We start from the raw sequence: 144,179 nt of genomic DNA, 5'->3' as shown, positions 1-144,179 counted from the left end.
CACGCCCCCAGCTTCCAAATCGTGGTTGACAATATTAATATTCAATGTTCTGCATTCTTACTCTTTTTCTTTATGCAGATTAACAATCTTTTATTATTTTATTGAAATTTCCATGAAAGTTCAAGGAAATGGGATACAACAGTTTTTCTTTCTTTCTTTTATCCCGCACAACCCCCCAGAATCCAAATCATTGTTGACAACATTAACATACAATCTTCTGCACTCTTAATCTTTTTCATTATGCAGATTAACAATCTTTTTATTATTTTATTGAAATTTCCATGAATGTTCAAGGAAATGGGATACAACAGTTTTTCTTTCTTTCTTTTATCCCGCACAACCCCCCAGATTCCAAACCATTGTTGACAACATTAACATTCATTCTTCTGCATTCTTAAACTTTTTCTTTATGCAGATTAACAATCTTTTTATTATTTTATTGAAATTGCCATGAATGTTCAAGGAAATGGGATACAACATTTTTTCTTTCTTTCTTTCATCCTCCAGCGCCCCCAGCTTCCAAATCATGGTTGACAACATTAATATTCTATCTTCTGCATTCTTACACTTTTTCTCAATGCAGATTAACAATCTTTTTATTATTGTATTGAAATTTCCATGAATGTTCAAGGAAATGGGATACAACAGTTTTTCTTTCTTTCTTTTATCCCGCACAACCCCCCAGATTCCAAATCATTGTTGACAACATTAACATTCTATCTTCATCTTTCTTACTCTTTTTCTCTATGCAAATTAAGAATCTTTTTATTACTTTATTGAAATTTCAATGAATGTTCAAGGAAATGGGATACAACAGTTTTTCTTTCATTCTTTTATCCCCCACCCCCCCAGCTTCCAAATCATGATTGAAAACATTAATATTCTACCTTCTGCATTCTTACTGTTTTTCTTTATGCAGATTAACAATCTTTTCTTATTTTATTGAAATTTCCATGAATGTTCGAGGAAATGGGATACAACACTTTTTCTTTCTTTCTTTTATCCCCCAACCCCGCCAGCTTCCAAATCATTGTTGACAACATGAACATTCTGTCTCCTGCATTCTTACTCTTTTTCTTTATGCACATTAACAATCTTTTATTATTTTATTGAAATTTCCATGAATGTTCAAGGAAATGGGATACAACAGTTTTTCTTTCTTTCTTTTATCCCCCACGCTCCAAGCTTCCAAATCATGGTTGACAACATTAATATTCTATCTTCTGCATTCTTACTCTTTTTCTTTATGCAGATTACCAATCTTTTTCTTATTTTATTGAACTTTCCATGAATGTTCAAGGAAATGGTATACAACAGTTTTTCTTTCATTCTTTTATCCCCCACCCCCCCCCCAAGCTTCCAAATCATGGTTGACAAGATTAATAGTCTATCTTCTCCATTCTTACACTTTTACTTTATGCAGATTAACAATCTTTTTATTATTTTAATGAAATTTCCATGAATGTCCAAGGAAATGGGATACGACATTTTTTCTTTCTTTCTTTTATCCCCCACACCCCCAGCTTCCAAATCGTGGTTGACAACATTAATATTCAATCTTCGGCATTCTTACTCTTTTTCTTTATGCAGATTAACAATCTTTTATTATTTTTTTGAAATTTCCATGAATGTTCAAGGAAATGGGATACAACAGTTTGTCTTTCTTTCTTTCATCCCCCACCCCCTCAGCTACCAAATCATGGTTGACAACATAATATTGTATCTTCTGCCTTCATACTCGTTTTCTTTATGCATTTAACAATCTTGTCATTATTTTATTGAAATTTCATGAATGTTCAAGGAAATGGGATACAACATTTTCTCTTTCTTTCTTTTATCCCCCACTCCCCAAGCTTCCAAATCATGGTTGACAACATTAATATTCTATCTTCTGCATTCTTACTCTGTTTCTTTATGCAGATTACCAATCGTTTTATTATTTTATTGAAATTTCCATGAATGTTCAAGGAAATGGTATACAACAGTTTTTCTTTCTTTCTTTTATCCCCCACCACCCACCACCTTCCAAATCATGGTTGACAACATTAATATTCAATCTTCTGTAATCTTAAAATTTTTCTTTATGTAAATAACAATCTATTTATTATTTTATTGAAATTTCCATGAATGTCCAAGGAAATGGGATACAACATTTTTTCTTTCTTTCTTTTATCCCCCACGCCCCCAGCTTCCAAATCGTGGTTGACAACATTAATATTCTATCTTCTGCATTCTTACTCTTTTTCTTTATGCAGATTAACAATCTTTTTATTATTTTATTGAAATTTCCATGAATGTTCAAGGAAATGGGATACAACAGTTTTTCTTTCTTTCTTTTATCCCCCAACTCGCCCCAGCTTCCCAATCATGGTTGACAACATTAATATTCTATCTTCTGCATTCTTACTCTTTTTCTCTGTGCAGATTAACAATCTTTTTCTTATTTTATTGAAATTTCTATGAATGTTCAAGGAAATGGAATACAACAGTTTTTCTTTCTTTCTTTTATCCCCCACCACCTCCCACCTTCCAAATCATGGTTGGCAACAGTAATATTCAATCTTGTGCATTCTTACACTTTTACTTTATGCAGATTAACAATCTTTTTATTATTTTATTAAAATTTCCATGAATGTTCAAGGAAATTGGATACAACAGTTTTTCTTACTTTCTTTTATCCCCCACCCCCCTAGCTTCCAAATGATGCTTGACAACATTAATATTATATCTTGTGCATTCTTACACTTTTTCTTTATGCAGCCTAACAATCTTTTTATTATTTTTTTGAAATTTCCATTAATGTTCAAGGAAATGTGATACAACATTATTTCTTTCTTTCTTTCATCCCGCACGCCCCCAGCTTCCAAATCGTGGTTGACAATATTAATATTCAATGTTCTGCATTCTTACACTTTTTCTTTATGCAGATTAACAATTTTTTATTATTTTATTGAAATTTCCATGAATGTTCAAGGAAATGGGATACAACAGTTTTTCTTTCTTTCTTTCATCCCCCTACACCCCCAGCTTCCAAATCATTGTTGACAACATTAATATTCCATCTTCTTCATTCTTACTCTTTTTCTTTATGCAGATTAACAATCTTTTTATTATTTTATTGAAATTTCCATGAATGTTCAAAGAAATGGGATACAACAGTTTTTCTTTCTTTCTTTTATCCCGCACAACCCCCCAGATTCCAAACCATTGTTGACAACATTAACATTCATTCTTCTGCATTCTTAAACTTTTTCTTTATGCAGATTAACAATCTTTTTATTATTTTATTGAAATTGCCATGAATGTTCAAGGAAATGGGATACAACATTTTTTCTTTCTTTCTTTCATCCTCCAGCGCCCCCAGCTTCCAAATCATGGTTGACAACATTAATATTCTATCTTCTGCATTCTTACTCTTTTTCTCTATGCAGATTAACAATCTTTTTATTATTGTATTGAAATTTCCATGAATGTTCAAGGAAATGGGATACAACAGTTTTTCTTTCTTTCTTTTATCCCACACAACCCCACAGATTCCAAATCATTGTTGACAACATTAACATTCTATCTTCATCTTTCTTACTCTTTTTCTCTATGCAAATTAAGAATCTTTTTATTACTTTATTGAAATTTCCATGAATGTTCAAGGAAATGGGATACAACAGTTTTTCTTTCATTCTTTTATCCCCGACCCCCCCAGCTTCCAAATCATGATTGAAAACATTAATATTCTACCTTCTGCATTCTTACTGTTTTTCTTTATGCAGATTAACAATCTTTTCTTATTTTATTGAAATTTCCATTAATGTTCAAGGAAATGGGATACTACACTTTTTCTTTCTTTCTTTTATCCCCCAACCCCGCCAGCTTCCAAATCATTGTTGACAACATGAACATTCTATCTCCTGCATTCTTACTCTTTTTCTTTATGCAGATTAACAATCTTTTATTATTTTATTGAAATTTCCATGAATGTTCAAGGAAATGGGATACAACAGTTTTTCTTTCTTTCTTTTATCCCCCACGCTCCAAGCTTCCAAATCATGGTTGACCACATTAATATTCTATCTTCTGCATTCTTACTCTTTTTCTTTATGCAGATTACCAATCTTTTTATTATTTTATTGAACTTTCCATGAATGTTCAAGGAAATGGTATACAACAGTTTTTCTTTCATTCTTTTATCCCCCACCCCCCCAAGCTTCCAAATCATGGTTGACAAGATTAATAGTCTATCTTCTGCATTCTTAGACTTTTACTTTATGCAGATTAACAATCTTTTTATTGTTTTAATGAAATTTCCATGAATGTCCAAGGAAATGGGATACGACATTTTTTCTTTCTTTCTTTTATCCCCCACGCCCCCAGCTTCCAAATCGTGGTTGACAACATTAATATTCAATCTTCGGCATTCTTACTCTTTTTCTTTATGCAGATTAACAATCTTTTATTATTTTTTTGAAATTTCCATGAATGTTCAAGGAAATGGGATACAACAGTATGTCTTTCTTTCTTTCATCCCCCACCCCCTCAGCTTCCAAATCATGGTTGACAACATAATATTGTATCTTCTGCCTTCATACTCGTTTTCTTTATGCATTTAACAATCTTGTCATTATTTTATTGAAATTTCATGAATGTTCAAGGAAATGGGATACAACATTTTCTCTTTCTTTCTTTTATCCCCCACTCCCCAAGCTTCCAAATCATGGTTGACAACATTAATATTCTATCTTCTGCATTCTTACTCTTTTTCTTTATGCAGATTACCAATCGTTTTATTATTTTATTGAAATTTCCATGAATGTTCAAGGAAATGGTATACAACAGTTTTTCTTTCTGTCTTTTATCCCCCACCACCCCCCACCTTCCAAATCATGGTTGACAACATTAATATTGAATCTTCTGTAATCTTACACTTTTTCTTTATGTAAATAACAATCTATTTATTATTTTATTGAAATTTCCATGAATGTCCAAGGAAATGGGACACAACATTTTTTCTTTCTTTCTTTTATCCCCCACGCCCCCAGCTTCCAAATCGTGGTTGACAACATTAATATTCTATCTTCTGCATTCTTACTCTTTTTCTTTATGCAGATTAACAATCTTTTTATTATTTTATTGAAATTTCCATGAATGTTCAAGGAAATGGGATACAACAGTTTTTCTTTCTTTCTTTTATCCCCCAACACGCCCCAGCTTCCCAATCATGGTTGACAACATTAATATTCTATCTTCTGCATTCTTACTCTTTTTCTCTATGCAGATTAAGAATCTTTTTATTATTTTATTGAAATTTCCATGAATGTTCAAGGAAATGGGATACAACACTTTTTCTTTCTTTCTTTTATCCGCCACCCCCGCCAGTTTCCAAATAATGGTTGACAACATGAACATTCTATCTCCTGCATTCTTACTCTTTTTCTTTATGCAGATTAACAATCTTTTATTATTTTATTGAAATTTCCATGAATGTTCAAGGAAATGGGATACAACAGTTTTTCTTTCTTTCTTTTATCCCCCACGCTCCAAGCTTCCAAATCATGGTTGACAACATTAATATTCTATCTTCTGCATTCTTACTCTTTTTCTTTATGCAGATTACCAATCTTTTTATTATTTTATTGAACTTTCCATGAATGTTCAAGGAAATGGTATACAACAGTTTTTCTTTCATTCTTTTATCCCCCACCCCCCCAGCTTCCAAATCATGATTGAAAACATTAATATTCTACCTTCTGCATTCTTACTGTTTTTCTTTATGCAGATTAACAATCTTTTCTCATTTTATTGAAATTTCCATGAATGTTCAAGGAAATGGGATACAACACTTTTTCTTTCTTTCTTTTATCCGCCACCCCCGCCAGCTTCCAAATAATGGTTGACAACATGAACATTCTATCTCCTGCATTCTTACTCTTTTTCTTTATGCAGATTAACAATCTTTTATTATTTTATTGAAATTTCCATGAATGTTCAAGGAAATGGGATACAACAGTTTTTCTTTCTTTCTTTTATCCCCCACGCTCCAAGCTTCCAAATCATGGTTGACAACATTAATATTCTATCTTCTGCATTCTTACTCTTTTTCTTTATGCAGATTACCAATCTTTTTATTATTTTATTGAACTTTCCATGAATGTTCAAGGAAATGATATACAACAGTTTTTCTTTCATTCTTTTATCCCCCACCACCCCAAGCTTCCAAAGCATGGTTGACAAGATTAATAGTCTATCTTCTGCATTCTTACAATTTTTCTTTATGCAGAATAACAATCTTTTTATTATTTTACTGAAATTTCCATGAATGTTCAAGGAAATGGGATACAACAGTTTTTCTTTCTTTCTTTTATCCAGCACCCCCGCCATCTTCCAAATCATGGTTGACAACATTAATATTCAATCTTCTGCATTCTTACACTTTTACTTTATGCAGATTAACAATCTTTTTCTTATTTTATTGAAATTTCCATGAATGTTCAAGGAAATGGGATACAACAGTTTTTCTTTCTTTCTTTTATCCCCCACAACCCCCCAGCTTCTAAAACATGGTTGACAACATTAATATTCTATCTTCTGCATTCTTACTCTTTTTCTTTATGCAGATTAACAATCTTTTTATTATTGTATTGAAATTTCCATGAATGTTCAAGGAAATGGGATACAACAGTTTTTCTTTCTTTCTTTTATCCCCCACCCCCGTCAGCTTCCAAATCATGGTTGACAACATGAACATTCTATCTCCTGCATTCTTACTCTTTTTCTTTATGCAGATTAACAAGCTTTTATTATTTTATTGAAATTTCCATGAATGTTCAAGGAAATGGGATACAACAGTTTTTTTTCTTTCTTTCATCCCCCACCCTCCCAGCTTCCAAATCAAGGTTGACAACATAATATTGTATCTTCTGCCTTCATACTCTTTTTCTTTATGCATTTAACAATCTTGTCATTATTTTACTGAAATTTAATGAATGTTCAAGGAAATGGGATACAACATTTTCTCTTTCTTTCTTTTATCCCCCACTCCCCAAGATTCCAAATCATGGTTGACAACATTAATATTCTATCTTCTGCATTCTTACTCTTTTTCTTTATACAGATTACCAATCTTTTAAATATTTTATTGAAATTTCCATGAATGTTCAAGGAAATGGTATACAACAGTTTTTCTTTCTTTCTTTTATCCCCCACCACCCACCACCTTCCAAATCATGGTTGACAACATTAATATTCAATCTTCTGTATTCTTACACTTTTTCTTTATGTAAATAACAATCTATTTATTATTTTATTGAAATTTCCATGAATGTCCAAGGAAATGGGATACAACATTATTTCATTCTTTCTTTCATCCCGCAAGCCCCCAGCTTCCAAATCGTGGTTGACAATATTAATATTCAATGTTATGCATTCTTACACTTTTTCTTTATGCATATTAACAATCTTTTTATTATTTTATTGAAATTTCCATGAATGTTCAAGGAAATGGGATACAACAGTTTTTCTTTCTTTCTTTTATCCCCCACAACCCCTCAGCTTCTAAAACATAGTTCACAACATTAATATTCTATCTTCTGCATTCTTACTCTTTTTCTTTATGCAGATTAACCATCTTTTTATTATTGTATTGAAATTTCCATGAATGTTCAAGGAAATGGGATACAACAGTTTTTCTTTCTTTCTTTTATCCCCCACCCCCGCCAGCTTCCAAATCATGGTTGACAACATGAACATTCTATCTCCTGCATTCTTACTCTTTTTCTTTATGCAGATTAACAATCTTTTATTATTTTTTTGAAATTTCCATGAATATTCAAGGAAATGGGATACAACAGTTTTTTTTTCTTTCTTTCATCCCCCACCCTCCCAGCTTCCAAATCATGGTTGACAACATAATATTGTATCTTCTGCCTTCATACTCTTTTTCTTTATGCATTTAACAATCTTGTCATTATTTTACTGAAATTTCATGACTGTTCAAGGAAATGGGATGCAACATTTTCTCTTTCTTTCTTTCATCCCCCACTCCCCAAGCTTCCAAATCATTGTTGACAACATTAATATTCTATCTTCTGCATTCTTACTCTTTTTCTTTATGCAGATTACCAATCTTTTTAATATTTTATTGAAATTTCCATGAATGTTCAAGGAAATGGTATACAACAGTTTTTCTTTCTTTCTTTTATCCCCCACCACACACCACCTTCCAAATCATGGTTGACAACATTAATATTCAATCTTCTGTATTCTTACACTTTTTCTTTATGTAAATAACAATCTATTTATTATTTTATTGAAATTTCCATGAATGTCCAAGGAAATGGGATACAACATTTTTTCTTTCTTTCTTTTATCCCCCACGCCCCCAGCTTCCAAATCGTGGTTGACAACATTAGTATTCAATCTTCGGCATTTGTATACTTTTTCTTTATGCAGTTGAACAATCTTTTTATTATTTTAATGAAATTTCCATGAATGTTCAAGGAAATGGAATACAACAGTTTTTCTTTCTTTCTTTTATCTCCCACCACCTCCCACCTTCCAAATCATGGTTGGCAACAGTAATATTCAATCTTGTGCATTCTTACACTTTTACTTTATGCAAATTAACAATCTTTTTATTATTTTATTAAAATTTCCATGAATGTTCAAGGAAATTGGATACAACAGTTTTTCTTTCTTTCTTTTATCCCCCACTTGCCCGCAGCTTCTAATTCATGGTTGACAACATTAATATTCTATCTTCTGCATTCTTACTCTTTTTCCTTATGCAGATTAACTATCTTTTTATTATTTTATTGAAATTTCCATGAATGTTCAAGGAAATGGGATACAACAGTTTTTCTTACTTTCTTTTATCCCCCACAACCCCAGCTTCCAAATCATGGTTGACAACATTAATATTCTACCTTCTGCATTCTTACACTTTTTCTTTATGCAGACTAACAATCTTTTTATTATTTTATTGAAATTTCCATGAATGTTCAAGGAAATGTGATACAACATTATTTCTTTCTTTCTTTCATCCCGCACGCCCCCAGCTTCCAAATCGTGGTTGACAATATTAATATTCAATGTTCTGCATTCTTACACTTTTTCTTTATGCAGATTAACAATTTTTTATTATTTTATTGAAATTTCCATTAATGTTCAAGGAAATGGGATACAAAGGTTTTTCTTTCTTTCTTTCAACCCCCTACCCCCCCAGCTTCCAAAACATGCTTGTCAACATTAATATTCCATCTTCTGCATTCTTACTCTTTTTCTCTGTGCAGATTAACAATCTTTTTATTATTTTATTGAAATTTCCATGAGTGTTCAAGGAAATGGGATACAACAGTTTTTCTTTCTTTCTTTTATCCCGCACAACCCCCCAGATTCCAAATCATTGTTGACAACATTAACATTCAATCTACTGCATTCTTAATCTTTTTCGTTATGCAGATTAACAATCTTTTTATTATTTTATTGAAATTGCCATGAATGTTCAAGGAAATGGGATACAACATTTTTTCTTTCTTTCTTTTATCCTCCAGCGCCCCCAGCTTCCAAATCATGGTTGACAACATTAATACTCTATCTTCTGCATTCTTACTCTTTTTCTCTATGCAGATTAACAATCTTTTTATTATTGTATTGAAATTTCCATGAATGTTCAAGGAAATGGGATACAACAGTTTTTCTTTCTTTCTTTTATCCCCCACCACCCCCCAAGCTTCCAAATCATGGTTCACAAAACTAATAGTCTATCTTCTGCATTCTTACACTTTTTCTTTATGCATATTAACAATCTTTTTATTATTTTATTGAAATTTCCATGAATGTTCAAGGAAATGGTATACAACTGTTTTTCTTTCTTTCTTTTATCCCCCACTGCCCCCCAGTTTACAAATCATGGTTGACAACATTAATATTCGATCTTCTGCATTCTTACTCTTTTTCTTTATGCAGATTAACAATCTTTTTATTATTTTATTGAAATTTCCATGAATGTTCCAGTAAATGGGATACAGCAGTTTTTCTTTCATTCTTTTAACCTCCAGCGACCCCAGCTTCCAAATAATGGTTGACAACATTAATATTCTATCTTCTGCATTCTTACTCTTTTTCTTTATGCAGATTAACAATCTTTTTATTATTTTATTGAAATTTCCATGAATGTTCAAGGAAATGGGATACAACAGTTTTTCTTTCTTTCTTTTATCCAGCACCCCTGACATCTTCCAAATCATGGTTGACAACATTAATATTCAATCTTCTGCATTCTTGCACTTTTACTTTATGCAGATTAACAATCTTTTTCTTATTTTATTGAAATTTCCATGAATATTCCAGTAAAGGGGATACAACAGTTTTTCTTTCTTTCTTTTATCCTCCAGCGCCCCCAGCTTCCAAATCATGGTTGACAACATTAATATTCTATCTTCTGCATTCTTACTCTTTTTCTTTATGCAGATTAACAATCTTTTTATTATTTTAATGAAATTTCCATGAATGTTCAAGGAAATGGGATACAACAGTTTTTCTTTCTTTCTTTTATCCCCCAATTGCCCGCAGCTTCTAATTCATGGTTGACAACATTAATATTCAATCTTCTGCATTCTTACACTTTTACTTAATGCAGATTAACAATCTTTTTCTTATTTTATTGAAATTTCCATGATTGTTCAAGGAAATGGGATACAACACTTTTTCTTTCTTTCTTTTATCCCCCACCCCCGCCAGCCTCCAAATCATGGTTGACAACATGAACGTTCTATCTCCTGCATTCTTACTCTTTTTCTTTATGCAGATTAACATTCTTTTATTATTTTATTGAAATTTCCATGAATGTTCAAGGAAATGGGATACAACAGTTTTTCTTTCTTTCTTTTATCCCCCACGCTCCAAGCTTCCAAATCATGGTTGACAACATTAATATTCTATCTTCTGCATTCTTACTCTTTTTCTTTATGCAGATTACCAATCTTTTTATTATTTTATTGTACTTTCCATGAATGTTCAAGGAAATGGTATACAACAGTTTTTCTTTCATTCTTTTATCCCCCACCCCCCCAAGCTTCCAAATCATGGTTGACAAGATTAATAGTCTATCTTCTGCATTCTTACACTTTTACTTTATGCAGATTAACAATCTTTTTATTATTTTATTAAAATTTCCATGAATGTTCAAGGAAATTGGATACAACAGTTTTTCTTTCTTTCTTTTATCCCCCACCTGCCCGCAGCTTCTAATTCATGGTTGACAACATTAATATTCTATCTTCTGCATTCTTACTCTCTTTCTTTATGCAGATTAACAATCTTTTTATTATTTTATTGAAATTTCCATGAATGTTCAAGGAAATGGGATACAACAGTTTTTCTTTCTTTCTTTCATCCCCCACCCCCCCAGCTTCCAAATCATGGTTGACAACATAATGTTGTATCTTCTCCCTTCATACTCTTTTTCTTTATGCATTTAACAATCTTGTCATTATTTTATTGAAATTTCATGAATGTTCAAGGAAATGGGATACAACATTTTCTCTTTCTTTCTTTTATCCCCCACTCCCCAAGCTTCCAAATCATGGTTGACAACATTAATATTCTATCTTCTGCATTCTGACTCTTTTTCTTTATGCAGATTACCAATCTTTTTAATATTTTATTGAAATTTCCATGAATGTTCAAGGAAATGGTATACAACACTTTTTCTTTCTTTCTTTTATCCCCCACCACCCACCACCTTCCAAATCATGGTTGACAACATTAATATTCAATCTTCTGTATTCTTACACTTTTTCTTTATGTAAATAACAATCTATTTATTATTTTATTGAAATTTCCATGAATGTCCAAGGAAATGGGATACAACATTTTTTCTTTCTTTCTTTTATCCCCCACGCCCCCAGCTTCCAAATCGTGGTTGACAACATTAATATTCAATCTTCGGCATTCTTAAACTTTTTCTTTATGCAGATGAACAATCTTTTTATTATTTTAATGAAATTTCCATGAATGTTCAAGGAAATGGAATACAACAGTTTTTCTTTCTTTCTTTTTTCCCCAACCACCTCCCACCTTCCAAATCATGGTTGGCAACAGTAATATTCAATCTTGTGCATTCTTACACTTTTACTTTATGCAGATTAAAAATCTTTTTATTATTTTATTAAAATTTCCATGAATGTTCAAGGAAATTGGATACAACAGTTTTTCTTACTTTCTTTTATCCCCCACCCCCCCCAGCTTCCAAATCAAGTTTGACAACATTAATATTCTATCTTCTGCATTCTTACACTTTTTCTTTATGCAGACTAACAATCTTTTTATTATTTTATTGAAATTTCCATGAATGTTCAAGGAAATGTGATACAACATTATTTCTTACTTTCTTTCATCCCGCACGCCCCCAGCTTCCAAATCGTGGTTGACAATATTAATATTCAATGTTCTGCATTCTTACACTTTTTCTTTGTGCAGATTAACAATTTTTTATTATTTTATTGAAATTTCTATGAATGTTCAAGGAAATGGGATGCAACAGTTTTTCTTTCTTTCTTTCATCCCCCTACCCCCCCAGCTTCCAAATCATGGTTGACAACATTAATATTCCATCTTCTGCATTCTTACTCTTTTTCTTTATGCAGATAAACAATCTTTTATTATTTTATTGAAATTTCCATGAATGTTCAAGGAAATGTGATACAACAGTTTTTCTTTCTTTCTTTTATCCCGCACAACCCCCCAGATTCCAAATCATTGTTGACAACATTAACATTCAATCTTCTGCATTCTTAATCTTTTTCTTTATGCAGATTAACAATCTTTTATTATTTTATTGAAATTTCCATGAACGTTCAAGGAAATGGGATACAACAATTTTTCTTTCTTTCTTTTATCCTCCAGCGCCCCCAGCTTCCAAATCATTGTTGACAACATTAATATTGTATCTTCTGCATTCTTACTCTTTTTCTCTATGCAGATTAACAATCTTTTTATTATTGTATTGAAATTTCCATGAATGTTCAAGGAAATGGGATAAAACAGTTTTTCTTTCTTTCTTTTATCCCGCACAACCCCCCAGATTCCAAATCATTGTTGACAACATTAACATTCTATCTTCGTCATTCTTACTCTTTTTCTCTATGCAGATTAAGAATCTTTTTATTATTTTATTGAAATTTCCATGAATGTTCAAGGAAATGGGATACAACACTTTTTCTTTCTTTCTATCATCCCCCAACCCCACCAGCTTCCAAATCATGGTTGACAACATTAATATTCTACCTTCTGCATTCTTACTGTTTTTCTTTATGCAGATTAACAATCTTTTCTTATTTTATTGAAATTTCCATGAATGTTCAAGGAAATGGGATACAACACTTTTTCTTTCTTTCTTTTATCCCCCACCCCCGCCAGCTTCCAAATAATGGTTGACAACATGAACATTCTATCTCCTGCATTCTTACTCTTTTTCTTCATGCAGATTAACAATCTTTTATTATTTTATTGAAATTTCCATGAATGTTCAAGGAAATGGGATACAACAGTTTTTCTTTCTTTCTTTTATCCCCCACGCTCCAAGCTTCCAAATCATGGTTGACAACATTAATATTCTATCTTCTGCATTCTTACTCTTTTTCTTTATGCAGATTACCAATCTTTTTATTATTTTATTGAACTTTCCATGAATGTTCAAGGAAATGGTATACAACAGTTTTTCTTTCATTCTTTTATCCCCCACCCCCCCAAGCTTCCAAATCATGGTTGACAAGATTAATGGTCCATCTTCTGCATTCTTACAATTTTTCTTTATGCAGAATAACAATCTTTTTATTATTTTACTGAAATTTCCATGAATGTTCAAGGAAATGGGATACAACAGTTGTTCTTTCTTTCTTTTATCCAGCACCCCCGCCATCTTCCAAATCATGGTTGACAACATTAATATTCAATCTTCTGCATTCTTACACTTTTACTTTATGCAGATTAAAAATCTTTTTCTTATTTTATTGAAATTTCCATGAATGTTCAAGGAAATGGGATACAACAGTTTTTCTTTCTTTCTTTTATCCCCCACAATCCCCCAGCTTCTAAAACATGGTTGACAACATTAATATTCTATCTTCTGCATTCTTACTCTTTTTCTTTATGCAGATCAACAATCTTTTTATTATTTTATTGAAATTTCTATGAATGTTCAAGGAAATGGGATGCAACAGTTTTTCTTTCTTTCTTTCATCCCCCTACCCCCCCAGCTTCCAAATCATGGTTGACAACATTAATATTCCATCTTCTGCATTCTTACACTTTTTCTTTATGCAGATTAACAATCTTTTATTATTTTATTGAAATTTCCATGAATGTTCAAGGAAATGTGATACAACAGTTTATCTTTCTTTCTTTTATCCCGCACAACCCCCCAGATTCCAAATCATTGTTGACAACATTAACATTCAATCTTCTGCATTCTTAATCTTTTTCTTTATGCAGATTAACAATCTTTTATTATTTTATTGAAATTTCCATGAATGTTCAAGGAAATGGGATACAACATTTTTTCTTTCTTTCTTTTATCCTCCAGCGCCCACAGCTTCCAAATCATTGTTGACAACATTAATATTCTATCTTCTGCATTCTTACTCTTTTTCTCTATGCAGATTAACAATCTTTTTATTATTGTATTGAAATTTCCATGAATGTTCAAGGAAATGGGATAAAACAGTTTTTCTTTCTTTCTTTTATCCCCCACAACCCCCCAGATTCCAAATCATTGTTGACAACATTAACATTCTATCTTCGTCATTCTTACTCTTTTTCTCTATGCAGATTAAGAATCTTTTTATTATTTTATTGAAATTTCCATGAATGTTCAAGGAAATGGGATAAAACACTTTTTCTTTCTTTCTATCATCCCCCAACCCCACCAGCTTCCAAGTCATGGTTGACAACATGAACATTCTATCTCCTGCATTCTTACTCTTTTTCTTTATGCAGATTAACAATCTTTTATTATTTTTTTGAAATTTCCATGAATGTTCAAGGAAATGGGATACAACAGTTTTTTTTTCTTTCTTTCATCCCCCACCCACCCAGCTTCCAAATCATGGTTGACAACATAATATTGTATCTTCTGCCTTCATACTCTTTTTCTTTATGCATTTAACAATCTTGTCATTATTTTACTGAAATTTCATGAATGTTCAAGGAAATGGGATACAACATTTTCTCTTTCTTTCTTTTATCCCCCACTCCCCAAGATTCCAAATCATGGTTGACAACATTAATATTCTATCTTCTGCATTCTTACTCTTTTTCTTTATACAGATTACCAATCTTTTAAATATTTTATTGAAATTTCCATGAATGTTCAAGGAAATGGTATACAACAGTTTTTCTTTCTTTCTTTTATCCCCCACCACCCACCACCTTCCAAATCATGGTTGACAACATTAATATTCAATCTTCTGTATTCTTACACTTTTTCTTTATGTAAATAACAATCTATTTATTATTTTATTGAAATTTCCATGAATGTCCAAGGAAATGGGATACAACATTATTTCATTCTTTCTTTCATCCCCCTACCCCCCCAGCTTCCAAATCATGGTTGACAACATTAATATTCTATCTTCTGCATTCTTACTCTTTTTTTTATGCAGATTAACAATCTTTTTATTATTTTAATGAAATTTCCATGAATGTTCAAGGAAATGTGATACAACAGTTTTTCTTTCTTTCTTTTATCCCCCAATTGCCCGCAGCTTCTAATTCATGGTTGACAACATTAATATTCAATCTTCTGCATTCTTACACTTTTACTTAATGCAGATTAACAATCTTTTTCTTATTTTATTGAAATTTCCATGATTGTTCAAGGAAATGGGATACAACACTTTTTCTTTCTTTCTTTTATCCCCCACCCCCGCCAGCCTCCAAATCATGGTTGACAACATGAACATTCTATCTCCTGCATTCTTACTCTTTTTCTTTATGCAGATTAACATTCTTTTATTATTTTATTGAAATTTCCATGAATGTTCAAGGAAATGGGATACAACAGTTTTTCTTTCTTTCTTTTATCCCCCACGCTCCAAGCTTCCAAATCATGGTTGACAACATTAATATTCTATCTTCTGCATTCTTACTCTTTTTCTTTATGCAGATTACCAATCTTTTTATTATTTTATTGTACTTTCCATGAATGTTCAAGGAAATGGTATACAACAGTTTTTCTTTCATTCTTTTATCCCCCACCCCGCCAAGCTTCCAAATCATGGTTGACAAGATTAATAGTCTATCTTCTGCATTCTTACACTTTTACTTTATGCAGATTAACAATCTTTTTATTATTTTATTAAAATTTCCATGAATGTTCAAGGAAATTGGATACAACAGTTTTTCTTTCTTTCTTTTATCCCCCACCTGCCCGCAGCTTCTAATTCATGGTTGACAACATTAATATTCTATCTTCTGCATTCTTACTCTCTTTCTTTATGCAGATTAACAATCTTTTTATTATTTTATTGAAATTTCCATGAATGTTCAAGGAAATGGGATACAACAGTTTTTCTTTCTTTCTTTCATCCCCCACCCCCCCAGCTTCCAAATCATGGTTGACAACATAATGTTGTATCTTCTCCCTTCATACTCTTTTTCTTTATGCATTTAACAATCTTGTCATTATTTTATTGAAATTTCATGAATGTTCAAGGAAATGGGATACAACATTTTCTCTTTCTTTCTTTTATCCCCCACTCCCCAAGCTTCCAAATCATGGTTGACAACATTAATATTCTATCTTCTGCATTCTTACTCTTTTTCTTTATGCAGATTACCAATCTTTTTAATATTTTATTGAAATTTCCATGAATGTTCAAGGAAATGGTATACAACACTTTTTCTTTCTTTCTTTTATCCCCCACCACCCACCACCTTCCAAATCATGGTTGACAACATTAATATTCAATCTTCTGTATTCTTACACTTTTTCTTTATGTAAATAACAATCTATTTATTATTTTATTGAAATTTCCATGAATGTCCAAGGAAATGGGATACAACATTTTTTCTTTCTTTCTTTTATCCCCCACGCCCCCAGCTTCCAAATCGTGGTTGACAACATTAATATTCAATCTTCGGCATTCTTAAACTTTTTCTTTATGTAGATGAACAATCTTTTTATTATTTTAATGAAATTTCCATGAATGTTCAAGGAAATGGAATACAACAGTTTTTCTTTCTTTCTTTTTTCCCCAACCACCTCCCACCTTCCAAATCATGGTTGGCAACAGTAATATTCAATCTTGTGCATTCTTACACTTTTACTTTATGCAGATTAAAAATCTTTTTATTATTTTATTAAAATTTCCATGAATGTTCAAGGAAATTGGATACAACAGTTTTTCTTACTTTCTTTTATCCCCCACCCCCCCCAGCTTCCAAATCAAGTTTGACAACATTAATATTCTATCTTCTGCATTCTTACACTTTTTCTTTATGCAGACTAACAATCTTTTTATTATTTTATTGAAATTTCCATGAATGTTCAAGGAAATGTGATACAACATTATTTCTTACTTTCTTTCATCCCGCACGCCCCCAGCTTCCAAATCGTGGTTGACAATATTAATATTCAATGTTCTGCATTCTTACACTTTTTCTTTGTGCAGATTAACAATTTTTTATTATTTTATTGAAATTTCTATGAATGTTCAAGGAAATGGGATGCAACAGTTTTTCTTTCTTTCTTTCATCCCCCTACCCCCCCAGCTTCCAAATCATGGTTGACAACATTAATATTCCATCTTCTGCATTCTTACTCTTTTTCTTTATGCAGATTAACAATCTTTTATTATTTTATTGAAATTTCCATGAATGTTCAAGGAAATGTGATACAACAGTTTATCTTTCTTTCTTTTATCCCACACAACCCCCCAGATTCCAAATCATTGTTGACAACATTAACATTCAATCTTCTGCATTCTTAATCTTTTTCTTTATGCAGATTAACAATCTTTTATTATTTTATTGAAATTTCCATGAATGTTCAAGGAAATGGGATACAACATTTTTTCTTTCTTTCTTTTATCCTCCAGCGCCCCCAGCTTCCAAATCACTGTTGACAACATTAATATTGTATCTTCTGCATTCTTACTCTTTTTCTCTATGCAGATTAACAATCTTTTTATTATTGTATTGAAATTTCCATGAATGTTCAAGGAAATGGGATAAAACAGTTTTTCTTTCTTTCTTTTATCCCGCACAACCCCCCAGATTCCAAATCATTGTTGACAACATTAACATTCTATCTTCGTCATTCTTACTCTTTTTCTCTATGCAGATTAAGAATCTTTTTATTATTTTATTGAAATTTCCATGAATGTTCAAGGAAATGGGATACAACACTTTTTCTTTCTTTCTATCATCCCCCAACCCCACCAGCTTCCAAATCATGGTTGACAACATTAATATTCTACCTTCTGCATTCTTACTGTTTTTCTTTATGCAGATTAACAATCTTTTCTTATTTTATTGAAATTTCCATGAATGTTCAAGGAAATGGGATACAACACTTTTTCTTTCTTTCTTTTATCCCCCACCCCCGCCAGCTTCCAAATAATGGTTGACAACATGAACATTCTATCTCCTGCATTCTTACTCTTTTTCTTCATGCAGATTAACAATCTTTTATTATTTTATTGAAATTTCCATGAATGTTCAAGGAAATGGGATACAACAGTTTTTCTTTCTTTCTTTTATCCCCCACGCTCCAAGCTTCCAAATCATGGTTGACAACATTAATATTCTATCTTCTGCATTCTTACTCTTTTTCTTTATGCAGATTACCAATCTTTTTATTATTTTATTGAACTTTCCATGAATGTTCAAGGAAATGGTATACAACAGTTTTTCTTTCATTCTTTTATCCCCCACCCCCCCAAGCTTCCAAATCATGGTTGACAAGATTAATGGTCTATCTTCTGCATTCTTACAATTTTTCTTTATGCAGAATAACAATCTTTTTATTATTTTACTGAAATTTCCATGAATGTTCAAGGAAATGGGATACTACAGTTGTTCTTTCTTTCTTTTATCCAGCACCCCCGCCATCTTCCAAATCATGGTTGACAACATTAATATTCAATCTTCTGCATTCTTACACTTTTACTTTATGCAGATTAAAAATCTTTTTCTTATTTTATTGAAATTTCCATGAATGTTCAAGGAAATGGGATACAACAGTTTTTCTTTCTTTCTTTTATCCCCAACAACCCCCCAGCTTCTAAAACATGGTTGACAACATTAATATTCTATCTTCTGCATTCTTACTCTTTTTCTTTATGCAGATCAACAATCTTTTTATTATTTTATTGAAATTTCTATGAATGTTCAAGGAAATGGGATGCAACAGTTTTTCTTTCTTTCTTTCATCAGCCTACCCCCCCAGCTTCCAAATCATGGTTGACAACATTAATATTCCATCTTCTGCATTCTTACACTTTTTCTTTATGCAGATTAACAATCTTTTATTATTTTATTGAAATTTCCATGAATGTTCAAGGAAATGTGATACAACAGTTTATCTTTCTTTCTTTTATCCCGCACAACCCCCCAGATTCCAAATCATTGTTGACAACATTAACATTCAATCTTCTGCATTCTTAATCTTTTTCTTTATGCAGATTAACAATCTTTTATTATTTTATTGAAATTTCCATGAATGTTCAAGGAAATGGGATACAACATTTTTTCTTTCTTTCTTTTATCCTCCAGCGCCCACAGCTTCCAAATCATTGTTGACAACATTAATATTCTATCTTCTGCATTCTTACTCTTTTTCTCTATGCAGATTAACAATCATTTTATTATTGTATTGAAATTTCCATGAATGTTCAAGGAAATGGGATAAAACAGTTTTTCTTTCTTTCTTTTATCCCGCACAACCCCCCAGATTCCAAATCATTGTTGACAACATTAACATTCTATCTTCGTCATTCTTACTCTTTCTCTCTATGCAGATTAAGAATCTTTTTATTATTTTATTGAAATTTCCATGAATGTTCAAGGAAATGGGATAAAACACTTTTTCTTTCTTTCTATCATCCCCCAACCCCACCAGCTTCCAAGTCATGGTTGACAACATGAACATTCTATCTCCTGCATTCTTACTCTTTTTCTTTATGCAGATTAACAATCTTTTATTATTTTTTTGAAATTTCCATGAATGTTCAAGGAAATGGGATACAACAGTTTTTTTTTCTTTCTTTCATCCCCCACCCTCCCAGCTTCCAAATCATGGTTGACAACATAATATTGTATATTCTGCCTTCATACTCTTTTTCTTTATGCATTTAACAATCTTGTCATTATTTTACTGAAATTTCATGAATGTTCAAGGAAATGGGATACAACATTTTCTCTTTCTTTCTTTTATCCCCCACTCCCCAAGATTCCAAATCATGGTTGACAACATTAATATTCTATCTTCTGCATTCTTACTCTTTTTCTTTATACAGATTACCAATCTTTTAAATATTTTATTGAAATTTCCATGAATGTTCAAGGAAATGGTATACAACAGTTTTTCTTTCTTTCTTTTATCCCCCACCACCCACCACCTTCCAAATCATGGTTGACAACATTAATATTCAATCTTCTGTATTCTTACAATTTTTCTTTATGCAGAATAACAATCTTGTCATTATTTTACTGAAATTTCATGAATGTTCAAGGAAATGATATACAACAGTTTTTCTTTCATTCTTTTATCCCCCACCCCCCCAAGCTTCCAAAGCATGGTTGACAAGATTAATAGTCTATCTTCTGCATTCTTACAATTTTTCTTTATGCAGAATAACAATCTTTTTATTATTTTACTGAAATTTCCATGAATGTTCAAGGAAATGGGATACAACAGTTTTTCTTTCTTTCTTTTATCCAGCACCCCCGCCATCTTCCAAATCATGGTTGACAACATTAATATTCAATCTTCTGCATTCTTACACTTTTACTTTATGCAGATTAACAATCTTTTTCTTATTTTATTGAAATTTCCATGAATGTTCAAGGAAATGGGATACAACAGTTTTTCTTTCTTTCTTTTATCCCCCACAACCCCCCAGCTTCTAAAACATGGTTGACAACATTAATATTCTATCTTCTGCATTCTTACTCTTTTTCTTTATGCAGATTAACAATCTTTTTATTATTGTATCGAAATTTCCATGAATGTTCAAGGAAATGGGATACAACAGTTTTTCTTTCTTTCTTTTATCCCCCACCCCCGTCAGCTTCCAAATCATGGTTGACAACATGAACATTCTATCTCCTGCATTCTTACTCTTTTTCTTTATGCAGATTAACAATCTTTTATTATTTTATTGAAATTTCCATGAATGTTCAAGGAAATGGGATACAACAGTTTTTTTTTCTTTCTTTCATCCCCCACCCTCCCAGCTTCCAAATCAAGGTTTACAACATAATATTGTATCTTCTGCCTTCATACTCTTTTTCTTTATGCATTTAACAATCTTGTCATTATTTTACTGAAATTTAATGAATGTTCAAGGAAATGGGATACAACATTTTCTCTTTCTTTCTTTTATCCCCCACTCCCCAAGATTCCAAATCATGGTTGACAACATTAATATTCTATCTTCTGCATTCTTACTCTTTTTCTTTATACAGATTACCAGTCTTTTAAATATTTTATTGAAATTTCCATGAATGTTCAAGGAAATGGTATACAACAGTTTTTCTTTCTTTCTTTTATCCCCCACCACCCACCACCTTCCAAATCATGGTTGACAACATTAATATTCAATCTTCTGTATTCTTACACTTTTTCTTTATGTAAATAACAATCTATTTATTATTTTATTGAAATTTCCATGAATGTCCAAGGAAATGGGATACAACATTATTTCTTTCTTTCTTTCATCCCGCAAGCCCCCAGCTTCCAAATCGTGGTTGACAATATTAATATTCAATGTTATGCATTCTTACACTTTTTCTTTATGCATATTAACAATCTTTTTATTATTTTATTGAAATTTCCATGAATGTTCAAGGAAATGGGATACAACAGTTTTTCTTTCTTTCTTTTATCCCCCACAACCCCTCAGCTTCTAAAATATAGTTCACAACATTAATATTCTATCTTCTGCATTCTTACTCTTTTTCTTTATGCAGATTAACCATCTTTTTATTATTGTATTGAAATTTCCATGAATGTTCAAGGAAATGGGATACAACAGTTTTTCTTTCTTTCTTTTATCCCCCACCCCCGCCAGCTTCCAAATCATGGTTGACAACATGAACATTCTATCTCCTGCATTCTTACTCTTTTTCTTTATGCAGATTAACAATCTTTTATTATTTTTTTGAAATTTCCATGAATGTTCAAGGAAATGGGATACAACAGTTTTTTTTTCTTTCTTTCATCCCCCACCCTCCCAGCTTCCAAATCATGGTTGACAACATAATATTGTATCTTCTGCCTTCATACTCTTTTTCTTTATGCATTTAACAATCTTGTCATTATTTTACTGAAATTTCAAGATTGTTCAAGGAAATGGGATGCAACATTTTCTCTTTCTTTCTTTCATCCCCCACTCCCCAAGCTTCCAAATCATTGTTGACAACATTAATATTCTATCTTCTGCATTCTTACTCTTTTTCTTTATGCAGATTACCAATCTTTTTAATATTTTATTGAAATTTCCATGAATGTTCAAGGAAATGGCATACAACAGTTTTTCTTTCTTTCTTTTATCCCCCACGCCCCCAGCTTCCAAATCGTGGTTGACAACATTAGTATTCAATCTTCGGCATTTTTATACTTTTTCTTTATGCAGTTGAACAATCTTTTTATTATTTTAATGAAATTTCCATGAATGTTCAAGGAAATGGAATACAACAGTTTTTCTTTCTTTCTTTTATCTCCCACCACCTCCCACCTTCCAAATCATGGTTGGCAACAGTAATATTCAATCTTGTGCATTCTTACACTTTTACTTTTTGCAAATTAACAATCTTTTTATTATTTTATTAAAATTTCCATGAATGTTCAAGGAAATTGGATACAACAGTTTTTCTTACTTTCTTTTATCCCCCACTTGCCCGCAGCTTCTAATTCATGGTTGACAACATTAATATTCTATCTTCTGCATTCTTACTCTTTTTCCTTATGCAGATTAACTATCTTTTTATTATTTTATTGAAATTTCCATGAATGTTCAAGGAAATGGGATACAACAGTTTTTCTTACTTTCTTTTATCCCCCACAACCCCAGCTTCCAAATCATGGTTGACAACATTAATATTCTACCTTCTGCATTCTTACACTTTTTCTTTATGCAGACTAACAATCTTTTTATTATTTTATTGAAATTTCCATGAATGTTCAAGGAAATGTGATACAACATTATTTCTTTCTTTCTTTCATCCCGCACGCCCCCAGCTTCCAAATCGTGGTTGACAATATTAATATTCAATGTTCTGCATTCTTACACTTTTTCTTTATGCAGATTAACAATTTTTTATTATTTTATTGAAATTTCCATTAATGTTCAAGGAAATGGGATACATAGGTTTTTCTTTCTTTCTTTCAACCCCCTACCCCCCCAGCTTCCAAAACATGGTTGTCAACATTAATATTCCATCTTCTGCATTCTTACTCTTTTTCTCTGTGCAGATTAACAATCTTTTTATTATTTTATTGAAATTTCCATGAGTGTTCAAGGAAATGGGATACAACAGTTTTTCTTTCTTTCTTTTATCCCGCACCACCCCCCAGATTCCAAATCATTGTTGACAACATTAACATTCAATCTACTGCATTCTTAATCTTTTTCGTTATGCAGATTAACAATTTTTTTATTATTTTATTGAAATTGCCATGAATGTTCAAGGAAATGGGATACAACATTTTTTCTTTCTTTCTTTTATCCTCCAGCGCCCCCAGCTTCCAAATCATGGTTGACAACATTAATACTCTATCTTCTGCATTCTTACTCTTTTTCTCTATGCAGATTAACAATCTTTTTATTATTGTATTGAAATTTCCATGAATGTTCAAGGAAATGGGATACAACAGTTTTTCTTTCTTTCTTTTATCCCCCACCACCCCCCAAGCTTCCAAATCATGGTTCACAAAACTAATAGTCTATCTTCTGCATTCTTACACTTTTTCTTTATGCATATTAACAATCTTTTTATTATTTTATTGAAATTTCCATGAATGTTCAAGGAAATGGTATACAACTGTTTTTCTTTCTTTCTTTTATCCCCCACTGCCCCCCAGTTTACAAATCATGGTTGACAACATTAATATTCGATCTTCTGCATTCTTACTCTTTTTCTTTATGCAGATTAACAATCTTTTTATTATTTTATTGAAATTTCCATGAATGTTCCAGTAAATGGGATACAGCAGTTTTTCTTTCATTCTTTTAACCTCCAGCGACCCCAGCTTCCAAATAATGGTTGACAACATTAATATTCTATCTTCTGCATTCTTACTCTTTTTCTTTATGCAGATTAACAATCTTTTTAGTATTTTATTGAAATTTCCATGAATGTTCAAGGAAATGGGATACAACAGTTTTTCTTTCTTTCTTTTATCCAGCACCCCTGACATCTTCCAAATCATGGTTGACAACATTAATATTCAATCTTCTGCATTCTTGCACTTTTACTTTATGCAGATTAACAATCTTTTTCTTATTTTATTGAAATTTCCATGAATATTCCAGTAAAGGGGATACAACAGTTTTTCTTTCTTTCTTTTATCCTCCAGCGCCCCCAGCTTCCAAATCATGGTTGACAACATTAATATTCTATCTTCTGCATTCTTACTCTTTTTCTTTATGCAGATTAACAATCTTTTTATTATTTTAATGAAATTTCCATGAATGTTCAAGGAAATGGGATACAACAGTTTTTCTTTCTTTCTTTTATCCCCCAATTGCCCGGAGCTTCTAATTCATGGTTGACAACATTAATATTCAATCTTCTGCATTCTTACACTTTTACTTAATGCAGATTAACAATCTTTTTCTTATTTTATTGAAATTTCCATGATTGTTCAAGGAAATGGGATACAACACTTTTTCTTTCTTTCTTTTATCCCCCACCCCCGCCAGCCTCCAAATCATGGTTGACAACATGAACATTCTATCTCCTGCATTCTTACTCTTTTTCTTTATGCAGATTAACATTCTTTTATTATTTTATTGAAATTTCCATGAATGTTCAAGGAAATGGGATACAACAGTTTTTCTTTCTTTCTTTTATCCCCCACGCTCCAAGCTTCCAAATCATGGTTGACAACATTAATATTCTATCTTCTGCATTCTTACTCTTTTTCTTTATGCAGATTACCAATCTTTTTATTATTTTATTGTACTTTCCATGAATGTTCAAGGAAATGGTATACAACAGTTTTTCTTTCATTCTTTTATCCCCCACCCCCCCAAGCTTCCAAATCATGGTTGACAAGATTAATAGTCTATCTTCTGCATTCTTACACTTTTACTTTATGCAGATTAACAATCTTTTTATTATTTTATTAAAATTTCCATGAATGTTCAAGGAAATTGGATACAACAGTTTTTCTTTCTTTCTTTTATCCCCCACCTGCCCGCAGCTTCTAATTCATGGTTGACAACATTAATATTCTATCTTCTGCATTCTTACTCTCTTTCTTTATGCAGATTAACAATCTTTTTATTATTTTATTGAAATTTCCATGAATGTTCAAGGAAATGGGATACAACAGTTTTTCTTTCTTTCTTTCATCCCCCACCCCCCCAGCTTCCAAATCATGGTTGACAACATAATGTTGTATCTTCTCCCTTCATACTCTTTTTCTTTATGCATTTAACAATCTTGTCATTATTTTATTGAAATTTCATGAATGTTCAAGGAAATGGGATACAACATTTTCTCTTTCTTTCTTTTATCCCCCACTCCCCAAGCTTCCAAATCATGGTTGACAACATTAATATTCTATCTTCTGCATTCTTACTCTTTTTCTTTATGCAGATTACCAATCTTTTTAATATTTTATTGAAATTTCCATGAATGTTCAAGGAAATGGTATACAACAGTTTTTCTTTCTTTCTTTTATCCCCCACCACCCACCACCTTCCAAATCATGGTTGACAACATTAATATTCAATCTTCTGTATTCTTACACTTTTTCTTTATGTAAATAACAATCTATTTATTATTTTATTGAAATTTCCATGAATGTCCAAGGAAATGGGATACAACATTTTTTCTTTCTTTCTTTTATCCCCCACGCCCCCAGCTTCCAAATCGTGGTTGACAACATTAATATTCAATCTTCGGCATTCTTACACTTTTTCTTTATGCAGATGAACAATCTTTTTATTATTTTAATGAAATTTCCATGAATGTTCAAGGAAATGGAATACAACAGTTTTTCTTTCTTTCTTTTTTCCCCAACCACCTCCCACCTTCCAAATCATGGTTGGCAACAGTAATATTCAATCTTGTGCATTCTTACACTTTTACTTTATGCAGATTAAAAATCTTTTTATTATTTTATTAAAATTTCCATGAATGTTCAAGGAAATTGGATACAACAGTTTTTCTTACTTTCTTTTATCCCCCACCACCCCCAGCTTCCAAATCAAGTTTGACAACATTAATATTCTATCTTCTGCATTCTTACACTTTTTCTTTATGCAGACTAACAATCTTTTTATTATTTTATTGAAATTTCCATGAATGTTCAAGGAAATGTGATACAACATTATTTCTTACTTTCTTTCATCCCGCACGCCCCCAGCTTCCAAATCGTGGTTGACAATATTAATATTCAATGTTCTGCATTCTTACACTTTTTCTTTGTGCAGATTAACAATTTTTTATTATTTTATTGAAATTTCTATGAATGTTCAAGGAAATGGGATGCAACAGTTTTTCTTTCTTTCTTTCATCCCCCTACCCCCCCAGCTTCCAAATCATGGTTGACAACATTAATATTCCATCTTCTGCATTCTTACTCTTTTTCTTTATGCAGATTAACAATCTTTTATTATTTTATTGAAATTTCCATGAATGTTCAAGGAAATGTGATACAACAGTTTATCTTTCTTTCTTTTATCCCGCACAACCCCCCAGATTCCAAATCATTGTTGACAACATTAACATTCAATCTTCTGCATTCTTAATCTTTTTCTTTATGCAGATTAACAATCTTTTATTATTTTATTGAAATTTCCATGAATGTTCAAGGAAATGGGATACAACATTTTTTCTTTCTTTCTTTTATCCTCCAGCGCCCCCAGCTTCCAAATCATTGTTGACAACATTAATATTGTATCTTCTGCATTCTTACTCTTTTTCTCTATGCAGATTAACAATCTTTTTATTATTGTATTGAAATTTCCATGAATGTTCAAGGAAATGGGATAAAACAGTTTTTCTTTCTTTCTTTTATCCCGCACAACCCCCCAGATTCCAAATCATTGTTGACAACATTAACATTCTATCTTCGTCATTCTTACTCTTTTTCTCTATGCAGATTAAGAATCTTTTTATTATTTTATTGAAATTTCCATGAATGTTCAAGGAAATGGGATACAACACTTTTTCTGTCTTTCTATCATCCCCCAACCCCACCAGCTTCCAAATCATGGTTGACAACATTAATATTCTACCTTCTGCATTCTTACTGTTTTTCTTTATGCAGATTAACAATCTTTTCTTATTTTATTGAAATTTCCATGAATGTTCAAGGAAATGGGATACAACACTTTTTCTTTCTTTCTTTTATCCCCCACCCCCGCCAGCTTCCAAATAATGGTTGACAACATGAACATTCTATCTCCTGCATTCTTACTCTTTTTCTTCATGCAGATTAACAATCTTTTATTATGTTATTGAAATTTCCATGAATGTTCAAGGAAATGGGATACAACAGTTTTTCTTTCTTTCTTTTATCCCCCACGCTCCAAGCTTCCAAATCATGGTTGACAACATTAATATTCTATCTTCTGCATTCTTACTCTTTTTCTTTATGCAGATTACCAATCTTTTTATTATTTTATTGAACTTTCCATGAATGTTCAAGGAAATGGTATACAACAGTTTTACTTTCATTCTTTTATCCCCCACCCCCCCAAGCTTCCAAATCATGGTTGACAAGATTAATGGTCTATCTTCTGCATTCTTACAATTTTTCCTTATGCAGAATAACAATCTTTTTATTATTTTACTGAAATTTCCATGAATGTTCAAGGAAATGGGATACAACAGTTGTTCTTTCTTTCTTTTATCCAGCACCCCCGCCATCTTCCAAATCATGGTTGACAACATTAATATTCAATCTTCTGCATTCTTACACTTTTACTTTATGCAGATTAAAAATCTTTTTCTTATTTTAATGAAATTTCCATGAATGTCCAAGGAAATGGGATACGACATTTTTTCTTTCTTTCTTTTATCCCCCACGCCTCCAGCTTCCAAATCGTGGTTGACAACATTAATATTCAATCTTCGGCATTCTTACTCTTTTTCTTTATGCAGATTAACAATCTTTTATTATTTTTTTGAAATTTCCATGAATGTTCAAGGAAATGGGATACAACAGTTTGTCTTTCTTTCTTTCATCCCCCACCCCCTCAGCTTCCAAATCATGGTTGACAACATAATATTGTATCTTCTGCCTTCATACTCGTTTTCTTTATGCATTTAACAATCTTGTCATTATTTTATTGAAATTTCATGAATGTTCAAGGAAATGGGATACAATATTTTCTCTTTCTTTCTTTTATCCCCCACTCCCCAAGCTTCCAAATCATGGTTGACAACATGAATATTCTATCTTCTGCATTCTTACACTTTTTCTTTATGCAGATTACCAATCGTTTTATTATTTTATTGAAATTTCCATGAATGTTCAAGGAAATGGTGTACAACAGTTTTTCTTTCTTTATTTTATCCCCCACCACCCCCACCTTCCAAATCATGGTTGACAACATTAATATTCAATCTTCTGTAATCTTACAATTTTTCTTTATGTAAATAACAATCTATTTATTATTTTATTGAAATTTCCATGAATGTCCAAGGAAATGGGATACAACATTTTTTCTTTCTTTCTTTTATCCCCCACGCCCCCAGCTTCCAAATCGTGGTTGACAACATTAATATTCTATCTTCTGCATTCTTACTCTTTTTCTCTATGCAGATTAACAATCTTTTTATTATTGTATTGAAATTTCCATGAATGTTCAAGGAAATGGGATAAAACAGTTTTTCTTTCTTTCTTTTATCCCGCACAACCCCCCAGATTCCAAATCATTGTTGACAACATTAACATTCTATCTTCGTCATTCTTACTCTTTTTCTCTATGCAGATTAAGAATCTTTTTATTATTTTATTGAAATTTCCATGAATGTTCAAGGAAATGGGATAAAACACTTTTTCTTTCTTTCTATCATCCCCCAACCCCACCAGCTTCCAAGTCATGGTTGACAACATGAACATTCTATCTCCTGCATTCTTACTCTTTTTCTTTATGCAGATTAACAATCTTTTATTATTTTTTTGAAATTTCCATGAATGTTCAAGGAAATGGGATACAACAGTTTTTTTTTCTTTCTTTCATCCCCCACCCTCCCAGCTTCCAAATCATGGTTGACAACATAATATTGTATCTTCTGCCTTCATACTCTTTTTCTTTATGCATTTAACAATCTTGTCATTATTTTACTGAAATTTCATGAATGTTCAAGGAAATGGGATACAACATTTTCTCTTTCTTTCTTTTATCCCCCACTCCCCAAGATTCCAAATCATGGTTGACAACATTAATATTCTATCTTCTGCATTCTTACTCTTTTTCTTTATACAGATTACCAATCTTTTAAATATTTTATTGAAATTTCCATGAATGTTCAAGGAAATGGTATACAACAGTTTTTCTTTCTTTCTTTTATCCCCCACCACCCACCACCTTCCAAATCATGGTTGACAACATTAATATTCAATCTTCTGTATTCTTACACTTTTTCTTTATGTAAATAACAATCTATTTATTATTTTATTAAAATTTCCATGAATGTCCAAGGAAATGGTATACAACATTATTTCATTCTTTCTTTCATCCCCCTACCCCCCCAGCTTCCAAATCATGGTTGACAACATTAATATTCCATCTTCTGCATTCTTACTATTTTTCTTTATGCAGATTAACAATCTTTTATTATTTTATTGAAATTTCCATGAATGTTCAAGGAAATGGGAAACAACAGTTTTTCTTTCTTTCTTTTATCCCCCAACACGCCCCAGCTTCCCAATCATGGTTGACAACATTAATATTCTATCTTCTGCATTCTTACTCATATTCTCTGTGCAGATTAACAATCTTTTTATTATTTAATTGAAATTTCCATGAATGTTCAAGGAAATGGGATACAACTGTTTTTCTTTCTTTCTTTTATCCCCCACCCCCGCCAGCTTCCAAATCATGGTTGACAACATGAACATTCTATCTCCTGCATTCTTACTCTTTTTCTTTATGCAGATTAACAATCTTTTTATTATTGTATTGAAATTTCCATGAATGTTCAAGGAAATGGGATACAACAGTTTTTCTTTCTTTCTTTTATCCCCCACCCCCGCCAGCTTCCAAATCATGGTTGACAACATGAACATTCTATCTCCTGCATTCTTACTCTTTTTCTTTATGCAGATTAACAATCTTTTTATTATTGTATTGAAATTTCCATGAATGTTCAAGGAAATGGGATACAACAGTTTTTTTTTCTTTCTTTCATTCCCCACCCTCCCAGCTTCCAAATCGTGGTTGAAAATATTAATATTCAATCTTCTGTATTCTTACACTTTTTCTTTATGTAAATAACAATCTATTTATTATTTTATTGAAATTTCCATGAATGTCCAAGGAAATGGGATACAACATTTTTTCTTTCTTTCTTTAATCCCCCAGGCCCCCAGCTTCCAAATCGTGGTTGACAACATTAATATTCAATCTTCGGCATTCTTACACTTTTTCTTTATGCAGTTGAACATTCTTTTTATTATTTTAATGAAATTTCCATGAATGTTCAAGGAAATGGAATACAACTGTTTTTCTTTCTTTCTTTTATCTCCCACCACCTCCCACCTTCCAAATCATGGTTGGCAACAGTAATATTCAATCTTGTGCATTCTTACACTTTTACTTTATGCAGATTAACAATCTTTTTATTATTTTATTAAAATGTCCATGAATGTTCAAGGAAATTGGATACAACAGTTTTTCTTTCTTTCTTTTATCCCCCACTTGCCCGCAGCTTCTAATTCATGGTTGACAACATTAATATTCTATCTTCTGCATTTTTACTCTTTTTGGTTATGCAGATTAACTATCTTTTTATTATTTTATTGAAATTTCCATGAATGTTCAAGGAAATGGGATACAACAGTTCTTATTACTTTCTTTTATCCCCCACCCCCCCCAGCTTCCAAATCATGGTTGACAACATTAATATTCTATCTTCTGCATTCTTACACTTTTTCTTTATGCAGACTAACAATCTTTTTATTATTTTATTGAAATTTCCATGAATGTTCAAGGAAATTGGATACAACATTATTTCTTTCTTTCTTTCATCCCGCACGCCCCCAGCTTCCAAATCGTGGTTGACAATATTAATATTCAATGTTCTGCATTCTTACACTTTTTCTTTATGCAGATTAACAATTTTTTATTATTTTATTGAAATTTCCATGAATGTTCAAGGAAATGCGATACAAAGGTTTTTCTTTCTTTCTTTCATCCCCCTACCCCCCCAGCTTCCAAATCATGGTTGACAACATTAATATTCCATCTTCTGCATTCTTACTCTTTTTCTCTGTGCAGACTAACAATCTTTTTATTATTTTATTGAAATTTCCATGAGTGTTCAAGGAAATGGGATACAACAGTTTTTCTTTCTTTCTTTTATCCCGCACAACCCCCCAGATTCCAAATCATTGTTGACAACATTAACATTCAATCTTCTGCATTCTTAATCTTTTTCGTTATGCAGATTAACAATCTTTTTATTATTTTATTGAAATTGCCATGAATGTTCAAGGAAATGGGATACAACATTTTTTCTTTCTTTCTTTTATCCTCCAGCGCCCCCAGCTTCCAAATCATGGTTGACAACATTAATATTCTATCTTCTGCATTCTTACTCTTTTTCTCTATGCAGATTAACAATCTTTTTATTATTGTATTGAAATTTCCATGAATGTTCAAGGAAATGGGATACAACAGTTTTTCTTTCTTTCTTTTATCCCTCATAACCCCCCAGATTCCAAATCATTGTTGACAACATTAACATTCTATCTTCGTCATTCTTACTCTTTTTCTCTATGCAGATTTAGAATCTCTTTATTATTTTATTGAAATTTCAATGAATGTTCATAGAAATGTGACACAAGAGTTTTTCTTTCTTTCTTTTATCCCCCACCCCAACAGCTTCCAATCTTGGTTCCCAACACTAATATTCTATCTTCTGCATTCTTACACTTTTTCTTTATGCATATTAACAATCTTTTTATTATTTTATTGAAATTTCCATGAATGTTCAAGGAAATGGGATACAACAGTTTTTCTTTCATTCTTTTATCCCCCACCCCCCAGCTTCCAAATCATGATTGAAAACATTAATATTCTACCTTCTGCATTCTTACTGTTTTTCTTTATGCAGATTAACAATCTTTTCTTATTTTATTGAAATTTCCATGAAAGTTCAAGGAAATGGGATACAACAGTTTTTCTTTCTTTCTTTTATCCCCCCACACCCCCCAGCTTCCCAATCATGGTTGACAACATTAATATTCTATCTTCTGCATTCTTACTCTTTTTCTCTATGCAGATTAACAATCTTTTTATTATTTTATTGAAATTTCCATGAATTTTCAAGGAAATGGGATACAACAGTTTTTCTTTCTTTCTTTTATCCCGCACAACCCCCCAGCTTCCAAATCATTGTTGACAACATTAACATTCTATCTTCTGCATTCTTACACTTTTTCTTTATGTAAATAACAATCTATTTATTATTTTATTGAAATTTCCATGAATGTCCAAGGAAATGGGATACAACATTTTTTCTTTCTTTCTTTTATCCCCCATGCCCCCAGCTTCCAAATCGTGGTTGACAACATTAATATTCAATCTTCGGCATTCTTACAATTTTTCTTTATGCAGATTAACAATCTTTTTATTATTGTATTGAAATTTCCATGAATGTTCAAGGAAATGGGATACAACAGTTTTTCTTTCTTTCTTTTATCCCTCATAACCCCCCAGATTCCAAATCATTGTTGACAACATTAACATTCTATCTTCGTCATTCTTACTCTTTTTCTCTATGCAGATTTAGAATCTCTTTATTATTTTATTGAAATTTCAATGAATGTTCATAGAAATGTGACACAAGAGTTTTTCTTTCTTTCTTTTATCCCCCACCCCAACAGCTTCCAATCTTGGTTCCCAACACTAATATTCTATCTTCTGCATTCTTACACTTTTTCTTTATGCATATTAACAATCTTTTTATTATTTTATTGAAATTTCCATGAATGTTCAAGGAAATGGGATACAACAGTTTTTCTTTCATTCTTTTATCCCCCACCCCCCAGCTTCCAAATCATGATTGAAAACATTAATATTCTACCTTCTGCATTCTTACTGTTTTTCTTTATGCAGATTAACAATCTTTTCTTATTTTATTGAAATTTCCATGAAAGTTCAAGGAAATGGGATAGAACAGTTTTTCTTTCTTTCTTTTATCCCCCCACACCCCCCAGCTTCCCAATCATGGTTGACAACATTAATATTCTATCTTCTGCATTCTTACTCTTTTTCTCTATGCAGATTAACAATCTTTTTATTATTTTATTGAAATTTCCATGAATTTTCAAGGAAATGGGATACAACAGTTTTTCTTTCTTTCTTTTATCCCGCACAACCCCCCAGCTTCCAAATCATTGTTGACAACATTAACATTCTATCTTCTGCATTCTTACACTTTTTCTTTATGTAAATAACAATCTATTTATTATTTTATTGAAATTTCCATGAATGTCCAAGGAAATGGGATACAACATTTTTTCTTTCTTTCTTTTATCCCCCATGCCCCCAGCTTCCAAATCGTGGTTGACAACATTAATATTCAATCTTCGGCATTCTTACACTTTTTCTTTATGCAGATGAACAATCTTTTTATTATTTAAATGAAATTTCCACGAATGTTCAAGGAAATGGAATACAACAGTTTTTCTTTCTTTCTTTTATCCCCCACCACCTCCCACCTTCCAAATCATGGTTGGCAACAGTAATATTCAATCTTGTGCATTCTTACACTTTTACTTTATGCAGATTAACAATCTTTTTATTATTTTATTAAAATTTCCATGAATGTTCAAGGAAATTGGATACAACAGTTTTTCTTACTTTCTTTTAACCCCACCCCCCTAGCTTCCAAATGATGCTTGACAACATTAATATTATATCTTGTGCATTCTTACACTTTTTCTTTATGCAGACTAACAATCTTTTTATTATTTTTTTGAAATTTCCATTAATGTTCAAGGAAATGTGATACAACATTATTTATTTCTTTCTTTCATCCCGCACGCCCCCAGCTTCCAAATCGTGGTTGAGAATATTAATATTCAATGTTCTGCATTCTTACACTTTTTCTTTATGCAGATTAACAATTTTTTATTATTTTATTGAAATTTCCATGAATGTTCAAGGAAATGGGATACAACAGTTTTTCTTTCTTTCTTTCATCCCCCTACACCCCCAGCTTCCAAATCATTGTTGACAACATTAATATTCCATCTTCTGCATTCTTACACTTTTTCTTTATGCAGATTAACAATCTTTTATTATTTTATTGAAATTTCCATGAAAGTTCAAGGAAATGGGATACAACAGTTTTTCTTTCTTTCTTTTATCCCGCACAAACCCCAGAATCCAAATCATTGTTGACAACATTAACATTCAATCTTCTGCACTCTTAATCTTTTTCATTATGCAGATTAACAATCTTTTTATTATTTTATTGAAATTTCCATGAATGTTCAAGGAAATGGGATACAACAGTTTTTCTTTCTTTCTTTCATCCCCCTACACCCCCAGCTTCCAAATCATTGTTGACAACATTAATATTCTATCTTCTGCATTCTTACTCTTTTTCTCAATGCAGATTAACAATCTTTTTATTATTCTATTGAAATTTCCATGAATGTTCAAGGAAATGGGATACAACAGTTTTTCTTTCTTTCTTTTATCCCGCACAACCCCCCAGATTCCAAATCATTGTTGACAACATTAACATTCTATCTTCATCTTTCTTACTCTTTTTCTCTATGCAAATTAAGAATCTTTTTATTACTTTATTGAAATTTCCATGAATGTTCAAGGAAATGGGATACAACAGTTTTTCTTTCATTCTTTTATCCCCCACCCCCCAGCTTCCAAATCATGATTGAAAACATAAATATTCTACCTTCTGCATTCTTACTGTTTTTCTTTATGCAGATTAACAATCTTTTCTAATTTTTTTGAAATTTCCATGAATGTTCAAGGAAATGGGACACAACACTTTTTCTTTCTTTCTTTTATCCCCCAACCCCGCCAGCTTCCAAATCATTGTTGACAACATGAACATTCTATCTCCTGCATTCTTACTCTTTTTCTTTATGCAGATTAACAATCTTTTATTATTTTATTGAAATTTCCATGAATGTTCAAGGAAATGGGATACAACAGTTTTTCTTTCTTTCTTTTATCCCCCACGCTCCAAGCTTCCAAATCATGGTTGACAACATTAATATTCGATCTTCTGCATTCTTATTCTTTTTCTTTATGCAGATTACCAATCTTTTTATTATTTTATTGAACTTTCCATGAATGTTCAAGGAAATGGTATACAACAGTTTTTCTTTCATTCTTTTATCCCCCACCCCCCCAAGCTTCCAAATCATGGTTGACAAGATTAATAGTCTATCTTCTGCATTCTTACACTTTTTCTTTATGCAGATTAACAATCTTTTTATTATTTTAATGAAATTTCCATGAATGTCCAAGGAAATGGGATACGACATTTTTTCTTTCTTTCTTTTATCCCCCACGCCTCCAGCTTCCAAATCGTGGTTGACAACATTAATATTCAATCTTCGGCATTCTTACTCTTTTTCTTTATGCAGATTAACAATCTTTTATTATTTTTTTGAAATTTCCATGAATGTTCAAGGAAATGGGATACAACAGTTTGTCTTTCTTTCTTTCATCCCCCACCCCCTCAGCTTCCAAATCATGGTTGACAACATAATATTGTATCTTCTGCCTTCATACTCGTTTTCTTTATGCATTTAACAATCTTGTCATTATTTTATTGAAATTTCATGAATGTTCAAGGAAATGGGATACAATATTTTCTCTTTCTTTCTTTTATCCCCCACTCCCCAAGCTTCCAAATCATGGTTGACAACATGAATATTCTATCTTCTGCATTCTTACACTTTTTCTTTATGCAGATTACCAATCGTTTTATTATTTTATTGAAATTTCCATGAATGTTCAAGGAAATGGTGTACAACAGTTTTTCTTTCTTTATTTTATCCCCCACCACCCCCACCTTCCAAATCATGGTTGACAACATTAATATTCAATCTTCTGTAATCTTACAATTTTTCTTTATGTAAATAACAATCTATTTATTATTTTATTGAAATTTCCATGAATGTCCAAGGAAATGGGATACAACATTTTTTCTTTCTTTCTTTTATCCCCCACGCCCCCAGCTTCCAAATCGTGGTTGACAACATTAATATTCTATCTTCTGCATTCTTACTCTTTTTCTTTATGCAGATTAACAATCTTTTTATTATTTTATTGAAATTTCCATGAATGTTCAAGGAAATGGGATACAACAGTTTTTCTTTCTTTCTTTTATCCCCCAACACGCCCCAGCTTCCCAATCATGGTTGACAACATTAATATTCTATCTTCTGCATTCTTACTCTTTTTCTCTGTGCAGATTAACAATCTTTTTCTTATTTTATTGAAATTTCCATGAATGTTCAAGGAAATGGAATACAACAGTTTTTCTTTCTTTCTTTTATCCCCCACCACCTCCCACCTTCCAAATCATGGTTGGCAACAGTAATATTCAATCTTGTGCATTCTTACACTTTTACTTTATGCAGATTAACAATCTTTTTATTATTTTATTAAAATTTCCATGAATGTTCAAGGAAATTGGATACAACAGTTTTTCTTACTTTCTTTTATCCCCCACCCCCCTAGCTTCCAAATGATGCTTGACAACATTAATATTATATCTTGTGCATTCTTACACTTTTTCTTTATGCAGCCTAACAATCTTTTTATTATTTTTTTGAAATTTCCATTAATGTTCAAGGAAATGTGATACAACATTATTTATTTCTTTCTTTCATCCCGCACGCCCCCAGCTTCCAAATCGTGGTTGACAATATTAATATTCAATGTTCTGCATTCTTACACTTTTTCTTTATGCAGATTAACAATTTTTTATTATTTTATTGAAATTTCCATGAATGTTCAAGGAAATGGGATACAACAGTTTTTCTTTCTTTCTTTCATCCCCCTACACCCCCAGCTTCCAAATCATTGTTGACAACATTAATATTCCATCTTCTGCATTCTTACTCTTTTTCTTTATGCAGATTAACAATCTTTTATTATTTTATTGAAATTTCCATGAAAGTTCAAGGAAATGGGATACAACAGTTTTTCTTTCTTTCTTTTATCCCGCACAACCCCCCAGAATCCCAATCATTGTTGACAACATTAACATTCAATCTTCTGCACTCTTAATCTTTTTCATTATGCAGAATAACAATCTTTTTATTATTTTATTGAAATTTCCATGAATGTTCAAGGAAATGGGATACAACAGTTTTTCATTCTTTCTTTTATCCCGCACAACCCCCCAGATTCCAAACCATTGTTGACAACATTAACATTCATTCTTCTGCATTCTTAAAATTTTTCTTTATGCAGATTAACAATCTTTTTATTATTTTATTGAAATTGCCATGAATGTTCAAGGAAATGGGATACAACATTTTTTCTTTCTTTCTTTTATCCTCCAGCGCCCCCAGCTTCCAAATCATGGTTGACAACATTAATATTCTATCTTCTGCATTCTTACTCTTTTTCTCTATGCAGATTAACAATCTTTTTATTATTGTATTGAAATTTCCATGAATGTTCAAGGAAATGGGATACAACAGTTTTTCTTTCTTTCTTTTATCCCGCACAACCCCCCAGATTCCAAATCATTGTTGACAACATTAACATTCTGTCTTCATCTTTCTCACTCTTTTTCTCTATGCAAATTAAGAATCTTTTTATTACTTTATTGAAATTTCCATGAATGTTCAAGGAAATGGGATACAACAGTTTTTCTTTCATTCTTTTATCCCCCACCCCCCCAGCTTCCAAATCATGATTGAAAACATTAATATTCTACCTTCTGCATTCTTACTGTTTTTCTTTATGCAGATTAACAATCTTTTCTTATTTTATTGAAATTTCCATGAATGTTCAAGGAAATGGGATACAACACTTTTTCTTTCTTTCTTTTATCCCCCAACCCCGCCAGCTTCCAAATCATTGTTGACAACATGAACATTCTATCTCCTGCATTCTTACTCTTTTTCTTTATGCAGATTAACAATCTTTTATTATTTTATTGAAATTTCCATGAATGTTCAAGGAAATGGGATACAACAGTTTTTCTTTCTTTCTTTTATCCCCCACGCTCCAAGCTTCCAAATCATGGTTGACAACATTAATATTCTATCTTCTGCATTCTTTCTCTTTTTCTTTATGCAGATTACCAATCTTTTTATTATTTTATTGAACTTTCCATGAATGTTCAAGGAAATGGTATACAACAGTTTTTCTTTCATTCTTTTATCCCCCACCCCACCAAGCTTCCAAATCATGGTTGACAAGATTAATAGTCTATCTTCTGCATTCTTAGACTTTTACTTTATGCAGATTAACAATCTTTTTATTATTTTAATGAAATTTCCATGAATGTCCAAGGAAATGGGATACGACATTTTTTCTTTCTTTCTTTTATCCCCCACGCCCCCAGCTTCCAAATCGTGGTTGACAACATTAATATTCTATCTTCTGCATTCTTACTCTTTTTCTTTATGCAGATTAACAATCTTTTTATTATTGTATTGAAATTTCCATGAATGTTCAAGGAAATGGGATACAACAGTTTTTCTTTCTTTCTTTTATCCCCCAACACGCCCCAGCTTCCCAATCATGGTTGACAACATTAATATTCTATCTTCTGCATTCTTACTCTCTTTCTTTATGCAGATTAACTATCTTTTTATTATTTTATTGAAATTTCCATGAATGTTCAAGGAAATGGGATACAACAGTTTGTCTTTCTTTCTTTCATCCCCCACCCCCTCAGCTTCAAAATCATGGTTGACAACATAATATTGTATCTTCTGCCTTCATACTCGTTTTCTTTATGCATTTAACAATCTTGTCATTATTTTATTGAAATTTCATGAATGTTCAAGGAAATGGGATACAACATTTTCTCTTTCTTTCTTTTATCCCCCACTCCCCAAGCTTCCAAATCATGGTTGACAACATTTATATTCTATCTTCTGCATTCTTACTCTTTTTCTTTATGCAGATTACCAATCGTTTTATTATTTAATTGAAATTTCCATGAATGTTCAAGGAAATGGTATACAAAAGTTTTTCTATCTTTCTTTTATCCCCCACCCCCGCCAGCTTCCAAATCATGGTTGACAACATGAACATTCTATCTCCTGCATTCTTACTCTTTTTCTTTATGCAGATTAACAATCTTTTTATTATTGCATTGAAATTTCCATGAATGTTCAAGGAAATGGGATACAACAGTTTTTCTTTCTTTCTTTTATCCCCCACCCCCGCCAGCTTCCAAATCATGGTTGACAACATGAACATTCTAACTCCTGCATTCTTACTCTTTTTCTTTATGCAGATTAACAATCTTTTTATTATTGTATTGAAATTTCCATGAATGTTCAAGGAAATGGGATACAACAGTTTTTTTTTCTTTCTTTCATCCCCCACCCTCCCAGCTTCCAAATCGTGGTTGAAAATATTAATATTCAATCTTCTGTATTCTTACACTTTTTCTTTATGTAAATAACAATCTATTTATTATTTTATTGAAATTTCCATGAATGTCCAAGGAAATGGGATACAACATTTTTTCTTTCTTTCTTTAATCCCCCAGGCCCCCAGCTTCCAAATCATGGTTGACAACATTAATATTCAATCTTCGGCATTCTTACACTTTTTCTTTATGCAGTTGAACAATCTTTTTATTATTTTAATGAAATTTCCATGAATGTTCAAGGAAATGGAATACAACTGTTTTTCTTTCTTTCTTTTATCTCCCACCACCTCCCACCTTCCAAATCATGGTTGGCAACAGTAATATTCAATCTTGTGCATTCTTACACTTTCACTTTATGCAGATTAACAATCTTTTTATTATTTTATTAAAATGTCCATGAATGTTCAAGGAAATTGGATACAACAGTTTTTCTTACTTTCTTTTAACCCCACCCCCCTAGCTTCCAAATGATGCTTGACAACATTAATATTATATCTTGTGCATTCTTACACTTTTTCTTTATGCAGACTAACAATCTTTTTATTATTTTTTTGAAATTTCCATTAATGTTCAAGGAAATGTGATACAACATTATTTATTTCTTTCTTTCATCCCGCACGCCCCCAGCTTCCAAATCGTGGTTGAGAATATTAATATTCAATGTTCTGCATTCTTACACTTTTTCTTTATGCAGATTAACAATTTTTTATTATTTTATTGAAATTTCCATGAATGTTCAAGGAAATGGGATACAACAGTTTTTCTTTCTTTCTTTCATCCCCCTACACCCCCAGCTTCCAAATCATTGTTGACAACATTAATATTCCATCTTCTGCATTCTTACTCTTTTTCTTTATGCAGATTAACAATCTTTTATTATTTTATTGAAATTTCCATGAAAGTTCAAGGAAATGGGATACAACAGTTTTTCTTTCTTTCTTTTATCCCGCACAACCCCCCAGAATCCAAATCATTGTTGACAACATTAACATTCAATCTTCTGCACTCTTAATCTTTTTCATTATGCAGATTAACAATCTTTTTATTATTTTATTGAAATTTCCATGAATGTTCAAGGAAATGGGATACAACAGTTTTTCTTTCTTTCTTTCATCCCCCTACACCCCCAGCTTCCAAATCATTGTTGACAACATTAATATTCTATCTTCTGCATTCTTACTCTTTTTCTCAATGCAGATTAACAATCTTTTTATTATTGTATTGAAATTTCCATGAATGTTCAAGGAAATGGGATACAACAGTTTTTCTTTCTTTCTTTTATCCCGCACAACCCCCCAGATTCCAAATCATGGTTGACAACATTAACATTCTATCTTCATCTTTCTTACTCTTTTTCTCTATGCAAAATAAGAATCTTTTTATTAGTTTATTGAAATTTCCATGAATGTTCAAGTAAATGGGATACAACAGTTTTTCTTTCATTCTTTTATCCCCCACCCCCCAGCTTCCAAATCATGATTGAAAACATTAATATTCTACCTTCTGCATTCTTACTGTTTTTCTTTATGCAGATTAACAATCTTTTCTAATTTTATTGAAATTTCCATGAATGTTCAAGGAAATGGGATACAACACTTTTTCTTTCTTTCTTTTATCCCCCAACCGCGCCAGCTTCCAAATCATTGTTGACAACATGAACATTCTATCTCCTGCATTCTTACTCTTTTTCTTTATGCAGATTAACAATCTTTTATTATTTTATTGAAATTTCCATGAATGTTCAAGGAAATGGGATACAACAGTTTTTCTTTCTTTCTTTTATCCCCCACGCTCCAAGCTTCCAAATCATGGTTGACAACATTAATATTCTATCTTCTGCATGCTTACTCTTTTTCTTTATGCAGATTACCAATCTTTTTATTATTTTATTGAACTTTCCATGAATGTTCAAGTAAATGATATACAACAGTTTTTCTTTCATTCTTTTATCCCCCACCCCCCCAAGCTTCCAAATCATGGTTGACAAGATTAATAGTCTATCTTCTGCATTCTTACAATTTTTCTTTATGCAGAATAACAATCTTTTTATTATTTTACTGAAATTTCCATGAATGATCAAGGAAATGTGATACAACATTATGTCTTTCTTTCTTTCATCCCGCACGCCCCCAGCTTCCAAATCGTGGTTGACAATATTAATATTCAATGTTCTGCATTCTTACACTTTTTCTTTATGCAGATTAACAATTTTTTATTATTTTATTGAAATTTCCATGAATGTTCAAGGAAATGGGATACAACAGTTTTTCTTTCTTTCTTTTATCCAGCACCCCGGCCATCTTCCAAATCATGGTTGACAACATTAATATTCAATCTTCTGCATTCTTTCACTTTTACTTTATGCAGATTAACAATCTTTTTCTTATTTTATTGAAATTTCCATGAATGTTCAAGGAAATGGGATCCAACAGTTTTTCTTTCTTTCTTTTATCCCGCACAACCCCCCAGCTTCCAAATGATTGTTGACAACATTAATATTCTATCTTCTGCATTCTTACTCTTTTTCTCTATGCAGATTAACAATCTTTTTATTATTGTATTGAGATTTCCATGAATGTTCAAGGAAATGGGATACAACTGTTTTTCTGTCTTTATTTTATCCCTCATAACCCCCCAGATTCCAAATCATTGTTGACAACATTAACATTCTATCTTCGTCATTCTTACTCTTTTTCTCTATGCAGATTAAGAATCTCTTTATTATTTTATTGAAATTTCAATGAATGTTCATAGAACTTTGACACAAGAGTTTTTCTTTCTTTCTTTTATCCCCCACCCCAACAGCTTCCAAATCTTGGTTCCCAACACTAATATTCTATCTTCTGCATTCTTACACTTTTTCTTTATGCATATTAACAATCTTTTTATTATTTTATTGAAATTTCCATGAATGTTCAAGGAAATGGGATACAACAGTTTTTCTTTCATTCTTTTATCCCCCACCCCCCCAGCTTCCAAATCATGATTGAAAACATTAAGATTCTACCGTCAGCATTCTTACTGTTTTTCTTTATGCAGATTAACAATCTTTTATTATTTTATTGAAATTTCCATGAAAGTTCAAGGAAATGGGATACAACAGTTTTTCTTTCTTTCTTTTATCCCCCCACACCCCCCAGCTTCCCAATCATGGTTGACAACATTAATATTCTATCTTCTGCATTCTTACTCTTTTTCTCTATGCAGATTAACAATCTTTTTATTATTTTATTGAAATTTCCATGAATTTTCAAGGAAATGGGATACAACAGTTTTTCTTTCTTTCTTTTATCCCGCACAACCCCCCAGCTTCCAAAACATTGTTGACAACATTAACATTCTATCTTCCTCATTCTTAAACTTTTTCTTTATGTAAATAACAATCTATTTATTATTTTATTGAAATTTCCATGAATGTCCCAGGAAATGGGATACAACATTTTTTCTCTCTTTCTTTTATCCCCCATGCCCCCAGCTTCCAAATCGTGGTTGACCACATTAAAATTCAATCTTCGGCATTGTTGCACTTTTTCTTTATGCAGATGAACAATCTTTTTATTATTTTAATGAAAATTCCATGAATGTTCAAGGAAATGGAATACAACAGTTTTTCTTTCTTTCTTTTATCCCCCACCACCTCCCACCTTCCAAATCATGGTTGGCAACAGTAATATTCAATCTTGTGCATTCTTGCACTTTTACTTTATGCAGATTTACAATCATTTATTATTTTATTAAAATTTCCATGAATGTTCAAGGAAATTGGATACAACAGTTTTTCTTACTTTCTTTTATCCCCCACCCCCCTAGCTTCCAAATGATGCTTGACAACATTAATATTATATCTTGTGCATTCTTACACTTTTTCTTTATGCAGACTAACAATCTTTTTATTATTTTATTGAAATTTCCATGAATGTTCAAGGAAATGGGATACAACATTATTTCTTTCTTTCTTTCATCCCGCACGCCCCCAGCTTCCAAATCGTGATTGACAATATTAATATTCAATGTTCTGCATTCTTACACTTTTTCTTTATGCAGATTAACAATTTTTTATTATTTTATTGAAATTTCCATGAATGTTCAAGGAAATGGGATACAACAGTTTTTCTTTCTTTCTTTCATCCCCCTACACCCCCAGTTTCCAAATCATTGTTGACAACATTAATATTCCATCTTCTGCATTCTTACTCTTTTTCTTTATGCAGATTAACAATCTTTTATTATTTTATTGAAATTTCCATGAAAGTTCAAGGAAATGGGATACAACAGTTTTTCTTTCTTTCTTTTATCCCCCAACACGCCCCAGCTTCCCAATCATGGTTGACAACATTAATATTCTATCTTCTGCATTCTTACTCTTTTTCTCTGTGCAGATTAACAATCTTTTTATTATTTTATTGAAATTTCCATGAATGTTCAAGGAAATGGGATACAACAGTTTTTCTTTCTTTCTTTTATCCCGCACAACCCCCCAGATTCCAAATCATTGTTGACAACATTAACATTCTATCTTCGTCATTCTTACTCTTTTTCTCTATGCAGATTAAGAATCTGTTTATTATTTTATTGAAATTTCAATGAATGTTCATAGAAATGTGACACAAGAGTTTTTCTTTCTTTCTTTTATCCCCCACCCCACCAGCTTCCAAATCATGGTTCACAACACTAATATTCTATCTTCTGCATTCTTACACTTTTTCTTTATGTATATTAACAATCTTTTTATTATTTTATTGAAATTTCCATGAATGTTCAAGGAAATGGGATACAACACTTCTTCTTTCTTTCTATCATCCCCCAACCCAACCAGCTTCCAAATCATGGTTGACAACATCAATATACTATCTTCTGCATTCTTACTATTTTTCTATATGCAGATTACCAATCTTTTTATTATTTTATTGAAATTTCCATGAATGTTCAAGGAAATGGGATACAACAGTTTTTCTTTCATTCTTTTATCCCCCACCCCCCCAGCTTCCCAACATGATTGAAAACATTCATATTCTACCTTCTGCATTCTTACTGTTTTTCTCTATGCAGATTAACAATCTTTTATTATTTTATTGAAATTTCCATGAATGTTCAAGGAAATGGTATACAACACTTTTTCTTTCTTTCTTTTATCCCCCACCCCCGCAAGCTTCCAAATCATGGTTGACAACATGAACATTCTATCTCCTGCATTCTTACTATTTTTCTTTATGCTGATTAACAATCTTTTATTATTTTATTGAAATTTCCATGAATGTTCAAGGAAATGGGATACAACAGTTTTTCTTTCTTTCTTTTATCCCCCACTCCCCCCCAGTTTACAAATCATGGTTGAAAACATTAACATCCTATCTCCTGCATTCTTATTCTTTTTCTTTATGCAGATTAACAATCTTTTATTATTTTTTTGAAATTTCCATGAATGTTCAAGGAAATGGGATAGAACAGTTTTTTTTTCTTTCTTTCATCCCCCACCCTCCCAGCTTCCATATCAAGGTTGACAACATAATATTGTATCTTCTGCATTCTTACTCTTTTTCTTTATGCATTTTACAATCTTGTCATTATTTTACTGAAATTTCATGAATGTTCAAGGAAATGGGATACAACATTTTCTCTTTCTTTCTTTCATCCCCCACTCCCCAAGCTTCCAAATCATGGTTGACAACATTAATATTCTATCTTCTGCATTCTTACTCTTTTTCGTTATGCAGATTAACTATCTTTTTATTATTTTATTGAAATTTCCATGAATGTTCAAGGAAATGGGATACAACAGTTTTTCTTACTTTCTTTTATCCCCCACACCCCCAGCTTCCAAATCATGGTTGACAACATTAATATTCTACCTTCTGCATTCTTACACTTTTTCTTTATGCAGACTAACAATCTTTTTATTATTTTATTGAAATTTCCATGAATGTTCAAGGAAATGTGATACAACATTATGTCTTTCTTTCTTTCATCCCGCACGCCCCCAGCTTCCAAATCGTGGTTGACAATATTAATATTCAATGTTCTGCATTCTTACACTATTTCTTTATGCAGATTAACAATTTTTTATTATTTTATTGAAATTTCCATGAATGTTCAAGGAAATGGGATACAACGGTTTTTCTTTCTTTCTTTTATCCCCCACTCCCACAGCTTCCAAAACATGGTTGACAACATTAATATTCTATCTTCTGCATTCTTACTCTTTTTCTCTATGCAGATTAACAATCTTTTTATTATTTTATTGAAATTTCCATGAATTTTCAAGGAAATGGGATACAACAGTTTTTCTTTCTTTCTTTTATCCCGCACAACCCCCCAGCTTCCAAATGATTGTTGACAACATTAACATTCTATCTTCTGCATTCTTACACTTTTTCTTTATGTAAATAACAATCTATTTATTATTTTATTGAAATTGCCATGAATGTTCAAGGAAATGGGATACAACATTTTTTCTTTCTTTCTTTTATCCTCCAGCGCCCCCAGCTTCCAAATCATGGTTGACAACATAATGTTGTATCTTCTCCCTTCATACTCTTTTTCTTTATGCATTTAACAATCTTGTCATTATTTTATTGAAATTTCATGAATGTTCAAGGAAATGGGATACAACATTTTCTCTTTCTTTCTTTTATCCCCCACTCCCCAAGCTTCCAAATCATTGTTGACAACATTAATATTCTATCTTCTGCATTCTTACTCTTTTTCTTTATGCAGATTACCAATCTTTTTAATATTTTATTGAAATTTCCATGAATGTTCAAGGAAATGGTATACAACACTTTTTCTTTCTTTCTTTTATCCCCCACCACCCACCACCTTCCAAATCATGGTTGACAACATTAATATTCAATATTCTGTATTCTTACACTTTTTCTTTATGTAAATAACAATCTATTTATTATTTTATTGAAATTTCCATGAATGTCCAAGGAAATGGGATACAACATTTTTTCTTTCTTTCTTTAATCCCCCAGGCCCCCAGCTCCCAAATCGTGGTTGACAACATTAATATTCAATCTTCGGCATTCTTACACTTTTTCTTTATGCAGTTGAACAATCTTTTTATTATTTTAATGAAATTTCCATGAATGTTCAAGGAAATGGAATACAACTGTTTTTCTTTCTTTCTTTTATCTCCCACCACTTCCCACCTTCCAAATCATGGTTGGCAACAGTAATATTCAATCTTGTGCATTCTTACACTTTTACTTTATGCAGATTAACAATCTTTTTATTATTTTATTAAAATTTCCATGAATGTTCAAGGAAACTGGATACAACAGTTTTTCTTCCTTTCTTTTATCCCCCACTTGACCGCAGCTTCTAATTCATGATTGACAACATTAATATTCTATCTTCTGCATTCTTACTCTTTTTGGTTATGCAGATTAACTATCTTTTTATTATTTTATTGAAATTTCCATGAATGTTCAAGGAAATGGGATACAACAGTTTTTCTTACTTTCTTTTATCCCCCACCCCCCCCAGCTTCCAAATCATGGTTGACAACATTAATATTCTATCTTCTGCATTCTTACACTTTTTCTTTATGCAGACTAACAATCTTTTTATTATTGTATTGAAATTTCCATGAATGTTCAAGGAAATGGGATACAACAGTTTTTCTTTCTTTCTTTTATCCCGCACAACCCCCCAGCTTCCAAATCATTGTTGACAACATTAACATTCTATCTTCTGCATTCTTACACTTTTCCTTTATGTAAATAACAATCTATTTATTATTTTATTGAAATTTCCATGAATGTCCAAGGAAATGGGATACAACATTTTTTCTTTCTTTCTTTTGTCCCCCATGCCCCCAGCTTCCAAATTGTGGTTGACAACATTAATATTCAATCTTCGGCATTCTTACACTTTTTCTTTATGCAGATGAACAATCTTTTTATTATTTTAATGAAATTTCCATGAATGTTCAAGGAAATGGGATAAAAAAGTTTTTCTTTCTTTCTTTTATCCCCCACCACCGCCAGCTTCCAAATCATGGTTGACAACATTAACATTCTATCTCCTGCATTCTTACTCTTTTTGTTTATGCAGATTACCAATCTTTTTATTATTTTATTGAACTTTCCATGAATGTTCAAGGAAATGGGATACAACAGTTTTTTTTTCTTTCTTTCATCCCCCACCCTCCCAGCTTCCAAATCGTGGTTGACAACATTAATATTCAATCTTGTGCATTCTTACACTTTTACTTTATTCAGATAAACAATCTTTTTATTATTTTATTAAAATTTCCATGAATGTTCAAGGAAATTGGATACAACAGTTTTTCTTACTTTCTTTTATCCCCCACCCCCCTAGCTTCCAAATGATGCTTGACAACATTAATATTATATCTTGTGCATTCTTACACTTTTTCTTTATGCAGACTAACAATTTTTTTTATTATTTTTTTGAAATTTCCATTAATGTTCAAGGAAATGTGATACAACATTATTTATTTCTTTCTTTCATCCCGCACGCCCCCAGCTTCCAAATCGTGGTTGACAATATTAATAATCAATGTTCTGCATTCTTACACTTTTTCTTTATGCAGATTAACAATTTTTTATTATTTTATTGAAATTTCCATGAATGTTCAAGGAAATGGGATACAACAGTTTTTCTTTCTTTCTTTCATCCCCCTACACCCCCAGCTTCCAAATCATTGTTGACAACATTAATATTCCATCTTCTGCATTCTTACTCTTTTTCTTTATGCAGATTAACAATCTTTTATTATTTTATTGAAATTTCCATGAAAGTTCAAGGAAATGGGATACAACAGTTTTTCTTTCTTTCTTTTATCCCGCACAACCCCCCAGAATCCAAATCATTGTTGACAACATTAACATTCAATCTTCTGCACTCTTAAACTTTTTCATTATGCAGATTAACAATCTTTTTATTATTTTATTGAAATTTCCATGAATGTTCAAGGAAATGGGATACAACAGTTTTTCTTTCTTTCTTTTATCCCACACAACCCCCCAGATTCCAAACCATTGTTGACAACATTAACATTCATTCTTCTGCATTCTTAAACTTTTTCTTTATGCAGATTAACAATCTTTTTATTATTTTATTGAAATTGCCATGAATGTTCAAGGAAATGGGATACAACATTTTTTCTTTCTTTCTTTTATCCTCCAGCGCCCCCAGCTTCCAAATCATGGTTGACAACATTAATATTCTATCTTCTGCTTTCTTACTCTTTTTCTCAATGCAGATTAACAATCTTTTTATTATTGTATTGAAATTTCCATGAATGTTCAAGGAAATGGGATACAACAGTTTTTCTTTCTTTCTTTTATCCCGCACAACCCCCCAGATTCCAAATCATTGTTGACAACATTAACATTCTATCTTCATCTTTCTTACTCTTTTTCTCTATGCAAATTAAGAATCTTTTGATTACTTTATTGAAATTTCCATGAATGTTCAAGGAAATGGGATACAACAGTTTTTCTTTCATTCTTTTATCCCCCACCCCCCCCCAGCTTCCAAATCATGATTGAAAACATTAATATTCTACCTTCTGCATTCTTACTGTTTTTCTTTATGCAGATTAACAATCTTTTCTTATTTTATTGAAATTTCCATGAATGTTCGAGGAAATGGGATACAACACTTTTTCTTTCTTTCTTTTATCCCCCAACCCCGCCAGCTTCCAAATCATTGTTGACAACATGAACATTCTATCTCCTGCATTCTTACTCTTTTTCTTTATGCAGATTAACAATCTTTTATTATTTTATTGAAATTTCCATGAATGTTCAAGGAAATGGGATACAACAGTTTTTCTTTCTTTCTTTTATCCCCCACGCTCCAAGCTTCCAAATCATGGTTGACAACATTAATATTCTATCTTCTGCATTCTTACTCTTTTTCTTTATGCAGATTACCAATCTTTTTATTATTTTATTGAACTTTCCATGAATGTTCAAGGAAATGGGATACAACAGTTTTTTTTTCTTTCTTTCATCCCCCACCCTCCCAGCTTCCAAATCGTGGTTGAAAATATTAATATTCAATCTTCTGTATTCTTACACTTTTTCTTTATGTAAATAACAATCTATTTATTATTTTATTGAAATTTCCATGAATGTCCAAGGAAATGGGATACAACATTTTTTCTTTCTTTCTTTAATCCCCCATGCCCCCAGCTTCCAAATCGTGGTTGACAACATTAATATTCAATCTTGTGCATTCTTACACTTTTACTTTATGCAGATTAACAATCTTTTTATTATTTTATTAAAATTTCCATGAATGTTCAAGGAAATTGGATACAACACTTTTTCTTACTTTCTTTTATCCCCCACCCCCCTAGCTTCCAAATGATGCTTGACAACATTAATATTATATCTTGTGCATTCTTACACTTTTTCTTTATGCAGACTAACAATCTTTTTATTATTTTTTTGAAATTTCCATTAATGTTCAAGGAAATGTGATACAACATTATTTATTTCTTTCTTTCATCCCGCACGCCCCCAGCTTCCAAATCGTGGTTGACGATATTAATATTCAATGTTCTGCATTCTTACACTTTTTCTTTATGCAGATTAACAATTTTTTATTATTTTATTGAAATTTCCATGAATGTTCAAGGAAATGGGATACAAGAGTTTTTCTTTCTTTCTTTCACCCCCCTACACCCCCAGCTTCCAAATCATTGTTGACAACATTAATATTCCATCTTCTGCATTCTTACTCTTTTTCTTTATGCAGATTAACAATCTTTTATTATTTTATTGAAATTTCCATGAAAGTTCAAGGAAATGGGATACAACAGTTTTTCTTTCTTTCTTTTATCCCGCACAACCCCCCAGAATCCAAATCATTGTTGACAACATTAACATTCAATCTTCTGCACTCTTAATCTTTTTCATTATGCAGATTAACAATCTTTTTATTATTTTATTGAAATTTCCATGAATGTTCAAGGAAATGGGATACAACAGTTTTTCTTTCTTTCTTTTATCCCACACAACCCCCCAGATTCCAAACCATTGTTGACAACATTAACATTCATTCTTCTGCATTCTTAAACTTTTTCTTTATGCAGATTAACAATCTTTTTATTATTTTATTGAAATTGCCATGAATGTTCAAGGAAATGGGATACAACATTTTTTCTTTCTTTCTTTTATCCTCCAGCGCCCCCAGCTTCCAAATCATGGTTGACAACATTAATATTCTATCTTCTGCATTCTTACACTTTTTCTCAATGCAGATTAACAATCTTTTTATTATTGTATTGAAATTTCCATGAATGTTCAAGGAAATGGGATACAACAGTTTTTCTTTCTTTCTTTTATCCCGCACAACCCCCCAGATTCCAAATCATTGTTGACAACATTAACATTCTATCTTCATCTTTCTTACTCTTTTTCTCTATGCAAATTAAGAATCTTTTTATTACTTTATTGAAATTTCCATGAATGTTCAAGGAAATGGGATACAACAGTTTTTCTTTCATTCTTTTATCCCCCACCCCCCCAGCTTCCAAATCATGATTGAAAACATTAATATTCTACCTTCTGCATTCTTACTGTTTTTCTTTATGCAGATTAACAATCTTTTCTTATTTTATTGAAATTTCCATGAATGTTCGAGGAAATGGGATACAACACTTTTTCTTTCTTTCTTTTATCCCCCAACCCCGCCAGCTTCCAAATCATTGTTGACAACATGAACATTCTATCTCCTGCATTCTTACTCTTTTTCTTTATGCAGATTAACAATCTTTTATTATTTTTTTGAAATTTCCATGAATGTTCAAGGAAATGGGATACAACAGTTTTCTTTCTTTCTTTTATCCCCCACGCTCCAAGCTTCCAAATCATGGTTGACAACATTAATATTCTATCTTCTGCATTCTTACTCTTTTTCTTTATGCAGATTACCAATCTTTTTATTATTTTATTGAACTTTCCATGAATGTTCAAGGAAATGGTATACAACAGTTTTTCTTTCATTCTTTTATCCCCCACCCCCCAAGCTTCCAAATCATGGTTGACAAGATTAATAGTCTATCTTCTGCATTCTTACACTTTTACTTTATGCAGATTAACAATCTTTTTATTATTTTAATGAAATTTCCATGAATGTCCAAGGAAATGGGATACGACATTTTTTCTTTCTTTCTTTTATCCCCCACGCCCCCAGCTTCCAAATCGTGGTTGACAACATTAATATTCAATCTTCGGCATTCTTACTCTTTTTCTTTATGCAGATTAACAATCTTTTATTATTTTTTTGAAATTTCCATGAATGTTCAAGGAAATGGGATACAACAGTTTGTCTTTCTTTCTTTCATCCCCCACCCCCTCAGCTTCCAAATCATGGTTGACAACATAATATTGTATCTTCTGCCTTCATACTCGTTTTCTTTATGCATTTAACAATCTTGTCATTATTTTATTGAAATTTCATGAATGTTCAAGGAAATGGGATACAACATTTTCTCTTTCTTTCTTTTATCCCCCACTCCCCAAGCTTCCAAATCATGGTTGACAACATTAATATTCTATCTTCTGCATTCTTACTCTGTTTCTTTATGCAGATTACCAATCGTTTTATTATTTTATTGAAATTTCCATGAATGTTCAAGGAAATGGAATACAACAGTTTTTCTTTCTTTCTTTTATCCCCCACCACCCACCACCTTCCAAATCATGGTTGACAACATTAATATTCAATCTTCTGTAATCTTACAATTTTTCTTTATGTAAATAACAATCTATTTATTATTTTATTGAAATTTCCATGAATGTCCAAGGAAATGGGATACAACATTTTTTCTTTCTTTCTTTTATCCCCCACGCCCCCAGCTTCCAAATCGTGGTTGACAACATTAATATTCTATCTTCTGCATTCTTACTCTTTTTCTTTATGCAGATTAACAATCTTTTTATTATTTTATTGAAATTTCCATGAATGTTCAAGGAAATGGGATACAACAGTTTTTCTTTCTTTCTTTTATCCCCCAACTCGCCCCAGCTTCCCAATCATGGTTGACAACATTAATATTCTATCTTCTGCATTCTTACTCTTTTTCTCTGTGCAGATTAACAATCTTTTTATTATTTTATTAAAATTTCCATGAATGTTCAAGGAAATTGGATACAACAGTTTTTCTTACTTTCTTTTATCCCCCACCACCCACCACCTTCCAAATCATGGTTGACAACATTAATATTCAATCTTCTGTAATCTTACAATTTTTCTTTATGTAAATAACAATCTATTTATTATTTTATTGAAATTTCCATGAATGTCCAAGGAAATGGGATACAACATTTTTTCTTTCTTTCTTTTATCCCCCACGCCCCCAGCTTCCAAATCGTGGTTGACAACATTAATATTCTATCTTCTGCATTCTTACTCTTTTTCTCTGTGCAGATTAACAATCTTTTTATTATTTTATTAAAATTTCCATGAATGTTCAAGGAAATTGGATACAACAGTTTTTCTTACTTTCTTTTATCCCCCACCCCCCTAGCTTCCAAATGATGCTTGACAACATTAATATTATATCTTGTGCATTCTTACACTTTTTCTTTATGCAGCCTAACAATCTTCTTATTATTTTTTTGAAATTTCCATTAATGTTCAAGGAAATGTGATACAACATTATTTATTTCTTTCTTTCATCCCGCACGCCCCCAGCTTCCAAATCGTGGTTGACAATATTAATATTCAATGTTCTGCATTCTTACACTTTTTCTTTATGCAGATTAACAATTTTTTATTATTTTATTGAAATTTCCATGAATGTTCAAGGAAATGGGATACAACAGTTTTTCTTTCTTTCTTTCATCCCCCTACACCCCCAGCTTCCAAATCATTGCTGACAACATTAATATTCCATCTTCTGCATTCTTACTCTTTTTCTTTATGCAGATTAACAATCTTTTATTATTTTATTGAAATTTCCATGAAAGTTCAAGGAAATGGGATACAACAGTTTTTCTTTCTTTCTTTTATCCCGCACAACCCCCCAGAATCCAAATCATTGTTGACAACATTAACATACAATCTTCTGCACTCTTAATCTTTTTCATTATGCAGATTAACAATCTTTTTATTATTTTATTGAAATTTCCATGAATGTTCAAGGAAATGGGATACAACAGTTTTTCTTTCTTTCTTTTATCCCGCACAACCCCCCAGATTCCAAACCATTGTTGACAACGTTAACATTCATTCTTCTGCATTCTTAAACTTTTTCTTTATGCAGATTAACAATCTTTTTATTATTTTATTGAAATTGCCATGAATGTTCAAGGAAATGGGATACAACAGTTTTTCTTTCTTTCTTTTATCCCCCAACCCCGCCAGCTTCCAAATCATTGTTGACAACATTAACATTCTATCTTCATCTTTCTTACTCTTTTTCTCTATGCAAATTAAGAATCTTTTTATTACTTTATTGAAATTTCCATGAATGTTCAAGGAAATGGGATACAACAGTTTTTCTTTCATTCTTTTATCCCCCACCCCCCCAGCTTCCAAATCATGATTGAAAACATTAATATTCTAACTTCTGCATTCTTACTGTTTTTCTTTATGCAGATTAACAATCTTTTCTTATTTTATTGAAATTTCCATTAATGTTCAAGGAAATGGGATACAACACTTTTTCTTTCTTTCTTTTATCCCCCAACCCCGCCAGCTTCCAAATCATTGTTGACAACATGAACATTCTATCTCCTGCATTCTTACTCTTTTTCTTTATGCAGATTAACAATCTTTTATTATTTTATTGAAATTTCCATGAATGTTCAAGGAAATGGGATACAACAGTTTTTCTTTCTTTCTTTTATCCCCCACGCTCCAAGCTTCCAAATCATGGTTGACAACATTAATATTCTATCTTCTGCATTCTTACTCTTTTTCTTTATGCAGATTACCAATCTTTTTATTATTTTATTGAACTTTCCATGAATGTTCAAGGAAATGGTATACAACAGTTTTTCTTTCATTCTTTTATCCCCCACCCCCCCAAGCTTCCAAATCATGGTTGACAAGATTAATAGTCTATCTTCTGCATTCTTAGACTTTTACTTTATGCAGATTAACAATCTTTTTATTATTTTAATGAAATTTCCATGAATGTCCAAGGAAATGGGATACGACATTTTTTCTTTCTTTCTTTTATCCCCCACGCCCCCAGCTTCCAAATCGTGGTTGACAACATTAATATTCAATCTTCGGCATTCTTACTCTTTTTCTTTATGCAGATTAACAATCTTTTATTATTTTTTTGAAATTTCCATGAATGTTCAAGGAAATGGGATACAACAGTTTGTCTTTCTTTCTTTCATCCCCCACCCCCTCAGCTTCCAAATCATGGTTGACAACATAATATTGTATCTTCTGCCTTCATACTCGTTTTCTTTATGCATTTAACAATCTTGTCATTATTTTATTGAAATTTCATGAATGTTCAAGGAAATGGGATACAACATTTTCTCTTTCTTTCTTTTATCCCCCACTCCCCAAGCTTCCAAATCATGGTTGACAACATTAATATTCTATCTTCTGCATTCTTACTCTTTTTCTTTATGCAGATTACCAATCGTTTTATTATTTTATTGAAATTTCCATGAATGTTCAAGGAAATGGTATACAACAGTTTTTCTTTCTGTCTTTTATCCCCCACCACCCCCCACCTTCCAAATCATGGTTGACAACATTAATATTCAATCTTCTGTAATCTTACACTTTTTCTTTATGTAAATAACAATCTATTTATTATTTTATTGAAATTTCCATGAATGTCCAAGGAAATGGGTCACAACATTTTTTCTTTCTTTCTTTTATCCCCCACGCCCCCAGCTTCCAAATCGTGGTTGACAACATTAATATTCTATCTTCTGCATTCTTACTCTTTTTCTTTATGCAGATTAACAATCTTTTTCTTATTTTATTGAAATTTCCATGAATGTTCAAGGAAATGTGATACAACAGTTTTTCTTTCTTTCTTTTATCCCGCACAACCCCCCAGATTCCAAATCATTGTTGACAACATTAACATTCAATTTCTGCATTCTTAATCTTTTTCTTTATGCAGATTAACAATCTTTTTATTATTTTATTGAAATTGAGATGAATGTTCAAGGAAATGGGATACAACATTTTTTCTTTCTTTCTTTTACCCTCCAGCGCCCCCAGCTTCCAAATCATTGTTGACAACATTAATATTCAATCTTCGGCATTCTTACTCTTTTTCTTTATGCAGATTAACAATCTTTTTATTATTTTATTGAAATTGCCATGAATGTTCAAGGAAATGGGATACAACATTTTTTCTTTCTTTCTTTTACCCTCCAGCGCCCCCAGCTTCCAAATCATTGTTGACAACATTAATATTCTATCTTCTGCATTCTTACTCTTTTTCTCTATGCAGATTAACAATCTTTTTATTATTGTATTGAAATTTCCATGAATGTTCAAGGAAATGGGATAAAACAGTTTTTCTTTCTTTCTTTTATCCCGCACAACCCCCCAGATTCCAAATCATTGTTGACAACATTAACATTCTATCTTCGTCATTCTTACTCTTTTTCTCTATGCAGATTAAGAATCTTTTTATTATTTTATTGAAATTTCCATGAATGTTCAAGGAAATGGGATACAACACTTTTTCTTTCTTTCTATCATCCCCCAACCCCACCAGCTTCCAAATCATGGTTGACAACATTAATATTCTATCTTCTGCATTCTTCCTATTTTTCTTTATGCAGATTACCAATCTTTTTATTATTTTATTGAAATTTCCATGAATGTTCAAGGAAATGGGATACAACAGTTTTTCTTTCATTCTTTTATCCCCCACCCCCCCAGCTTCCAAATCATGATTGAAAACATTAATATTCTACCTTCTGCATTCTTACTGTTTTTCTTTATGCAGATTAACAATCTTTTCTTATTTTATTGAAATTTCCATGAATGTTCAAGGAAATGGGATACAACACTTTTTCTTTCTTTCTTTTATCCGCCACCCCCGCCAGCTTCCAAATAATGGTTGACAACATGAACATTCTATCTCCTGCATTCTTACTCTTTTTCTTTATGCAGATTAACAATCTTTTATTATTTTATTGAAATTTCCATGAATGTTCAAGGAAATGGGATACAACAGTTTTTCTTTCTTTCTTTTATCCCCCACGCTCCAAGCTTCCAAATCATGGTTGACAACATTAATATTCTATCTTCTGCATTCTTACTCTTTTTCTTTATGCAGATTACCAATCTTTTTATTATTTTATTGAACTTTCCATGAATGTTCAAGGAAATGATATACAACAGTTTTTCTTTCATTCTTTTATCCCCCACCCCCCCAAGCTTCCAAAGCATGGTTGACAAGATTAATAGTCTATCTTCTGCATTCTTACAATTTTTCTTTATGCAGAATAACAATCTTTTTATTATTTTACTGAAATTTCCATGAATGTTCAAGGAAATGGGATACAACAGTTTTTCTTTCTTTCTTTTATCCAGCACCCCCGCCATCTTCCAAATCATGGTTGACAACATTAATATTCAATCTTCTGCATTCTTACACCTTTACTTTATGCAGATTAACAATCTTTTTCTTATTTTATTGAAATTTCCATGAATGTTCAAGGAAATGGGATACAACAGTTTTTCTTTCTTTCTTTTATCCCCCACAACCCCCCAGCTTCTAAAACATGGTTGACAACATTAATATTCTATCTTCTGCATTCTTACTCTTTTTCTTTATGCAGATTAACAATCTTTTTATTATTGTATTGAAATTTCCATGAATGTTCAAGGAAATGGGATACAACAGTTTTTCTTTCTTTCTTTAATCCCCCACCCCCGTCAGCTTCCAAATCATGGTTGACAACATGAACATTCTATCTCCTGCATTCTTACTCTTTTTCTTTATGCAGATTAACAATCTTTTATTATTTTATTGAAATTTCCATGAATGTTCAAGGAAATGGGATACAACAGTTTTTTTTTCTTTCTTTCATCCCCCACCCTCCCAGCTTCCAAATCAAGGTTGACAACATAATATTGTATCTTCTGCCTTCATACTCTTTTTCTTTATGCATTTAACAATCTTGTCATTATTTTACTGAAATTTAATGAATGTTCAAGGAAATGGGATACGACATTTTCTCTTTCTTTCTTTTATCCCCCACTCCCCAAGATTCCAAATCATGGTTGACAACATTAATATTCTATCTTCTGCATTCTTACTCTTTTTCTTTATACAGATTACCAATCTTTTAAATATTTTATTGAAATTTCCATGAATGTTCAAGGAAATTGTATACAACTGTTTTTCTTTCTTTCTTTTATCCCCCACCACCCACCACCTTCCAAATCATGGTTGACAACATTAATACTCAATCTTCTGTATTCTTACACTTTTTCTTTATGTAAATAACAATGTATTGATTATTTTATTGAAATTTCCATGAATGTCCAAGGAAATGGGATACAACATTATTTCTTTCTTTCTTTCATCGCGCACGCCCCCAGCTTCCAAATCGTGGTTGACAATATTAATATTCAATGTTCTGCATTCTTACACTTTTTCTTTATGCATATTAACAATCTTTTTATTATTTTATTGAAATTTCCATCAATGTTCAAGGAAATGGGATACAACAGTTTTTCTTTCTTTCTTTTATCCCCCACAACCCCTCAGCTTCTAAAACATAGTTCACAACATTAATATTCTATCTTCTGCATTCTTACTCTTTTTCTTTATGCAGATTAACCATCTTTTTATTATTGTATTGAAATTTCCATGAATGTTCAAGGAAATGGGATACAACAGTTTTTCTTTCTTTCTTTTATCCCCCACCCCCGCCAGCTTCCAAATCATGGTTGACAACATGAACATTCTATCTCCTGCATTCTTACTCTTTTTCTTTATGCAGATTAACAATCTTTTATTATTTTTTTGAAATTTCCACGAATGTTCAAGGAAATGGGATACAACAGTTTTTTTTTCTTTCTTTCATCCCCCACCCTCCCAGCTTCCAAATCATGGTTGACAACATAATATTGTATCTTCTGCCTTCATACTCTTTTTCTTTATGCATTTAACAATCTTGTCATTATTTTACTGAAATTTCATGACTGTTCAAGGAAATGGGATACAACATTTTCTCTTTCTTTCTTTCATCCCCCACTCCCCAAGCTTCCAAATCATGGTTGACAACATTAATATTCTATCTTCTGCATTCTTACTGTTTTTCTTTATGCAGATTACCAATCTTTTTAATATTTTATTGAAATTTCCATGAATGTTCAAGGAAATGGTATACAACAGTTTTTCTTTCTTTCTTTTATCCCCCAACACCCACCACCTTCCAAATCATGGTTGACAACATTAATATTCAATGTTCTGTATTCTTACACTTTTTCTTTATGTAAATAACAATCTATTTATTATTTTATTGAAATTTCCATGAATGTCCAAGGAAATGGGATACAACATTTTTTCTTTCTTTCTTTTATCCCCCACGCCCCCAGCTTCCAAATCGTTGTTGACAACATTAATATTCAATCTTCGGCATTCTTACACTTTTTCTTTATGCAGTTGAACAATCTTTTTATTATTTTAATGAAATTTGCATGAATGTTCAAGGAAATGGAATACAACAGTTTTTCTTTCTTTCTTTTATCTCCCACCACCTCCCACCTTCCAAATCATGGTTGGCAACAGTAATATTCAATCTTGTGCATTCTTACACTTTTACTTTATGCAAATTAACAATCTTTTTATTATTTTATTAAAATTTCCATGAATGTTCAAGGAAATTGGATACAACAGTTTTTCTTTCTTTCTTTTATGCCCCACTTGCCCGCAGCTTCTAATTCATGGTTGACAACATTAATATTCTATCTTCTGCATTCTTACACTTTTTCTTTATGCAGATTAACAATCTTTTTATTATTTTATTGAAATTTCCATGAATGTTCAAGGAAATGGGATACAAAGGTTTTTCTTTCTTTCTTTTATCCCGCACAACCCCCCAGATTCCAAATCATTGTTGACAACATTAATATTCTATCTTCTGCATTCTTACACTTTTTCTTTATGCAGATTAACAATCTTTTTATTATTTTATTGAAATTTCCATGAATGTTCAAGGAAATGGGATACAACAGTTTTTCTTACTTTCTTTTATCCCCCACCCCCCCAGCTTCCAAAACATGGTTGACAACATTAATATTCTATCTTCTGCATTCTTACACTTTTTCTTTATGCAGATTAACAATCTTTTTATTATTTTATTGAAATTTCCATGAATGTTCAAGGAAATGGGATACAAAGGTTTTTCTTTCTTTCTTTTATCCCGCACAACCCCCCAGATTCCAAATCATTGTTGACAACATTAACATTCAATCTTGTGCATTCTCAATCTTTTTCTTTATGCAGATTAACAATCTTTTTATTATTTTATTGAAATTGCCATGAATGTTCAAGGAAATGGGATATAACATTCTTTCTTTCTTTCTTTTATACTCCAGCGCCCCCAGCTTCCAAATCATGGTTGACAACATTAATATTCTATCTTCTGCATTCTTACTCTTTTTCTCTATGCAGATTAACAATCTTTTAATTATTGTATTGAAATTTCCATGAATGTTCAAGGAAATGGGATACAACAGTTTTTCTTTCTTTCTTTTATCCCTCATAACCCCCCAGTTTCCAAATCATTGTTGACAACATTAACATTCTATCTTCGTCATTCTTACTCTTTTTCTCTATGCAGATTTAGAATCTCTTTATTATTTTATTGAAATTTCAATGAATGTTCATAGAAATGTGACACAAGAGTTTTTCTTTCTTTCTTTTATCCCCCACCCCAACAGCTTCCAAATCTTGGTTCCCAACACTAATATTCTATCTTCTGCATTCTTACACTTTTTCTTTATGCATATTAACAAACTTTTTATTATTTTATTGAAATTTCCATGAATGTTCAAGGAAATGGGATACAACAGTTTTTCTTTCTTTCTTTTATCCAGCACCCCCGCCATCTTCCAAATCATGGTTGACAACATTAATATTCAATCTTCTGCGTTCTTACACTTTTACTTTATGCAGATTAACAATATTTTTCTTATTTTATTGAAATTTCCATGAATGTTCAAGGAAATGGGATACAACAGTTTTTCTTTTTTCTTTTATCCCCCACAACCCCCCAGCTTCTAAAACATGGTTGACAACATTAATATTCTATCTTCTGCATTCTTACTCTTTTTCTTTATGCAGATTAACAATCTTTTTATTATTGTATTGAAATTTCCATGAATTTTCAAGGAAATGGGATACAACAGTTTTTCTTTCTTTCTTTTATCCCCCACCCCCGCCAGCTTCCATTTCATGGTTGACAACATGAACATTCTATCTCCTGCATTCTTACTCTTTCTCTATATGCAGATTAACAATCTTTTATTATTTTTTTGAAATTTCCATGAATGTTCAAGGAAATGGGATACAACAGTTTTTTTTTCTTTCTTTCATCCCCCACCCTCCCAGCTTCCAAATCATGGTTGACAACATAATATTGTATCTTCTGCCTTCATACTCTTTTTCTTTATGCATTTAACAAACTTGTCATTATTTTACTGAAATTTCATGAATGTTCAAGGAAATGGGATACAACATTTTCTCTTTCTTTCTTTTATCCCCCACTCCCCAAGATTCCAAATCATGGTTGACAACATTAATATTCTATCTTCTGCATTCTTACTCTTTTTCTTTATACAGATTACCAATCTTTTAAATATTTTATTGAAATTTCCATGAATGTTCAAGGAAATGGTATACAACAGTTTTTCTTTCTTTCTTTTATCCCCCACCACCCACCACCTTCCAAATCATGGTTGACAACATTAATATTCAATCTTCTGTATTCTTACACTTTTTCTTTATGTAAATAACAATCTATTTATTATTTTATTGAAATTTCCATGAATGTCCAAGGAAATGGGATACAACATTATTTCTTTCTTTCTTTCATCCCGCACGCCCCCAGCTTCCAAATCGTGGTTGACAATATTAATATTCAATCTTCGGCATTCTTACACTTTTTCTTTATGCAAATTAACAATCTTTTTATTATTTTATTAAAATTTCCATGAATGTTCAAGGAAATTGGATACAACAGTTTTTCTTTCTTTCTTTTATCCCCCACTTGCCCGCAGCTTCTAATTCATGGTTGACAACATTAATATTCTATCTTCTGCATTCTTACTCTTTTTCGTTATGCAGATTAACTATCTTTTTATTATTTTATTGAAATTTCCATGAATGTTCAAGGAAATGGGATACAACAGTTTTTCTTACTTTCTTTTATCCCCCACTCCCCCCCAGCTTCCAAATCATGGTTGACAACATTAATATTCTATCTTCTGCATTCTTACACTTTTTCTTTATGCAGACTAACAATCTTTTTATTATTTTATTGAAATTTCCATGAATGTTCAAGGAAATGGGATACAAAGGTTTTTCTTTCTTTCTTTCAACCTCCTACCCCCCCAGCTTCCAAAACATGGTTGACAACATTAATATTCCATCTTCTGCATTCTTACTCTTTTTCTCTATGCACGTTAACAATCTTTTTATTATTGTATTGAAATTTCCATGAATGTTCAAGGAAATGGGATACAACATTATTTCTTTCTTTCTTTTATCCCTCATAACCCCCCAGATTCCAAATCATTGTTGACAACATTAACATTCTATCTTCGTCATTCTTACTCTTTTTCTCTATGCAGATTTAGAATCTCTTTATTATTTTATTGAAATTTCAATGAATGTTCATAGAAATGTGACACAAGAGTTTTTCTTTCTTTCTTTTATCCCCCCACACCCCCACCTTCCCAATCATGGTTGACAACATTAATATTCTATCTTCTGCATTCTTACTCTTTTTCTTTATGCAGATTAACAATCTTTTTATTATTTTATTGAAATTTCCATGAATGTTCCAATAAATGGGATACAGCAGTTTTTCTTTCATTCTTTTAACCTCCAGCGACCCCAGCTTCCAAATAATGGTTGACAACATTAATATTCTATGTTCTGCATTCTTACTCTTTTTCTTTATGCAGATTAACAATCTTTTTATTATTTTATTGAAATTTCCATGAATGTTCAAGGAAATGGGATACAACAGTTTTTCTTTCTTTCTTTTATCCAGCACCCCTGACATCTTCCAAATCATGGTTGACAACATTAATATTCAATCTTCTGCATTCTTACACTTTTACTTTATGCAGATTAACAATCTTTTTCTTATTTTATTGAAATTTCCATGAATATTCCAGTAAAGGGGATACAACAGTTTTTCTTTCTTTCTTTTATCCTCCAGCGCCCCCAGCTTCCAAATCATGGTTGACAACATTAATATTCTATCTTCTGCATTCTTACTCTTTTTCTTTATGCAGATTAACAATCTTTTTATTATTTTAATGAAATTTCCATGAATGTTCAAGGAAATGGGATACAACAGTTTTTCTTTCTTTCTTTTATCCCCCAATTGCCCGCAGCTTCTAATTCATGGTTGACAACATTAATATTCTATCTTCTGCATTCTTACTCTCTTTCTTTATGCAGATTAACAATCTTTTTATTATTTTATTGAAATTTCCATGAATGTTCAAGGAAATGGGATACAACAGTTTTTCTTTCTTTCTTTTATCCAGCACCCCCGCCATCTTCCAAATCATGGTTGACAACATTAATATTCAATCTTCTGCATTCTTACACTTTTACTTTATGCAGATTAACAATCTTTTTCTTATTTTATTGAAATTTCCATGAATGTTCAAGGAAATGGGATACAACAGTTTTTCTTTCTTTCTTTTATCCCCCACTTGCCCGCAGCTTCTAATTCATGGTTGACAACATTAATATTCTATCTTCTGCATTCTTACTCTCTTTCTTTATGCAGATTAACAATCTTTTTATTATTTTATTGAAATTTCCATGAATGTTCAAGGAAATGGGATACAACAGTTTTTCTTTCTTTCTTTCATCCCCCACCCCCCCAGCTTCCAAATCATGGTTGACAACATAATGTTGTATCTTCTCCCTTCATACTCTTTTTCTTTATGCATTTAACAATCTTGTCATTATTTTATTGAAATTTCATGAATGTTCAAGGAAATGGGATACAACATTTTCTCTTTCTTTCTTTTATCCCCCACTCCCCAAGCTTCCAAATCATGGTTGACAACATTAATATTCTATCTTCTGCATTCTTACTCTTTTTCTTTATGCAGATTACCAATCTTTTTAATATTTTATTGAAATTTCCATGAATGTTCAAGGAAATGGGATACAACAGTTTTTCTTTCTTTCTTTTATCCAGCACCCCCGCCATCTTCCAAATCATGGTTGACAACATTAATATTCAATCTTCTGCATTCGTACACTTTTACTTTATGCAGATTAACAATCTTTTTCTTATTTTATTGAAATTTCCATGAATGTTCAAGGAAATGGGATACAACACTTTTTCTTTCTTTCTTTTATCCCCCACCCCCGCCAGCCTCCAAATCATGGTTGACAACATGAACATTCTATCTCCTGCATTCTTACTCTTTTTCTTTATGCAAATTAACATTCTTTTATTATTTTATTGAAATTTCCATGAATGTTCAAGGAAATGGGATACAACAGTTTTTCTTTCTTTCTTTTATCCCCCACGCTCCAAGCTTCCAAATCATGGTTGACAACATTAATATTCTATCTTCTGCATTCTTACTCTTTTTCTTTATGCAGATTACCAATCTTTTTATTATTTTATTGAAATTTCCATGAATGTTCAAGGAAATGGGATACAACACTTTTTCTTTCTTTCTTTTATCCCCCACCCCCGCCAGCCTCCAAATCATGGTTGACAACATGAACATTCTATCTCCTGCATTCTTACTCTTTTTCTTTATGCAAATTAACATTCTTTTATTATTTTATTGAAATTTCCATGAATGTTCAAGGAAATGGTATACAACAGTTTTTCTTTCATTCTTTTATCCCCCACCCCCCCAAGCTTCCAAATCATGGTTGACAACATAATGTTGTATCTTCTCCCTTCATACTCTTTTTCTTTATGCATTTAACAATCTTGTCATTATTTTATTGAAATTTCATGAATGTTCAAGGAAATGGGATACAACATTTTCTCTTTCTTTCTTTTATCCCCCACTCCCCAAGCTTCCAAATCATGGTTGACAACATTAATATACTATCTTCTGCATTCTTACTCTTTTTCTTTATGCAGATTACCAATCTTTTTAATATTTTATTGAAATTTCCATGAATGTTCAAGGAAATGGTATACAACACTTTTTCTTTCTTTCTTTTATCCCCCACCACCCACCACCTTCCAAATCATGGTTGACAACATTAATATTCAATCTTCTGTATTCTTACACTTTTTCTTTATGTAAATAACAATCTATTTATTATTTTATTGAAATTTCCATGAATGTCCAAGGAAATGGGATACAACATTTTTTCTTTCTTTCTTTTATCCCCCACGCCCCCAGCTTCCAAATCGTGGTTGACAACATTAATATTCAATCTTCAGCATTCTTACACTTTTTCTTTATGCAGATGAACAATCTTTTTATTATTTTAATGAAATTTCCATGAATGTTCAAGGAAATGGAATACAACAGTTTTTCTTTCTTTCTTTTTTCCCCAACCACCTCCCACCTTCCAAATCATGGTTGGCAACAGTAATATTCAATCTTGTGCATTCTTACACTTTTACTTTATGCAGATTAACAATCTTTTTATTATTTTATTAAAATTTCCATGAATGTTCAAGGAAATTGGATACAACAGTTTTTCTTACTTTCTTTTATCCCCCACCCCCCCCAGCTTCCAAATCAAGTTTGACAACATTAATATTCTATCTTCTGCATTCTTACACTTTTTCTTTATGCAGACTAACAATCTTTTTATTATTTTATTGAAATTTCCATGAATGTTCAAGGAAATGTGATACAACATTATTTCTTACTTTCTTTCATCCCGCACGCCCCCAGCTTCCAAATCGTGGTTGACAATATTAATATTCAATCTTCGGCATTCTTGCTCTTTTTCTTTATGCAGATTAACAATCTTTTATTATTTTATTGAAATTTCCATGAATGTTCAAGGAAATGGGATACAACATTTTTTCTTTCTTTCATTTATCCTCCAGCGCCCCCAGCTTCCAAATCATTGTTGACAACATTAATATTGTATCTTCTGCATTCTTACTCTTTTTCTCTATGCAGATTAACAATCTTTTTATTATTGTATTGAAATTTCCATGAATGTTCAAGGAAATGGGATAAAACAGTTTTTCTTTCTTTCTTTTATCCCGCACAACCCCCCAGATTCCAAATCATTGTTGACAACATTAACATTCTATCTTCGTCATTCTTACTCTTTTTCTCTATGCAGATTAAGAATCTTTTTATTATTTTATTGAAATTTCCATGAATGTTCAAGGAAATGGGATACAACACTTTTTCTTTCTTTCTATCATCCCCCAACCCCACCAGCTTCCATATCATGGTTGACAACATTAATATTCTATCTTCTGCATTCTTACTCTTTTTCTTTATGCAGATTACCAATCTTTTTATTATTTTATTGAACTTTCCATGGATGTTCAAGGAAATGGGATACAACAGTTTTTCTTTCATTCTTTTATCCCCCACCCCCCCAAGCTTCCAAATCATGGTTGACAAGATTAATGGTCTATCTTCTGCATTCTTACAATTTTTCTTTATGCAGAATAACAATCTTTTTATTATTTTACTGAAATTTCCATGAATGTTCAAGGAAATGGGATACAACAGTTGTTCTTTCTTTCTTTTATCCAGCACCCCCGCCATCTTCCAAATCATGGTTGACAACATTAATATTCAATCTTCTGCATTCTTACACTTTTACTTTATGCAGATTAACAATCTTTTTCTTATTTTATTGAAATTTCCATGAATGTTCAAGGAAATGGGATACAACAGTTTTTCTTTCTTTCTTTTATCCCCCACAACCCCCCAGCTTCTAAAACATGGTTGACAACATTAATATTCTATCTTCTGCATTCTTACTCTTTTTCTTTATGCAGATTAACAATCTTTTTATTATTTTATTGAAATTTCTATGAATGTTCAAGGAAATGGGATGCAACAGTTTTTCTTTCTTTCTTTCATCCCCCTACCCCCCCAGCTTCCAAATCATGGTTGACAACATTAATATTCCATCTTCTGCATTCTTACTCTTTTTCTTTATGCAGATTAACAATCTTTTATTATGTTATTGAAATTTCCATGAATGTTCAAGGAAATGTGATACAACAGTTTATCTTTCTTTCTTTTATCCCGCACAACCCCCCAGATTCCAAATCATTGTTGACAACATTAACATTCAATCTTCTGCATTCTTAATCTTTTTCTTTATGCAGATTAACAATCTTTTATTATTTTATTGAAATTTCCATGAATGTTCAAGGAAATGGGATACAACATTTTTTCTTTCTTTCTTTTATCCTCCAGCGCCCCCAGCTTCCAAATCATTGTTGACAACATTAATATTCTATCTTCTGCATTCTTACTCTTTTTCTCTATGCAGATTAACAATCTTTTTATTGTTGTATTGAAATTTCCATGAATGTTCAAGGAAATGGGATAAAACAGTTTTTCTTTCTTTCTTTTATCCCGCAAAACCCCCCAGATTCCAAATCATTGTTGACAACATTAATATTCTATCTTCGTCATTCTTACTCTTTTTCTCTATGCAGATTAAGAATCTTTTTATTATTTTATTGAAATTTCCATGAATGTTCAAGGAAATGGGATACAACACTTTTTCTTTCTTTCTGTCATCCCCCAACCCCACCAGCTTCCAAATCATGGTTGACAACATTAATATTCTATCTTCTGCATTCTTACTCTTTTTCTTTATGCAGAATAACAATCTTTTTATTATTGTATTGAAATATCCATGAATGTTCAAGGAAATGGGATACAACAGTTTTTCTTTCTTTCTTTTATCCCCCACCCCAACAGCTTCCAAGTCATGGTTGACAACATGAACATTCTATCTCCTGCATTCTTACTCTTTTTCTTTATGCAGATTAACAATCTTTTATTATTTTTTTGAAATTTCCATGAATGTTCAAGGAAATGGGATGCAACAGTTTTTCTTTCTTTCTTTCATCCCCCTACCCCCCCAGCTTCCAAATCATGGTTGACAACATTAATATTCCATCTTCTGCATTCTTACTATTTTTCTTTATGCAGATTAACAATCTTTTATTATTTTATTGAAATTTCCATGAATGTTCAAGGAAATGGGATACAACAGTTTTTCTTTCTTTCTTTTATCCCCCAACACGCCCCAGCTTCCCAATCATGGTTGACAACATTAATATTCTATCTTCTGCATTCTTACTCTTTTTCTCTGTGCAGATTAACAATCTTTTTATTATTTTATTGAAATTTCCATGAATGTTCAAGGAAATGGGATACAACAGTTTTTCTTTCTTTCTTTTATCCCCCACAACCCCCCAGCTTCTAAAACATGGTTGACAACATTAATATTCTATCTTCTGCATTCTTACTCTTTTTCTTTATGCAGATTAACAATCTTTTTATTATTGTATTGAAATTTCCATGAATGTTCAAGGAAATGGGATACAACAGTTTTTCTTTCTTTCTTTTATCCCCCATCCCCGCCAGCTTCCAAATCATGGTTGACAACATGAACATTCTATCTCCTGCATTCTTACTCTTTTTCTTTATGCAGATTAACAATCTTTTATTATTTTTTTGAAATTTCCATGAATGTTCAAGGAAATGGGATACAACAGTTTTTTTTTCTTTCTTTCATCCCCCACCCTCCCAGCTTCCAAATCGTGGTTGAAAATATTAATATTCAATCTTCTGTATTCTTACACTTTTTCTTTATGTAAATAACAATCCATTTATTATTTTATTGAAATTTCCATGAATGTCCAAGGAAATGGGATACAACATTTTTTCTTTCTTTCTTTAATCCCCCAGGCCCCCAGCTTCCAAATAGTGGTTGACAACATTAATATTCAATCTTCGGCATTCTTACACTTTTTCTTTATGCAGTTGAACAATCTTTTTATTATTTTAATGAAATTTCCATGAATGTTCAAGGAAATGGAATACAACTGTTTTTCTTTCTTTCTTTTATCTCCCACCACCTCCCACCTTCCAAATCATGGTTGGCAACAGTAATATTCAATCTTGTGCATTCTTACACTTTTACTTTATGCAGATTAACAATCTATTTATTATTTTATTAAAATTTCCATGAATGTTCAAGGAAATTGGATACAACAGTTTTTCTTTCTTTCTTTTATCCCCCACTTGCCCGCAGCTTCTAATTCATGGTTGACAACATTAATATTCTATCTTCTGCATTCTTACTCTTTTTGGTTATGCAGATTAACTATCTTTTTATTATTTTATTGAAATTTCCATGAATGTTCAAGGAAATGGGATACAACAGTTTTTCTTACTTTCTTTTATCCCCCACCCCCCCAGGTTCCAAATGATGGTTGACAACATTAATATTCTATCTTCTGCATTCTTACACTTTTTCTTTATGCAGACTAACAATCTTTTTATTATTTTATTGAAATTTCCATGAATGTTCAAGGAAATGGGATACAACAGTTTTTCTTTCTTTCTTTTATCCCGCACAACCCCCCAGCTTCCAAATCATTGTTGACAACATTAACATTCTATCTTCTGCATTCTTACACTTTTTCTTTATGTAAATAACAATCTATTTATTATTTTATTGAAATTTCCATGAATGTCCAAGGAAATGGGACACAACATTTTTTCTTTCTTTCTTTTATCCCCCATGCCCCCAGCTTCCAAATCGTGGTTGACAACATTAATATTCAATCTTCGGCATTCTTACACTTTTTCTTTATGCAGATGAACAATCTTTTTATTATTTTAATGAAATTTCCATGAATGATCAAGGAAATGGGATAAAAAAGTTTTTCTTTCTTTCTTTCATCCCCCACCCTCCCAGCTTCCAAATCGTGGTTGACAACATTAATATTCAATCTTGTGCATTCTTACACTTTTACTTTATGCAGATTAACAATCTTTTTATTATTTTATTAAAATTTCCATGAATGTTCAAGGAAATTGGATACAACAGTTTTTCTTACTTTCTTTTATCCCCCACCCCCCTAGCTTCCAAATGATGCTTGACAACATTAATATTATATCTTGTGCATTCTTACACTTTTTCTTTATGCAGACTAACAATCTTTTTATTATTTTTTTGAAATTTCCATTAATGTTCAAGGAAATGTGATACAACATTATTTATTTCTTTCTTTCATCCCGCACGCCCCCAGCTTCCAAATCGTGGTTGACAATATTAATATTCAATGTTCTGCATTCTTACACTTTTTCTTTATGCAGATTAACAATTTTTTATTATTTTATTGAAATTTCCATGAATGTTCAAGGAAATGGGATACAACAGTTTTTCTTTCTTTCCTTCATCCCCCTACACCCCCAGCTTCCAAATCATTGTTGACAACATTAATATTCCATCTTCTGCATTCTTACTCTTTTTCTTTATGCAGATTAACAATCTTTTATTATTTTACTGAAATTTCCATGAAAGTTCAAGGAAATGGGATACAACAGTTTTTCTTTCTTTCTTTTATCCCGCACAACCCCCCAGAATCCAAATCATTGTTGACAACATTAACATTCAATCTTCTGCACTCTTAATCTTTTTCATTATGCAGATTAACAATCTTTTTATTATTTTATTGAAATTTCCATGAATGTTCAAGGAAATGGGATACAACAGTTTTTCTTTCTTTCTTTTATCCCACACAACCCCGCAGATTCCAAACCATTGTTGACAACATTAACATTCATTCTTCTGCATTCTTAAACTTTTTCTTTATGCAGATTAACAATCTTTTTATTATTTTATTGAAATTGCCATGAATGTTCAAGGAAATAGGATACAACATTTTTTCTTTCTTTCTTTTATCCTCCAGCGCCCCCAGCTTCCAAATCATGGTTGACAACATTAATATTCTATCTTCTGCATTCTTACTCTTTTTCTCAATGCAGATTAACAATCTTTTTATTATTGTATTGAAATTTCCATGAATGTTCAAGGAAATGGGATACAACAGTTTGTCTTTCTTTCTTTCATCCCCCACCCCCTCAGCTTCCAAATCATGGTTGACAACATAATATTGTATCTTCTGCCTTCATACTCGTTTTCTTTATGCATTTAACTATCTTGTCATTATTTTATTGAAATTTCATGAATGTTCAAGGAAATGGGATACAACATTTTCTCTTTCTTTCTTTTATCCCCCACTCCCCAAGCTTCCAAATCATGGTTGACAACATTAATATTCTATCTTCTGCATTCTTACTCTTTTTCTTTATGCAGATTACCAATCGTTTTATTATTTTATTGAAATTTCCATGAATGTTCAAGGAAATGGTATACAACAGTTTTTCTTTCTGTCTTTTATCCCCCACCACCCCCCACCTTCCAAATCATGGTTGACAACATTAATATTCAATCTTCTGTAATCTTACACTTTTTCTTTATGTAAATAACAATCTATTTATTATTTTATTAAAATTTCCATGAATGTCCAAGGAAATGGGTCACAACATTTTTTCTTTCTTTCTTTTATCCCCCACGCCCCCAGCTTCCAAATCGTGGTTGACAACATTAATATTCTATCTTCTGCATTCTTACTCTTTTTCTTTATGCAGATTAACAATCTTTTTATTATTTTATTGAAATTTCCATGAATGTTCAAGGAAATGGGATACAACAGTTTTTCTTTCTTTCTTTTATCCCCCAACACGCCCCAGCTTCCCAATCATGGTTGACAACATTAATATTCTATCTTCTGCATTCTTACTCTTTTTCTCTGTGCAGATTAACAATCTTTTTCTTATTTTATTGAAATTTCCATGAATGTTCAAGGAAATGTGATACAACAGTTTTTCTTTCTTTCTTTTATCCCGCACAACCCCCCAGATTCCAAATCATTGTTGACAACATTAACATTCAATTTCTGCATTCTTAATCTTTTTCTTTATGCAGATTAACAATCTTTTTATTATTTTATTGAAATTTCCATGAATGTTCAAGGAAATGGGATACAACACTTTTTCTTTCTTTCTATCATCCCCCAACCCCACCAGCTTCCAAATCATGGTTGACAACATTAATATTCTACCTTCTGCATTCTTACTGTTTTTCTTTATGCAGATTAACAATCTTTTCTTATTTTATTGAAATTTCCATGAATGTTCAAGGAAATGGGATACAACACTTTTTCTTTCTTTCTTTTATCCGCCACCCCCGCCAGCTTCCAAATAATGGTTGACAACATGAACATTCTATCTCCTGCATTCTTACTCTTTTTCTTTATGCAGATTAACAATCTTTTATTATTTTATTGAAATTTCCATGAATGTTCAAGGAAATGGGATACAACAGTTTTTCTTTCTTTCTTTTATCCCCCACGCTCCAAGCTTCCAAATCATGGTTGACAACATTAATATTCTATCTTCTGCATTCTTACTCTTTTTCTTTATGCAGATTACCAATCTTTTTATTATTTTATTGAACTTTCCATGAATGTTCAAGGAAATGATATACAACAGTTTTTCTTTCATTCTTTTATCCCGCACCCCCCCAAGCTTCCAAAGCATGGTTGACAAGATTAATAGTCTATCTTCTGCATTCTTACAATTTTTCTTTATGCAGAATAACAATCTTTTTATTATTTTACTGAAATTTCCATGAATGTTCAAGGAAATGGGATACAACAGTTTTTCTTTCTTTCTTTTATCCAGCACCCCCGCCATCTTCCAAATCATGGTTGACAACATTAATATTCAATCTTCTGCATTCTTACACTTTTACTTTATGCAGATTAACAATATTTTTCTTATTTTATTGAAATTTCCATGAATGTTCAAGGAAATGGGATACAACAGTTTTTCTTTCTTTCTTTTATCCCCCACAACCCCCCAGCTTCTAAAACATGGTTGACAACATTAATATTCTATCTTCTGCATTCTTACTCTTTTTCTTTATGCAGATTAACAATCTTTTTATTATTGTATTGAAATTTCCATGAATGTTCAAGGAAATGGGATACAACAGTTTTTCTTTCTTTCTTTAATCCCCCACCCCCGTCAGCTTCCAAATCATGGTTGACAACATGAACATTCTATCTCCTGCATTCTTACTCTTTTTCTTTATGCAGATTAACAATCTTTTATTATTTTATTGAAATTTCCATGAATGTTCAAGGAAATGGGATACAACAGTTTTTTTTTCTTTCTTTCATCCCCCACCCTCCCAGCTTCCAAATCAAGGTTGACAACATAATATTGTATCTTCTGCCTTCATACTCTTTTTCTTTATGCATTTAACAATCTTGTCATTATTTTACTGAAATTTAATGAATGTTCAAGGAAATGGGATACAACATTTTCTCTTTCTTTCTTTTATCCCCCACTCCCCAAGATTCCAAATCATGGTTGACAACATTAATATTCTATCTTCTGCATTCTTACTCTTTTTCTTTATACAGATTACCAATCTTTTAAATATTTTATTGAAATTTCCATGAATGTTCAAGGAAATTGTATACAACAGTTTTTCTTTCTTTCTTTTATCCCCCACCACCCACCACCTTCCAAATCATGGTTGACAACATTAATACTCAATCTTCTGTATTCTTACACTTTTTCTTTATGTAAATAACAATCTATTGATTATTTTATTGAAATTTCCATGAATGTGCAAGGAAATGGGATACAACATTATTTCTTTCTTTCTTTCATCCCGCACGCCCCCAGCTTCCAAATCGTGGTTGACAATATTAATATTCAATGTTCTGCATTCTTACACTTTTTCTTTATGCATATTAACAATCTTTTTATTATTTTATTGAAATTTCCATGAATGTTCAAGGAAATGGGATACAACAGTTTTTCTTTCTTTCTTTTATCCCCCACAACCCCTCAGCTTCTAAAACATAGTTCACAACATTAATATTCTATCTTCTGCATTCTTACTCTTTTTCTTTATGCAGATTAACCATCTTTTTATTATTGTATTGAAATTTCCATGAATGTTTAAGGAAATGGGATACAACAGTTTTTCTTTCTTTCTTTTATCCCCCACCCCCGCCAGCTTCCAAATCATGGTTGACAACATGAACATTCTATCTCCTGCATTCTTACTCTTTTTCTTTATGCAGATTAACAATCTTTTATTATTTTTTTGAAATTTCCATGAATGTTCAAGGAAATGGGATACAACAGTTTTCTTTTCTTTCTTTCATCCCCCACCCTCCCAGCTTCCAAATCATGGTTGACAACATTAATATTCTATCTTCTGCATTCTTACTGTTTTTCTTTATGCAGATTACCAATCTTTTTAATATTTTATTGAAATTTCCATGAATGTTCAAGGAAATGGTATACAACAGTTTTTCTTTCTTTCTTTTATCCCCCACCACCCACCACCTTCCAAATCATGGTTGACAACATTAATATTCAATATTCTGTATTCTTACACTTTTTCTTTATGTAAATAACAATCTATTTATTATTTTATTGAAATTTCCATGAATGTCCAAGGAAATGGGATACAACATTTTTTCTTTCGTTCTTTTATCCCCCACGCCCCCAGCTTCCAAATCGTGGTTGACAACATTAATATTCAATCTTCGGCATTCTTACACTTTTTCTTTATGCAGTTGAACAATCTTTTTATTATTTCAATGAAATTTCCATGAATGTTCAAGGAAATGGAATACAACAGTTTTTCTTTCTTTCTTTTATCTCCCACCACCTCCCACCTTCCAAATCATGGTTGGCAACAGTAATATTCAATCTTGTGCATTCTTACACTTTTACTTTATGCAAATTAACAATCTTTTTATTATTTTATTAAAATTTCCATGAATGTTCAAGGAAATTGGATACAACAGTTTTTCTTTCTTTCTTTTATGCCCCACTTGCCCGCAGCTTCTAATTCATGGTTGACAACATTAATATTCTATCTTCTGCATTCTTACACTTTTTCTTTATGCAGATTAACAATCTTTTTATTATTTTATTGAAATTTCCATGAATGTTCAAGGAAATGGGATACAAAGGTTTTTCTTTCTTTCTTTTATCCCGCACAACCCCCCAGATTCCAAATCATTGTTGACAACATTAATATTCTATCTTCTGCATTCTTACACTTTTTCTTTATGCAGATTAACCATCTTTTTTTTATTTTATGGAAATTTCCATGAATGTTCAAGGAAATGGGATACAACAGTTTTTCTTACTTTCTTTTATCCCCCACCCCCCCAGCTTCTAAAACATGGTTGACAACATTAATATTCTATCTTCTGCATTCTTACTCTTTTTCTTTATGCAGATTAACAATCTTTTTATTATTGTATTGAAACTTCCATGAATGTTCAAGGAAATGGGATACAACAGTTTTTCTTTCTTTCTTTTATCCCCCATCCCCGCCAGCTTCCAAATCATGGTTGACAACATGAACATTCTATCTCCTGCATTCTTACTCTTTTTCTTTATGCAGATTAATAATCTTATATTATTTTTTTGAAATTTCCATGAATGTTCAAGGAAATGGGATACAACAGTTTTTTTTTCTTTCTTTCATCCCCCACCCTCCCAGCTTCCAAATCGTGGTTGAAAATATTAATATTCAATCTTCTGTATTCTTACACTTTTTCTTTATGTATATAACAATCCATTTATTATTTTATTGAAATTTCCATGAATGTCCAAGGAAATGGGATACAACATTTTTTCTTTCTTTCTTTAATCCCCCAGGCCCCCAGCTTCCAAATCGTGGTTGACAACATTAATATTCAATCTTCGGCATTCTTACACTTTTTCTTTATGCAGTTGAACAATCTTTTTATTATTTTAATGAAATTTCCATGAATGTTCAAGGAAATGGAATACAACAGTTTTTCTTTCTTTCTTTTATCCCCCACCACCCACCACCTTCCAAATCATGGTTGACAACATTAATATTCAATCTTCTGTATTCTTACACTTTTTCTTTATGTAAATAACAATCTATTTATTATTTTATTGAAATTTCCATGAATGTCCAAGGAAATGGGATACAACATTTTTTCTTTCTTTCTTTTATCCCCCACGCCCCCAGCTTCCAAATCGTGGTTGACAACATTAATATTCAATCTTCAGCATTCTTACACTTTTTCTTTATGCAGATGAACAATCTTTTTATTATTTTAATGAAATTTCCATGAATGTTCAAGGAAATGGAATACAACAGTTTTTCTTTCTTTCTTTTTTCCCCAACCACCTCCCACCTTCCAAATCATGGTTGGCAACAGTAATATTCAATCTTGTGCATTCTTACACTTTTACTTTATGCAGATTAACAATCTTTTTATTATTTTATTAAAATTTCCATGAATGTTCAAGGAAATTGGATACAACAGTTTTTCTTACTTTCTTTTATCCCCCACCCCCCCCAGCTTCCAAATCAAGTTTGACAACATTAATATTCTATCTTCTGCATTCTTACACTTTTTCTTTATGCAGACTAACAATCTTTTTATTATTTTATTGAAATTTCCATGAATGTTCAAGGAAATGTGATACAACATTATTTCTTACTTTCTTTCATCCCGCACGCCCCCAGCTTCCAAATCGTGGTTGACAATATTAATATTCAATCTTCGGCATTCTTGCTCTTTTTCTTTATGCAGATTAACAATCTTTTATTATTTTATTGAAATTTCCATGAATGTTCAAGGAAATGGGATACAACATTTTTTCTTTCTTTCATTTATCCTCCAGCGCCCCCAGCTTCCAAATCATTGTTGACAACATTAATATTGTATCTTCTGCATTCTTACTCTTTTTCTCTATGCAGATTAACAATCTTTTTATTATTGTATTGAAATTTCCATGAATGTTCAAGGAAATGGGATAAAACAGTTTTTCTTTCTTTCTTTTATCCCGCACAACCCCCCAGATTCCAAATCATTGTTGACAACATTAACATTCTATCTTCGTCATTCTTACTCTTTTTCTCTATGCAGATTAAGAATCTTTTTATTATTTTATTGAAATTTCCATGAATGTTCAAGGAAATGGGATACAACACTTTTTCTTTCTTTCTATCATCCCCCAACCCCACCAGCTTCCATATCATGGTTGACAACATTAATATTCTATCTTCTGCATTCTTACTCTTTTTCTTTATGCAGATTACCAATCTTTTTATTATTTTATTGAACTTTCCATGGATGTTCAAGGAAATGGGATACAACAGTTTTTCTTTCATTCTTTTATCCCCCACCCCCCCAAGCTTCCAAATCATGGTTGACAAGATTAATGGTCTATCTTCTGCATTCTTACAATTTTTCTTTATGCAGAATAACAATCTTTTTATTATTTTACTGAAATTTCCATGAATGTTCAAGGAAATGGGATACAACAGTTGTTCTTTCTTTCTTTTATCCAGCACCCCCGCCATCTTCCAAATCATGGTTGACAACATTAATATTCAATCTTCTGCATTCTTACACTTTTACTTTATGCAGATTAACAATCTTTTTCTTATTTTATTGAAATTTCCATGAATGTTCAAGGAAATGGGATACAACAGTTTTTCTTTCTTTCTTTTATCCCCCACAACCCCCCAGCTTCTAAAACATGGTTGACAACATTAATATTCTATCTTCTGCATTCTTACTCTTTTTCTTTATGCAGATTAACAATCTTTTTATTATTTTATTGAAATTTCTATGAATGTTCAAGGAAATGGGATGCAACAGTTTTTCTTTCTTTCTTTCATCCCCCTACCCCCCCAGCTTCCAAATCATGGTTGACAACATTAATATTCCATCTTCTGCATTCTTACTCTTTTTCTTTATGCAGATTAACAATCTTTTATTATGTTATTGAAATTTCCATGAATGTTCAAGGAAATGTGATACAACAGTTTATCTTTCTTTCTTTTATCCCGCACAACCCCCCAGATTCCAAATCATTGTTGACAACATTAACATTCAATCTTCTGCATTCTTAATCTTTTTCTTTATGCAGATTAACAATCTTTTATTATTTTATTGAAATTTCCATGAATGTTCAAGGAAATGGGATACAACATTTTTTCTTTCTTTCTTTTATCCTCCAGCGCCCCCAGCTTCCAAATCATTGTTGACAACATTAATATTCTATCTTCTGCATTCTTACTCTTTTTCTCTATGCAGATTAACAATCTTTTTATTGTTGTATTGAAATTTCCATGAATGTTCAAGGAAATGGGATAAAACAGTTTTTCTTTCTTTCTTTTATCCCGCAAAACCCCCCAGATTCCAAATCATTGTTGACAACATTAATATTCTATCTTCGTCATTCTTACTCTTTTTCTCTATGCAGATTAAGAATCTTTTTATTATTTTATTGAAATTTCCATGAATGTTCAAGGAAATGGGATACAACACTTTTTCTTTCTTTCTGTCATCCCCCAACCCCACCAGCTTCCAAATCATGGTTGACAACATTAATATTCTATCTTCTGCATTCTTACTCTTTTTCTTTATGCAGAATAACAATCTTTTTATTATTGTATTGAAATATCCATGAATGTTCAAGGAAATGGGATACAACAGTTTTTCTTTCTTTCTTTTATCCCCCACCCCAACAGCTTCCAAGTCATGGTTGACAACATGAACATTCTATCTCCTGCATTCTTACTCTTTTTCTTTATGCAGATTAACAATCTTTTATTATTTTTTTGAAATTTCCATGAATGTTCAAGGAAATGGGATGCAACAGTTTTTCTTTCTTTCTTTCATCCCCCTACCCCCCCAGCTTCCAAATCATGGTTGACAACATTAATATTCCATCTTCTGCATTCTTACTATTTTTCTTTATGCAGATTAACAATCTTTTATTATTTTATTGAAATTTCCATGAATGTTCAAGGAAATGGGATACAACAGTTTTTCTTTCTTTCTTTTATCCCCCAACACGCCCCAGCTTCCCAATCATGGTTGACAACATTAATATTCTATCTTCTGCATTCTTACTCTTTTTCTCTGTGCAGATTAACAATCTTTTTATTATTTTATTGAAATTTCCATGAATGTTCAAGGAAATGGGATACAACAGTTTTTCTTTCTTTCTTTTATCCCCCACAACCCCCCAGCTTCTAAAACATGGTTGACAACATTAATATTCTATCTTCTGCATTCTTACTCTTTTTCTTTATGCAGATTAACAATCTTTTTATTATTGTATTGAAATTTCCATGAATGTTCAAGGAAATGGGATACAACAGTTTTTCTTTCTTTCTTTTATCCCCCATCCCCGCCAGCTTCCAAATCATGGTTGACAACATGAACATTCTATCTCCTGCATTCTTACTCTTTTTCTTTATGCAGATTAACAATCTTATATTATTTTTTTGAAATTTCCATGAATGTTCAAGGAAATGGGATACAACAGTTTTTTTTTCTTTCTTTCATCCCCCACCCTCCCAGCTTCCAAATCGTGGTTGAAAATATTAATATTCAATCTTCTGTATTCTTACACTTTTTCTTTATGTAAATAACAATCCATTTATTATTTTATTGAAATTTCCATGAATGTCCAAGGAAATGGGATACAACATTTTTTCTTTCTTTCTTTAATCCCCCAGGCCCCCAGCTTCCAAATAGTGGTTGACAACATTAATATTCAATCTTCGGCATTCTTACACTTTTTCTTTATGCAGTTGAACAATCTTTTTATTATTTTAATGAAATTTCCATGAATGTTCAAGGAAATGGAATACAACAGTTTTTCTTTCTTTCTTTTATCCCCCACTTGCCCGCAGCTTCTAATTCATGGTTGACAACATTAATATTCTATCTTCTGCATTCTTACTCTTTTTGGTTATGCAGATTAACTATCTTTTTATTATTTTATTGAAATTTCCATGAATGTTCAAGGAAATGGGATACAACAGTTTTTCTTACTTTCTTTTATCCCCCACCCCCCCAGGTTCCAAATGATGGTTGACAACATTAATATTCTATCTTCTGCATTCTTACACTTTTTCTTTATGCAGACTAACAATCTTTTTATTATTTTATTGAAATTTCCATGAATGTTCAAGGAAATGGGATACAACAGTTTTTCTTTCTTTCTTTTATCCCGCACAACCCCCCAGCTTCCAAATCATTGTTGACAACATTAACATTCTATCTTCTGCATTCTTACACTTTTTCTTTATGTAAATAACAATCTATTTATTATTTTATTGAAATTTCCATGAATGTCCAAGGAAATGGGACACAACATTTTTTCTTTCTTTCTTTTATCCCCCATGCCCCCAGCTTCCAAATCGTGGTTGACAACATTAATATTCAATCTTCGGCATTCTTACACTTTTTCTTTATGCAGATGAACAATCTTTTTATTATTTTAATGAAATTTCCATGAATGATCAAGGAAATGGGATAAAAAAGTTTTTCTTTCTTTCTTTCATCCCCCACCCTCCCAGCTTCCAAATCGTGGTTGACAACATTAATATTCAATCTTGTGCATTCTTACACTTTTACTTTATGCAGATTAACAATCTTTTTATTATTTTATTAAAATTTCCATGAATGTTCAAGGAAATTGGATACAACAGTTTTTCTTACTTTCTTTTATCCCCCACCCCCCTAGCTTCCAAATGATGCTTGACAACATTAATATTATATCTTGTGCATTCTTACACTTTTTCTTTATGCAGACTAACAATCTTTTTATTATTTTTTTGAAATTTCCATTAATGTTCAAGGAAATGTGATACAACATTATTTATTTCTTTCTTTCATCCCGCACGCCCCCAGCTTCCAAATCGTGGTTGACAATATTAATATTCAATGTTCTGCATTCTTACACTTTTTCTTTATGCAGATTAACAATTTTTTATTATTTTATTGAAATTTCCATGAATGTTCAAGGAAATGGGATACAACAGTTTTTCTTTCTTTCCTTCATCCCCCTACACCCCCAGCTTCCAAATCATTGTTGACAACATTAATATTCCATCTTCTGCATTCTTACTCTTTTTCTTTATGCAGATTAACAATCTTTTATTATTTTACTGAAATTTCCATGAAAGTTCAAGGAAATGGGATACAACAGTTTTTCTTTCTTTCTTTTATCCCGCACAACCCCCCAGAATCCAAATCATTGTTGACAACATTAACATTCAATCTTCTGCACTCTTAATCTTTTTCATTATGCAGATTAACAATCTTTTTATTATTTTATTGAAATTTCCATGAATGTTCAAGGAAATGGGATACAACAGTTTTTCTTTCTTTCTTTTATCCCACACAACCCCGCAGATTCCAAACCATTGTTGACAACATTAACATTCATTCTTCTGCATTCTTAAACTTTTTCTTTATGCAGATTAACAATCTTTTTATTATTTTATTGAAATTGCCATGAATGTTCAAGGAAATAGGATACAACATTTTTTCTTTCTTTCTTTTATCCTCCAGCGCCCCCAGCTTCCAAATCATGGTTGACAACATTAATATTCTATCTTCTGCATTCTTACTCTTTTTCTCAATGCAGATTAACAATCTTTTTATTATTGTATTGAAATTTCCATGAATGTTCAAGGAAATGGGATACAACAGTTTGTCTTTCTTTCTTTCATCCCCCACCCCCTCAGCTTCCAAATCATGGTTGACAACATAATATTGTATCTTCTGCCTTCATACTCGTTTTCTTTATGCATTTAACTATCTTGTCATTATTTTATTGAAATTTCATGAATGTTCAAGGAAATGGGATACAACATTTTCTCTTTCTTTCTTTTATCCCCCACTCCCCAAGCTTCCAAATCATGGTTGACAACATTAATATTCTATCTTCTGCATTCTTACTCTTTTTCTTTATGCAGATTACCAATCGTTTTATTATTTTATTGAAATTTCCATGAATGTTCAAGGAAATGGTATACAACAGTTTTTCTTTCTGTCTTTTATCCCCCACCACCCCCCACCTTCCAAATCATGGTTGACAACATTAATATTCAATCTTCTGTAATCTTACACTTTTTCTTTATGTAAATAACAATCTATTTATTATTTTATTAAAATTTCCATGAATGTCCAAGGAAATGGGTCACAACATTTTTTCTTTCTTTCTTTTATCCCCCACGCCCCCAGCTTCCAAATCGTGGTTGACAACATTAATATTCTATCTTCTGCATTCTTACTCTTTTTCTTTATGCAGATTAACAATCTTTTTATTATTTTATTGAAATTTCCATGAATGTTCAAGGAAATGGGATACAACAGTTTTTCTTTCTTTCTTTTATCCCCCAACACGCCCCAGCTTCCCAATCATGGTTGACAACATTAATATTCTATCTTCTGCATTCTTACTCTTTTTCTCTGTGCAGATTAACAATCTTTTTCTTATTTTATTGAAATTTCCATGAATGTTCAAGGAAATGTGATACAACAGTTTTTCTTTCTTTCTTTTATCCCGCACAACCCCCCAGATTCCAAATCATTGTTGACAACATTAACATTCAATTTCTGCATTCTTAATCTTTTTCTTTATGCAGATTAACAATCTTTTTATTATTTTATTGAAATTTCCATGAATGTTCAAGGAAATGGGATACAACACTTTTTCTTTCTTTCTATCATCCCCCAACCCCACCAGCTTCCAAATCATGGTTGACAACATTAATATTCTACCTTCTGCATTCTTACTGTTTTTCTTTATGCAGATTAACAATCTTTTCTTATTTTATTGAAATTTCCATGAATGTTCAAGGAAATGGGATACAACACTTTTTCTTTCTTTCTTTTATCCGCCACCCCCGCCAGCTTCCAAATAATGGTTGACAACATGAACATTCTATCTCCTGCATTCTTACTCTTTTTCTTTATGCAGATTAACAATCTTTTATTATTTTATTGAAATTTCCATGAATGTTCAAGGAAATGGGATACAACAGTTTTTCTTTCTTTCTTTTATCCCCCACGCTCCAAGCTTCCAAATCATGGTTGACAACATTAATATTCTATCTTCTGCATTCTTACTCTTTTTCTTTATGCAGATTACCAATCTTTTTATTATTTTATTGAACTTTCCATGAATGTTCAAGGAAATGATATACAACAGTTTTTCTTTCATTCTTTTATCCCGCACCCCCCCAAGCTTCCAAAGCATGGTTGACAAGATTAATAGTCTATCTTCTGCATTCTTACAATTTTTCTTTATGCAGAATAACAATCTTTTTATTATTTTACTGAAATTTCCATGAATGTTCAAGGAAATGGGATACAACAGTTTTTCTTTCTTTCTTTTATCCAGCACCCCCGCCATCTTCCAAATCATGGTTGACAACATTAATATTCAATCTTCTGCATTCTTACACTTTTACTTTATGCAGATTAACAATCTTTTTCTTATTTTATTGAAATTTCCATGAATGTTCAAGGAAATGGGATACAACAGTTTTTCTTTCTTTCTTTTATCCCCCACAACCCCCCAGCTTCTAAAACATGGTTGACAACATTAATATTCTATCTTCTGCATTCTTACTCTTTTTCTTTATGCAGATTAACAATCTTTTTATTATTGTATTGAAATTTCCATGAATGTTCAAGGAAATGGGATACAACAGTTTTTCTTTCTTTCTTTAATCCCCCACCCCCGTCAGCTTCCAAATCATGGTTGACAACATGAACATTCTATCTCCTGCATTCTTACTCTTTTTCTTTATGCAGATTAACAATCTTTTATTATTTTATTGAAATTTCCATGAATGTTCAAGGAAATGGGATACAACAGTTTTTTTTTCTTTCTTTCATCCCCCACCCTCCCAGCTTCCAAATCAAGGTTGACAACATAATATTGTATCTTCTGCCTTCATACTCTTTTTCTTTATGCATTTAACAATCTTGTCATTATTTTACTGAAATTTAATGAATGTTCAAGGAAATGGGATACAACATTTTCTCTTTCTTTCTTTTATCCCCCACTCCCCAAGATTCCAAATCATGGTTGACAACATTAATATTCTATCTTCTGCATTCTTACTCTTTTTCTTTATACAGATTACCAATCTTTTAAATATTTTATTGAAATTTCCATGAATGTTCAAGGAAATTGTATACAACAGTTTTTCTTTCTTTCTTTTATCCCCCACCACCCACCACCTTCCAAATCATGGTTGACAACATTAATACTCAATCTTCTGTATTCTTACACTTTTTCTTTATGTAAATAACAATCTATTGATTATTTTATTGAAATTTCCATGAATGTGCAAGGAAATGGGATACAACATTATTTCTTTCTTTCTTTCATCCCGCACGCCCCCAGCTTCCAAATCGTGGTTGACAATATTAATATTCAATGTTCTGCATTCTTACACTTTTTCTTTATGCATATTAACAATCTTTTTATTATTTTATTGAAATTTCCATGAATGTTCAAGGAAATGGGATACAACAGTTTTTCTTTCTTTCTTTTATCCCCCACAACCCCTCAGCTTCTAAAACATAGTTCACAACATTAATATTCTATCTTCTGCATTCTTACTCTTTTTCTTTATGCAGATTAACCATCTTTTTATTATTGTATTGAAATTTCCATGAATGTTTAAGGAAATGGGATACAACAGTTTTTCTTTCTTTCTTTTATCCCCCACCCCCGCCAGCTTCCAAATCATGGTTGACAACATGAACATTCTATCTCCTGCATTCTTACTCTTTTTCTTTATGCAGATTAACAATCTTTTATTATTTTTTTGAAATTTCCATGAATGTTCAAGGAAATGGGATACAACAGTTTTCTTTTCTTTCTTTCATCCCCCACCCTCCCAGCTTCCAAATCATGGTTGACAACATTAATATTCTATCTTCTGCATTCTTACTGTTTTTCTTTATGCAGATTACCAATCTTTTTAATATTTTATTGAAATTTCCATGAATGTTCAAGGAAATGGTATACAACAGTTTTTCTTTCTTTCTTTTATCCCCCACCACCCACCACCTTCCAAATCATGGTTGACAACATTAATATTCAATATTCTGTATTCTTACACTTTTTCTTTATGTAAATAACAATCTATTTATTATTTTATTGAAATTTCCATGAATGTCCAAGGAAATGGGATACAACATTTTTTCTTTCGTTCTTTTATCCCCCACGCCCCCAGCTTCCAAATCGTGGTTGACAACATTAATATTCAATCTTCGGCATTCTTACACTTTTTCTTTATGCAGTTGAACAATCTTTTTATTATTTCAATGAAATTTCCATGAATGTTCAAGGAAATGGAATACAACAGTTTTTCTTTCTTTCTTTTATCTCCCACCACCTCCCACCTTCCAAATCATGGTTGGCAACAGTAATATTCAATCTTGTGCATTCTTACACTTTTACTTTATGCAAATTAACAATCTTTTTATTATTTTATTAAAATTTCCATGAATGTTCAAGGAAATTGGATACAACAGTTTTTCTTTCTTTCTTTTATGCCCCACTTGCCCGCAGCTTCTAATTCATGGTTGACAACATTAATATTCTATCTTCTGCATTCTTACACTTTTTCTTTATGCAGATTAACAATCTTTTTATTATTTTATTGAAATTTCCATGAATGTTCAAGGAAATGGGATACAAAGGTTTTTCTTTCTTTCTTTTATCCCGCACAACCCCCCAGATTCCAAATCATTGTTGACAACATTAATATTCTATCTTCTGCATTCTTACACTTTTTCTTTATGCAGATTAACCATCTTTTTATTATTTTATGGAAATTTCCATGAATGTTCAAGGAAATGGGATACAACAGTTTTTCTTACTTTCTTTTATCCCCCACCCCCCCAGCTTCTAAAACATGGTTGACAACATTAATATTCTATCTTCTGCATTCTTACTCTTTTTCTTTATGCAGATTAACAATCTTTTTATTATTGTATTGAAACTTCCATGAATGTTCAAGGAAATGGGATACAACAGTTTTTCTTTCTTTCTTTTATCCCCCATCCCCGCCAGCTTCCAAATCATGGTTGACAACATGAACATTCTATCTCCTGCATTCTTACTCTTTTTCTTTATGCAGATTAATAATCTTATATTATTTTTTTGAAATTTCCATGAATGTTCAAGGAAATGGGATACAACAGTTTTTTTTTCTTTCTTTCATCCCCCACCCTCCCAGCTTCCAAATCGTGGTTGAAAATATTAATATTCAATCTTCTGTATTCTTACACTTTTTCTTTATGTATATAACAATCCATTTATTATTTTATTGAAATTTCCATGAATGTCCAAGGAAATGGGATACAACATTTTTTCTTTCTTTCTTTAATCCCCCAGGCCCCCAGCTTCCAAATCGTGGTTGACAACATTAATATTCAATCTTCGGCATTCTTACACTTTTTCTTTATGCAGTTGAACAATCTTTTTATTATTTTAATGAAATTTCCATGAATGTTCAAGGAAATGGAATACAACTGTTTTTCTTTCTTTCTTTTATCTCCCACCACCTCCCACCTTCCAAATCATGGTTGGCAACAGTAATATTCAATCTGGTGCATTCTTACACTTTTACTTTATGCAGATTAACAATCTATTTATTATTTTATTAAAATTTCCATGAATGTTCAAGGAAATTGGATACAACAGTTTTTCTTTCTTTCTTTTATCCCCCACTTGCCCGCAGCTTCTAATTCATGGTTGACAACATTAATATTCTATCTTCTGCATTCTTACTCTTTTTGGTTATGCAGATTAACTATCTTTTTATTATTTTATTGAAATTTCCATGAATGTTCAAGGAAATGGGATACAACAGTTTTTCTTACTTTCTTTTATCCCCCACCCCCCCCAGCTTCCAAATCATTGTTGACAACATTAACATTCTATCTTCTGCATTCTTACACTTTTTCTTTATGTAAATAACAATCTATTTATTATTTTATTGAAATTTCCATGAATGTCCAAGGAAATGGGATACAACATTTTTTCTTTCTTTCTTTTATCCCCCATGCCCCCAGCTTCCAAATCGTGGTTGACAACATTAATATTCAATCTTCGGCATTCTTACACTTTTTCTTTATGCAGATGAACAATCTTTTTATTATTTTAATGAAATTTCCAGGAATGTTCAAGGAAATGGTATAAAAAAGTTTTTCTTTCTTTCTTTTATCCCCCACCCCCGCCAGCTTCCAAATCATGGTTGACAACATTAACATTCTATCTCCTGCATTCTTACTCTTTTTGTTTATGCAGATTACCAATCTTTTTATTATTTTATTGAACTTTCCATGAATGTTCAAGGAAATGGGATACAACAGTTTTTTTTTCTTTCTTTCATCCCCCACCCTCCCAGCTTCCAAATCGTGGTTGACAACATTAATATTCAATCTTGTGCATTCTTACACTTTTACTTTATGCAGATTAACAATCTTTTTATTATTCTATTAAAATTTCCATGAATGTTCAAGGAAATTGGATACAACAGTTTTTCTTACTTTCTTTTATCCCCCACCCCCCTAGCTTCCAAATGATGCTTGACAACATTAATATTATATCTTGTGCATTCTTACACTTTTTCTTTATGCAGACTAACAATCTTTTTATTATTTTTTTGAAATTTCCATTAATGTTCAAGGAAATGTGATACAACATTATTTATTTCTTTCTTTCATCCCGCACGCCCCCAGCTTCCAAATCGTGGTTGACAATATTAATATTCAATGTTCTGCATTCTTACACTTTTTCTTTATGCAGATTAACAATTTTTTATTATTTTATTGAAATTTCCATGAATGTTCAAGGAAATGGGATACAACAGTTTTTCTTTCTTTCCTTCATCCCCCTACACCCCCAGCTTCCAAATCATTGTTGACAACATTAATATTCCATCTTCTGCATTCTTACTCTTTTTCTTTATGCAGATTAACAATCTTTTATTATTTTATTGAAATTTCCATGAAAGTTCAAGGAAATGGGATACAACAGTTTTTCTTTCTTTCTTTTATCCCGCACAACCCCCCAGAATCCAAATCATTGTTGACAACATTAACATTCAATCTTCTGCACTCTTAATCTTTTTCTTTATGCAGATTAACAATCTTTTTATTATTTTATTGAAATTGCCATGAATGTTCAAGGAAATGGGATATAACATTCTTTCTTTCTTTCTTTTATCCTCCAGCGCACCCAGCTTCCAAATCATGGTTGACAACATTAATATTCTATCTTCTGCATTCTTACTCTTTTTCTCTATGCAGATTAACAATGTTTTTATTATTGTATTGAAATTTCCATGAATGTTCAAGGAAATGGGATACAACAGTTTTTCTTTCTTTCTTTTATCCCTCATAACCCCCCAGATTCCAAATCATTGTTGACAACATTAACATTCTATCTTGGTCATTCTTACTCTTTTTCTCTATGCAGATTTAGAATCTCTTTATTATTTTATTGAAATTTCAATGAATGTTCATAGAAATGTGACACAAGAGTTTTTCTTTCTTTCTTTTATCCCCCACCCCAACAGCTTCCAAATCTTGGTTCCCAACACTAATATTCTATCTTCTGCATTCTTAAACTTTTTCTTCATGCATATTAACAAACTTTTTATTATTTTATTGAAATTTCCATGAATGTTCAAGGAAATGGGATACAACAGTTTTTCTTTCTTTCTTTTATCCAGCACCCCCGCCATCTTCCAAATCATGGTTGACAACATTAATATTCAATCTTCTGCGTTCTTACACTTTTACTTTATGCAGATTAACAATCTTTTTCTTATTTTATTGAAATTTCCATGAATGTTCAAGGAAATGGGATACAACAGTTTTTCTTTCTTTCTTTTATCCCCCACAACCCCCCAGTTTTCTAAAACATGGTTGACAACATTAATATTCTACCTTCTGCATTCTTACTCTTTTTCTTTATGCAGATTAACAATCTTTTTATTATTGTATTGAAATTTCCATGAATTTTCAAGGAAATGGGATACAACAGTTTTTCTTTCTTTCTTTTATCCCCCACCCCCGCCAGCTTCCAAATCATGGTTGACAACATGAACATTCTATCTCCTGCATTCTTACTCTTTCTCTATATGCAGATTAACAATCTTTTATTATTTTTTTGAAATTTCCATGAATCTTCAAGGAAATGGGATACAACAGTTTTTTTTTCTTTCTTTCATCCCCCACCCTCCCAGCTTCCAAATCATGGTTGACAACATAATATTGTATCTTCTGCCTTCATACTCTTTTTCTTTATGCATTTAACAAACTGGTCATTATTTTACTGAAATTTCATGAATGTTCAAGGAAATGGGATACAACATTTTCTCTTTCTTTCTTTTATCCCCCACTCCACAAGATTCCAAATCATGGTTGACAACATTAATATTCTATCTTCTGCATTCTTACTCTTTTTCTTTATACAGACTAAAAATCTTTTAAATATTTTATTGAAATTTCCATGAATGTTCAAGGAAATGGTATACAACAGTTTTTCTTTCTTTCTTTTATCCCCCACCACCCACCACCTTCCAAATCATGGTTGACAACATTAATATTCAATCTTCTGTATTCTTACACTTTTTCTTTATGTAAATAACAATCTATTTATTATTTTATTGAAATTTCCATTAATGTCCAAGGAAATGGGATACAACATTATTTCTTTCTTTCTTTCATCCCGCACGCCCCCAGCTTCCAAATCGTGGTTTACAATATTAATATTCAATCTTCGGCATTCTTACACTTTTTCTTTATGCAGTTGAACAATCTTTTTATTATTTTAATGAAATTTCCATGAATGTTCAAGGAAATGGAATACAACAGATTTCTTTCTTTCTTTTATCTCCCACCACCTCCCACCTTCCAAATCTTGGTTGGCAACAGTAATATTCAATCTTGTGCATTCTTACACTTTTACTTTATGCAAATTAACAATCTTTTTATTATTTTATTAAAATTTCCATGAATGTTCAAGGAAATTGGATACAACAGTTTTTCTTTCTTTCTTTTATCCCCCACTTGCCCGCAGCTTCTAATTCATGGTTGACAACATTAATATTCTATCTTCTGCATTCTTACTCTTTTTCGTTATGCAGATTAACTATCTTTTTATTATTTTATTGAAATTTCCATGAATGTTCAAGGAAATGGGATACAACAGTTTTTCTTACTTTCTTTTATCCCCCACTCCCCCCCAGCTTCCAAATCATGGTTGACAACATTAATATTCAATCTTCTGCATTCTTAATCTTTTTCTTTATGCAGATTAACAATCTTTTTATTATTTTATTGAAATTGCCATGAATGTTCAAGGAAATGGGATACAACATTTTTTCTTTCTTTCTTTTATCCTCCAGCGCCCCCAGCTTCCAAATCAGGGTTGACAACATTAATATTCTATCTTCTGCATTCTTACTCTTTTTCTCTATGCACGTTAACAATCTTTTTATTATTGTATTGAAATTTCCATGAATGTTCAAGGAAATGGGATACAACATTATTTCTTTCTTTCTTTTATCCCTCATAACCCCCCAGATTCCAAATCATTGTTGACAACATTAACATTCTATCTTCGTCATTCTTACTCTTTTTCTCTATGCAGATTTAGAATCTCTTTATTATTTTATTGAAATTTCAATGAATGTTCATAGAAATGTAACACAAGAGTTTTTCTTTCTTTCTTTTATCCCCCCACACCCCCCACCTTCCCAATCATGGTTGACAACATTAATATTCTATCTTCTGCATTCTTACTCTTTTTCTTTATGCAGATTAACAATCTTTTTATTATTTTATTTAAATTTCCATGAATGTTCCAGTAAATGGGATACAGCAGTTTTTCTTTCATTCTTTTAACCTCCAGCGACCCCAGCTTCCAAATAATGGTTGACAACATTAATATTCTATGTTCTGCATTCTTACTCTTTTTCTTTATGCAGATTAACAATCTTTTTATTATTTTATTGAAATTTCCATGAATGTTCAAGGAAATGGGATACAACAGTTTTTCTTTCATTCTTTTATCCAGCACCCCTGAAATCTTCCAAATCATGGTTGACAACATTAATATTCAATCTTCTGCATTCTTACACTTTTACTTTATGCAGATTAACAATCTTTTTCTTATTTTATTGAAATTTCCATGAATATTCCAGTAAAGGGGATACAACAGTTTTTCTTTCTTTCTTTTATCCTCCAGCGCCCCCAGCTTCCAAATCATGGTTGACAACATTAATATTCTATCTTCTGCATTCTTACTCTTTTTCTTTATGCAGATTAACAATCTTTTTATTATTTTAATGAAATTTCCATGAATGTTCAAGGTAATGGGATACAACAGTTTTTCTTTCTTTCTTTTATCCCCCAATTGCCCGCAGCTTCTAATTCATGGTTGACAACATTAATATTCTATCTTCTGCATTCTTACTCTCTTTCTTTATGCAGATTAACAATCTTTTTATTATTTTATTGAAATTTCCATGAATGTTCAAGGAAATGGGATACAACAGTTTTTCTTTCTTTCTTTTATCCAGCACCCCCGCCATCTTCCAAATCATGTTTGACAACATTAATATTCAATCTTCTGCATTCTTACACTTTTACTTTATGCAGATTAACAATCTTTTTCTTATTTTATTGAAATTTCCATGAATGTTCAAGGAAATGGAATACAACACTTTTTCTTTCTTTCTTTTATCCCCCACCCCCGCCAGCCTCCAAATCATGGTTGACAACATGAACATTCTATCTCCTGCATTCTTACTCTTTTTCTTTATGCAAATTAACATTCTTTTATTATTTTATTGAAATTTCCATGAATGTTCAAGGAAATGGGATACAACAGTTTTTCTTTCTTTCTTTTATCCCCCACGCTCCAAGCTTCCAAATCATGGTTGACAACATTAATATTCTATCTTCTGCATTCTTACTCTTTTTCTTTATGCAGATTACCAATCTTTTTATTATTTTATTGTACTTTCCATGAATGTTCAAGGAAATGGTATACAACAGTTTTTCTTTCATTCTTTTATCCCCCACCCCCCCAAGCTTCCAAATCATGGTTGACAAGATTAATAGTCTATCTTCTGCATTCTTACACTTTTACTTTATGCAGATTAACAATCTTTTTATTATTTTATTAAAATTTCCATGAATGTTCAAGGAAATTGGATACAACAGTTTTTCTTTCTTTCTTTTATCCCCCACTTGCCCGCAGCTTCTAATTCATGGTTGACAACATTAATATTCTATCTTCTGCATTCTTACTCTCTTTCTTTATGCAGATTAACAATCTTTTTATTATTTTATTGAAATTTCCATGAATGTTCAAGGAAATGGGATACAACAGTTTTTCTTTCTTTCTTTCATCCCCCACCCCCCCAGCTTCCAAATCATGGTTGACAACATAATGTTGTATCTTCTCCCTTCATACTCTTTTTCTTTATGCATTTAACAATCTTGTCATTATTTTATTGAAATTTCATGAATGTTCAAGGAAATGGGATACAACATTTTCTCTTTCTTTCTTTTATCCCCCACTCCCCAAGCTTCCAAATCATGGTTGACAACATTAATATTCTATCTTCTGCATTCTTACTCTTTTTCTTTATGCAGATTACCAATCTTTTTAATATTTTATTGAAATTCCCATGAATGTTCAAGGAAATGGGATACAACAGTTTTTCTTTCTTTCTTTTATCCAGCACCCCCCGCCATCTTCCAAATCATGGTTGACAACATTAATATTCAATCTTCTGCATTCTTACACTTTTACTTTATGCAGATTAACAATCTTTTTCTTATTTTATTGAAATTTCCATGAATGTTCAAGGAAATGGGATACAACACTTTTTCTTTCTTTCTTTTATCCCCCACCCCCGCCAGCCTCCAAATCATGGTTGACAACATGAACATTCTATCTCCTGCATTCTTACTCTTTTTCTTTATGCAAATTAACATTCTTTTATTATTTTATTGAAATTTCCATGAATGTTCAAGGAAATGGAATACAACAGTTTTTCTTTCTTTCTTTTATCCCCCACGCTCCAAGCTTCCAAATCATGGTTGACAACATTAATATTCTATCTTCTGCATTCTTACTCTTTTTCTTTATGCAGATTACCAATCTTTTTATTATTTTATTGTACTTTCCATGAATGTACAAGGAAATGGTATACAACAGTTTTTCTTTCATTCTTTTATCCCCCACCCCCCCAAGCTTCCAAATCATGGTTGACAAGTTTAATAGTCTATCTTCTACATTCTTACACTTTTACTTTATGCAGATTAACAATCTTTTTATTATTTTATTAAAATTTCCATGAATGTTCAAGGAAATTGGATACAACAGTTTTTCTTTCTTTCTTTTATCCTCCACTTGCCCGCAGCTTCTAATTCATGGTTGACAACATTAATATTCTATCTTCTGCATTCTTACTCTCTTTCTTTATGCAGATTAACAATCTTTTTATTATTTTATTGAAATTTCCATGAATGTTCAAGGAAATGGGATACAACAGTTTTTCTTTCTTTCTTTCATCCCCCACCCCCCCAGCTTCCAAATCATGGTTGACAACATAATGTTGTATCTTCTCCCTTCATACTCTTTTTCTTTATGCATTTAACAATCTTGTCATTATTTTATTGAAATTTCATGAATGTTCAAGGAAATGGGATACAACATTTTCTCTTTCTTTCTTTTATCCCCCACTCCCCAAGCTTCCAAATCATGGTTGACAACATTAATATTCTATCTTCTGCATTCTTACTCTTTTTCTTTATGCAGATTACCAATCTTTTTAATATTTTATTGAAATTTCCATGAATGTTCAAGGAAATGGTATACAACACTTTTTCTTTCTTTCTTTTATCCCCCACCACCCACCACCTTCCAAATCATGGTTGACAACATTAATATTCAATCTTCTGTATTCTTACACTTTTTCTTTATGTAAATAACAATCTATTTATTATTTTATTGAAATTTCCATGAATGTCCAAGGAAATGGGATACAACATTTTTTCTTTCTTTCTTTTATCCCCCACGCCCCCAGCTTCCAAATCGTGGTTGACAACATTAATATTCAATCTTCAGCATTCTTACACTTTTTCTTTATGCAGATGAACAATCTTTTTATTATTTTAATGAAATTTCCATGAATGTTCAAGGAAATGGAATACAACAGTTTTTCTTTCTTTCTTTTTTCCCCAACCACCTCCCACCTTCCAAATCATGGTTGGCAACAGTAATATTCAATCTTGTGCATTCTTACACTTTTACTTTATGCAGATTAAAAATCTTTTTATTATTTTATTAAAATTTCCATGAATGTTCAAGGAAATTGGATACAACAGTTTTTCTTACTTTCTTTTATCCCCCACCCCCCCAGCTTCCAAATAAAGTTTGACAACATTAATATTCTATCTTCTGCATTCTTACACTTTTTCTTTATGCAGACTAACAATCTTTTTATTATTTTATTGAAATTTCCATGAATGTTCAAGGAAATGTAATACAACATTATTTCTTACTTTCTTTCATCCTGCACGCCCCCAGCTTCCAAATCGTGGTTGACAATATTAATATTCAATCTTCGGCATTCTTACTCTTTTTCTTTATGCAGATTAACAATCTTTTATTATTTTATTGAAATTTCCATGAATGTTCAAGGAAATGGGATACAACATTTTTTCTTTCTTTCTTTTATCCTCCAGCGCCCCCAGATTCCAAATCATTGTTGACAACATTAATATTGTATCTTCTGCATTCTTACTCTTTTTCTCTATGCAGATTAACAATCTTTTTATTATTGTATTGAAATTTCCATGAATGTTCAAGGAAATGGGATAAAACAGTTTTTCTTTCTTTCTTTTATCCCGCACAACCCCCCAGATTCCAAATCATTGTTGACAACATTAACATTCTACCTTCGTCATTCTTACTCTTTTTCTCTATGCAGATTAAGAATCTTTTTATTATTTTATTGAAATTTCCATGAATGTTCAAGGAAATGGGATACAACACTTTTTCTTTCTTTCTATCATCCCCCAACCCCACCAGCTTCCATATCATGGTTGACAACATTAATATTCTATCTTCTGCATTCTTACTCTTTTTCTTTATGCAGATTACCAATCTTTTTATTATTTTATTGAACTTTCCATGAATGTTCAAGGAAATGGGATACAACAGTTTTTCTTTCATTCTTTTATCCCCCACCCCCCCAGCTTCCAAATCATGATTGAAAACATTAATATTCTACCTTCTGCATTCTTACTGTTTTTCTTTATGCAGATTAACAATCTTTTCTTATTTTATTGAAATTTCCATGAATGTTCAAGGAAATGGGATACAACACTTTTTCTTTCTTTCTTTTATCCCCCACCCCCGCCAGCTTCCAAATAATGGTTGACAACATGAACATTCTATCTCCTGCATTCTTACTCTTTTTCTTCATGCAGATTAACAATCTTTTATTATTTTATTGAAATTTCCATGAATGTTCAAGGAAATGGGATACAACAGTTTTTCTTTCTTTCTTTTATCCCCCACGCTCCAAGCTTCCAAATCATGGTTGACAACATTAATATTCTATCTTCTGCATTCTTACTCTTTTTCTTTATGCAGATTACCAATCTTTTTATTATTTTATTGAACTTTCCATGAATGTTCAAGGAAATGGTATACAACAGTTTTTCTTTCATTCTTTTATCCCCCACCCCCCCAAGCTTCCAAATCATGGTTGACAAGATTAATGGTCTATCTTCTGCATTCTTACAATTTCTCTTTATGCAGAATAACAATCTTTTTATTATTTTACTGAAATTTCCATGAATGTTCAAGGAAATGGGATACAACAGTTGTTCTTTCTTTCTTTTATCCAGCACCCCCGCCATCTTCCAAATCATGGTTGACAACATTAATATTCAATCTTCTGCATTCTTACACTTTTACTTTATGCAGATTAACAATCTTTTTCTTATTTTATTGAAATTTCCATGAATGTTCAAGGAAATGGGATACAACAGTTTTTCTTTCTTTCTTTTATCCCCCACAACCCCCCAGCTTCTAAAACATGGTTGACAACATTAATATTCTATCTTCTGCATTCTTACTCTTTTTCTTTATGCAGATTAACAATCTTTTTATTATTTTATTGAAATTTCTATGAATGTTCAAGGAAATGGGATGCAACAGTTTTTCTTTCTTTCTTTCATCCCCCTACCCCCCCAGCTTCCAAATCATGGTTGACAACATTAATATTCCATCTTCTGCATTCTTACTCTTTTTCTTTATGCAGATTAACAATCTTTTATTATTTTATTGACATTTCCATGAATGTTCAAGGAAATGTGATACAACAGTTTATCTTTCTTTCTTTTATCCCGCACAACCCCCCAGATTCCAAATCATTGTTGACAACATTAACATTCAATCTTCTGCATTCTTAATCTTTTTCTTTATGCAGATTAACAATCTTTTATTATTTTATTGAAATTTCCATGAATGTTCAAGGAAATGGGATACAACATTTTTTCTTTCTTTCTTTTATCCTCCAGCGCCCCCAGCTTCCAAATCATTGTTGACAACATTAATATTCTATCTTCTGCATTCTTACTCTTTTTCTCTATGCAGATTAACAATCTTTTTATTGTTGTATTGAAATTTCCATGAATGTTCAAGGAAATGGGATAAAACAGTTTTTCTTTCTTTCTTTTATCCCGCACAACCCCCCAGATTCCAAATCATTGTTGACAACATTATCATTCTATCTTCGTCATTCTTACTCTTTTTCTCTATGCAGATTAAGAATCTTTTTATTATTTTATTGAAATTTCCATGAATGTTCAAGGAAATGGGATACAACACTTTTTCTTTCTTTCTATCATCCCCCAACCCCACCAGCTTCCAAATCATGGTTGACAACATTAATATTCTATCTTCTGCATTCTTACTCTTTTTCTTTACGCAGAATAACAATCTTTTTATTATTGTATTGAAATATCCATGAATGTTCAAGGAAATGGGATACAACAGTTTTTCTTTCTTTCTTTTATCCCCCACCCCAACAGCTTCCAAGTCATGGTTGACAACATGAACATTCTATCTCCTGCATTCTTACTCTTTTTCTTTATGCAGATTAACAATCTTTTATTATTTTTTTGAAATTTCCATGAATGTTCAAGGAAATGGGATGCAACAGTTTTTCTTTCTTTCTTTCATCCCCCTACCCCCCCAGGTTCCAAATCATGGTTGACAACATTAATATTCCATCTTCTGCATTCTTACTATTTTTCTTTATGCAGATTAACAATCTTTTATTATTTTATTGAAATTTCCATGAATGTTCAAGGAAATGGGATACAACAGTTTTTCTTTCTTTCTTTTATCCCCCAACACGCCCCAGCTTCCCAATCATGGTTGACAACATTAATATTCTATCTTCTGCATTCTTACTCTTTTTCTCTGTGCAGATTAACAATCTTTTTATTATTTTATTGAAATTTCCATGAATGTTCAAGGAAATGGGATACAACAGTTTTTCTTTCTTTCTTTTATCCCCCACAACCCCCCAGCTTCTAAAACATGGTTGACAACATTAATATTCTATCTTCTGCATTCTTACTCTTTTTCTTTATGCAGATTAACAATCTTTTTATTATTGTATTGAAATTTCCATGAATGTTCAAGGAAATGGGATACAACAGTTTTTCTTTCTTTCTTTTATCCCCCATCGCCGCCAGCTTCCAAATCATGGTTGACAACATGAACATTCTATCTCCTGCATTCTTACTCTTTTTCTTTATGCAGATTAACAATCTTATATTATTTTTTTGAAATTTCCATGAATGTTGAAGGAAATGGGATACAACAGTTTTTTTTTCTTTCTTTCATCCCCCACCCTCCCAGCTTCCAAATCGTGGTTGAAAATATTAATATTCAATCTTCTGTATTCTTACACTTTTTCTTTATGTAAATAACAATCCATTTATTATTTTATTGAAATTTCCATGAATGTCCAAGGAAATGGGATACAACATTTTTTCTTTCTTTCTTTAATCCCCCAGGCCCCCAGCTTCCAAATCGTGGTTGACAACATTAATATTCAATCTTCGGCATTCTTACACTTTTTCTTTATGCAGTTGAACAATCTTTTTATTATTTTAATGAAATTTCCATGAATGTACAAGGAAATGGAATACAACTGTTTTTCTTTCTTTCTTTTATCTCCCACCACCTCCCACCTTCCAAATCATGGTTGGCAACAGTAATATTCAATCTTGTGCATTCTTACACTTTTACTTTATGCAGATTAACAATCTTTTTATTATTTTATTAAAATTTCCATGAATGTTCAAGGAAATTGGATACAACAGTTTTTCTTTCTTTCTTTTATCCCCCACTTGCCCGCAGCTTCTAATTCATGGTTGAAAACATTAATATTCTATCTTCTGCATTCTTACTCTTTTTGGTTATGCAGATTAACTATCTTTTTATTATTTTATTTAAATTTCCATGAATGTTCAAGGAAATGGGATACAACAGTTTTTCTTACTTTCTTTTATCCCCCACCCCCCCCAGCTTCCAAATCATGGTTGACAACATTAATATTCTATCTTCTGCATTCTTACACTTTTTCTTTATGCAGACTAACAATCTTTTTATTATTTTATTGAAATTTCCATGAATGTTCAAGGAAATGGGATACAACAGTTTTTCTTTCTTTCTTTTATCCCGCACAACCCCCCAGCTTCCAAATCATTGTTGACAACATTAACATTCTATCTTCTGCATTCTTACACTTTTTCTTTATGTAAATAACAATCTATTTATTATTTTATTGAAATTTCCATGAATGTCCAAGGAAATGGGATACAACATTTTTTCTTTCTTTCTTTTATCCCCCAAGCCCCCAGCTTCCAAATCGTGGTTGACAACATTAATATTCAATCTTCGGCATTCTTACACTTTTTCTTTATGCAGATGAACAATCTTTTTATTATTTTAATGAAATTTCCATGAATGTTCAAGGAAATGGGATAAAAAAGTTTTTCTTTCTTTCTTTTATCCCCCACCCCCGCCAGCTTCCAAATCATGGTTGACAACATTAACATTCTATCTCCTGCATTCTTACTCTTTTTGTTTATGCAGATTACCAATCTTTTTATTATTTTATTGAACTTTCCATGAATGTTCAAGGAAATGGGATACAACAGTTTTTTTTTCTTTCTTTCATCCCCCACCCTCCCAGCTTCCAAATCGTGGTTGACAACATTAATATTCAATCTTGTGCATTCTTACACTTTTACTTTATGCAGATTAACAATCTTTTTATTATTTTATTGAAATTTCCATGAATGTTCAAGGAAATGTGATACAACATTATTTCTTTCTTTCTTTCATCCCGCACGCCCCCAGCTTCCAAATCGTGGTTGACAATATTAATATTCAATGTTCTGCATTCTTACACTTTTACTTTATGCAGATTAACAATCTTTTTATTATTGTATTGAAATTTCCATGAATGTTCAAGGAAATGGGATACAACAGTTTTTCTTTCTTTCTTTTATCCCCCACCACCCCCCAAGCTTCCAAATCATGGTTCACAAAACTAATAGTCTATCTTCTGCATTCTTACACTTTTTCTTTATGCATATTAACAATCTTTTTATTATTTTATTGAAATTTCCATGAATGTTCAAGGAAATTGTATACAACTGTTTTTCTTTCTTTCTTTTATACCCCACTGCCCCCCAGTTTACAAATCATGGTTGACAACATTAATATTCGATCTTCTGCATTCTTACTCTTTTTCTTTATGCAGATTAACAATCTTTTTATTATTTTATTGAAATTTCCATGAATGTTCAAGGAAATGGGATACAACAGTTTTTCTTTCTTTCTTTTATCCAGCACCCCTGACATCTTCCAAATCATGGTTGACAACATTAATATTCAATCTTCTGCATTCTTGCACTTTTACTTTATGCAGATTAACAATCTTTTTCTTATTTTATTGAAATTTCCATGAATATTCCAGTAAAGGGGATACAACAGTTTTTCTTTCATTCTTTTATCCTCCAGCGCCCCCAGCTTCCAAATCATGGTTGACAACATTAATATTCTATCTTCTGCATTCTTACTCTTTTTCTTTATGCAGATTAACAATCTTTTTATTATTTTATTGTACTTTCCATGAATGTTCAAGGAAATGGTATACAACAGTTTTTCTTTCATTCTTTTATCCCCCACCCCCCCAAGCTTCCAAATCATGGTTGACAAGATTAATAGTCTATCTTCTGCATTCTTACACTTTTACTTTATGCAGATTAACAATCTTTTTATTATTTTATTAAAATTTCCATGAATGTTCAAGGAAATTGGATACAACAGTTTTTCTTTCTTTCTTTTTTCCCCCACCTGCCCGCAGCTTCTAATTCATGGTTGACAACATTAATATTCTATCTTCTGCATTCTTACTCTCTTTCTTTATGCAGATTAACAATCTTTTTATTATTTTATTGAAATTTCCATGAATGTTCAAGGAAATGGGATACAACAGTTTTTCTTTCTTTCTTTCATCCCCACCCCCCCAGCTTCCAAATCATGGTTGACAACATTAATATTCTATCTTCTGCATTCTTACACTTTTTCTTTATGCAGATTACCAATCTTTTTAATATTTTATTGAAATTTCCATGAATGTTCAAGGAAATGGTATACAACACTTTTTCTTTCTTTCTTTTATCCCCCACCACTCACCACCTTCCAAATCATGGTTGACAACATTAATATTCAATCTTCTGTATTCTTACACTTTTTCTTTATGTAAATAACAATCTATTTATTATTTTATTGAAATTTCCATGAATGTCCAAGGAAATGGGATACAACATTTTTTCTTTCTTTCTTTTATCCGCCACGCCCCCAGCTTCCAAATCGTGGTTGACAACATTAATATTCAATCTTCGGCATTCTTAAACTTTTTCTTTATGCAGATGAACAATCTTTTTATTATTTTAATGAAATTTCCATGAATGTTCAAGGAAATGGAATACAACAGTTTTTCTTTCTTTCTTTTTTCCCCAACCACCTCCCACCTTCCAAATCATGGTTGGCAACAGTAATATTCAATCTTGTGCATTCTTACACTTTTACTTTATGCAGATTAAAAATCTTTTTATTATTTTATTAAAATTTCCATGAATGTTCAAGGAAATTGGATACAACAGTTTTTCTTACTTTCTTTTATCCCCCACACCCCCCAGCTTCCAAATCAAGTTTGACAACATTAATATTCTATCTTCTGCATTCTTACACTTTTTCTTTATGCAGACTAACAATCTTTTTATTATTTTATTGAAATTTCCATGAATGTTCAAGGAAATGTGATACAACATTATTTCTTACTTTCTTTCACCCCGCACGCCCCCAGCTTCCAAATCGTGGTTGACAATATTAATATTCAATGTTCTGCATTCTTACACTTTTTCTTTGTGCAGATTAACAATTTTTTATTATTTTATTGAAATTTCTATGAATGTTCAAGGAAATGGGATGCAACAGTTTTTCTTTCTTTCTTTCATCCCCCTACCCCCCCAGCTTCCAAATCATGGTTGACAACATTAATATTCCATCTTCTGCATTCTTACTCTTTTTCTTTATGCAGATTAACAATCTTTTATTATTTTATTGAAATTTCCATGAATGTTCAAGGAAATGTGATACAACAGTTTATCTTTCTTTCTTTTATCCCGCACAACCCCCCAGATTCCAAATCATTGTTGACAACATTAACATTCAATCTTCTGCATTCTTAATCTTTTTCTTTATGCAGATTAACAATCTTTTATTATTTTATTGAAATTTCCATGAATGTTCAAGGAAATGGGATACAACATTTTTTCTTTCTTTCTTTTATCCTCCAGCGCCCCCAGCTTCCAAATCATTGTTGACAACATTAATATTGTATCTTCTGCATTCTTACTCTTTTTCTCTATGCAGATTAACAATCTTTTTATTATTGTATTGAAATTTCCATGAATGTTCAAGGAAATGGGATAAAACAGTTTTTCTTTCTTTCTTTTATCCCGCACAACCCCCCAGATTCCAAATCATTGTTGACAACATTAACATTCTATCTTCGTCATTCTTACTCTTTTTCTCTATGCAGATTAAGAATCTTTTTATTATTTTATTGAAATTTCCATGAATGTTCAAGGAAATGGGATACAACACTTTTTTTTCTTTCTATCATCCCCCAACCCCACCAGCTTCCAAATCATGGTTGACAACATTAATATACTACCTTCTGCATTCTTACTGTTTTTCTTTATGCAGATTAACAATCTTTTCTTATTTTATTGAAATTTCCATGAATGTTCAAGGAAATGGGATACAACACTTTTTCTTTCTTTCTTTTATCCCCCACCCCCGCCAGCTTCCAAATAATGGTTGACAACATGAACATTCTATCTCCTGCATTCTTACTCTTTTTCTTCATGCAGATTAACAATCTTTTATTATTTTATTGAAATTTCCATGAATGTTCAAGGAAATGGGATACAACAGTTTTTCTTTCTTTCTTTTATCCCCCACGCTCCAAGCTTCCAAATCATGGTTGACAACATTAATATTCTATCTTCTGCATTCTTACTCTTTTTCTTTATGCAGATTACCAATCTTTTTATTATTTTATTGAACTTTCCATGAATGTTCAAGGAAATGGTATACAACAGTTTTTCTTTCATTCTTTTATCCCCCACCCCCCCAAGCTTCCAAATCATGGTTGACAAGATTAATGGTCTATCTTCTGCATTCTTACAATTTTTCTTTATGCAGAATAACAATCTTTTTATTATTTTACTGAAATTTCCATGAATGTTCAAGGAAATGGGATACAACAGTTGTTCTTTCTTTCTTTTATCCAGCACCCCCGCCATCTTCCAAATCATGGTTGACAACATTAATATTCAATCTTCTGCATTCTTACACTTTTACTTTATGCAGATTAAAAATCTTTTTCTTATTTTATTGAAATTTCCATGAATGTTCAAGGAAATGGGATACAACAGTTTTTCTTTCTTTCTTTTATCCCCCACAACCCCCCAGCTTGTAAAACATGGTTGACAACATTAATATTCTATCTTCTGCATTCTTACTCTTTTTCTTTATGCAGATCAACAATCTTTTTATTATTTTATTGAAATTTCTATGAATGTTCAAGGAAATGGGATGCAACAGTTTTTCTTTCTTTCTTTCATCCCCCTACCCCCCCAGCTTCCAAATCATGGTTGACAACATTAATATTCCATCTTCTGCATTCTTACACTTTTTCTTTATGCAGATTAACAATCTTTTATTATTTTATTGAAATTTCCATGAATGTTCAAGGAAATGGGATACAACAGTTTATCTTTCTTTCTTTTATCCCGCACAACCCCCCAGATTCCAAATCATTGTTGACAACATTAACATTCAATCTTCTGCATTCTTAATCTTTTTCTTTATGCAGATTAACAATCTTTTATTATTTTATTGAAATTTCCATGAATGTTCAAGGAAATGGGATACAACATTTTTTCTTTCTTTCTTTTATCCTCCAGCGCCCACAGCTTCCAAATCATTGTTGACAACATTAATATTCTATCTTCTGCATTCTTACTCTTTTTCTCTATGCAGATTAACAATCTTTTTATTATTGTATTGAAATTTCCATGAATGTTCAAGGAAATGGGATAAAACAGTTTTTCTTTCTTTCTTTTATCCCGCACAACCCCCCAGATTCCAAATCATTGTTGACAACATTAACATTCTATCTTCGTCATTCTTACTCTTTTTCTCTATGTAGATTAAGAATCTTTTTATTATTTTATTGAAATTTCCATGAATGTTCAAGGAAATGGGATAAAACACTTTTTCTTTCTTTCTATCATCCCCCAACCCCACCAGCTTCCAAGTCATGGTTGACAACATGAACATTCTATCTCCTGCATTCTTACTCTTTTTCTTTATGCAGATTAACAATCTTTTATTATTTTTTTGAAATTTCCATGAATGTTCAAGGAAATGGGATACAACAGTTTTTTTTTCTTTCTTTCATCCCCCACCCTCCCAGCTTCCAAATCATGGTTGACAACATAATATTGTATCTTCTGCCTTCATACTCTTTTTCTTTATGCATTTAACAATCTTGTCATTATTTTACTGAAATTTCATGAATGTTCAAGGAAATGGGATACAACATTTTCTCTTTCTTTCTTTTATCCCCCACTCCCCAAGATTCCAAATCATGGTTGACAACATTAATATTCTATCTTCTGCATTCTTACTCTTTTTCTTTATACAGATTACCAATCTTTTAAATATTTTATTGAAATTTCCATGAATGTTCAAGGAAATGGTATACAACAGTTTTTCTTTCTTTCTTTTATCCCCCACCACCCACCACCTTCCAAATCATGGTTGACAACATTAATATTCAATCTTCTGTATTCTTACACTTTTTCTTTATGTAAATAACAATCTATTTATTATTTTATTGAAATTTCCATGAATGTCCAAGGAAATGGGATACAACATTATTTCATTCTTTCTTTCATCCCCCTACCCCCCCAGCTTCCAAATCATGGTTGACAACATTAATATTCCATCTTCTGCATTCTTACTATTTTTCTTTATGCAGATTAACAATCTTTTATTATTTTATTGAAATTTCCATGAATGTTCAAGGAAATGGGATACAACAGTTTTTCTTTCTTTCTTTTATCCCCCAACACGCCCCAGCTTCCCAATCATGGTTGACAACATTAATATTCTATCTTCTGCATTCTTACTCATATTCTCTGTGCAGATTAACAATCTTTTTATTATTTTATTGAAATTTCCATGAATGTTCAAGGAAATGGGATACAACTGTTTTTCTTTCTTTCTTTTATCCCCCACCCCCGCTAGCTTCCAAATCATGGTTGACAACATGAACATTCTATCTCCTGCATTCTTACTCTTTTTCTTTATGCAGATTAACAATCTTTTTATTATTGTATTGAAATTTCCATGAATGTTCAAGGAAATGGGATACAACAGTTTTTCTTTCTTTCTTTTATCCCCCACCCCCGCCAGGTTCCAAATCATGGTTGACAACATGAACATTCTATCTCCTGCATTCTTACTCTTTTTCTTTATGCAGATTAACAATCTTTTTATTATTGTATTGAAATTTCCATGAATGTTCAAGGAAATGGGATACAACAGTTTTTTTTTCTTTCTTTCATTCCCCACCCTCCCAGCTTCCAAATCGTTGTTGAAAATATTAATATTCAATCTTCTGTATTCTTACACTTTTTCTTTATGTAAATAACAATCTATTTATTATTTTATTGAAATTTCCATGAATGTCCAAGGAAATGGGATACAACATTTTTTCTTTCTTTCTTTAATCCCCCAGGCCCCCAGCTTCCAAATCGTGGTTGACAACATTAATATTCAATCTTCGGCATTCTTACACTTTTTCTTTATGCAGTTGAACAATCTTTTTATTATTTTAATAAAATTTCCATGAATGTTCAAGGAAATGGAATACAACTGTTTTTCTTTCTTTCTTTTATATCCCACCAACTCCCACCTTCCAAATCATGGTTGGCAACAGTAATATTCAATCTTGTGCATTCTTACACTTTTACTTTATGCAGATTAACAATCTTTTTATTATTTTATTAAAATGTCCATGAATGTTCAAGGAAATTGGATACAACAGTTTTTCTTTCTTTCTTTTATCCCCCACTTGCCCGCAGCTTCTAATTCATGGTTGACAACATTAATATTCTATCTTCTGCATTTTTACTCTTTTTGGTTATGCAGATTAACTATCTTTTTATTATTTTATTGAAATTTCCATGAATGTTCAAGGAAATGGGATACAACAGTTTTTCTTACTTTCTTTTATCCCCCACCCCCCCAGCTTCCAAATCATGGTTGACAACATTAATATTCTATCTTCTGCATTCTTACACTTTTTCTTTATGCAGACTAACAATCATTTTATTATTTTATTGAAATTTCCATGAATGTTCAAGGAAATTGGATACAACATTATTTCTTTCTTTCTTTCATCCCGCACGCCCCCAGCTTCCAAATAGTGGTTGACAATATTAATATTCAATGTTCTGCATTCTTACACTTTTTCTTTATGCAGATTAACAATTTTTTATTATTTTATTGAAATTTCCATGAATGTTCAAGGAAATGCGATACAAAGGTTTTTCTTTCTTTCTTTCATCCCCCTACCCCCCCAGCTTCCAAATCATGGTTGACAACATTAATATTCCATCTTCTGCATTCTTACTCTTTTTCTCTGTGCAGACTAACAATCTTTTTATTATTTTATTGAAATTTCCATGAGTGTTCAAGGAAATGGGATACAACAGTTTTTCTTTCTTTCTTTTATCCCGCACAACCCCCCAGATTCCAAATAAGTGTTGACAACATTAACATTCAATCTTCTGCATTCTTAATCTTTTTCGTTATGCAGATTAACAATCTTTTTATTATTTTATTGAAATTGCCATGAATGTTCAAGGAAATGGGATACAACATTTTTTCTTTCTTTCTTTTATCCTCCAGCGCCCCCAGCTTCCAAATCATGGTTGACAACATTAATATTCTATCTTCTGCATTCTTACTCTTTTTCTCTATGCAGATTAACAATCTTTTTATTATTGTATTGAAATTTCCATGAATGTTCAAGGAAATGGGATACAACAGTTTTTCTTTCTTTCTTTTATCCCTCATAACCCCCCAGATTCCAAATCATTGTTGACAACATTAACATTCTATCTTCGTCATTCTTACTCTTTTTCTCTATGCAGATTTAGAATCTCTTTATTATTTTATTGAAATTTCAATGAATGTTCATAGAAATGTGACACAAGAGTTTTTCTTTCTTTCTTTTATCCCCCACCCCAACAGCTTCCAATCTTGGTTCCCAACACTAATATTCTATCTTCTGCATTCTTACACTTTTTCTTTATGCATATTAACAATCTTTTTATTATTTTATTGAAATTTCCATGAATGTTCAAGGAAATGGGATACAACAGTTTTTCTTTCATTCTTTTATCCCCCACCCCCCAGCTTCCAAATCATGATTGAAAACATTAATATTCTACCTTCTGCATTCTTACTGTTTTTCTTTATGCAGATTAACAATCTTTTCTTATTTTATTGAAATTTCCATGAAAGTTCAAGGAAATGGGATACAACAGTTTTTCTTTCTTTCTTTTATCCCCCCACACCCCCCAGCTTCCCAATCATGTTTGACAACATTAATATTCTATCTTCTGCATTCTTACTCATTTTCTCTATGCAGATTAACAATCTTTTTATTATTTTATTGAAATTTCCATGAATTTTCAAGGAAATGGTATACAACAGTTTTTCTTTCTTTCTTTTATCCCGCACAACCCCCCAGCTTCCAAATCATTGTTGACAACATTAACATTCTATCTTCTGCATTCTTACACTTTTTCTTTATGTAAATAACAATCTATTTATTATTTTATTGAAATTTCCATGAATGTCCAAGGAAATGGGATACAACATTTTTTCTTTCTTTCTTTTATCCCCCACCCCCCTAGCTTCCAAATGATGCTTGACAACATTAATATTATATCTTGTGCATTCTTACACTTTTTCTTTATGCCGACTAACAATCTTTTTATTATTTTTTTGAAATTTCCATTAATGTTCAAGGAAATGTGATACAACATTATTTATTTCTTTCTTTCATCCCGCACGCCCCCAGCTTCCAAATCGTGGTTGAGAATATTAATATTCAATGTTCTGCATTCTTACACTTTTTCTTTATGCAGATTAACAATTTTTTATTATTTTATTGAAATTTCCATGAATGTTCAAGGAAATGGGATACAACAGTTTTTCTTTCTTTCTTTTATCCCGCACAACCCCCCAGAATCCAAATCATTGTTGACAACATTAACATTCAATCTTCTGCACTCTTAATCTTTTTCATTATGCAGATTAACAATCTTTTTATTATTTTATTGAAATTTCCATGAATGTTCAAGGAAATGGGATACAACAGTTTTTCTTTCTTTCTTTTATCCCACACAACCCCCCAGATTCCAAACCATTGTTGACAACATTAACATTCATTCTTCTGCATTCTTAAACTTTTTCTTTATGCAGATTAACAATCTTTTTATTATTTTATTGAAATTGCCATGAATGTTCAAGGAAATGGGATACAACAGTTTTTCTTTCATTCTTTTATCCCCCACCCCCCCAAGCTTCCAAATCATGGTTGACAAGATTAATGGTCTATCTTCTGCATTCTTACAATTTTTCTTTATGCAGAATAACAATCTTTTTATTATTTTACTGAAATTTCCATGAATGTTCAAGGAAATGGGATACAACAGTTGTTCTTTCTTTCTTTTATCCAGCACCCCCGCCATCTTCCAAATCATGGTTGACAACATTAATATTCAATCTTCTGCATTCTTACACTTTTACTTTATGCAGATTAACAATCTTTTTCTTATTTTATTGAAATTTCCATGAATGTTCAAGGAAATGGGATACAACAGTTTTTCTTTCTTTCTTTTATCCCCCACAACCCCCCAGCTTCTAAAACATGGTTGACAACATTAATATTCTATCTTCTGCATTCTTACTCTTTTTCTTTATGCAGATTAACAATCTTTTTATTATTTTATTGAAATTTCTATGAATGTTCAAGGAAATGGGATGCAACAGTTTTTCTTTCTTTCTTTCATCCCCCTACCCCCCCAGCTTCCAAATCATGGTTGACAACATTAATATTCCATCTTCTGCATTCTTACTCTTTTTCTTTATGGAGATTAACAATCTTTTATTATTTTATTGAAATTTCCATGAATGTTCAAGGAAATGTGATACAACAGTTTATCTTTCTTTCTTTTATCCCGCACAACCCCCCAGATTCCAAATCATTGTTGACAACATTAACATTCAATCTTCTGCATTCTTAATCTTTTTCTTTATGCAGATTAACAATCTTTTATTATTTTATTGAAATTTCCATGAATGTTCAAGGAAATGGGATACAACATTTTTTCTTTCTTTCTTTTATCCTCCAGCGCCCCCAGCTTCCAAATCATTGTTGACAACATTAATATTCTATCTTCTGCATTCTTACTCTTTTTCTCTATGCAGATTAACAATCTTTTTATTGTTGTATTGAAATTTCCATGAATGTTCAAGGAAATGGGATAAAACAGTTTTTCTTTCTTTCTTTTATCCCGCACAACCCCCCAGATTCCAAATCATTGTTGACAACATTAACATACTATCTTCGTCATTCTTACTCTTTTTCTCTATGCAGATTAAGAATCTGTTTATTATTTTATTGAAATTTCCATGAATGTTCAAGGAAATGGGATACAACACTTTTTCTTTCTTTCTATCATCCCCCAACCCCACCAGCTTCCAAATCATGGTTGACAACATTAATATTCTATCTTCTGCATTCTTACTCTTTTTCTTTATGCAGAATAACAATCTTTTTATTATTGTATTGAAATATCCATGAATGTTCAAGGAAATGGGATACAACAGTTTTTCTTTCTTTCTTTTATCCCCCACCCCCGCCAGCTTTCAAGTCATGGTTGACAACATGAACATTCTATCTCCTGCATTCTTACTCTTTTTCTTTATGCAGATTAACAATCTTTTATTATTTTTTTGAAATTTCCATGAATGTTCAAGGAAATGGGATGCAACAGTTTTTCTTTCTTTCTTTCATCCCCCTACTCCCCCAGCTTCCAAATCATGGTTGACAACATTAATATTCCATCTTCTGCATTCTTACTATTTTTCTTTATGCAGATTAACAATCTTTTATTATTTTATTGAAATTTCCATGAATGTTCAAGGAAATGGGATACAACAGTTTTTCTTTCTTTCTTTTATCCCCCAACACGCCCCAGCTTCCCAATCATGGTTGACAACATTAATATTCTATCTTCTGCATTCTTACTCTTTTTCTCTGTGCAGATTAACAATCTTTTTATTATTTTATTGAAATTTCCATGAATGTTCAAGGAAATGGGATACAACAGTTTTTCTTTCTTTCTTTTATCCCCCACAACCCCCCAGCTTCTAAAACATTGTTGAAAACATTAATATTCTATCTTCTGCATTCTTACTCTTTTTCTTTATGCAGATTAACAATCTTTTTATTATTGTATTGAAATTTCCATGAATGTTCAAGGAAATGGGATACAACAGTTTTTCTTTCTTTCTTTTATCCCCCACCCCCGCCAGCTTCCAAATCATGGTTGACAACATGAACATTCTATCTCCTGCATTCTTACTCTTTTTCTTTATGCAGATTAACAATCTTATATTATTTTTTTGAAATTTCCATGAATGTTCAAGGAAATGGGATACAACAGTTTTTTTTTCTTTCTTTCATCCCCCACCCTCCCAGCTTCCAAATCGTGGTTGAAAATATTAATATTCAATCATCTGTATTCTTACACTTTTTCTTTATGTAAATAACAATCTATTTATTATTTTATTGAAATTTCCATGAATGTCCAAGGAAATGGGATACAACATTTTTTCTTTCTTTCTTTAATCCCCCAGGCCCCCAGCTCCCAAATCGTGGTTGACAACATTAATATTCAATCTTCGGCATTCTTACACTTTTTCTTTATGCAGTTGAACAATCTTTTTATTATTTTAATGAAATTTCCATGAATGTTCAAGGAAATGGAATACAACTGTTTTTCTTTCTTTCTTTTATCTCCCACCACTTCCCACCTTCCAAATCATGGTTGGCAACAGTAATATTCAATCTTCTGCAATCTTACACTTTTACTTTATGCAGATTAACAATCTTTTTATTATTTTATTAAAATTTCCATGAATGTTCAAGGAAATTGATTACAACAGTTTTTCTTCCTTTCTTTTATCCCCCACTTGCCCGCAGCTTCTAATTCATGGTTGACAACATTAATATTCTATCTTCTGCATTCTTACTCTTTTTGGTTATGCAGATTAACTATCTTTTTATTATTTTATTGAAATTTCCATGAATGTTCAAGGAAATGGGATACAACAGTTTTTCTTACTTTCTTTTATCCCCCACCCCCCCCAGCTTCCAAATCATGGTTGACAACATTAATATTCTATCTTCTGCATTCTTACACTTTTTCTTTATGCAGACTAACAATCTTTTTATTATTGTATTGAAATTTCCATGAATGTTCAAGGAAATGGGATACAACAGTTTTTCTTTCTTTCTTTTATCCCGCACAACCCCCCAGCTTCCAAATCATTGTTGACAACATTAACATTCTATCTTCTGCATTCTTACACTTTTCCTTTATGTAAATAACAATCTATTTATTATTTTATTGAAATTTCCATGAATGTCCAAGGAAATGGGATACAACATTTTTTCTTTCTTTCTTTTGTCCCCCATGCCCCCAGCTTCCAAATTGTGGTTGACAACATTAATATTCAATCTTCGGCATTCTTACACTTTTTCTTTATGCAGATGAACAATCTTTTTATTATTTTAATGAAATTTCCATGAATGTTCAAGGAAATGGGATAAAAAAGTTTTTCTTTCTTTCTTTTATCCCCCACCCCCGCCAGCTTCCAAATCATGGTTGACAACATTAACATTCTATCTCCTGCATTCTTACTCTTTTTGTTTATGCAGATTACCAATCTTTTTATTATTTTATTGAACTTTCCATGAATGTTCAAGGAAATGGGATACAACATTTTTTTTTTCTTTCTTTCATCCCCCACCCTCCCAGCTTCCAAATCGTGGTTGACAACATTAATATTCAATCTTGTGCATTCTTACACTTTTACTTTATTCAGATAAACAATCTTTTTATTATTTTATTAAAATTTCCATGAATGTTCAAGGAAATTGGATACAACAGTTTTTCTTACTTTCTTTTATCCCCCACCCCCCTAGCTTCCAAATGATGCTTGACAACATTAATATTATATCTTGTGCATTCTTACACTTTTTCTTTATGCAGACTAACAATTTTTTTTATTATTTTTTTGAAATTTCCATTAATGTTCAAGGAAATGTGATACAACATTATTTATTTCTTTCTTTCATCCCGCACGCCCCCAGCTTCCAAATCGTGGTTGACAATATTAATATTCAATGTTCTGCATTCTTACACTTTTTCTTTATGCAGATTAACAATTTTTTATTATTTTATTGAAATTTCCATGAATGTTCAAGGAAATGGGATGCAACAGTTTTTCTTTCTTTCTTTCATCCCCCTACACCCCCAGCTTCCAAATCATTGTTGACAACATTAATATTCCATCTTCTGCATTCTTACTCTTTTTCTTTATGCAGATTAACAATCTTTTATTATTTTATTGAAATTTCCATGAAAGTTCAAGGAAATGGGATACAACAGTTTTTCTTTCTTTCTTTTATCCCGCACAACCCCCCAGAATCCAAATCATTGTTGACAACATTAACATTCAATCTTCTGCACTCTTAAACTTTTTCATTATGCAGATTAACAATCTTTTTATTATTTTATTGAAATTTCCATGAATGTTCAAGGAAATGGGATACAACAATTTTTCTTTCTTTCTTTTATCCCACACAACCCCCCAGATTCCAAACCATTGTTGACAACATTAACATTCATTCTTCTGCATTCTTCAACTTTTTCTTTATGCAGATTAACAATCTTTTTATTATTTTATTGAAATTGCCATGAATGTTCAAGGAAATGGGATACAACATTTTTTCTTTCTTTCTTTTATCCTCCAGCGCCCCCAGCTTCCAAATCATGGTTGACAACATTAATATTCTATCTTCTGCTTTCTTACTCTTTTTCTCAATGCAGATTAACAATCTTTTTATTATTGTATTGAAATTTCCATGAATGTTCAAGGAAATGGGATACAACAGTTTTTCTTTCTTTCTTTTATCCCGCACAACCCCCCAGATTCCAAATCATTGTTGACAACATTAACATTCTATCTTCATCTTTCTTACTCTTTTTCTCTATGCAAATTAAGAATCTTTTTATTACTTTATTGAAATTTCCATGAATGTTCAAGGAAATGGGATACAACAGTTTTTCTTTCATTCTTTTATCCCCCACCCCCCCAGCTTCCAAATCATGATTGAAAACATTAATATTCTACCTTCTGCATTCTTACTGTTTTTCTTTATGCAGATTAACAATCTTTTCTTATTTTATTGAAATTTCCATGAATGTTCGAGGAAATGGGATACAACACTTTTTCTTTCTTTCTTTTATCCCCCAACCCCGCCAGCTTCCAAATCATGGTTGACAACATTAATATTCTATCTTCTGCATTCTTACTCTTTTTCTCAATGCAGATTAACAATCTTTTTATTATTGTATTGAAATTTCCATGAATGTTCAAGGAAATGGGATACAACAGTTTTTCTTTCTTTCTTTTATCCCGCACAACCCCCCAGCTTCCAAATCATTGTTGACAACATTAACATTCTATATTCTGCATTCTTACACTTTTCCTTTATGTAAATAACAATCTATTTATTATTTTATTGAAATTTCCATGAGTGTCCAAGGAAATGGGATACAACATTTTTTCTTTCTTTCTTTTGTCCCCCATGCCCCCAGCTTCCAAATTGTGGTTGACAACATTAATATTCAATCTTCGGCATTCTTACACTTTTTCTTTATGCAGATGAACAATCTTTTTATTATTTTAATGAAATTTCCATGAATGTTCAAGGAAATGGGATAAAAAAGTTTTTCTTTCTTTCTTTTATCCCCCACCCCGCCAGCTTCCAAATCATGGTTGACAACATTAACATTCTATCTCCTGCATTCTTACTCTTTTTGTTTATGCAGATTACCAATCTTTTTATTATTTTATTGAACTTTCCATGAATGTTCAAGGAAATGGGATACAACAGTTTTTTTTTCTTTCTTTCATCCCCCACCCTCCCAGCTTCCAAATCGTGGTTGACAACATTAATATTCAATCTTGTGCATTCTTACACTTTTACTTTATTCAGATAAACAATCTTTTTATTATTTTATTAAAATTTCCATGAATGTTCAAGGAAATTGGATACAACAGTTTTTCTTACTTTCTTTTATCCCCCACCCCCCTAGCTTCCAAATGATGCTTGACAACATTAATATTATATCTTGTGCATTCTTACACTTTTTCTTTATGCAGACTAACAATTTTTTTTATTATTTTTTTGAAATTTCCATTAATGTTCAAGGAAATGTGATACAACATTATTTATTTCTTTCTTTCATCCCGCACTCCCCCAGCTTCCAAATCATGGTTGACAATATTAATATTCAATGTTCTGCATTCTTACACTTTTTCTTTATGCAGATTAACAATTTTTTATTATTTTATTGAAATTTCCATGAATGTTCAAGGAAATGGGATACAACAGTTTTTCTTTCTTTCTTTCATCCCCCTACACCCCCAGCTTCCAAATCATTGTTGACAACATTAATATTCCATCTTCTGCATTCTTACTCTTTTTCTTTATGCAGATTAACAATCTTTTATTATTTTATTGAAATTTCCATGAAAGTTCAAGGAAATGGGATACAACAGTTTTTCTTTCTTTCTTTTATCCCGCACAACCCCCCAGAATCCAAATCATTGTTGACAACATTAACATTCAATCTTCTGCACTCTTAAACTTTTTCATTATGCAGATTAACAATCTTTTTATTATTTTATTGAAATTTCCATGAATGTTCAAGGAAATGGGATACAACAGTTTTTCTTTCTTTCTTTTATCCCACACAACCCCCCAGATTCCAAACCATTGTTGACAACATTAACATTCATTCTTCTGCATTCTTAAACTTTTTCTTTATGCAGATTAACAATCTTTTTATTATTTTATTGAAATTGCCATGAATGTTCAAGGAAATGGGTACAACATTTTTTCTATCTTTCTTTTATCCTCCAGCGCCCCCAGCTTCCAAATCATGGTTGACAACATTAATATTCTATCTTCTGCTTTCTTACTCTTTTTCTCAATGCAGATTAACAATCTTTTTATTATTGTATTGAAATTTCCATGAATGTTCAAGGAAATGGGATACAACAGTTTTTCTTTCTTTCTTTTATCCCGCACAACCCCCCAGATTCCAAATCATTGTTGACAACATTAACATTCTATCTTCATCTTTCTTACTCTTTTTCTCTATGCAAATTAAGAATCTTTTTATTACTTTATTGAAATTTCCATGAATGTTCAAGGAAATGGGATACAACAGTTTTTCTTTCATTCTTTTAACCCCCACCCCCCAGCTTCCAAATCATGATTGAAAACATTAATATTCTACCTTCTGCATTCTTACTGTTTTTCTTTATGCAGATTAACAATCTTTTCTTATTTTATTGAAATTTCCATGAATGTTCGAGGAAATGGGATACAACACTTTTTCTTTCTTTCTTTTATCCCCCAACCTCGCCAGCTTCCAAATCATGGTTGACAACATTAATATTCTATCTTCTGCATTCTTACTCTTTTTCTCAATGCAGATTAACAATCTTTTTATTATTGTATTGAAATTTCCATGAATGTTCAAGGAAATGGGATACAACAGTTTTTCTTTCTTTCTTTTATCCCGCACAACCCCCCAGCTTCCAAATCATTGTTGACAACATTAACATTCTATCTTCTGCATTCTTACACTTTTTCTTTATGTAAATAACAATCTATTTATTATTTTATTGAAATTTCCATGAATGTCCAAGGAAATGGGATACAACATTTTTTCTTTCTTTCTTTTATCCCCCATGCCCCCAGCTTCCAAATCGTGGTTGACAACATTAATATTCAATCTTCGGCATTCTTACACTTTTTCTTTATGCAGATGAACAATCTTTTTATTATTTTAATGAAATTTCCATGAATGTTCAAGGAAATGGGATAAAAAAGTTTTTCTTTCTTTCTTTTATCCCCCACCCCCGCCAGCTTCCAAATCATGGTTGACAACATTAACATTCTATCTCCTGCATTCTTACTCTTTTTGTTTATGCAGATTACCAATCTTTTTATTATTTTATTGAACTTTCCATGAATGTTCAAGGAAATGGGATACAACAGTTTTTTTTTCTTTCTTTCATCCCCCACCCTCCCAGCTTCCAAATCGTGGTTGACAACATTAATATTCAATCTTGTGCATTCTTACACTTTTACTTTATTCAGATTAACAATCTTTTTATTATTTTATTAAAATTTCCATGAATGTTCAAGGAAATTGGATACAACAGTTTTTCTTACTTTCTTTTATCCCCCACCCCCCTAGCTTCCAAATGATGCTTGACAACATTAATATTATATCTTGTGCATTCTTACACTTTTTCTTTATGCAGACTAACAATTTTTTTTATTATTTTTTTGAAATTTCCATCAATGTTCAAGGAAATGTGATACAACATTATTTATTTCTTTCTTTCATCCCGCACGCCCCCAGCTTCCAAATCGTGGTTGACAATATTAATATTCAATGTTCTGCATTCTTACACTTTTTCTTTATGCAGATTAACAATTTTTTATTATTTTATTGAAATTTCCATGAATGTTCAAGGAAATGGGATACAACACTTTTTCTTTCTTTCTTTCATCCCCCTACACCCCCAGCTTCCAAATCATTGTTGACAACATTAATATTCCATCTTCTGCATTCTTACTCTTTTTCTTTATGCAGATTAACAATCTTTTATTATTTTATTGAAATTTCCATGAAAGTTCAAGGAAATGGGATACAACAGTTTTTCTTTCTTTCTTTTATCCCGCACAACCCCCCAGAATCCAAATCATTGTTGACAACATTAACATTCAATCTTCTGCACTATTAATCTTTTTCATTATGCAGATTAACAATCTTTTTATTATTTTATTGAAATTGCCATGAATGTTCAAGGAAATGGGATACAACAGTTTTTCTTTCTTTCTTTTATCCTCCAGCGCCCCCAGCTTCCAAATCATGGTTGACAACATTAATATTCTATCTTCTGCATTCTTTCTCTTTTTCTCAATGCAGATTAACAATCTTTTTATTATTGTATTGAAATTTCCATGAATGTTCAAGGAAATGGGATACAACAGTTTTTCTTTCTTTCTTTTATCCCGCACAACCCCCCAGATTCCAAATCATTGTTGACAACATTAACATTCTATCTTCATCTTTCTTACTCTTTTTCTCTATGCAAATTAAGAATCTTTTTATTACTTTATTGAAATTTCCATGAATGTTCAAGGAAATGGGATACAACAGTTTTTCTTTCATTCTTTTATCCCCCACCCCCCCAGCTTCCAAATCATGATTGAAAACATTAATATTCTACCTTCTGCATTCTTACTGTTTTTCTTTATGCAGATTAACAATCTTTTCTTATTTTATTGAAATTTCCATGAATGTTCGAGGAAATGGGATACAACACTTTTTCTTTCTTTCTTTTATCCCCCAACCCCGCCAGCTTCCAAATCATTGTTGACAACATTAATATTCTATCTCCTGCATTCTTACTCTTTTTCTTTATGCAGATTAACAATCTTTTATTATTTTATTGAAATTTCCATGAATGTTCAAGGAAATGGGATACAACAGTTTTTCTTTCTTTCTTTTATCCCCCACGCTCCAAGCTTCCAAATCATGGTTGACAACATTAATATTCTATCTTCTGCATTCTTACTCTTTTTCTTTATGCAGATTACCAATCTTTTTATTATTTTATTGAAATTTCCATGAATGTCCAAGGAAATGGGATACAACATTTTTTCTTTCTTTCTTTAATCCCCCATGCCCCCAGCTTCCAAATCGTGGTTGACAACATTAATATTCAATCTTGTGCATTCTTACACTTTTACTTTATGCAGATTAACAATCTTTTTATTATTTTATTAAAATTTCCATGAATGTTCAAGGAAATTGGATACAACACTTTTTCTTACTTTCTTTTATCCCCCACCCCCCTAGCTTCCAAATGATGCTTGACAACATTAATATTATATCTTGTGCATTCTTACACTTTTTCTTTATGCCGACTAACAATCTTTTTATTATTTTTTTGAAATTTCCATTAATGTTCAAGGAAATGTGATACAACATTATTTATTTCTTTCTTTCATCCCGCACGCCCCCAGCTTCCAAATCGTGGTTGAGAATATTAATATTCAATGTTCTGCATTCTTACACTTTTTCTTTATGCAGATTAACAATTTTTTATTATTTTATTGAAATTTCCATGAATGTTCAAGGAAATGGGATACAACAGTTTTTCTTTCTTTCTTTTATCCCGCACAACCCCCCAGAATCCAAATCATTGTTGACAACATTAACATTCAATCTTCTGCACTCTTAATCTTTTTCATTATGCAGATTAACAATCTTTTTATTATTTTATTGAAATTTCCATGAATGTTCAAGGAAATGGGATACAACAGTTTTTCTTTCTTTCTTTTATCCCACACAACCCCCCAGATTCCAAACCATTGTTGACAACATTAACATTCATTCTTCTGCATTCTTAAACTTTTTCTTTATGCAGATTAACAATCTTTTTATTATTTTATTGAAATTGCCATGAATGTTCAAGGAAATGGGATACAACAGTTTTTCTTTCTTTCTTTTATCCCCCACGCTCCAAGCTTCCAAATCATGGTTGACAACATTAATATTCTATCTTCTGCATTCTTACTCTTTTTCTTTATGCAGATTACCAATCTTTTTATTATTTTATTGAACTTTCCATGAATGTTCAAGGAAATGGTATACAACAGTTTTTCTTTCATTCTTTTATCCCCCACCCCCGCAAGCTTCCAAATCATGGTTGACAAGATTAATGGTCTATCTTCTGCATTCTTACAATTTTTCTTTATGCAGAATAACAATCTTTTTATTATTTTACTGAAATTTCCATGAATGTTCAAGGAAATGGGATACAACAGTTGTTCTTTCTTTCTTTTATCCAGCACCCCCGCCATCTTCCAAATCATGGTTGACAACATTAATATTCAATCTTCTGCATTCTTACACTTTTACTTTATGCAGATTAACAATCTTTTTCTTATTTTATTGAAATTTCCATGAATGTTCAAGGAAATGGGATACAACAGTTTTTCTTTCTTTCTTTTATCCCCCACAACCCCCCAGCTTCTAAAACATGGTTGACAACATTAATATTCTATCTTCTGCATTCTTACTCTTTTTCTTTATGCAGATTAACAATCTTTTTATTATTTTATTGAAATTTCTATGAATGTTCAAGGAAATGGGATGCAACAGTTTTTCTTTCTTTCTTTCATCCCCCTACCCCCCCAGCTTCCAAATCATGGTTGACAACATTAATATTCCATCTTCTGCATTCTTACTCTTTTTCTTTATGGAGATTAACAATCTTTTATTATTTTATTGAAATTTCCATGAATGTTCAAGGAAATGTGATACAACAGTTTATCTTTCTTTCTTTTATCCCGCACAACCCCCCAGATTCCAAATCATTGTTGACAACATTAACATTCAATCTTCTGCATTCTTAATCTTTTTCTTTATGCAGATTAACAATCTTTTATTATTTTATTGAAATTTCCATGAATGTTCAAGGAAATGGGATACAACATTTTTTCTTTCTTTCTTTTATCCTCCAGCGCCCCCAGCTTCCAAATCATTGTTGACAACATTAATATTCTATCTTCTGCATTCTTACTCTTTTTCTCTATGCAGATTAACAATCTTTTTATTGTTGTATTGAAATTTCCATGAATGTTCAAGGAAATGGGATAAAACAGTTTTTCTTTCTTTCTTTTATCCCGCACAACCCCCCAGATTCCAAATCATTGTTGACAACATTAACATACTATCTTCGTCATTCTTACTCTTTTTCTCTATGCAGATTAAGAATCTGTTTATTATTTTATTGAAATTTCCATGAATGTTCAAGGAAATGGGATACAACACTTTTTCTTTCTTTCTATCATCCCCCAACCCCAGCAGCTTCCAAATCATGGTTGACAACATTAATATTCTATCTTCTGCATTCTTACTCTTTTTCTTTATGCAGAATAACAATCTTTTTATTATTGTATTGAAATATCCATGAATGTTCAAGGAAATGGGATACAACAGTTTTTCTTTCTTTCTTTTATCCCCCACCCCCGCCAGCTTTCAAGTCATGGTTGACAACATGAACATTCTATCTCCTGCATTCTTACTCTTTTTCTTTATGCAGATTAACAATCTTTTATTATTTTTTTGAAATTTCCATGAATGTTCAAGGAAATGGGATGCAACAGTTTTTCTTTCTTTCTTTCATCCCCCTACTCCCCCAGCTTCCAAATCATGGTTGACAACATTAATATTCCATCTTCTGCATTCTTACTATTTTTCTTTATGCAGATTAACAATCTTTTATTATTTTATTGAAATTTCCATGAATGTTCAAGGAAATGGGATACAACAGTTTTTCTTTCTTTCTTTTATCCCCCAACACGCCCCAGCTTCCCAATCATGGTTGACAACATTAATATTCTATCTTCTGCATTCTTACTCTTTTTCTCTGTGCAGATTAACAATCTTTTTATTATTTTATTGAAATTTCCATGAATGTTCAAGGAAATGGGATACAACAGTTTTTCTTTCTTTCTTTTATCCCCCACAACCCCCCAGCTTCTAAAACATGGTTGAAAACATTAATATTCTATCTTCTGCATTCTTACTCTTTTTCTTTATGCAGATTAACAATCTTTTTATTATTGTATTGAAATTTCCATGAATGTTCAAGGAAATGGGATACAACAGTTTTTCTTTCTTTCTTTTATCCCCCACCCCCGCCAGCTTCCAAATCATGGTTGACAACATGAACATTCTATCTCCTGCATTCTTACTCTTTTTCTTTATGCAGATTAACAATCTTATATTATTTTTTTGAAATTTCCATGAATGTTCAAGGAAATGGGATACAACAGTTTTTTTTTCTTTCTTTCATCCCCCACCCTCCCAGCTTCCAAATCGTGGTTGAAAATATTAATATTCAATCTTCTGTATTCTTACACTTTTTCTTTATGTAAATAACAATCTATTTATTATTTTATTGAAATTTCCATGAATGTCCAAGGAAATGGGATACAACATTTTTTCTTTCTTTCTTTAATCCCCCAGGCCCCCAGCTCCCAAATCGTGGTTGACAACATTAATATTCAATCTTCGGCATTCTTACACTTTTTCTTTATGCAGTTGAACAATCTTTTTATTATTTTAATGAAATTTCCATGAATGTTCAAGGAAATGGAATACAACTGTTTTTCTTTCTTTCTTTTATCTCCCACCACTTCCCACCTTCCAAATCATGGTTGGCAACAGTAATATTCAATCTTGTGCATTCTTACACTTTTACTTTATGCAGATTAACAATCTTTTTATTATTTTATTAAAATTTCCATGAATGTTCAAGGAAATTGGATACAACAGTTTTTCTTCCTTTCTTTTATCCCCCACTTGCCCGCAGCTTCTAATTCATGGTTGACAACATTAATATTCTATCTTCTGCATTCTTACTCTTTTTGGTTATGCAGATTAACTATCTTTTTATTATTTTATTGAAATTTCCATGAATGTTCAAGGAAATGGGATACAACAGTTTTTCTTACTTTCTTTTATCCCCCACCCCCCCCCAGCTTCCAAATCATGGTTGACAACATTAATATTCTATCTTCTGCATTCTTACACTTTTTCTTTATGCAGACTAACAATCTTTTTATTATTGTATTGAAATTTCCATGAATGTTCAAGGAAATGGGATACAACAGTTTTTCTTTCTTTCTTTTATCCCGCACAACCCCCCAGCTTCCAAATCATTGTTGACAACATTAACATTCTATCTTCTGCATTCTTACACTTTTCCTTTATGTAAATAACAATCTATTTATTATTTTATTGAAATTTCCATGAATGTCCAAGGAAATGGGATACAACATTTTTTCTTTCTTTCTTTTGTCCCCCATGCCCCCAGCTTCCAAATTGTGGTTGACAACATTAATATTCAATCTTCGGCATTCTTACACTTTTTCTTTATGCAGATGAACAATCTTTTTATTATTTTAATGAAATTTCCATGAATGTTCAAGGAAATGGGATAAAAAAGTTTTTCTTTCTTTCTTTTATCCCCCACCCCCGCCAGCTTCCAAATCATGGTTGACAACATTAACATTCTATCTCCTGCATTCTTACTCTTTTTGTTTATGCAGATTACCAATCTTTTTATTATTTTATTGAACTTTCCATGAATGTTCAAGGAAATGGGATACAACAGTTTTTTTTTCTTTCTTTCATCCCCCACCCTCCCAGCTTCCAAATCGTGGTTGACAACATTAATATTCAATCTTGTGCATTCTTACACTTTTACTTTATTCAGATAAACAATCTTTTTATTATTTTATTAAAATTTCCATGAATGTTCAAGGAAATTGGATACAACAGTTTTTCTTACTTTCTTTTATCCCCCACCCCCCTAGCTTCCAAATGATGCTTGACAACATTAATATTATATCTTGTGCATTCTTACACTTTTTCTTTATGCAGACTAACAATTTTTTTTATTATTTTTTTGAAATTTCCATTAATGTTCAAGGAAATGTGATACAACATTATTTATTTCTTTCTTTCATCCCGCACTCCCCCAGCTTCCAAATCGTGGTTGACAATATTAATATTCAATGTTCTGCATTCTTTCACTTTTTCTTTATGCAGATTAACAATTTTTTATTATTTTATTGAAATTTCCATGAATGTTCAAGGAAATGGGATACAACAGTTTTTCTTTCTTTCTTTCATCCCCCTACACCCCCAGCTTCCAAATCATTGTTGACAACATTAATATTCCATCTTCTGCATTCTTACTCTTTTTCTTTATGCAGATTAACAATCTTTTATTATTTTATTGAAATTTCCATGAAAGTTCAAGGAAATGGGTTACAACAGTTTTTCTTTCTTTCTTTTATCCCGCACAACCCCCCAGAATCCAAATCATTGTTGACAACATTAACATTCAATCTTCTGCACTCTTAAACTTTTTCATTATGCAGATTAACAATCTTTTTATTATTTTATTGAAATTTCCATGAATGTTCAAGGAAATGGGATACAACAGTTTTTCTTTCTTTCTTTTATCCCACACAACCCCCCAGATTCCAAACCATTGTTGACAACATTAACATTCATTCTTCTGCATTCTTCAACTTTTTCTTTATGCAGATTAACAATCTTTTTATTATTTTATTGAAATTGCCATGAATGTTCAAGGAAATGGGATACAACATTTTTTCTTTCTTTCTTTTATCCTCCAGCGCCCCCAGCTTCCAAATCATGGTTGACAAAATTAATATTCTATCTTCTGCTTTCTTACTCTTTTTCTCAATGCAGATTAACAATCTTTTTATTATTGTATTGAAATTTCCATGAATGTTCAAGGAAATGGGATACAACAGTTTTTCTTTCTTTCTTTTATCCCGCACAACCCCCCAGATTCCAAATCATTGTTGACAACATTAACATTCTATCTTCATCTTTCTTACTCTTTTTCTCTATGCAAATTAAGAATCTTTTTATTACTTTATTGAAATTTCCATGAATGTTCAAGGAAATGGGATACAACAGTTTTTCTTTCATTCTTTTATCCCCCACCCCCCCAGCTTCCAAATCATGATTGAAAACATTAATATTCTACCTTCTGCATTCTTACTGTTTTTCTTTATGCAGATTAACAATCTTTTCTTATATTATTGAAATTTCCATGAATGTTCGAGGAAATGGGATACAACACTTTTTCTTTCTTTCTTTTATCCCCCAACCTCGCCAGTTTCCAAATCATGTTTGACAACATTAATATTCTATCTTCTGCATTCTTACTCTTTTTCTCAATGCAGATTAACAATCTTTTTATTATTGTATTGAAATTTCCATGAATGTTCAAGGAAATGGGATACAACAGTTTTTCTTTCTTTCTTTTATCCCGCACAACCCCCCAGCTTCCAAATCATTGTTGACAACATTAACATTCTATCTTCTGCATTCTTACACTTTTTCTTTATGTAAATAACAATCTATTTATTATTTTATTGAAATTTCCATGAATGTCCAAGGAAATGGGATACAACATTTTTTCTTTCTTTCTTTTATCCCCCATGCCCCCAGCTTCCAAATCGTGGTTGACAACATTAATATTCAATCTTCGGCATTCTTACACTTTTTCTTTATGCAGATGAACAATCTTTTTATTATTTTAATGAAATTTCCATGAATGTTCAAGGAAATGGGATAAAAAAGTTTTTCTTTCTTTCTTTTATCCCCCACCCCCGCCAGCTTCCAAATCATGGTTGACAACATTAACATTCTATCTCCTGCATTCTTACTCTTTTTGTTTATGCAGATTACCAATCTTTTTATTATTTTATTGAACTTTCCATGAATGTTCAAGGAAATGGGATACAACAGTTTTTTTTTCTTTCTTTCATCCCCCACCCTCCCAGCTTCCAAATCGTGGTTGACAACATTAATATTCAATCTTGTGCATTCTTACACTTTTACTTTATTCAGATTAACAATCTTTTTATTATTTTATTAAAATTTCCATGAATGTTCAAGGAAATTGGATACAACAGTTTTTCTTACTTTCTTTTATCCCCCACCCCCCTAGCTTCCAAATGATGCTTGACAACATTAATATTATATCTTGTGCATTCTTACACTTTTTCTTTATGCAGACTAACAATTTTTTTTATTATTTTTTTGAAATTTCCATTAATGTTCAAGGAAATGTGATACAACATTATTTATTTCTTTCTTTCATCCCGCACGCCCCCAGCTTCCAAATCGTGGTTGACAATATTAATATTCAATGTTCTGCATTCTTACACTTTTTCTTTATGCAGATTAACAATTTTTTATTATTTTATTGAAATTTCCATGAATGTTCAAGGAAGTGGGATACAACACTTTTTCTTTCTTTCTTTCATCCCCCTACACCCCCAGCTTCCAAATCATTGTTGACAACATTAATATTCCATCTTCTGCATTCTTACTCTTTTTCTTTATGCAGATTAACAATCTTTTATTATTTTATTGAAATTTCCATGAAAGTTCAAGGAAATGGGATACAACAGTTTTTCTTTCTTTCTTTTATCCCGCACAACCCCCCAGAATCCAAATCATTGTTGACAACATTAACATTCAATCTTCTGCACTCTTAATCTTTTTCATTATGCAGATTAACAATCTTTTTATTATTTTATTGAAATTGCCATGAATGTTCAAGGAAATGGGATACAACAGTTTTTCTTTCTTTCTTTTATCCTCCAGCGCCCCCAGCTTCCAAATCATGGTTGACAACATTAATATTCTATCTTCTGCATTCTTACTCTTTTTCTCAATGCAGATTAACAATCTTTTTATTATTGTATTGAAATTTCCATGAATGTTCAAGGAAATGGGATACAACAGTTTTTCTTTCTTTCTTTTATCCCGCACAACCCCCCAGATTCCAAATCATTGTTGACAACATTAACATTCTATCTTCATCTTTCTTACTCTTTTTCTCTATGCAAATTAAGAATCTTTTTATTACTTTATTGAAATTGCCATGAATGTTCAAGGAAATGGGATACAACAGTTTTTCTTTCATTCTTTTATCCCCCACCCCCCCAGCTTCCAAATCATGATTGAAAACATTAATATTCTACCTTCTGCATTCTTACTGTTTTTCTTTATGCAGATTAACAATCTTTTCTTATTTTATTGAAATTTCCATGAATGTTCGAGGAAATGGGATACAACACTTTTTCTTTCTTTCTTTTATCCCCCAACCCCGCCAGCTTCCAAATCATTGTTGACAACATGAACATTCTATCTCCTGCATTCTTACTCTTTTTCTTTATGCAGATTAACAATCTTTTATTATTTTATTGAAATTTCCATGAATGTTCAAGGAAATGGGATACAACAGTTTTTCTTTCTTTCTTTTATCCCCCACGCTCCAAGCTTCCAAATCATGGTTGACAACATTAATATTCTATCTTCTGCATTCTTACTCTTTTTCTTTATGCAGATTACCAATCTTTTTATTATTTTATTGAACTTTCCATGAATGTTCAAGGAAATGGGATACAACAGTTTTTTTTTCTTTCTTTCATCCCCCACCCTCCCAGCTTCCAAATCGTGGTTGAAAATATTAATATTCAATCTTCTGTATTCTTACACTTTTTCTTTATGTAAATAACAATCTATTTATTATTTTATTGAAATTTCCATGAATGTCCAAGGAAATGGGATACAACATTTTTTCTTTCTTTCTTTAATCCCCCATGCCCCCAGCTTCCAAATCGTGGTTGACAACATTAATATTCAATCTTGTGCATTCTTACACTTTTACTTTATGCAGATTAACAATCTTTTTATTATTTTATTAAAATTTCCATGAATGTTCAAGGAAATTGGATACAACACTTTTTCTTACTTTCTTTTATCCCCCACCCCCCTAGCTTCCAAATGATGCTTGACAACATTAATATTATATCTTCTGCATTCTTACACTTTTTCTTTATGCCGACTAACAATCTTTTTATTATTTTTTTGAAATTTCCATTAATGTTCAAGGAAATGTGATACAACATTATTTATTTCTTTCTTTCATCCCGCACGCCCCCAGCTTACAAATCGTGGTTGACAATATTAATATTCAATGTTCTGCATTCTTACACTTTTTCTTTATGCAGATTAACAATTTTTTATTATTTTATTGAAATTTCCATGAATGTTCAAGGAAATGGGATACAAGAGTTTTTCTTTCTTTCTTTCACCCCCCTACACCCCCAGCTTCCAAATCATTGTTGACAACATTAATATTCCATCTTCTGCATTCTTACTCTTTTTCTTTATGCAGATTAACAATCTTTTATTATTTTATTGAAATTTCCATGAAAGTTCAAGGAAATGGGATACAACAGTTTTTCTTTCTTTCTTTTATCCCGCACAACCCCCCAGAATCCAAATCATTGTTGACAACATTAACATTCAATCTTCTGCACTCTTAATCTTTTTCATTATGCAGATTAACAATCTTTTTATTATTTTACTGAAATTTCCATGAATGTTCAAGGAAATGGGATACAACAGTTTTTCTTTCTTTCTTTTATCCCACACAACCCCCCAGATTCCAAACCATTGTTGACAACATTAACATTCATTCTTCTGCATTCTTAAACTTTTTCTTTATGCAGATTAACAATCTTTTTATTATTTTACTGAAATTGCCATGAATGTTCAAGGAAATGGGATACAACATTTTTTCTTTCTTTCTTTTATCCTCCAGCGCCCCCAGCTTCCAAATCATGGTTGACAACATTAATATTCTATCTTCTGCATTCTTACACTTTTTCTCAATGCAGATTAACAATCTTTTTATTATTGTATTGAAATTTCCATGAATGTTCAAGGAAATGGGATACAACAGTTTTTCTTTCTTTCTTTTATCCCGCACAACCCCCCAGATTCCAAATCATTGTTGACAACATTAACATTCTATCTTCATCTTTCTTACTCTTTTTCTCTATGCAAATTAAGAATCTTTTTATTACTTTATTGAAATTTCCATGAATGTTCAAGGAAATGGGATACAACAGTTTTTCTTTCATTCTTTTATCCCCCACCCCCCCAGCTTCCAAATCATGATTGAAAACATTAATATTCTACCTTCTGCATTCTTACTGTTTTTCTTTATGCAGATTAACAATCTTTTCTTATTTTATTGAAATTTCCATGAATGTTCGAGGAAATGGGATACAACACTTTTTCTTTCTTTCTTTTATCCCCCAACCCCGCCAGCTTCCAAATCATTGTTGACAACATGAACATTCTATCTCCTGCATTCTTACTCTTTTTCTTTATGCAGATTAACAATCTTTTATTATTTTTTTGAAATTTCCATGAATGTTCAAGGAAATGGGATACAACAGTTTTTCTTTCTTTCTTTTATCCCCCACGCTCCAAGCTTCCAAATCATGGTTGACAACATTAATATTCTATCTTCTGCATTCTTACTCTTTTTCTTTATGCAGATTACCAATCTTTTTATTATTTTATTGAACTTTCCATGAATGTTCAAGGAAATGGTATACAACAGTTTTTCTTTCATTCTTTTATCCCCCACCCCCCAAGCTTCCAAATCATGGTTGACAAGATTAATAGTCTATCTTCTGCATTCTTACACTTTTACTTTATGCAGATTAACAATCTTTTTATTATTTTAATGAAATTTCCATGAATGTCCAAGGAAATGGGATACGACATTTTTTCTTTCTTTCTTTTATCCCCCACGCCCCCAGCTTCCAAATCGTGGTTGACAACATTAATATTCAATCTTAAGCATTCTTACTCTTTTTCTTTATGCAGATTAACAATCTTTTATTATTTTTTTGAAATTTCCATGAATGTTCAAGGAAATGGGATACAACAGTTTGTCTTTCTTTCTTTCATCCCCCACCCCCTCAGCTTCCAAATCATGGTTGACAACATAATATTGTATCTTCTGCCTTCATACTCGTTTTCTTTATGCATTTAACAATCTTGTCATTATTTTATTGAAATTTCATGAATGTTCAAGGAAATGGGATACAACATTTTCTCTTTCTTTCTTTTATCCCCCACTCCCCAAGCTTCAAAATCATGGTTGACAACATTAATATTCTATCTTCTGCATTCTTACTCTGTTTCTTTATGCAGATTACCAATCGTTTTATTATTTTATTGAAATTTCCATGAATGTTCAAGGAAATGGAATACAACAGTTTTTCTTTCTTTCTTTTATCCCCCACCACCCACCACCTTCCAAATCATGGTTGACAACATTAATATTCAATCTTCTGTAATCTTACAATTTTTCTTTATGTAAATAACAATCTATTTATTATTTTATTGAAATTTCCATGAATGTCCAAGGAAATGGGATACAACATTTTTTCTTTCTTTCTTTTATCCCCCACGCCCCCAGCTTCCAAATCGTGGTTGACAACATTAATATTCTATCTTCTGCATTCTTACTCTTTTTCTTTATGCAGATTAACAATCTTTTTATTATTTTATTGAAATTTCCATGAATGTTCAAGGAAATGGGATACAACAGTTTTTCTTTCTTTCTTTTATCCCCCAACTCGCCCCAGCTTCCCAATCATGGTTGACAACATTAATATTCTATCTTCTGCATTCTTACTCTTTTTCTCTGTGCAGATTAACAATCTTTTTATTATTTTATTAAAATTTCCATGAATGTTCAAGGAAATTGGATACAACAGTTTTTCTTACTTTCTTTTATCCCCCACCCCCCTAGCTTCCAAATGATGCTTGACAACATTAATATTATATCTTGTGCATTCTTACACTTTTTCTTTATGCAGCCTAACAATCTTTTTATTATTTTTTTGAAATTTCCATTAATGTTCAAGGAAATGTGATACAACATTATTTATTTCTTTCTTTCATCCCGCACGCCCCCAGCTTCCAAATCGTGGTTGACAATATTAATATTCAATGTTCTGCATTCTTACACTTTTTCTTTATGCAGATTAACAATTTTTTATTATTTTATTGAAATTTCCATGAATGTTCAAGGAAATGGGATACAACACTTTTTCTTTCTTTCTTTCATCCCCCTACACCCCCAGCTTCCAAATCATTGTTGACAACATTAATATTCCATCTTCTGCATTCTTACTCTTTTTCTTTATGCAGATTAACAATCTTTTATTATTTTATTGAAATTTCCATGAAAGTTCAAGGAAATGGGATACAACAGTTTTTCTTTCTTTCTTTTATCCCGCACAACCCCCCAGAATCCAAATCATTGTTGACAACATTAACATTCAATCTTCTGCACTATTAATCTTTTTCATTATGCAGATTAACAATCTTTTTATTATTTTATTGAAATTGCCATGAATGTTCAAGGAAATGGGATACAACAGTTTTTCTTTCTTTCTTTTATCCTCCAGCGCCCCCAGCTTCCAAATCATGGTTGACAACATTAATATTCTATCTTCTGCATTCTTTCTCTTTTTCTCAATGCAGATTAACAATCTTTTTATTATTGTATTGAAATTTCCATGAATGTTCAAGGAAATGGGATACAACAGTTTTTCTTTCTTTCTTTTATCCCGCACAACCCCCCAGATTCCAAATCATTGTTGACAACATTAACATTCTATCTTCATCTTTCTTACTCTTTTTCTCTATGCAAATTAAGAATCTTTTTATTACTTTATTGAAATTTCCATGAATGTTCAAGGAAATGGGATACAACAGTTTTTCTTTCATTCTTTTATCCCCCACCCCCCCAGCTTCCAAATCATGATTGAAAACATTAATATTCTACCTTCTGCATTCTTACTGTTTTTCTTTATGCAGATTAACAATCTTTTCTTATTTTATTGAAATTTCCATGAATGTTCGAGGAAATGGGATACAACACTTTTTCTTTCTTTCTTTTATCCCCCAACCCCGCCAGCTTCCAAATCATTGTTGACAACATTAATATTCTATTGAAAGAAGTGTTTTCCAAGCTAGCCGCAGTAACGCCATTCCGCAAGGCACAGAAAAATACCCTAGTAAAAAAAAAAAATTCAACAGCAGTTTCCAGGGCGCCCTTCAGCTGTTTCAAGAACTCCCACATGACCCGCGCTTTTCCCTGGCCTTGTTTAAACCGACCAATTACCTTGCTTCTCGCTTCTGTACCCGCGCTTTTCCCTGGCCTTGTTTAAACCGACCAATTACCTTGCTTCTCGCTTCTGTACCCGCGCTTTTTGCTATAAAACAAGCTCAAAAACTCTACTCGGCGCGCCAGTCTACCGAGAGACTGAGCCGCCCGGGTACCCGTATGTTCAATAAAACCTCTTGCTAATTGCATCCGGAGCCGTGGTCTCGTTGTTCCTTGGGAGGGTCTCTCCTGACTGATTGATTGCCCAAATCAGGCGTCTCTCATTTGGGGGCTCGTCCGGGATCAGACCCCCACCCAAGGACCACCGACCCACCAACGGGAGGTAAGCTGGCCAGCGATCGCTCCGTGTCTCGTTTCTGTGTCTGACTCCGTAACTCTGACTGTCCCTCTGAGTGCGCGCATTTTGGTTTCAGTTTGTTCCGGGCTGATCGCTCTGGGAGCGACGTGTGAGTAGCGAACAGACGTGTTCGGGGGCTCACCGCCCGGTAATCCTGGGAGACGTCCCAGGATCAGGGGAGGACCAGGGACGCCTGGTGGACCCCTCAGGAGAGGATCATTATGCTCTGATCCCACTGCCGCGTCTAGAGAGGCGCGCTCTGCCATCTGACTCCTTCTTTTGTCTCTACGCTACTCGATCTCGCCGCCGTTTCTGGTTTCTTTTTGTTTTGTTCCTGATAGGCCTCTGTGTCGTGGTCCCTCTCTTCGAAATGGGACAAAATAACTCTACCCCTCTCTCCCTCACTCTAGATCACTGGAGGGACGTGAGAGCAAGGGCTCACAATCTGTCCATGGAAATCAGAAAGGGAAAATGGCGGACCTTTTGTTCCTCCGAGTGGCCCACGTTCGGTGTCGGGTGGCCGCCGGAAGGAACTTTTAATGTCTCTGTCATTTCCGCAGTTAAAAGGATTGTCTTTCAGGAAATCGGGGGACACCCGGACCAAGTTCCATATATCGTGGTGTGGCAAGACCTCGCCCAGAGTCCCCCATCATGGATGCCGCCCTCTGTCAAGGTCGCTGTCGTCTCCAGTCCAGAGAGGCCATCCGCTCCTCCCCGACCCCCCATCTACCCGGCAACAGACGACTCGCTCCTTCTCTCTGAGCCCCCGCCCTATCCGGCAGCCCTGCCACCTCCCCTGGCCCCTCAGGCGGTCGGACCGGCACCGGTCCAGGCGCCCGATATTTCCGATCCTGAGGGACCAGCCGCGGGGACCAGGAGTCGCCGTGCCCGCAGTCCGGCAGACGACTCGGGTCCTGACTCCACTGTGATTTTACCCCTCCGAGCCATAGGACCCCCAGCCGAGCCCAACGGCCTAGTCCCTCTGCAATATTGGCCTTTCTCTTCAGCAGATCTTTATAATTGGAAATCTAATCATCCTTCTTTTTCTGAAAATCCAGCAGGACTCACGGGGCTCCTTGAGTCTCTTATGTTTTCTCATCAGCCCACCTGGGACGATTGCCAACAGCTCCTACAGATTCTCTTCACCACGGAGGAACGAGAAAGGATTCTCCTTGAGGCCCGCAAGAATGTCCTGGGGGACAACGGGGCCCCTACTCAACTCGACAACCTCATTAATGAGGCCTTCCCCCTCAATCGACCTCAGTGGGACTACAACACAGCCGCAGGTAGGGAGCGTCTCCTGGTCTACCGCCGGACTCTAGTGGCAGGTCTCAAAGGGGCAGCTCGGCGCCCCACCAATTTGGCTAAGGTAAGAGAGGTCTTACAAGGACCGGCAGAACCCCCTTCGGTTTTCTTAGAACGCCTAATGGAGGCCTATAGGAGATACACTCCGTTTGAGCCCTCTTCTGAGGGGCAGCAGGCTGCAGTTACCATGGCCTTCATCGGACAGTCAGCCCCAGATATTAGAAAAAAGTTACAGAGGCTAGAGGGGCTCCAAGATTATTCCTTGCAAGATTTAGTGAGGGAGGCAGAAAAGGTGTACCACAAAAGGGAGACAGAAGAAGAAAGAGAAGAAAGAGAAAAAAAAGAGGCAGAAGAGAGAGAAAGGCGGCGCGATAAGCGCCAAGAAAAAAACTTGACTAGGATTTTGGCCGCAGTGGTAAGTGAAAAAGGTTTTAGAGATAGGCAGACAGGGAATCTGAGCAACCAGGCAAGAAAGACACCTAGGGATAAAAGATCTCCTCTGGACAAAGACCAGTGCGCATACTGTAAAGAAAAGGGTCACTGGGCAAGAGAATGTCCCCGAAAGAAAAACGTCAGAGAAGCCAAAGTTCTGTCCCTAGATGACTAGGGGAGTCAAGGTTCGGACCCCCTCCCCGAACCCAGGATAACGCTGACTGTGGAGGGGACTCCCATTGAGTTCCTGGTCGATACCGGGGCTGAACATTCAGTTTTGACCCAACCCCTGGGAAGGGTAGGGTCCAGACGGACAGTCGTACAAGGAGCAACAGGGAGCAAAGTCTACCCCTGGACCACAAAGAGACTTTTAAAGGCTGGACATAAACAGGTGACCCACTCCTTTCTGGTCATACCCGAGTGCCCCGCCCCTTTGTTGGGTAGGGACCTCTTAACCAAACTAAAGGCCCAGATCCAGTTTTCTGCTGAGGGCCCACAAGTAACATGGGAAGACCGCCCTACACTGTGCCTGACCCTGAACCTAGAAGAAGAATACCGGCTACATGAAAAGCCAGGTCCCTCCTCTATCGACCCATCCTGGCTCCAACTTTTTCCCACTGTATGGGCAGAGAGGGCAGGCATGGGACTGGCCAATCAAGTCCCACCAGTGGTAGTGGAACTAAGATCAGGTGCCTCACCGGTGGCTGTTCGACAATATCCAATGAGCAAGGAAGCCCGGGAAGGTATCAGACCCCACATCCAGAGGTTCTTAGACCTAGGGGTCCTGGTGCCCTGTCAATCGCCCTGGAATACCCCTCTACTACCTGTAAAAAAGCCAGGGACCAATGACTATCGGCCAGTCCAAGACCTGAGAGAAATTAATAAAAGGGTACAGGATATTCATCCCACCGTCCCAAACCCTTACAGCCTTCTGAGTTCCCTTCCGCCCTGCCACACTTGGTATTCAGTCTTAGATCTCAAGGATGCCTTTTTCTGCCTCAGGCTACACCCCAGCAGCCAGCCGCTATTCGCGTTCGAGTGGAAAGACCCAGAAAAAGGTAACGCAGGTCAGTTGACCTGGACACGGCTGCCCCAAGGGTTCAAGAACTCTCCCACTCTCTTCGACGAGGCCCTCCACCGAGATTTGGCCCCCTTTAGGGCCCTCAACCCTCAAGTAGTGCTACTCCAATATGTAGACGACCTCTTGGTGGCAGCCCCCACATATAGAGACTGCAAAGAAGGGACACAAAAGCTCCTACAGGAATTGAGTAAATTAGGGTACCGGGTATCGGCTAAAAAGGCCCAGCTCTGCCAAAGAGAGGTCACCTATCTGGGGTACCTACTCAAGGGGGGAAAAAGATGGCTGACCCCGGCCCGAAAGGCTACTGTTATGAAAATCCCCGCTCCCACGACCCCCAGACAGGTCCGTGAATTTCTGGGCACTGCAGGATTCTGCAGGCTCTGGATCCCTGGGTTTGCTTCCCTAGCTGCACCCCTGTATCCCTTAACAAAGGAAAGCATCCCTTTTACCTGGACTGAGGAACATCAAAAAGCTTTTGACCACATAAAAAAAGCCTTGCTGTCAGCCCCCGCTTTGGCCCTCCCAGACCTCACCAAACCATTTACTCTATACGTAGATGAGAGAGCCAGTGTGGCCCGGGGAGTGCTTACTCAGACTTTAGGACCCTGGCGGCGGCCAGTAGCTTACCTATCAAAAAAATTGGATCCGGTGGCTAGCGGGTGGCCAACCTGCCTGAAAGCGGTTGCAGCCGTGGCACTCCTTCTCAAGGACGCTGATAAGTTAACCTTGGGACAGAATGTGACTGTGATTGCTCCCCATAGCCTCGAAAGCATTGTGCGGCAGCCCCCCGACCGGTGGATGACCAATGCCAGGATGACTCATTATCAGAGCCTGCTGCTAAATGAAAGGATATCGTTTGCACCCCCTGCCATCCTGAACCCAGCTACCCTCCTACCAGTCGAATCGGAAGCTACCCCAGTACACAGGTGCTCAGAGATCCTCGCCGAAGAAACTGGAACTCGACGAGACCTGAAAGACCAGCCATTGCCCGGGGTGCCAGCCTGGTATACGGACGGTAGCAGTTTCATCGCGGAGGGTAAGCAGAGAGCAGGGGCCGCCATCGTAGATGGCAAGCGGACGGTATGGGCAAGCAGCCTGCCAGAAGGTACGTCAGCCCAGAAGGCCGAACTAGTGGCTTTGACGCAGGCATTACGCCTGGCCGAAGGAAAAAACATCAACATCTACACCGACAGCAGGTATGCTTTTGCCACTGCTCACATTCATGGGGCAATATATAAACAGAGGGGGTTGCTCACTTCTGCGGGAAAAGACATTAAAAACAAGAAAGAAATTTTGGCCCTGCTAGAGGCCATTCACCTCCCTAAGCGGGTCGCCATTATCCACTGCCCCGGCCACCAGAGGGGAAATGACCCTGTGGCCACCGGGAACCGGAGGGCCGACGAGGCTGCAAAACAAGCCGCCCTGTCGACCAGAGTGCTGGCAGAAACTACAAAACCTCAAGAGCTAATCGAACCCGCCCAGGTTAAGGCCGAGCCAAGAGAGCTCACCCCTGACCGGGGGAAAGAATTTATTCAGCGGTTGCATCAGTTGACACACTTGGGACCAGAAAAGCTTCTCCAATTAGTAAACCGCACCAGCCTCCTCATCCCGAACCTCCAGTCTGTAGTTCGCGAGGTCACCAGTCGGTGTCAGGCTTGTGTCATGACTAATGCGGTCCCAACCTACCGAGAGATCGGAAAGAGACAACGAGGAGATCGACCCGGCGTATACTGGGAGGTAGACTTCACAGAGGTAAAGCCTGGCCGGTATGGAAACAGGTATCTGCTGGTATTCATAGACACTTTTTCCGGATGGGTAGAAGCTTTTCCTACCAAAACTGAAACGGCCCTGACCGTCTGCAAAAAGATATTAGAGGAAATTCTACCCCGCTTCGGGATCCCTAAGGTACTCGGGTCAGACAATGGCCCAGCCTTTGTTGCTCAGATAAGTCAGGGACTGGCCACTCAACTGGGGATAAATTGGAAGTTACACTGTGCGTATAGACCCCAGAGCTCAGGTCAGGTAGAAAGAATGAACAGGACAATCAAAGAGACCTTAACCAAATTAGCCTTAGAGACCGGTGGAAAAGACTGGGTGGCCCTCCTTCCCTTAGCGCTGCTCAGAGCCAGGAATACCCCTGGCCAGTTTGGTCTAACTCCTTATGAAATTCTCTATGGGGGACCACCCCCCATACTCGAGTCTGGAGGGACATTGGGTCCCGATGATAATTTTCTCCCTGTCTTATTTACTCATTTAAAGGCTTTAAAAGTTGTGAGGACCCAGATCTGGGACCAGATCAAGGAGGTGTACAAGCCCGGTACCGTGACAATCCCCCACCCGTTCCAGGCCGGAGACCGAGTGCTTATCAGACGCCACCGACCCAGCAGCCTTGAGCCTCGGTGGAAAGGCCCGTACCTGGTGTTGCTGACCACCCCGACCGCAGTAAAAGTCGACGGTATCGCTGCCTGGGTCCATGCTTCTCACCTCAAGCCTGCACCACCCTCGGCACCAGATGAGTCTTGGGAGCTGGAAAAGACTGATCATCCTCTTAAGCTGCGTTTTCGGCGGCGGCAGAACGGGTTGGAGTGAAAACCCTCACCAGCCTGTGACCCTCACCTGGCAGGTACTGTCCCAAACTGGGAACGTTGTCTGGAAGACAGAGAAAGTCCAGCCCCCTTGGACTTGGTGGCCCATTCTTACACCTGATGTATGTGCCCTGGCGGCCGGTCTTGAGTCCTGGGATATCCCAGGAACCGATGTATCAACCTCTAAGAGAGTCAGACCCCCTGACTCAAACTATGAAAATGCTTATAGACAGATCACCTGGGGAGCCATAGGATGCAGCTACCCTAAGGCTAGGACCAGAATGGCAAGTTCCACCTTCTACGTGTGTCCCCGGGATGGCCGGTCCCTTTCAGAAGCTAGAAGGTGTGGAGGGTTAGAATCCCTGTATTGTAAAAAATGGGGTTGTGAAACCACGGGGACTGTTTATTGGCAACCTACGTCCTCCTGGGACCTCATAACTGTAAAATGGAATAACACAGAGCGATCATGGGGTGCCCTACTGGCAACCTGTGAAAAAACCGGCTGGTGTAACCCCCTTAAAATAAATTTCACAGAACAAGGACGGCAATCCAAAGAGTGGATAATAGGAAAAACCTGGGGATTGGGATTCTATGTGTCTAGATATCCGGGCGTACAGTTGACCATTCGGTTAGAGATCACCAGCAAGCCAGCTGAGACAGTGGGCCCCAACTCCGTCCTTGCGAAACAAGGACCCCCTAACAAAAACCCCCCTTCCCCAACGAGGGAAGCGCCGCCCATCTCTCAACCCTCGGCGGCTCCTAGCCAAGTCCCCACGGTACTGGAGGGAAGTGTTGTCCTGAACACCCTGTCTCCCACCACGGGCGACAGACTCTTTGGCCTTGTGAGGGGGGCCTTCCTAGCCTTAAATGCCACCGACCCAGACGCCACGAAGTCTTGCTGGCTCTGTTTGGCCTTGGGTCCCCCTTATTATGAAGGAGTTGCCTCCTTAGGAGGGGCCTTCACTTATACCTCCAACTATACCCAGTGCCGCTGGGAGAGCCAAGGAAAGCTTACCCTCACTGAGGTCTCAGGACACGGGTCGTGCATAGGAAAGGTGCCCTCTACCCATCAGCATCTTTGCAACCAGACCCTACCCATCAACTCCTCCACGGAACATCAGTACCTGCTCCCCACCAACCATAGCTGGTGGGCCTGCAGCACCGGCCTCACCCCCTGCCTCTCCACCTCAGTTTTTAATCAGTCTAAAGATTTCTGTATCCTGATCCAGCTGGTCCCTCGCATCTATTACCATTCTGAAGAAACTTTGTTGCAGGCCTATGACGATCCTCACCCCAGGGTTAAAAGAGAGCCTGTCTCATTTACCCTAGCTGTTCTTCTGGGGTTGGGGGTCGCAGCAGGTATAGGTACTGGCGCATCCGCCCTAGTTAAAGGGCCCATAGACCTCCAACAAGGCCTAGCCAGCCTCCAGACCGCCATGGATACTGACCTCCGGGTCCTCCAGGACTCAATCAGCAAGCTGGAGGACTCGCTGACTTCCCTATCGGAGGTAGTACTCCAAAATAGAAGAGGCCTTGACCTACTGTTCCTAAGAGAAGGAGGCCTCTGCGCGGCCCTAAGAGAAGAGTGCTGTTTTTATGTAGACCACTCAGGTGTGGTGCGAGACTCCATGAGAAAACTCAAAGAGAGACTAGATAAAAGACAGTTGGAGCGCCAGAAAAACCAAAACTGGTATGAAGGGTGGTTCAATAACTCCCCTTGGTTCACTACCCTCCTATCAACCATCGCCGGGCCCCTATTGCTCCTCCTTCTGTTGTTCACCCTCGGGCCCTGCATCATCAATAGGTTAGTCCAGTTCATCAATGACAGGGTAAGTGCAGTAAAAATTCTAGTCCTTAGACAAAAATATCAGACCCTAGACAACGAAGACAACCTCTAAATTCGCTCTAAGATTAGAGCTTCCCACAAGAGAAATGGGGGAATGAAAGAAGTGTTTTCCAAGCTAGCCGCAGTAACGCCATTCCGCAAGGCACAGAAAAATACCCTAGTAAAAAAAAAAAATTCAACAGCAGTTTCCAGGGCGCCCTTCAGCTGTTTCAAGAACTCCCACATGACCCGCGCTTTTCCCTGGCCTTGTTTAAACCGACCAATTACCTTGCTTCTCGCTTCTGTACCCGCGCTTTTCCCTGGCCTTGTTTAAACCGACCAATTACCTTGCTTCTCGCTTCTGTACCCGCGCTTTTTGCTATAAAACAAGCTCAAAAACTCTACTCGGCGCGCCAGTCTACCGAGAGACTGAGCCGCCCGGGTACCCGTATGTTCAATAAAACCTCTTGCTAATTGCATCCGGAGCCGTGGTCTCGTTGTTCCTTGGGAGGGTCTCTCCTGACTGATTGATTGCCCAAATCAGGCGTCTCTCATTACAATTTTTCTTTATGCAGAATAACAATCTTTTTATTATTTTACTGAAATTTCCATGAATGTTCAAGGAAATGGGATACAACATTATTTATTTCTTTCTTTCATCCCGCACGCCCCCAGCTTCCAAATCGTGGTTGAGAATATTAATATTCAATGTTCTGCATTCTTACACTTTTTCTTTATGCAGATTAACAATTTTTTATTATTTTATTGAAATTTCCATGAATGTTCAAGGAAATGGGATACAACAGTTTTTCTTTCTTTCTTTTATCCCGCACAACCCCCCAGAATCCAAATCATTGTTGACAACATTAACATTCAATCTTCTGCACTCTTAATCTTTTTCATTATGCAGATTAACAATCTTTTTATTATTTTATTGAAATTTCCATGAATGTTCAAGGAAATGGGATACAACAGTTTTTCTTTCTTTCTTTTATCCCACACAACCCCCCAGATTCCAAACCATTGTTGACAACATTAACATTCATTCTTCTGCATTCTTAAACTTTTTCTTTATGCAGATTAACAATCTTTTTATTATTTTATTGAAATTGCCATGAATGTTCAAGGAAATGGGATACAACAGTTTTTCTTTCTTTCTTTTATCCCCCACGCTCCAAGCTTCCAAATCATGGTTGACAACATTAATATTCTATCTTCTGCATTCTTACTCTTTTTCTTTATGCAGATTACCAATCTTTTTATTATTTTATTGAACTTTCCATGAATGTTCAAGGAAATGGTATACAACAGTTTTTCTTTCATTCTTTTATCCCCCACCCCCCCAAGCTTCCAAATCATGGTTGACAAGATTAATGGTCTATCTTCTGCATTCTTACAATTTTTCTTTATGCAGAATAACAATCTTTTTATTATTTTACTGAAATTTCCATGAATGTTCAAGGAAATGGGATACAACAGTTGTTCTTTCTTTCTTTTATCCAGCACCCCCGCCATCTTCCAAATCATGGTTGACAACATTAATATTCAATCTTCTGCATTCTTACACTTTTACTTTATGCAGATTAACAATCTTTTTCTTATTTTATTGAAATTTCCATGAATGTTCAAGGAAATGGGATACAACAGTTTTTCTTTCTTTCTTTTATCCCCCACAACCCCCCAGCTTCTAAAACATGGTTGACAACATTAATATTCTATCTTCTGCATTCTTACTCTTTTTCTTTATGCAGATTAACAATCTTTTTATTATTTTATTGAAATTTCTATGAATGTTCAAGGAAATGGGATGCAACAGTTTTTCTTTCTTTCTTTCATCCCCCTACCCCCCCAGCTTCCAAATCATGGTTGACAACATTAATATTCCATCTTCTGCATTCTTACTCTTTTTCTTTATGGAGATTAACAATCTTTTATTATTTTATTGAAATTTCCATGAATGTTCAAGGAAATGTGATACAACAGTTTATCTTTCTTTCTTTTATCCCGCACAACCCCCCAGATTCCAAATCATTGTTGACAACATTAACATTCAATCTTCTGCATTCTTAATCTTTTTCTTTATGCAGATTAACAATCTTTTATTATTTTATTGAAATTTCCATGAATGTTCAAGGAAATGGGATACAACATTTTTTCTTTCTTTCTTTTATCCTCCAGCGCCCCCAGCTTCCAAATCATTGTTGACAACATTAATATTCTATCTTCTGCATTCTTACTCTTTTTCTCTATGCAGATTAACAATCTTTTTATTGTTGTATTGAAATTTCCATGAATGTTCAAGGAAATGGGATAAAACAGTTTTTCTTTCTTTCTTTTATCCCGCACAACCCCCCAGATTCCAAATCATTGTTGACAACATTAACATACTATCTTCGTCATTCTTACTCTTTTTCTCTATGCAGATTAAGAATCTGTTTATTATTTTATTGAAATTTCCATGAATGTTCAAGGAAATGGGATACAACACTTTTTCTTTCTTTCTATCATCCCCCAACCCCAGCAGCTTCCAAATCATGGTTGACAACATTAATATTCTATCTTCTGCATTCTTACTCTTTTTCTTTATGCAGAATAACAATCTTTTTATTATTGTATTGAAATATCCATGAATGTTCAAGGAAATGGGATACAACAGTTTTTCTTTCTTTCTTTTATCCCCCACCCCCGCCAGCTTTCAAGTCATGGTTGACAACATGAACATTCTATCTCCTGCATTCTTACTCTTTTTCTTTATGCAGATTAACAATCTTTTATTATTTTTTTGAAATTTCCATGAATGTTCAAGGAAATGGGATGCAACAGTTTTTCTTTCTTTCTTTCATCCCCCTACTCCCCCAGCTTCCAAATCATGGTTGACAACATTAATATTCCATCTTCTGCATTCTTACTATTTTTCTTTATGCAGATTAACAATCTTTTATTATTTTATTGAAATTTCCATGAATGTTCAAGGAAATGGGATACAACAGTTTTTCTTTCTTTCTTTTATCCCCCAACACGCCCCAGCTTCCCAATCATGGTTGACAACATTAATATTCTATCTTCTGCATTCTTACTCTTTTTCTCTGTGCAGATTAACAATCTTTTTATTATTTTATTGAAATTTCCATGAATGTTCAAGGAAATGGGATACAACAGTTTTTCTTTCTTTCTTTTATCCCCCACAACCCCCCAGCTTCTAAAACATGGTTGAAAACATTCATATTCTATCTTCTGCATTCTTACTCTTTTTCTTTATGCAGATTAACAATCTTTTTATTATTGTATTGAAATTTCCATGAATGTTCAAGGAAATGGGATACAACAGTTTTTCTTTCTTTCTTTTATCCCCCACCCCCGCCAGCTTCCAAATCATGGTTGACAACATGAACATTCTATCTCCTGCATTCTTACTCTTTTTCTTTATGCAGATTAACAATCTTATATTATTTTTTTGAAATTTCCATGAATGTTCAAGGAAATGGGATACAACAGTTTTTTTTTCTTTCTTTCATCCCCCACCCTCCCAGCTACCAAATCGTGGTTGAAAATATTAATATTCAATCTTCTGTATTCTTACACTTTTTCTTTATGTAAATAACAATCTATTTATTATTTTATTGAAATTTCCATGAATGTCCAAGGAAATGGGATACAACATTTTTTCTTTCTTTCTTTAATCCCCCAGGCCCCCAGCTCCCAAATCGTGGTTGACAACATTAATATTCAATCTTCGGCATTCTTACACTTTTTCTTTATGCAGTTGAACAATCTTTTTATTATTTTAATGAAATTTCCATGAATGTTCAAGGAAATGGAATACAACTGTTTTTCTTTCTTTCTTTTATCTCCCACCACTTCCCACCTTCCAAATCATGGTTGGCAACAGTAATATTCAATCTTGTGCATTCTTACACTTTTACTTTATGCAGATTAACAATCTTTTTATTATTTTATTAAAATTTCCATGAATGTTCAAGGAAATTGGATACAACAGTTTTTCTTCCTTTCTTTTATCCCCCACTTGCCCGCAGCTTCTAATTCATGGTTGACAACATTAATATTCTATCTTCTGCATTCTTACTCTTTTTGGTTATGCAGATTAACTATCTTTTTATTATTTTATTGAAATTTCCATGAATGTTCAAGGAAATGGGATACAACAGTTTTTCTTACTTTCTTTTATCCCCCACCCCCCCCCAGCTTCCAAATCATGGTTGACAACATTAATATTCTATCTTCTGCATTCTTACACTTTTTCTTTATGCAGACTAACAATCTTTTTATTATTGTATTGAAATTTCCATGAATGTTCAAGGAAATGGGATACAACAGTTTTTCTTTCTTTCTTTTATCCCGCACAACCCCCCAGCTTCCAAATCATTGTTGACAACATTAACATTCTATCTTCTGCATTCTTACACTTTTCCTTTATGTAAATAACAATCTATTTATTATTTTATTGAAATTTCCATGAATGTCCAAGGAAATGGGATACAACATTTTTTCTTTCTTTCTTTTGTCCCCCATGCCCCCAGCTTCCAAATTGTGGTTGACAACATTAATATTCAATCTTCGGCATTCTTACACTTTTTCTTTATGCAGATGAACAATCTTTTTATTATTTTAATGAAATTTCCATGAATGTTCAAGGAAATGGGATAAAAAAGTTTTTCTTTCTTTCTTTTATCCCCCACCCCCGCCAGCTTCCAAATCATGGTTGACAACATTAACATTCTATCTCCTGCATTCTTACTCTTTTTGTTTATGCAGATTACCAATCTTTTTATTATTTTATTGAACTTTCCATGAATGTTCAAGGAAATGGGATACAACAGTTTTTTTTTCTTTCTTTCATCCCCCACCCTCCCAGCTTCCAAATCGTGGTTGACAACATTAATATTCAATCTTGTGCATTCTTACACTTTTACTTTATTCAGATAAACAATCTTTTTATTATTTTATTAAAATTTCCATGAATGTTCAAGGAAATTGGATACAACAGTTTTTCTTACTTTCTTTTATCCCCCACCCCCCTAGCTTCCAAATGATGCTTGACAACATTAATATTATATCTTGTGCATTCTTACACTTTTTCTTTATGCAGACTAACAATTTTTTTTATTATTTTTTTGAAATTTCCATTAATGTTCAAGGAAATGTGATACAACATTATTTATTTCTTTCTTTCATCCCGCACTCCCCCAGCTTCCAAATCGTGGTTGACAATATTAATATTCAATGTTCTGCATTCTTTCACTTTTTCTTTATGCAGATTAACAATTTTTTATTATTTTATTGAAATTTCCATGAATGTTCAAGGAAATGGGATACAACAGTTTTTCTTTCTTTCTTTCATCCCCCTACACCCCCAGCTTCCAAATCATTGTT

This window comes from Cynocephalus volans, chromosome 4, assembly GCF_027409185.1.
Source record: "Cynocephalus volans isolate mCynVol1 chromosome 4, mCynVol1.pri, whole genome shotgun sequence".
In the NCBI taxonomy this organism is placed as follows: Eukaryota; Metazoa; Chordata; class Mammalia; order Dermoptera; family Cynocephalidae; genus Cynocephalus; species Cynocephalus volans.
This window is presented reverse-complemented; position numbering follows the sequence as displayed.